Source organism: Ranitomeya variabilis, chromosome 1 (genome assembly GCF_051348905.1).
Source record: "Ranitomeya variabilis isolate aRanVar5 chromosome 1, aRanVar5.hap1, whole genome shotgun sequence".
Lineage (NCBI taxonomy): Eukaryota > Metazoa > Chordata > Amphibia > Anura > Dendrobatidae > Ranitomeya > Ranitomeya variabilis.
In genome coordinates, this window is record NC_135232.1 from 42,346,457 (window position 1) to 42,468,520 (window position 122,064).

Sequence of the window (122,064 nt, forward strand, 5' to 3'; positions counted from 1 at the left end):
TATCCCCAACCTGCACAAACTCCTCATTCTGCTGATACCCCAATACTGAGCCGCTGCTTCCATATGTGTCCTACAGCACCTGCAGTATGGTACAATAATGGTGCCGCCCCACATAGTAATGCCACCACTGTGCCCCTTACATAGTAATAATGACTCCTTTGTGCTCTCTAAATGATAAAATTCACCCCTAGAAAACATTAATGCCCTGTGCTAGTGCCCTTCACATTTTGTCCCTAAAAAGTAATAATACTACATATGAAATTTTAATGGTCTCAGTACTCTGAGTGCCCCTATAGCAATAATGTTTAAGTGCCCACTTAACATTTAATAATGTCCCCTAAGTAGCCTCCATGAACAGCTTGACTATACACAGTATGGTGGGCCCACAGCTTTCCTATACACAGTACAATGCCCCCACAGCTCCCCAATACACAATATGATGATCCCACATCTCCCCTATACACAGTATGATGTCCCCACTGCTCCCCTATACACAGTATGATATCAGCACTGCCCCCTATACACAGTATGGTATGCTCACAGCTCCCTTATACACAGTATGATTGGCCCACAGCTCCCGTACATACAGTATGATGTCCAATAGAGCTCCCTTATACATAGAATGATGTTCCCATTGGTCCCTCAAAACACAGTATAATAGTTAATAGTGTCCTGACACTGTGTCGCCTGCACTGAAAGTCACACTGCCAGGAGGAAATTAACTTTATTCCTCACTGCAGCCAGGGGGGCGGCGCCGGCATGGTTTCAGTCACCGCTCTGTGTATAGAGCGCAGCAGCTGTAACTGCACCTCTTAGGCTATGTGCACACGTTGTGGATTCCATTGTGGATTTTTCCATGCAGGTCCTGCAAGATCCGCAGGTAAAATGCCCTGCGTTTTACCTGCGGATTTACTGCAGATTTTGTGCAGTTTTTGTACGGATTTCACCTGTGTTTTTACACCTGCGGATTCCTATTAAGGAATAGGTGTAAACCGTTGTGGAATCCGCACAGAGAATTGACATGCTGCGGAAAATACAACGCAGCATTTCCACGTGGAATTTTCCGCAGCATGTGCACTGCGGATTTGGTTTTCCATAGGTTTACATAGTACTGTACAACACATGGAAAACTGCTGCAGATCCGCAGCCAAATCCGCAATGCGTGCACATACCCTTACTTCAACTGACAGCCAGCTCAGCAGCCTCTACCACCCAGTAGTTGCGCACTGATGCCCCTATAAATAATAATGCTTCTTAAGTGCCCACTTGACATTTAATAATGTCCCCTGAGTCCCCCCATGTACAGTGATAGTGGCCCCAATCTGCCCAATCTGCAGGCGGTCAAGTGACGACTTTTTCGGCTTCTCTCAATTCTCTTCTATTGAAAGAAACCAAACCTTTCTAGTCGACACAAGCACATAGTAAACATGTGGTCACATGACCGCCTGATGACGCCAGTGATATTGGGGCTCATGGCAGCAGGAGCTCTGTGTCATGATTTGGCAGTCTGCTTATTATTAAAGCACCACTCTATCAGGGTTTTTTTTTCACTGCTGGAGGTGCTTTAAGCACAAGTCCCCTGCCCCGGCCATATACTCATCTTCCGCCATATTGACCGCTTTTTGGCATCGCTCCAGTCCCGCAGCTCCATCTTGTGAGCACAGCTTCTGATTGGCCAGAAGTTAGAAGCTGCATCATAAGCGCTCAATGTAAGTCTATGAGGGCCAGGAAGAGGCGAGAAAGAGGCCAGAACGAGGCTCTTATAGACTCACATTGATACCGTACCGCTCCATGAAACGCTAGGGCAGAGGACAGGTCACAAACTGCAGGAGACGAACCCAAACGGTGCGGTGGCGAAAACTGATGAAAACGCCGGAAGGTGAGTATCAGACAGTTGGTCTTAGATTGAGACTATGTGCCCACGTTGCGGATTTGTGTGAGGATTTTTCCACGCAGATTTTGAAAAATCCGCATGTAAAACGCACTGCGTTTTACAAGCGGATTTCCAGCATTTTTTGTGCGGATTTCCCCTGCGGTGTTACACCTACGGATTCCTATTAAGGAACAGGTGTAAAACGCTGCGGAATCCGCACAAAGAATTGACATGCTGCAGAAAATACAGTGCAGCGTTTCCGTGTGGTATTTTCCACAGCATGTGCACTGTGAATTTTGTTTTCTATAGGTTTACATGGTAGAGTCAAATCCGCAACGTGTGCATACCCTTAAAGTGCCACTCCAGAGGTGAAATAAAAAAAATGCTGGAATGATGCTTTAAGGGTATGTGCACACGCTGCAGATTTCGCTGCGGAACTGCAACGCTTCCGCAGCTGCGGGTCCGCAGCGGTTTCCCATAAGTTTACAGTACAATGTAAACCTATGGGAAACGAAATCCGCAGTGCACATGCTGCGGAAAAAAACGTGCGGAAACACAGCGGTTTATATTCCACAGCATGTCAATTCTTTGTGCGGATTCCGCTGCGGGTTTACACCTGCTCCAATAGAAAACTGCAGGTGTAAACCCGCAGCAGAAACCGCACTAGAAACCGCGATAAATCCGCAGTAAAAACCGCAGCGTGTGCACATGCCCTGAATGTGATGCAGCTCATGGCTTACCCAGCTGGTAAGTATAATAAGCCCCCTACCTCCCCATCCCAGAGAACAACTATTACATGTGATGGAGTGCATATAATCTCATAACAAAGCCGTATAATAATCAGCCCCCCAGTGCCGTCGCCCTTCACCCACCTCAGCCCTCACAATACCCTTATCTTCTCACATTCACCTCCTCAGTGCCCTGTCGACCCTCCCCCACAACACCCCCCATCCTCACATTCACCCCCCAGCCCTGTCCCCCTCCCCCACCTAAGCCCCCACAACACCCCATCCTCTCACATTTACCCCCCAATGACTATGACATGCCTATCAATCTAATGTATCTTATCCCCACTTACCGATGAAGTTTGCAGCAGGACCAGGAAGTATCTGAGTGAGTGATATGGAGGTGGGCACTAGGACCCAGCGTGCCTGCCCTGGGCCAATTCCAGCACAGGGAGAGGGAGGGAACAAACCTGCAGCCTGGAGAAGCTCCTGAGGTCGGTCAGCACAATAATACAGTTCAGGAGGGACGAGCGTGCAGAATCGCCGTCTGACAGGGGAGCAGGCATTTTGCTGCGCTCCTCCTGTATTGTGCCTCATCACGGAAGTGGCAGTGCCGGCTCCCAGTGGGCCGCTTCATGTGGCAGGGCCCGGGGCGAAGGCCCCCTCTGCCCCCCCAGTAGCTACGCTACTGGTGTGAGCCCATGTCATAGAAAACATTAAAATCCATAACACATCTCCAGGGAGGGGGCATTCACCCCCCCCATCCTCTCTCACGTAGAATCTCTCAAAGAGAAAGAGTTGACCATCTAAACCTCTTTTGATATAGAACCATATGTTGAACATATGGGAACTGAGGAAATTACGTATGGCTGAGCAGTGACAAAACTAATTAAAACTCATTTTGAAGCACAGACTCACAAGTACACAAGTAAAAAGTCCATCAAAATAACACAGTTTTCAGTAATACTGTTTTAGATAAAAAATAGCATAAAAGCCATCCCACCACGACAAGCATTTTGGATGTTCTCGCATTTTTTTTTATACGTGTCATTTGTGATATAATTTTTGATTGTGCTGCACCACATTGGACTTTTAGGCCATGTTCACACAGTGCGTTTTTTACCGCGGAATCGCGGCGGTTTTGCCGCTGCGGTTCCGCAGCTGTTTTCCATGCAGGGTACAGTACACTGTACCCTATGGAAAACAGGACACACTGTGCACATGGTCCGGAAATTTAAAAAAAAAAGCCGTGCTGAATAGCTCCCGGAAAAAAGAAGGAGCATGTCAATTCTTCTTCCTGAACCGCAGCGGTTCTGCACCCATAGACCTCCATTGTGAGGTCAAAATCGCAGTAAAACCCGCAGATCAAAAATATATCTGCGGGTTTTACTGCGGTTTGTTGTGCAGAACCGCTGCAGCCGGAAGTGCGGGGAAGCCGGCGGAAGTGCGGGGCCGGAAGTGCGTGGGCGGAGAGACATGGAGGCATACCGGCGCATGGGGATCGTGTCGGCCGTTTGATTGATTTGGTATGTGTGTCTGTGTGTGTGTGTATGTGTGTGTGTGTGTGTCTGTGTGTATGTGTGTGTGTATGCGTGTGTGTGTGCGTGTCCCCATGCGACGCTAGTGCCTCCATTGTGCTAAGTCGCCGTATGGACTACTACTCCCATCCGGTATTAGGATGGGAGAGTTGTCCCTGTGTCCGGCGACTTAGCACAATGGTAAAGTTACACCAAACACCTACACACAATACACATACATGACACACAGTACATACAACACATAACATAGAGTATATACTCACCAACAGCACACTTGTAGGCGAAGCCCTCGATCCTCCAGGAAAAAATCCAAAAATAATAAACCAAATCCATACTCCCTGTCCGCAGAATCCATAAAACGAGTGTCCCACGCCGATCGGCTGCTCTCCGGCGATATACTGCCAGGAGCGAAGCTCCTAGCAGTGTATCGCGTACTGTCCCGGAGCTCAATGACTCCGGCGTCTCGGTTAACAGCAGTACAGCTGCGTTGAACTTTCCCACGCAGCACTGCCGTTAAGCGAGAGTGCCGGGGTCAATGACCGCCGGTAAACTCGCTCGCGCATGCGCAGTGACACACCGACAGGAACTATGGCTCCTGTCAGTGTGTTGCTGCATCCGTGGAGAGCAGACATATCTCTGGATGTGTCTGTTCTCCATGGAAAATCTTCGTGGGATACGTGGCACTTAAATACGTGGCACTTAAATACGTGACACGTGTCACTTATACGTGATACGTGTCACTTAAATACGTGACACGTGTCACTTATACGTGATACGTGTCACTTAAATACATGATACGTGTCACTTAAATACGTGGCACGTGGCACTTAAATACGTGGCACTGAAATACGTGATACGTGGCACGTGGCACTTAAATACGTGGCACGTGGCACTGAAATACGTGGCACGTGGCACTGAAATACGTGGCACTTAAATATGTGGCACGTGGCACTAAAATACGTGGCACGTGGCACTGAAATACGTGGCACGTGGCACTGAGATACGTGGCACGTGGCACTTAAATATGTGGCACGTGGCACTTAAATACGTGGCACGTGGCACTACAATACGTGGCACGTGGCACTTAAATACGTGGCACGTGGCACTGAGATACGTGGCACGTGGCACTTAAATACGTGGCACGTGGCACTAAAATACGTGGCACGTGGCACTGAAATACGTGGCACGTGGCACTGAAATACGTGGCACGTGGCACTTAAATATGTGGCACGTGGCACTAAAATACGTGGCACGTGGCACTTAAATACGTGGCACGTGGCACTGAGATACGTGGCACGTGGCACTGAAATACGTGGCACGTGGCACTGAGATACGTGGCACGTGGCACTGAAATACGTGGCACGTGGCACTGAAATATGTGGCACGTGGCACTTAAATACGTGGCACTGAAATACGTGGCACGTGGCACTTAAATATGTGGCACGTGGCACTTAAATACGTGGCACGTGGCACTACAATACGTGGCACGTGGCACTTAAATACGTGGCACGTGGCACTGAGATACGTGGCACGTGGCACTTAAATACGTGGCACGTGGCACTAAAATACGTGGCACGTGGCACTGAAATATGTGGCACGTGGCACTTAAATACGTGGCACTGAAATACGTGGCACTTAGGCTATGTTCACATTTGCGTTGTGCGCCGCAGCGTCGGCGCCGCAACACACAACGCAAAGTAAAACGCAGCAAAACGCATGCACAACGCTGCGTTTTGCGCCGCATGCGTCCTTTTTTTGATTGATTTTGGACGCAGCAAAAATGCAACTTGCTGCGTCCTCTGCGCCCGGATGCGTGCGCTGCAGTGACGCATGCGGCGCAAAACGCGGAGCGCTGTCATTCAAAACACGTCCACTCATTTTGGTGTTTAGTCCCAAAATGGAGGATGGAAGAAGAAAAGGGTTGGACAAGGAAATGACATCATTTCTTTTTTTTTTTTCCCCCACTGCAGTTAAAGCTTTATTTGTGTCAAACACAGACAATTTGCAGAGAAAACTGCATAAAAAAACGCACAAAAAACCGCACTAAAAACGCACCAAAAAACGCACCAAAAACGCACCAAAAACGCACAAAAAACGCACCTGCGTTTTCTGCAGAGACCTGCAGATTCAGTCAGGAAAAAAAAAGGATGGAAATCCTGAACGTGTGAACATAGCCTAATAATGTGTGTTTTTCTCCTTTATTCCTTTACATATATTGGCACATTGGAATATTTGACTGTACAGTATTCTTTCTGCCATTTTGTATTATATTGTAGTCATAGAGGTAATCGTTATACGTGTGTTCACATTAACTTGTCCCATCTGGTGGATTTTGGTGGCCACAACTCTATTACGAGCTGTATTGTTGGCCACAGGATTTTTTTTAAGTGTTTTTAATTATTTCTGGCTTGTAGTTTTTGTATCATTACAATTTGTTATTACTTTTGAGAGATCCCTGTTTATTACATGTTCTTTTCTTTTTTATTACTGATAATGTATGAAATTGATTTAATAACTACACCTGTAAATTAATTTGAAGCCTCGTAATAAAGTCTACAAATAATTTATTAAAATCATTATCTACATAAATGTCAGTAACCCGGCATCATAGTCCATGTAAACATTAAGCACAAGAATACAACTTCTTTGGACACCATCTCTGGCTATAGAAAAAAAGTCTCTCTTTAAAACGGCGTTTTATCCTGGCGATCATTTTGAGGACGCCCTGTCTGGCAAAGGCAATTGAAAGGTCGTCCATGTCAATGCATAGGTAAACCTAACCTACCAAAATGGGGCTGAGATTATGTAGTAGCTCTCCATTCTGACTCAGAGGGTGATCCCAAACAAGGACTCCTTCTAAAGTGTCTATATCTCCTAAAGATCCATTTCGACAAATGCTACTTTTATGAGACAACCCCTTTAAGCGTTCCCATTAGATCCACTCATTTCATTGGGTGCAGCCTTCTTCCTCCGTATGCTGCGTCCGGTTGAGATGAGCTCGCCAAATCCTCTCTGATGGGAGAATGCATAGGCTGAACGTCGTATAGATGAAGCGCGTCGGATCGGGCTCACCTCTTCTTCCACTGGTTCCTTCTCTATGTATCTCTCAGGATTTCTTTGGACCTTTAGAAATAGAAAAAAACATATTACATGAGACAACAATAATCAGGTGATTACAATCTGTAATATACTCCAGAGCTGCATTCACAATTCTGCAGGCTTCAGAGCTGAATTCATTGATTTTTGATATGCATTGTAGGGAATGTAGTGTAAGAAAGCCCGGAGGTAAGGTCCTGGATGACAAATATGTAGTGGTTGGCCACTATGAGAAAACAGATTCCATATTGTGACTGTGGTATCCATCTTGTCTTGTAACCCCTCTGTCATGGTGATAAAATAACATTGATGGATGGGGAAGTTTTACATTTCTATTCATGCCTCTTAAGGTCTTATTGGCTCATATTTCAAAGGGAACTTTCCTTTGTGACACAACTGAAGTAGCCTACATATCCTAATAAACATGAAGTCCTGAGTACTCCATACCAGGCTGTGCTGTATTGGTTTCCGAGGGCTCGTGAAACAAATCTTATTAATTTGGAATTCGAAAGGCATGGAAGAGAATATATTTAGCTAACAGAATTTGGTGACGAACGTCCGGGAACAGACCTCCATTATACCAACTGGATCTCGAGGTGGAATGGACCCTCCAGTAAAAGTGAAATCTAGTGCTGTAGCATAAGGTAAGAAGCTCATTCTTACATTTGTAGCTCACTTTTACTGAGAGCTTGGTCTACCTCCATTCCAGGTGAGTTATTTTGCATTAAACAGTATGGTCCAAAAACTGGAAAAGATAACTATGCCGTTTTGAAGTTTGTGCATGTGATGAGTTCAGTGTAGAAGTGTAAAATGTAGTGAAACTTGTACTTGGAGGATTGCTAGTGCTATGTCTTATTATGGTATAAATGGCATAATCTACTGTGGCAAAGAGGTTGGTGCATCAGTACAGAAGGATCTGGGGTCTGAAATAGTCAAAACTCTTGCTGTTCCAATATTTAATTCAGGTAGACACATTACCATGGACAATTATTTCACCAATGTTGAACTAGGCAATTTTCTGCTTGCAAAAGCTATTACACTTGTTGGTACTATAAAGCAAAACAGACATGAAATTCCGGAAGCACTGAAACGCAATCGTCAGTGAGCACTTTATGAGAGTGTCTTTGGATTCAATAACAAAGCGACTTTGGTATCTTACAAGGCGAAAAAGGAGAAATCAGTGATTTTACTCAGTACCATGCATCACGATTGCAGTGTTGACAGCAATGACAAAAAATTGAAACCAGAAATCATCCTGCATTACAATACAACAAAAGGAGGTGTAGACAAAATGGATGAGATGGTGGGAGAATATTCGTGTAAGAGGCAAACAAAACGATGGCCTGTAGTACTATTTTCAAATATGCTTGATGTAGCAGCCCTAAATTCATTCATTATTTATACAGAAACTCATCCGGAATTTCATGCACAGAGGAAGGACAGGAGACGCGTATTCTTGAAGGACCTTTGTCATGAACTTACAATGCCTCACATGATAGAGCGAAGCGACTTGAAATGCTTGCCAAAGCAAACTAAAGAAGCAATGAAACGGTGTGACGTACAGTTTCAGATTATTCCAGAGCCAGGAGAAAGAAAACGAAAGCGTTGTTTCATGCGTCCAAGAAACATAGAGAGGAAAACTGAGCGATATTGTTCCACTTGTAAGGAAACTGTTTGCAAAGAACACTCTTCTGAAAAAATAACATGTCAGAATTGTTTGGAAGACTGATATAATAGAAAAGAAAGTTAGAATAAAAATGTAGCTGCAGCTAGTTTGCTATAGATTTCTATGCGTTTTTGTGTGTTTTCATGTCTGTGTGAAATTTGGAAAAAAAAAAGATTTTTGGGTGTTTTCTGTGAAAAATTATAATTAAAATTTTGTCCACTATTCATATTTTATTGAGCAATTTTGCTATAAACTTGTGAAAGTTATTTAAGTGTATTTTTCTACATTATGTGCATGGGGGCCTAAAAGGCCCCCAATACGTTAATATGTATATTTTTAACGTCATGCGTTCTAGGGTTAAAGTGCCTTAAATACGATCTACAGCAGAGTCCTTTGGTTTACTGTTAAGCCAGACTGGACCTCGTCCCTAGGGGGCACGCTCTTGTGTCAGAGCCATTTCTGCAGTTCATGCAAGAAAAGGCACCAGAAATGGTTCTTAATTACAAAGTTATGCTTTACACGATATTTATGGTGTTCTCAGTCAGGTATAACCCAGACATATTTCAATGTACCCCTTTCATGCCCCAACTGTAGAATTCAAGTGATGAATCCAGCTAAACCATTGTCACTGTATTTGAAACAGAGGTAAAAGATGTGGAAAGTGACCTAATTTTCCTTAATAGAGGATGGCACATCAGACATCATTGCATTGCTCTGAAACAACAAGCCCATTTTTAACGCAGACTTTAAATTACTTTGTTGCTGGATCGGGATACCGAGATGCTGCTCCATTCTACACTGGATATGTTGTGGTCACACAACATGAGGTAACAAAAGGCGAACCACTCCCTCCTCACATGTCGGCACAATAGACAGAGCTGAAGGCACTCTCTGAAGCTTGTAGAGAGACAAAGGGTAAAATGGCCAAATGTTTATGTAGACAGTAGATCTTCCCTCATGTCAGATGAGACACCTATTAAAACTACAGAGAGTGTAGGGGCCTTGATGGAGGCTCTCCTATTACTGACCAAGCTTGGGATGGTGAAGCCACCAATGAAGCCAATGGAAGTACATGCGCTGATGTATTCCTCAATGAAGCAGCAAAGAGGCCTAGAGTCGAGAGTCTAGTACTAATGTAGACCATGACCTCAGTGACATCTGTCACTCCTGATGTTTTTGAGTCCCTACAATAGGAGGAGTGGGAGACGCAGGCGACCCAACTGACTGAGCAACATCTGTGGGTAAGGGCGGTAAGCTTTGATTTCATAAGCTCTCTACTCAATTATAGCCAAGGTAACCCATAGACTAACATATTTTTCAAAAGCAGCTGTATGCGATTTGGTGGACAAGGTATGGGTGGCCCCAGGGTTCAGTACCCAGCCGGCCAGGTATACTCAGTCTTCCATGATGTGTGACGTAGGAAAAACTGTTAAGACCCCACACAAACCTACCCCTCATCTTCTCCACCGTTTTAGAGATTGCAGATTGACTATATACAGTAACCACAGATAGGGGTATATGAATTTGTGCTTGTTTGTGTTGATCTCTTTTTAGATTGAGGCATATCTGGTGCAAAAAGCTACAAGGCTCCTGCTCAAACACTCATGAAGGAGGTGGTATGTAGATATGGGATGCCTGAACTGATAGAAGTACACATCTTGCAGGAAAGGTCGTGAGGCAGCTTTTGCAGTTTCTGAGAATTAACCGGCTTTCCACACACTTTACCGTCCACAGAGCAGTGGAAAGGCTGAATGGGATATTAAAGTTAAAAATCCAGAAGGAAAAGAAGACCGGCAAGAAATGGACTGAATGCTTGCCTATAGCTCTTGTCCCAATAAGATAGGCTCAGATAGAAAAACAAGTCTCTCTTCATATGAGATACTTTTTGGCTCAGTAAGTAGAATAGTCATTTCAGATGCAGCGTCATAGCTTGACCAGCAATGCACAAGCCTTGCAAAATGGACTAAATAGTGTGATAAACAGGTGTATTTTTCCTTTCCAAACCATTTCAGATTCTCTGAGTCCTAACCATTGCAATTTCAGTGAAGCTTGAGGGAACACCAACTTGGATATGCGCAGCCACTGTCAAGAGTCCCACCACCAGCAAAATGATGGTCTCAGCACACCATAATGGTAGCGTCATGGTTAGGACATGGTTAATGTCCTGTTCTCTCAGGGTTAATTTTGCTGGCCTCCCTTTGGATCTGGGAGGGGTATTTATACTCACTCCAGACCAGGATTCCCTGTCAGCTATACTTTCATCTTGTTTGTGTGCCTGACCCCTGGAGTGTGTGCTCGGTTTGCAATTGTGTTCCTTGCTCTCTGTGCTTTACTCTGCTTGTTTGTTCTTTTGGATTTCTGACCTCTGGCTTCACTTCTGACAAGCCCCTGTCTCTCCCCTTTGGTACCTCCTGATCTCTTGGTTCTGATCTTAGCTTGTTTGACTACTCTCTTGTGTGTATCATCTCCTCTGCACCCCGGCATCTGGCTCTGCCCCTGACCACCTCCCTGTTGTGAAATTGGATTCTGGGCTCCCCCGGTGGCCACTTGTGGAATTGTACTTGTGTGCATCATCCCCTCTGTTCACCTGCTCCTATCAGGATGTGGGAGTCGCTATATAACCTTGCTCCTCTGTCAGTTTCATGCCGGTCAACAATGTAATCAGAAGCCTTTCTGTGCATGTTCTTGCTACTAGACAACTCCCAGCTAAGTTGGACTTTTGTCCTTGTGTGTTTTTGCATTTTGTTCCTGTTCACAGCTGCTGTTTCGTTACTGTGTCTGGAAAGCTCTTGTGAGCGGAAATTGCCACTCTGGTGTTATGAGTTAATGCTAGAGTCTTAAAGTAATTTCTGGATGGTGTTTTGATAGGGTTTTCTGCTGACCATGAAAGTGCCCTTTCTGTCTTCTTGCTATCTAGTAAGCGGACCTCGATTTTTGCTAAACCTATTTTCATACTACGTTTGTCATTTCATCTAAAATCACCGCCAATATATGTGGGGGCCTCTGTCTGCCTTTTGGGAAAATTTCTCTAGAGGTGAGCCAGGACTGTCTTTTCCTCTGCTAGGATTAGGTAGTTCTCCGGCTGGCGCTGGGCATCTAGGGATAAAAAAACGTAGGCATGCTACCCGGCCACTTCTAGTTGTGCGGCAGGTTTAGTTCATGGTCAGTATAGTTTCCATCTTCCAAGAGCTAGTTCTCATATATGCTGGGCTATGTTCTCTCGCCATTGAGAATCATGAGTTTGACCGGCCCAAAAAAAAGGGTTAAATTACTGGCTGAGAAAGGAGAGAAAAAAGAAGTCTGCTACAATTTTTTTTTTTTTTTTCCCTCTAGTTCTGAGTGTGCTCTTAATTGAATCACTTGCTAGTCTGCCTATACTGCAGCCTTCCTCTCTTTCTCTCCTTCTTATCCTTGAATGGCTCTGTGTTCACCTGTTTCAAATGGATCTTCAGAGTGTAGCTACAGGTTTGAATAATCTCGCCACAAAGGTACAAAATTTGCAAGATTTTGTTGTTCATGCACCTATGTCTGAGCCTAGAATTCCTTTGCCTGAATTCTTCTCGGGGAATAGATCTCACTTTCAAAATTTTAAAAATAATTGCAAATTGTTTTTGTCCCTGAAGTCTCGCTCTGCCGGAGACCCTGCACAGCAGGTCAGGATTGTAATTTCCTTGCTCCGGGGCGACCCTCAAGACTGGGCTTTTGCATTGGCACCAGGGGATCCTGCGTTGCTCAATGTGGATGCGTTTTTTCTGGCCTTGGGGTTGCTTTATGAGGAACCTCATTTAGAGCTTCAGGCGGAAAAGGCCTTGATGTCCTTGTCTCAGGGGCAAGATGAAGCTGAAATATACTGCCAAAAATTCCGCAAATGGTCTGTGCTTACTCAGTGGAATGAGTGCGCCCTGGCGGCGATTTTCAGAGAAGGTCTCTCTGATGCCATTAAGGATGTTATGGTGGGGTTCCCTGTGCCTGCGAGTCTGAATGAGTCCATGACGATGGCTATTCAGATCGATAGGCGTCTGCGGGAGCGCAAACCTGTGCACCATTTGGCGGTGTCTACTGAGAAAACGCCAGAAAATATGCAATGTGATAGAATTCTGTCCAGAAGCGAGCGGCAGAATTTTAGACGAAAAAATGGGTTGTGCTTCTATTGTGGTGATTCAACTCATGTTATATCAGCATGCTTTAAGCGTACTAAGAAGCCTGACAAGTCTGTTTCAATTAGCACTTTACAGTCTAAGTTTATTCTATCTGTGACCCTGATTTGTTCTTTGTCATCTATTACCGCGGACGCCTATGTCGACTCTGGCGCTGCTTTGAGTCTTATGGATTGGTCCTTTGCCAAACGCTGTGGGTATGATTTGGAGCCATTGGAGGCTCCGATACCTCTGAAAGGGATTGACTCCACCCCATTGGCTAGTAATAAACCACAATACTGGACACAAGTGACTATGCGTGTTAATCCGGATCACCAGGAGGTTATTTGCTTTCTGGTGCTGTATAATCTACATGATGTTTTGGTGCTGGGATTGCCATGGCTGCAATCTCATAACCCAGTCCTCGACTGGAGAGCTATGTCTGTGTTAAGCTGGGGATGTAAAGGAACTCATGGGGACGTACCTTTGGTTTCCATTTCATCATCTATTCCCTCTGAGATTCCTGAATTCTTGTCTGACTTTCGTGACGTTTTTGAAGAACCCAAGGTTGGTTCACTACCTCCGCACCGGGAGTGCGATTGTGCCATAGACTTGATCCCGGGTAGTAAATACCCTAAGGGTCGTTTATTTAATCTGTCTGTGCCTGAACACGCGGCTATGCGAGAATATATAAAGGAGTCCTTGGAAAAGGGACATATTCGTCCTTCGTCATCTCCCTTAGGAGCCGGTTTTTTCTTTGTGTCTAAGAAAGACGGCTCTTTGAGGCCGTGTATTGATTATCGACTTTTGAATAAAATCACGGTTAAATATCAATATCCGTTACCACTGCTTACTGATTTGTTTGCTCGTATAAAGGGGGCCAAGTGGTTCTCTAAGATTGATCTCCGTGGGGCGTATAATTTGGTGCGAATCAAGCAGGGGGATGAGTGGAAAACCGCATTTAATACGCCCGAGGGCCATTTTGAGTATTTGGTGATGCCTTTTGGTCTTTCAAATGTCCCTTCAGTCTTCCAGTCCTTTATGCATGACATTTTCCGCGATTATTTGGACAAATTTATGATTGTGTATCTGGATGATATTCTGATTTTTTCGGATGACTGGGACTCTCATGTCCAGCAGGTCAGGAGGGTTTTTCAGGTTTTGCGGTCTAATTCCTTGTGTGTGAAGGGTTCTAAGTGTGTTTTTGGGGTTCAAAAGATTTCCTTCTTGGGATACATTTTTTCCCCCTCTTCCATCGAGATGGATCCTGTCAAGGTTCAGGCTATTGGTGATTGGACGCAACCCTCTTCTCTTAAGAGTCTTCAGAAATTTTTGGGCTTTGCTAACTTTTATCGTCGATTTATTGCTGGTTTTTCTGATGTTGTAAAACCATTGACTGATTTGACTAAGAAGGGTGCTGATGTTGCTGATTGGTCCCCTGATGCTGTGGAGGCCTTTCGGGAGCTCAAGCGCCGCTTTTCTTCCGCCCCAGTGTTGCGTCAGCCTGATGTTGCTCTTCCTTTTCAGGTTGAGGTCGACGCTTCTGAAATCGGAGCTGGAGCGGTGTTGTCGCAGAGAAGTTCCGACTGCTCCGTGATGAGACCTTGTGCTTTTTTTTCCCGTAAATTTTCGCCCGCCGAGCGGAATTATGATATTGGGAATCGGGAGCTTTTGGCCATGAAGTGGGCTTTTGAGGAGTGGCGTCACTGGCTTGAGGGGGCCAGACATCAGGTGGTGGTATTGACTGACCACAAAAATTTAATTTACCTTGAGTCTGCCAGGCGCCTGAATCCTAGACAGGCGCGCTGGTCGTTGTTTTTCTCTCGGTTTAATTTTGTGGTGTCTTACCTACCGGGTTCTAAGAATGTTAAGGCGGATGCCCTTTCTAGGAGTTTTGAGCCTGACTCCCCTGGTAATTCTGAGCCCACAGGTATCCTTAAAGATGGAGTGATATTGTCTGCCGTTTCTCCAGACCTGCGGCGGGCCTTGCAGGAGTTTCAGGCGGATAGACCTGATCGTTGCCCACCTGGTAGACTGTTTGTTCCGGATGATTGGACCAGTAGAGTCATCTCTGAGGTTCATTCTTCTGCGTTGGCAGGTCATCCTGGAATCTTTGGTACCAGGGATTTGGTGGCAAGGTCCTTCTGGTGGCCTTCCCTGTCACGAGATGTGCGAGGCTTTGTGCAGTCTTGTGACGTTTGTGCTCGGGCCAAGCCTTGTTGTTCTCGGGCTAGTGGATTGTTGTTACCCTTGCCTATCCCGAAGAGGCCTTGGACGCACATCTCGATGGATTTTATTTCGGATCTGCCTGTTTCTCATAAGATGTCTGTCATCTGGGTGGTGTGTGACCGTTTCTCTAAGATGGTCCATCTGGTTCCCTTGCCTAAGTTGCCTTCTTCTTCCGAGTTGGTTCCTCTGTTTTTTCAAAATGTTGTTCGTTTGCATGGTATTCCGGAGAATATCGTTTCTGACAGAGGGACCCAATTCGTGTCTAGATTTTGGCGGGCATTCTGTGCTAGGATGGGCATAGATTTGTCTTTTTCGTCTGCTTTCCATCCTCAGACTAATGGCCAGACCGAGCGGACTAATCAGACCTTGGAGACATATTTGAGGTGTTTTGTGTCTGCGGATCAGGATGATTGGGTTGCTTTTTTGCCTTTGGCGGAGTTCGCCCTCAATAATCGGGCCAGCTCTGCCACCTTGGTGTCCCCGTTTTTCTGTAATTCGGGGTTTCATCCTCGATTTTCCTCCGGTCAAGTGGAATCTTCGGATTGTCCTGGAGTGGATGCTGTGGTGGAGAGGTTGCATCAGATTTGGGGGCAGGTGGTGGACAATTTGAAGTTGTCCCAGGAGAAGACTCAGCTTTTTGCCAACCGCCGTCGTCGTGTTGGTCCTCGGCTTTGTGTTGGGGACTTGGTGTGGTTGTCTTCTCGTTTTGTCCCTATGAGGGTTTCTTCTCCTAAGTTTAAGCCTCGGTTCATCGGCCCGTACAAGATATTGGAGATTCTTAACCCTGTGTCCTTCCGTTTGGACCTCCCTGCATCCTTTTCGATTCATAATGTTTTTCATCGGTCATTGTTGCGCAGGTATGAGGTACCGGCTGTGCCTTCCGTTGAGCCTCCTGCTCCGGTGTTGGTTGAGGGTGAGTTGGAGTACGTTGTGGAAAAGATCTTGGACTCTCGTGTTTCCAGACGGAAACTCCAGTATCTGGTCAAATGGAAGGGATACGGTCAGGAGGATAATTCTTGGGTCACTGCCTCTGATGTTCATGCCTCCGATCTTGTCCGTGCCTTTCATAGGGCTCATCCTGATCGCCCTGGTGGTTCTGGTGAGGGTTCGGTGCCCCCTCCTTGAGGGGGGGGTACTGTTGTGAAATTGGATTCTGGGCTCCCCCGGTGGCCACTTGTGGAATTGTACTTGTGTGCATCATCCCCTCTGTTCACCTGCTCCTATCAGGATGTGGGAGTCGCTATATAACCTTGCTCCTCTGTCAGTTTCATGCCGGTCAACAATGTAATCAGAAGCCTTTCTGTGCATGTTCCTGCTACTAGACAACTCCCAGCTAAGTTGGACTTTTGTCCTTGTGTGTTTTTGCATTTTGTTCCTGTTCACAGCTGCTGTTTCGTTACTGTGTCTGGAAAGCTCTTGTGAGCGGAAATTGCCACTCTGGTGTTATGAGTTAATGCTAGAGTCTTAAAGTAATTTCTGGATGGTGTTTTGATAGGGTTTTCTGCTGACCATGAAAGTGCCCTTTCTGTCTTCTTGCTATCTAGTAAGCGGACCTCGATTTTTGCTAAACCTATTTTCATACTACGTTTGTCATTTCATCTAAAATCACCGCCAATATATGTGGGGGCCTCTGTCTGCCTTTTGGGAAAATTTCTCTAGAGGTGAGCCAGGACTGTCTTTTCCTCTGCTAGGATTAGGTAGTTCTCCGGCTGGCGCTGGGCATCTAGGGATAAAAAAACGTAGGCATGCTACCCGGCCACTTCTAGTTGTGCGGCAGGTTTAGTTCATGGTCAGTATAGTTTCCATCTTCCAAGAGCTAGTTCTCATATATGCTGGGCTATGTTCTCTCGCCATTGAGAATCATGACACCTCCCACTCTGTCACATGGTTCAGGTCCTGTTTGTTACCTGGTTAGTAACCCGGCGCTTTTCTCAGCTCCCTTGCTGCTGTGTGCAGCTCTCCCCGCAGCAGTAATACCCGGGAGCTGTGACAGATAGACTATCTCACAGCGAGAGAAAGCGAATGTGTCAGATAAATTACAACATGTGGTCACTATGTCGACCTTATGGGAAATATCCAGGTTGGGGCTCATATACAAAAATGTCCAAAATGGGAGAATTGGTTATAGGAACATAACGCAAACAAAGACTCATGGCGGGGAGAAACATTATATTTCCTGAACCTGCCAATTGGTTCAAGGGTCTAAGCGGATGGCTCTCACAGATCACATATACATATACGTGGGTAGCATGCTCCATGCTCCTATATACCTCCAGAATTGATCACAAGGGGGAGGGGAATGTAGGAGAACAAGTTCCTTTCTGTGACTGTAGTATGGTTCTTGTCTTGTAATCTCAAATAACACTAATGGGTAGCGGAAGATTACAATTTGTATTCACAACCCCTTAAGGCCCCGTCACACATAGCGAGATTGCTAGCGAGATCGCTGCTGAGTCACAAGTTTTGTGACGCAACAGCGACCTCAGTAGCGATCTCGCTATGTGTGACCCGTACCAGCGATCAGGCCCCTGCTGCGAGATCGCTGGTCGTGTCGGAATGGCCTGGACCTTTTTTTGGTCGTTGAGGTCCCGCTGACATCGCTGAATCGGTGTGTGTGACACATCAGTGTGGAGTAGGAATCTGGCTATTAGGAGCACCCCGAAACAGCTGTCTGTGGATGTTTTCCTTTATTGGATGCTGCCCTTCCCGTGGTTGTTCCTTCCCGGGGAAAGGTCTGGCTATTCACTGCTTGCGTTGAGAAACACGTGATGGTGTCTCCGCAGCTATCCTACATGCATTTGCATATTTCCCATAAGGGATGGGGGCAGTGTTCTGGATCACTGCATTGAGAAACACGTGATGGTGTCTCCGCGGTGTTGGATGTTTTGGTCTCCCCGAGGCCAATCATCTGTTCCTTCACAGCCTTTTACTAGGCACTGCTCCTAATAGCCAGATTCCTACTCCACACTGATGAGGGGCAAACACCCCGAAACAGCTGTCTGTGGATGGATACCATGCTTGGCATAGGTGGTTTTCCTGTATTGGATGTTTTCCTTTATTGGATGCTGCCCTTCCCGTGGTTGTTCCTTCCCGGGGAAAGGTCTGGCTATTCACTGCTTGCGTTGAGAAACACGTGATGGTGTCTCCGCCGCTATCCTACATGCATCTGCTCTGAGGTTGTCACGGTGGCTAGGCCCGGTCCGTGACCCTGCCGAGGGGCGTACAGTGATAGGTATGATGTAGATGGTGGTGATGAGGCTGTAGTGGTGCAGTGCAGTAAATAACGAGGACACCAGGTTGCAGTCTCTTTACCTCTTTACTGAAGATCTCTGGGTCCTCAGTCCAGAACACGGTTCACCAGGCTGCGCAAGTCCGGCCGGTCCAATAGCACCTCCAGAGTTCTCTTCACAGGTGGAAATCGGTGCCTTCCTTCTAGCGCTATGTGTTGTGGTCCTTCCCTGCTGTGCTTACAGAAAGTCCCCACAACTGTTGTGTCTGTTTCTTAAGTTCCCTCACAACTCGATTAGATGATGTTCTGCTAATCCTCCGTCCCTCCCTGTTGTTCTGGTTGGAACGGCACCCGTTTGACGGGTAGGCTCGGAGCTCTTCCGGGACTCTAGAGTCGCCCCTCTCCACAAGTTGCCCCCCAAGACTGCATAGGTGATTAAAGTTAGACAGCCCGCCTTAGACTGACTGTCCTGCCGCTGTTTGGAGTATTGCTTGAAGCTGAATGTTATGATACTCCCTCGGCGTTCCGGCCACCGGTAGTGCGCCTCAGTAGGATGTTGCTTCGGTCTTACAGCACGACTCCTACTGGTATTTCTCCTTTTGCGTGATCTCGTTTCTCACTCAGCACAATCTATCTCTCTTCTAATCCTTCCTTGGGCACCGCCGCTACCCGGAGCGGGCACGGTCCCGTTACGTTCGTTCAAGTTGCCAAGCCTCTGTCAGGATCCCACCCCTGACAGAGACCCTACTGTATCTTCCCCTACAACACCCTCTGCCACAAGGTGTTGCCTGGTTCCAACCCAGTCAGCTTTCTGATCTAACTTCCTGCCTGACCCCCAGTTTACCCACTATGGTGGGGAGTGGCCTAGTGAATAGAACCCTTAGCTCCCCCCGGAGGCCCGACTGTGAAATGTATTGGTGTCTGTGATACCTGATCAGATGAACTCCTTCAGTGCCATCAGACGCACCATAGCTCCCCATAGTGGCGGAGCCACAGTACTGCAACGACCAGGACTCTGGGGCGCTGCACTCCCCCCTGGTTAAACACAGTACTCTGGGACTGAGAAGAAAACAACAATACAAGTCAGCAAAAAGACATACAGTTTTGTTGAGTGCAATAACAATAAGTATACTTAAACAGAGCTTCCCTTTATGGGAGGTGAGGACACTTGAACGTTACAAACATGGTTAGATATCATAGCAACATGCTATAAATAACTTTTCTTACCCAACCGGGTATTCTACTAAGTGCAAAATTGTTGAACAATAATTTAACATTGCCTTTAAGGACATACACTCTGAATCCACTAAAGACCTTCCTATAATCACATTATAAGGTAATTTAACTTTTCCATTCTCCTTCTTTAAATCTGCAGGACCACCTGTCCTAACGGCACCAGACCTACTGCCTCTCCTTTCTATGCAGGACCGCCCCGTTCAGCCCGGGCCTACTGCCTTTTCCACTACTATACACAGTATAGAGCATAACATTACTTTCAGTTTAAGAGCACTGAGCCATCTCTACATGACTCCTATGAGGACTCAGGGTTTACCTTCTATTCTAATTATCTATCAATGTTATCAACCATTTTCTTTATATAACATCAAACCTTCTCATTATCTTTCTCACTAACATGCATGCTGGACACCACGTCTACCCCTACGGGCCCACTGCATCCTTCTGCTATCTTTCACTTTTTCTTTTCAGAGAACATCATCAGCATTTCTTCACAATTAACTAGTTGAATACATATAACTTACTCATGTAAACATTATCATCACTTTCTTTCGTCAAAACATTATTGCTACCTGTCTTAAAGCAATATCATCGTTTAAGTGCGACAAATGAACATCCCCCTTAAGAGGGGACCAAGTCTCTATGAGGTAGCACGCCTTCTCAAGCTACCAGTCCATACTCAGCAAAGGTTCCAGTGTGGTATCTTCACAAAGAGTCCTTCTTTAAGTAAAACCAGTAGGGAGCACCTTTAATAAGGTGCAAACTATGTACAAAAAGTTCGTATCATGCACTGTTCATGATTTCAGCAGTTCTTTTCAACTAAAAACTTGTGCAAAAACTTTGGAAAAACAAACAAAAACAAAACAATAGGGATCCCGGGTCAACAGAAGGATCCCTTTAAGAGTTAACCCTGGACGGGTTTTAGCAGCAACATAAGAGAACTGTAACTATTTACATATATAAAGCATTATGCTTACTCGTTCTTCGGTAGAGAAGGTGGTTTCCTTCCGGGCCTCACCAGACCAACGGGTCGTGCTGCCAATCCAGGGAGCGGTTCCGGTCCTAGCAACGACAGGATCCCTCGCCGCGACGCTCTTTTCGCTGAGGATCCGGCACGCCCCCAAGGTACATGGTGGGTCCGGGTTCCCCGCTGCTCCGCAGGGTCAGGTCCCGTTGCCTTTTCGGCGGGAGGCCGATCTGCAGACGTTGCGGCGGTGGCCTGAAGCGCGACGCACCGCTGGACACCCCGCGCCATCCAGCCAGCTTCGCCTGTTGCTCTCCTCCACCTGGTGTAGGTCACAGCATCACCTGGCTCCAGGTCGCGAGGGAATCTTCCTCCGCAGGGCTCTACCTCCTCCCGGTCCACGTGGACTTGTAGCGGCTCTCCGATCTCCTGTATAACCCCGAGTCCATGTCGGGGGTTGAAGGAGACCACTACACCCCAGTGGGACGAGGGGACCTCTGTAACGGTGGTCAGATCCACCTGGGTTGCCGGTTGTGGTCGGTCTCGCCATGCAGCCACCAAGCGCCGCAGGTGTTCGGCCTCTGGCATGATCTTCAGGCCCTGCGTCTGCAGCGCACTTTCAGCCGCGGCCGGGTTGGGAGGAGCAGGGGACACTGGAGACAAGCGGACCTCCGTGGGCTGGCCCAGCCGAACGAGCACGCGGGCATCAGCCTCCAAGCGGCGTGCTATCCGGCGGGCCTCGGCTGCAGCTACACACTCCTCAGACGGTGGCAAGGGGGGTCGGCCCATTGGTGGCTCCGTGAGGGTCAGTCCCCGCAACGTTGGCGCGTCTGGGGCTATGTCGAGTGGCGCAGCCTCAGGCTGGATCGGGTCAGTCCCACGCGGTGTTCTCGGTGTCGCCATCTTTTCCGCCAAGTTGTAGCGCCCCCACCGCCGCAGGGCCGTAGGGGCTACCCGATACCGGGCCTCTGAGTCTCTGCTCTGAGGTTGTCACGGTGGCTAGGCCCGGTCCGTGACCCTGCCGAGGGGCGTACAGTGATAGGTATGATGTAGATGGTGGTGATGAGGCTGTAGTGGTGCAGTGCAGTAAATAACGAGGACACCAGGTTGCAGTCTCTTTACCTCTTTACTGAAGATCTCTGGGTCCTCAGTCCAGAACACGGTTCACCAGGCTGCGCAAGTCCGGCCGGTCCAATAGCACCTCCAGAGTTCTCTTCACAGGTGGAAATCGGTGCCTTCCTTCTAGCGCTATGTGTTGTGGTCCTTCCCTGCTGTGCTTACAGAAAGTCCCCACAACTGTTGTGTCTGTTTCTTAAGTTCCCTCACAACTCGATTAGATGATGTTCTGCTAATCCTCCGTCCCTCCCTGTTGTTCTGGTTGGAACGGCACCCGTTTGACGGGTAGGCTCGGAGCTCTTCCGGGACCCTAGAGTCGCCCCTCTCCACAAGTTGCCCCCCAAGACTGCATAGGTAATTAAAGTTAGACAGCCCGCCTTAGACTGACTGTCCTGCCGCTGTTTGGAGTATTGCTTGAAGCTGAATGTTATGATACTCCCTCGGCGTTCCGGCCACCGGTAGTGCGCCTCAGTAGGATGTTGCTTCGGTCTTACAGCACGACTCCTACTGGTATTTCTCCTTTTGCGTGATCTCGTTTCTCACTCAGCACAATCTATCTCGCTTCTAATCCTTCCTTGGGCACCGCCGCTACCCGGAGCAGGCACGGTCCCGTTACGTTCGTTCAAGTTGCCAAGCCTCTGTCAGGATCCCACCCCTGACAGAGACCCTACTGTATCTTCCCCTACAACACCCTCTGCCACAAGGTGTTGCCTGGTTCCAACCCAGTCAGCTTTCTGATCTAACTTCCTGCCTGACCCCCAGTTTACCCACTATGGTGGGGAGTGGCCTAGTGAATAGAACCCTTAGCTCCCCCCGGAGGCCCGACTGTGAAATGTATTGGTGTCTGTGATACCTGATCAGATGAACTCCTTCAGTGCCATCAGACGCACCATAGCTCCCCATAGTGGCGGAGCCACAGTACGGCAACGACCAGGACTCTGGGGCGCTGCACTTACATAGGAAATGTAACTGTCCCCTTGTTTTACATTAATTTAGGTAAGTTATTAGGCAGTAAGCCGTTGCATTCATAAGAAAAAAATCAGCAGTTTTGTGAATGCAGCTCTGGAATATAATATAAGCTGTATTTATGATGTAGGTCAATATTTCTTACAGATCATATGCATCCAAAAATGATAAAATTGTTTCTATTGGAAATCATGTACTTTTAGATGAAACATAAATAGAACACTCATAATTTACAAAAACATTTGCTGCTGTTTCAACAAACTTTGCATTAATTAACAGTACAAGCGAACATAAGAAACTTTGTAATATATTTTATGAGAAATATGCTTATTTCTCCACATATGAGGCCTCTCTTCTCCTTTTCTCACCTCCAGAATTCTACATTTACTCTGAAAATTTGCTAGAACATGTCCTAGGCAACTCCTGGCTCACTGAGTTATCAGATAACAGCTGCCTATTGAAGACTATGGAGAGGGGCGGAAGGAGGAGCTAAGTAAAAAAAAATAGAAACTCAGACACACATAGATGGGGTTTCTAGTTAGTGTTTAATCCCAGTGCTGGATTCACAGTTACAATGCTCAGTGCTGCTAAATAATGTTCTACATGTTTCTACATAGAGACAGGAACGCAGGAATCCCTGACGTGTGTGTACTGTGTATAGGAGACATCATAGCAGCTTGGCTAACACTCACTAGCTCAGGGACAACTGAAAAGTAGAGAAATATCCTGCAGAGGGGGAATTAGTAAAAAATACAGAATATTGGTCATATAATGTCCAGAACTAGTGTTTTTCTTTGTGGGTACAAGAGTTTACTGAAATGATAGGTACCCTTTAATTTTTATTTTTTACTATTTTTGCTTGAATGTAGCATTTTAATATATTTGCATTCACTGCTGATAGATTCCCTATAAATGATTACGTAATCATGTTTGTTTTTTTTCATACAATTGCCATATACTTACTTTATCAGTTGCAGACGGCCAGACGGTCTGCATCAAAAAAATTAGTGCCAAATATGGCAGCAGACATATAGCGGTGGTCAGGATGATGATTAACCAGATGTACGGTTGTCGCAATGCATTGGTAATAGTTCCTGGATTGGGATAAAGAAAAATTAGTTATCGAGTCAAGTCCTTACTATTTTGATCCAAATCATAACAGATCAAAAATAAATTGGACTCCTACATTTGTATACGCAGGCTCGGAGTGGCCCCGTGGCAGGCCAGTCCGACACTGTGTTGCACTATTGTAGTAGTTTGTGAGTTAAAGAGATAGAGATAGTCTGGTTATAGCAAATAAACTATATTCTTTATATTATAAAAAGTTCTATATTTTCAAGCATCACTTCTGCTCTTTTTGCAAGATCTCTGCTGGCTGCCATTCAATGGAAACCTTCATCACTTCCTCCCAGGGCTACAGCTCTGTCCTGATTGTGTATTGACCGCGCAGCTCAGTGCCGGCTTCAGGTTTATGTGGACCCTTGGATGAGACAGTCCCTCTTGCCTTTCAATTTTTCCTCCTCGCTTTCCAAAAACATTTATTTTTTTCAGTATGAACTGTAATTTTTATCATTATCATCTTGGGGCTTAAAAGACTTTCTGATCTCTATTTACTGAATTTTTTTGGGAGGCGAAGTCCATTCCCTTATTGTTTTTTGTTTTTTTTTTCACTTTGGTATTGACTGTATGGGATAAATATTATATACCCCAATTTTTTTTTTTTCCCCTTTTTTTTTTTTTTTTCAGATGTTATTTTACATTTCTGGATAATTAGTTTCAATTAAACTTTTATGTATTTACTTTTTATTAATCCTCGAAGGGGACATGAATTTGTGATGACTTCTCCATTGCACTTGATACTTTAATATTGTAAAATTTCCAACCTCTTATGAAGTCCAACCACAAGTGTACATACATAGCAGAAAGGGGGGGGGGGTTCAGTAGGCCCTTCGTTGTCCTAAAAATGCTATCGGCAATGCATATCCAATAATCATGAGTGAATGTGCTCAGATAAGGTGTTATCTGAGCATGCTCAGGTGCAAACTGAGTGTCTTCGGTGTGATCAAAAAATATGTTCGAGTCCCCGTGGCTGATCGATAGCAGCAACACATGCATGGACTCCCTATTTGATAGGCAGTCCCTGGATGTGTTGCAGCTGTCTAACAGCCACGAGACATGCAGCCGTGGGGACTCGAACATACTGAATTTTTCGAGCACGCCGAAGACGATCGGTTAGTTACGGAGCATGCCCAGATAACACCTTTTCAGCACGTTCGCTCATCACTAATTTCCAACCTTCTAAATGCCACTGTCACAATTGTCAGCAGCTTCTTAAGGGGTACCATTGGATACTAGTGTGTCGGCTGTATAACACAGCTGGCACCCGAGCTGTATGAATTGGGATCAGCTCGCTCCATACATGCAGTGGGCACAAAGCTGAGTGGGCCCCCTGCATACATTCTATGCTGGCTCCTACCCTGGCACAGAGAAATATGTGCCATCATATGCTCCTGACATGCTGGAGTATATCTCTTTCATTTATTGTCTTGGGTACAGTATATAACAAATATTAGTTATTTCCATCATTGATAAGATATCCATCAGGAGATGTGAGGCCGCTCCTCCTTTACTCCCATTTTCGCTTGCCCCACATCTTGTTCCCAAGCCCCTTCCCATGATCGGACCCTCTATGATGGGGTGTCCGGACATGACACACTTGTTGAAACACATTTTTTTGAGTTTAAGATGGCACAAGGCAGAGTTGCCACATCTTTCGGGAGTCTGGGAGTTCTCCCTTTTTTCGGAAGAGTCGGCCCTTATGCTTTTATGTCCACTATCATCATGCGTACCTGTCATGGTTAACATGGAGGTAAACAGGAGGTGCATGCCCTCGCCGTGTAAGTCGTATGTGATCGAAAAGTAAATGAAGATCGTCCCGAACACAGAAAAGGTGAACAAAAAAGTCCAGTATCTCATGATGAGGCCGACCTGCAGATGAGAGATAGGAAGACGTAAAGGACCACAAGGAATAATAATGTCATAATGTATGCTGGTGGATTCTAATGTGTAAGGGGGTCCCCCGACCTAAACGGGCCCAGGCTGAGGTTCCCTGCACAGCAGGTGGGTGGGGTTCTGCTGTGAAGGGAAAAATAGTGAAGGAGGATGCAGCCCCGTTCCATCAATGTGGAAACACAGTAGTGTGCAGGCACTATATAGTAGTATTGAATACTGCATGGAGGTATAGTATGGCGGTATGCTTGGCACTCCATGGTAGCATTGTTCTGCTGCAGCTCAGGTCTGCATTATAATGCTCTGCAGCAGCTATGTATATTATGAGGTTCTTCTAGTTGTGTATGATGATGTTCTGCAGCAGCTGAGGAGTGCATAAAGATGTCCTGCAGAAGCTGTGGTGCATATTCTGTAGTTTGATAGTAGCTGAGGAGTGAATTATGATGTTCTGCAGCAGCCGAGGTGTGTATTATGATATTCTGCACAAGCTCAGGAGTATTATCAGGTTCTGCAGCAGCTGAGCTGTATTGTGAGGTTCTGCAACAGCTGAGGTGTGCATTATGAGGTTCTGTGGCAGCTGAGGTGCATATAATGGTGTTCTGCAGCAGATGATGTGTATTATGATGTTCTGCAGCAGCTGAGGTGTGTATCATGATGTTCAGCAGCAGCTGAGATGTGTATTATGATGTTCTGCAGCAGCTGAGGTGTGTATCATGATGTTCTGCAGCAGCTGAGAGGTGCATTATTATGTTCTGCAGCAGATGAGGTGAGTATCACAATTCTGGAGAACATATTAGTGACTTACCTGGAAGTTCACAATAATGATAAGAGCAGTGGCTGTAGTAAAAGCAAGTGTCTGATAATCTGAATTCACTTTTCCTTCGTTCGTGGTCATTTGCCAGAAAGCTCCATAAGGTATGAAGAAAATGGCAATGGAGGACATGGTGCCATGGACAAGACTCAGGAAGAACTTTGTGTAGTTGAACAATTGCCCTTTTTGGCCAGGGATATACAGACTGGGACACTGCATGCTGAGCTTATCACCTACATCCTGGATGGTAAAAGAGAGAAAATACATTTACATGAAAATATATACACTGCTCAAAAAATCAATGGAACACTTAAACAACACAATGTAACTCCAAGTCATTCACACTTCTGTGAAATCAACCTGTCCAGTTATGAAGCAACTCTGATTGTGAATCAATTTATCCTGCTGTTGTGGAAATGGAACAGAAAACAGGTAGAAATGATCGGTAATTAGCAAGACAACCCCTATAAAGGAGTGGTTCTGCAGGGGGTGACCACAGACCATTTCTCTGTTCTCACCCTTTTTTAGCTGTTGTTTTGGTCACTTTTGCATGTAGTCATTGTTCTCACCCATGGAGCTACTGTACAGTAGCATGAAGCGGTGTCTACAACCCACAGAAGATGCTCAGGTAGTGCAGTTCATCCAGGATGGCAAATCAATGTGAGCTGTAGCAAGAAGGGGATACTCGGAACCGGGTCCGGTACTTAAAGGGGATGTCACGGTGGCTGCGACCCGGTCTGTGGCCCTGGGCGCCCAAGTAAAAGGGACGATCTTTAAAGGAGTTCGTTATGCCACCTGTGGTTCTCGGTCAGAGGTGACCGATGCTGCTTAAAGGGGGCCTCTGGGGTGATGTTACTGCAGCAAAGATGGTGACGCTTCCCACAGGTAAAACAGGGTCCCCAGGGCTCCCAATGTGTATGGCAAGGGTGGTGAATGCCGGAAAATAAACGGAGGACACAAATTTGTAACATCTTTACCTGGTTGACTAGTGGTAGCAGGTCACAGTCCAGGGTACCAGTAACAGGTGGTGATATGGTCCGGCCGGCCTGTAGGCAAAGGTGGATCCCTCTACCAGGTGAGGTCCGAAAGCCTTCCTACTCACGCTCGTATGAGAGGTCCTTGCTGCCTGTGGCTTTCTGGCAAAGTCCTCTCTCTCCTATCCTGGGACAATTACCCGTATGATGGGCAGTGCGAGCCTTTTTATAGGGTCTCTATCACGACCCGGCTCTTCGTGTACTGCTGCATCTTCAGGTGTGGGTGCGGGCAAACTACATAAAGTCCTTTGCCCTCTGGTTCTGCTGTGCAACCTAGAGTTCAACACAACTTCGGGCTCCCGGTGCTCGGTTCCTGTGCTTCGGCTCAGAGGGTGCCCAGTCACAGATCCCCTCTAAGCCTTTTCCTTCTCCTTTCCTCCTTTCCTCAGATGCTCACTACATTTCAACCCTTCAGGTTATCTTCTGTCCTGGAGCTGCAGCTCACACCTGGCTGCATGGCCCCACTCTCTGTTCTCACTCCTCACTCCTCCACTCCTCCACTGTCTGCTACAGACTGCCTAACTCCTCCTCCAGACCAGAATACTTAAAGTTGGGGAAGTTCCCCTGAATCCGGGTTCAAAGCTCCCCCTTCTGGCCTGGATTCAAAATGTGTTGCATGTAGGTGCCTTACCTGGTAAAGGGAATCCTTCTTGCCTCCAAGCATGACATTACCCTCCCCAAAAGGAAAGCAACAACACTGTAACAACCGGTTACCTAGGGTGTTACAGTACCCTGAATGCCATTAGGTACCGAGATGAGATCCTCAGACCCCTTGTGAGACCATATACTGGTGCGGTTGGCCCTGGGTTCCTTCTGATGCATGACAATGCTAGGCCTCGTGTGGCTGGAGTGTGTCAGCAGTTACTGCATGATGAACGCATTGATGCTGTGGCCTGGCCTGCCCATTCCCCAGACAAGAATCCAATTGTGCACACCTGAGACATTATGTCTCATTCCATCCACCAACACCATGTTGCACCACAGACTGTCCAGGAGTTGGCGGATGCTTTAGTCCAGGTCTAGGAGGAGCTCCTTCAGGAGACCATCCACCACCTCATCAGGAGCATGCCCAGGCGTTGTCCAGTAGGGAGGTCATAGAGGCATGTGGACTCCACACACACTACTGAGCATCATTTCCTTGTCATGAGGCATTTCCACTGAAGTTGGATCAGCCTGTAATTTGATTTTCCACTTTGACTTTGAGTATCGTTCCAAATCCAAACCTCCATGGGATATTCATTTTGATTTACATTGATCAGTTTTAATGTTCTCACTATGTAATGAATAAAGATTTGCAACTGGGATATTTCACTTAGTGATATCTACGATGTGGTATCTTAGTGTTCCCTTTATTTTTTTGAGCAGTGTATGTATACATAAAATAAAACAAAAACAAAAACACTATCCCGATGGCCCCCAATAAAAAAATAAAATATGTTGTATCATAATGACGCACGTCAAAACTTAAAAATTTAACAAACTCCTGTAATTAAAGGGTTACCCCAACCTTATCAAGCTCTAAATTGCCCCATTTGAATAAAGCTACACCTAGAAAAGCTATTCCTAGTCTACGGTGCAGTGATGCGTAAGCGCCGCCATTCACGTGGGGTACTACAGAGCCCGGTGAGCGTCACAGCAGTGGGACCCTCCAAACTGATCAGCAAGTTATCACCTATCAAAAGGTCTTTCAAAGTTGGGAATAACACGTTACGGGAGTTGAAAGGGCAATAAAGAGCACCACGGCCCCTGAGTTTTAGTGATGTTTGCACCTGGACCTCACCAATAAAATCTATTGCCGTCTATACACCTTGTAATGCACTCGGCTTACCTGGTCTTGCAGTCCAACGATAATGATAGGAAGACTGGAATACAAGAGGTTGTAGAGCGCAATGAACACGGTGTCATAGACCGTCTGATGAAAGAAAGAAACATCAATAAAATACAACAAAAAGGCAAACATGTAGGGGTTTGAAGATAATTTTTTTAACTTAAATGTACATATTTCAGGCTAAAAATAATTTTTGCCATCGGCTTTCATTAAACTTTTGAACCCTTTGGTTTTTTGTTTCCTTGCACATTCAACTTTGATGGGTAATAAATCACCTAAGAGGAGCTCAGAAAAAGACAGATAAAAGAATTACAAACTTTCACGTCATTCATTCTGGATGAGCTCATTGATGGATTCTCAAATAACACATTCCGCAGCCAGCAATAGGCGGTGCAAAATAGAGTCTACAGAAGAACAATTGTTCAACATTTTGGCTTAAACACATTTGCAAAAAATGTTTTTTTCTTCCAAAAAAGCAGGGTATGTATGAGTTATACGTACTCCCAGTCAGTGGGTGCCACCTCGTTCTCCAAACACTCGTACAAAAGAAATAATCACATTAAAAGTTGATTTTTGATATGTAATGAATTTTAAGTGAATGTCTAATTTTCTAGTAGTAATTTTTCCATTATACCTGACCAGAGAATCCATTGAAGAATGAATACCAAAAGTGCACAAGTGTGTAGGCAAAGTTCTTGTAGAAGAAGTAACTTAGGAACTTGCACATGCGGATGTACGACCAGCGGCCATGGACAAGGAGGAGTCTTTGGAGGTATCGGAACTGAGCGAAGGAGTAGTCGCTGGACATGACAGCCTGCATCCCCTCCTGTCCACTTATACCCACTCCTATATGGGCAGCTGGGAAAAAAAATAAAAGTGACATGAGGCACAACCATGATAAGAGATATAATCAAGCACAAAAATTCTGCTGGCTGCTATCGGCTTCTGTCGCCACTGTGCTGACAGACACACCCAAACTACATCACATCATTGACTTGCCAACTCTCGAAGACTGAAAAAGGGAAGATCTCCGAGACCTTTGGAGGAGTTGGAGAATCGCGGTGGCAGTCCTGAAACCTCCTGTAAAGTAACATCTTTGAGCAGGATTGGTTGGGGAACCAGTCAAGGAACAAGTCAAGTAACTGGGAGAAAAGGGTGCCACATTCAGAAGCCTCTAAGAAGCCTGAAAGTTGGCGAGTACTTGTACACAATTCATTATGATAGAGCACTCGCTGTGCAGAATAAACCAACTCCATCGGTGTCTACTTTGAAGCTTGTGGGGTAAAATCTGCAGTAGGCACTCACTTCTACTGGTGCCTTTGTGACTAGATTGGGTAAGGAAGGCATTAATGTCTTCAGGACTGTCAAATCTAATAGGGTGTGGAAATACTCACCAGAACACACTGAAACAAAGACTTGCTGAGGGGTGTGACTAAATTGGGAGGATGCAGGAAGTGTTTTTACTTATTATGCAGTTATTTAGTGTGATATTTGCTATTATGTAAGAAACACCTAATTTTATGTACGGAACGCCTATATTCATCAAGCCTATAAATTAAATGGACACTCCAGAACTTGGAGATCACAAGCCTGAGGATTTCTTTGTTTTCACCAGCCTTGAACTGTATCCGAGAAAAATCCAAGGTGGATTTAGAGTTGCTCTTACAGGGTCTCTCAGACTCTGAGGTTCAGGTGTGACTTCTATCTCTGAACCCTTTATAGCTATGACCCTGGTTAACCTACTGGATGTTTTCAGCCTTCCTCTGAGTTCCAGAAGTTGACTGTTTTTAAGATTTTGAGTGAAGCCAGGAATTTGTCTATGCCACCTTGAAAGTGTAATTTGGCTCTGTCTACTAAGGCTACGTTCACATTTGCGTTGTGCGCCGCAGCGTCGGCGCCGCAGCGCACAACGCAAACGAAAACGCGGCAAAACGCACGCTAAAACGCTGCGTTTTGCGCCGCATGCGTCGTTTTTGGCCGCAAGTTGGACGCAAAAAAAATGCAACTTGATGCGTTTCTTGCGTCCAACACTTGCGGCCATGCGGCGCTAAACGCAGCACAACGCATGTCCATGCGCCCCCATGTTAAATATAGGGGCGCATGACGCATGCGGCGCCGCTGCGGTGCCCGACGCTGCGGCGCTGACCGCAAATGTGAACGTAGCCTAACACAGCCTCCTGGCATCAGAGACAAGAAACTTTCTGGTAGCACTATGTTCCAGTAGGTTTCTCGGGGCTTAAGAGGCCCCTGAGAAGTTTGCTAACTTTTCGGAAAGCATGGTGAGATCTCCCTTTTTATTTCTGCAAGCTTCCTACATTTTCCAGCACAGTTGGCAAGAATGCCGTAAGAGTCCTCAATCTCTTACTTTTTATCATGCTGACATCATTAGCGCCATCACCGATTGACAAGGTTACGGCCTTCTTGTACTTCTTCACCAGATCGACAACCATGGCTTTCTGTTTAGGGGTCACCCTGCAGCAGATGACAGATCTGCACTCGCAGGCCAGGTCCACAAAGTTCTTCTGTCGTTTTTCCTTTAGGGTCTTGGCTTTGCGCATCTCATCGGGATCCCGCTGTTTCTGCTCGGTCGTCTTCGGTAGTTTCAGCTTCAGGCGTCTTTTCTTCCTTTTCTTCTTCTCCAGCAAGATTTCATTCTGTTTTGAGAAAAGAACCAACATAGAGAAATTGTCACGGGGCTGGTCCCATCGGCCATATCTACAAAAGAGGGCTCCCTGGACCACCACAAATCCTAATATGAAATGATAAGACATCATCATGGACTGTTATTATTAGATTATAGAGCCATCACTATTTGGGCCCAGTATGTTGGTATTTATTTAGGTACAATTACCACAAATTATTGGTGCAATGTATTGTGTTGGGAGACTTTTTTGGGTAATTTTCACATGCCCATACCGGTTTTTATATTTTTTATACATATGAGACCACTTACCAACCACGATCCGGTAATGATTAATGTCCGCTTTTTATTCGACTCTGGATTAAGCTCGCTGTTCATATCCAGTTCCCCGTGACTGATGCCATAGTTTTGGAGATCCATTCTCTGTTGTATTAGGGTGCTGAAAAAACATAAGGGCTTTTATATTCAGGTACCGCAAGGGGTTGTTCACTTTTATTTTTACTTAAATGTAGTAATTAAATCTAAAAATCATTTGTGTACCGTAATTTGATTTAATTAAAAAAATGGCACCATTTGTTTTCTATAGCCTTTGTATTACACTGTCTATTGTTGGCCGCAGAATAAGTGACCATAGGTCAGTCGGCCGTTATGTTGGTCTGATGGAGAGTTTGTATCTCATGTTATCTTTCTTTTTCTGAGCTTCTTTGTGCTGATTTATGACCACAGACCACATCAAAGTTGATTGTGTAAGAAAACAAAGAGCCTGTAAGAGCAAAACTGCAATTTTTTTTAATGGAACCCAATTGCAAAAATATTTTTTTTAGCACAAAATACGTGTAATTGAGTAAAAAAAAATGTCCCCACAGATAGAAAACCCCTTTAAATCACTGGATCCTGAATGCTCACCATACTGGCAGCTTTAATTCTGCATGACATCACATGGTATAAATTGATTGCCTCTCTCTCGCTCCCTGTATCCCCCCCCCCCTCACATCTTTTCTTTCTGGTTAGTGCCCTCTTGGCAGAAGTGTGCGTCAGAGCTGGACAGAGGATTCTCCTGTTACCTCTATCGTCCAACCTCCATCTTCTACCTCATCCTCATCGCTTCATATTCTATGACACCTCAACCTTATCATTTGACAAGGTACTATGAATAAACTACTTAAAAGTTCATCTACTGCATCTTCCTTCCTGGATCATCCACGTGCAGCTGGTCAGACTAGAAAGGCGAGAATAGCGAGTAACCTATCTACCACTGCTTGTCCAGAGATCCTTGCTCACATCCTTCATAAACATCTCAAATACATACATCGGTGGCAGAATAGTAGCAAGTAAGCCAAGTCTACAGTGTCTGTGTGCATAGTCTGCTAGCAAGTCTAGAGCCATCCACCATTTTAGAGAATACGTGTCCATGAGAAGCTCTGTGGATCCCTCAGTTAGGCAAACACATCATGTTCCTGACAATACAGATGCACCAGAAGCAGAGTCCATGCTTACTGCAGAATACTTCCCAAACGTGTAACCAAACTGACACCAAGGGTCAGAGAGAACTTTCAAACAACCAGAGACGAGTTTTGTAACAACCTAGATGAACTATGGGGCAGAGTTAAATACTATTTAGCAGAACTTCAACGCTCTAACAGTGATGCCAGCGTATGTCTGCAAGGTAACTCACATTCTTGAGTAACTCTGACATGGAAGATGCCACAGTAGAGCTTGCTAAAAGGGAGAATCTACTTCATGAAGAGAATGCAACAGTGCGAGGTGCCCAGGATAAGGCAGAACTCCACACAGCACACCTCCAAGAGGTTAGGTCACATCAATCAACGTCAACTAAAATCATATCTTGATCTTCCAGATCATCTCACTCCAAGAAGTCAACATTCTCTGACAATCTACTGCAAACGCAGCTTGAGTTTGAAGCTCCTTTGCTAGGACGGAGGTAGAAGTTCAAAGAAACATGTCTGACTTTGCCAGATACATGATTAGCAGGGCACTAATAAACATAAGTCTCTCAAAGTGTGACAACTGGGCCGAGAACAATATGTGTCAACCTTTCAAGCTGTAATCCAAGATCTAAACCTCACCAGCAAGGAAAAAAAGAACTTTCTGGCCCAGAATCAGAGAAGCATATCAAGAGATTGAGAGCAGTTCATGTAGGCCATTCAGATGCAGGTCTTGCAGCGACATGGGAAAGACTGGAACAAACCTACAGAAGCTCCGAAGCCATAGAAAGTGCTTTATTTAAGAGACTGCAAATATTCCCAAAGTTAACTTCAGGATCTGAGTGACCTGCTAATGGAAATAAAACTGGCAAAATTAGACCCATGTCTGTCAGGACTGAGTTACCTTGACACCACTCATGGAGTGAATGCAGTGGTGTCCAAGGAACAATGGACAGAACACGGCTCAAGGTACAAAAGAGCATAACTTCCTCCTTTTTCCAGGTTTGTCAGTGATTAAACTTGAAAGAAAAACAATCCCAGCTTCGACTTCTCTGGACCTACTCCACCAGCTTCATCATCATCTACAAGGTATGATAAGACTATCACCAAACGTAGACAGGTAAATGGCACAGTATCTGTTTGGAAGACTGACGTTCCACTTACTGCACCCTCCTTCACTAAGCCAAATCTAAACATATGGACACCAACCGTATGTACCCTATTCACAAAAGGCTTCACCTACTTAAGGAATGTCATGGACTCAGGGCAAAGACTTTGCTTGAGTGCAGAGATGCTCTCAGGGAGCCAGGGATATGTTACAAGTGTTGTGCCTCCTCAGGCAGCATTGTTAAAGTGAAGGTGCCACCAGCTTTCTTGCAGTTTGTTTTTGTGTGAAACTAAGCTTAAAATAGTAATTAAAATGTGTTAATGCAACGTTTGCACTGTTTGCAAACATTTCTATATTCTATAATATTATATATTTTTGTACAAAAATATATACAGTGGGGCAAAAAAGTATTTAGTCAGTCAGCAATAGTGCAAGTTCCACCACTTAAAAAGATGAGAGGCGTCTGTAATTTACATCATAGGTAGACCTCAACTATGGGAGACAAACTAAGACAAAAAAATCCAGAAAATCACATTGTCTGTTTTTTTATCATTTTATTTGCATATTATGGTGGAAAATAAGTATTTGGTCAGAAACAAACAATCAAGATTTCTGGCTCTCACAGACCTGTAACTTCTTCTTTAAGAGTCTCCTCTTTCCTCCACTCATTACCTGTAGTAATGGCACCTGTTTAAACTTGTTATCGGTATAAAAAGACACCTGTGCACACCCTCAAACAGTCTGACTCCAAACTCCACTATGGTGAAGACCAAAGAGCTGTCAAAGGACACCAGAAACAAAATTGTAGCCCTGCACCAGGCTGGGAAGACTGAATCTGCAATAGCCAACCAGCCTGGAGTGAAGAAATCAACAGTGGGAGCAATAATTAGAAAATGGAAGACATACAAGACCACTGATAATCTCCCTCGATCTGGGGCTCCACGCAAAATCCCACCCCGTGGGGTCAGAATGATCACAAGAACGGTGAGCAAAAATCCCAGAACCACGCTTGGGGACCTAGTGAATGAACTGCAGAGAGCTGGGACCAATGTAACAAGGCCTACCATAAGTAACACACTACGCCACCATGGACTCAGATCCTGCAGTGCCAGACGTGTCCCACTGCTTAAGCCAGTACATGTCCGGGCCCGTCTGAAGTTTGCTAGAGAGCATTTGGATGATCCAGAGGAGTTTTGGGAGAATGTCCTATGGTCTGATGAAACCAAACTGGAACTGTTTGGTAGAAACACAACTTGTCGTGTTTGGAGGAAAAAGAATACTGAGTTGCATCCATCAAACACCATACCTACTGTAAAGCATGGTGGTGGAAACATCATACTTTGGGGCTGTTTCTCTGCAAAGGGGCCAGGACGACTGATCCGGGTACATGAAAGAATGAATGGGGCCATGTATCGTGAGATTTTGAGTGCAAACCTCCTTCCATCAGCAAGGGCATTGAAGATGAAACGTGGCTGGGTCTTTCAACATGACAATGATCCAAAACACACCGCCAGGGCAACGAAGGAGTGGCTTCGTAAGAAGCATTTCAAGGTCCTGGAGTGGCCTAGCCAGTCTCCAGATCTCAACCCTATAGAAAACCTTTGGAGGGAGTTGAAAGTCCGTGTTGCCAAGCGAAAAGCCAAAAACATCACTGCTCTAGAGGAGATCTGCATGGAGGAATGGGCCAACATACATACCAACAACAGTGTGTGGCAACCTTGTGAAGACTTACAGGAAACGTTTGACCTCTGTCATTGCCAACAAAGGATATATTACAAAGTATTGAGATGAAATTTTGTTTCTGACCAAATACTTATTTTCCACCAGAATATGCAAATAAAATGATAAAAAAACAGACAATGTGATTTTCTGGATTTTTTTTTCTCAGTTTGTCTCCCATAGTTGAGGTCTACCTATGATGTAAATTACAGACGCCTCTCATCTTTTTAAGTGGTGGAACTTGCACTATTGCTGACTGACTAAATACTTTTTTGCCCCACTGTATATATATATATATATATATATATATATATATATATATATATATATATATATATATATATATATATATATACACTCACCGGCCACTTTATTAGGTACACCATGCTAGTAACGGGTTGGACCCCTTTTGCCTTCAGAACTGCCTCAATTCTTCGTGGCATAGATTCAACAAGGTGCTGGAAGCATTCCTCAGAGATTTTGGTCCATATTGACATGATGGCATCACACAGTTGCCGCAGATTTGTCGGCTGCACATCCCAAAGATGCTCCATACAAGGCAGGATGGATCCATGCTTTCATGTTGTTTACGCCAAATTCTGACCCTACCATCCGAATGTCGCAGCAGAAATCGAGACTCATCAGACCAAGCAACGTTTTTCCAATCTTCTACTGTCCAATTTCGATGAGCTTGTGCAAATTGTAGCCTCAGTTTCCTGTTCTTAGCTGAAAGGAGTGGTACCCGGTGTGGTCTTCTGCTGCTGTAGCCCATCTGCCTCAAAGTTCGACGCACTGTGCGTTCAGAGATGCTCTTAGGCCTACCTTGGTTGTAACGGGTGGCGATTTGAGTCACTGTTGCCTTTCTATCAGCTCGAACCAGTCTGCCCATTCTCCTCTGACCTCTGGCATCAACAAGGCATTTCCGCCCACAGAACTGCCGCTCACTGGATTTTTTTTCTTTTTCGGGCCATTCTCTGTAAACCCTAGAGATGGTTGTGCGTGAAAATCCCAGTAGATCAGCAGTTTCTGAAATACTCAGACCAGCCCTTCTGGCACCAACAACCATGCCACGTTCAAAGGCACTCAAATCACCTTTCTTCCCCATACTGATGCTCGGTTTGAACTGCAGGAGATTGTCTTGACCATGTCTACATGCCTAAATGCACTGAGTTGCCGCCATGTGATTGGCTGATTAGAAATTAAGTGTTAACAAGAAGTTGGACAGGTGTACCTAATAAAGTGGCCAGTGAGTGTATATATATATATATATATATATATATATATATATATATATATTTACCACAAAGGGGAGCATTTTCCATTTCAGACCTCAAGCAGCTATAGTGAGTCTTACCAGCTTTACTGCTAGCTGGAAAATTGGGGCAGTAACTGCTGACATCACTATTTCTCTCCCTTTTTGGGTGGTCTGGCATCCCTGGGGCAGAATGAAGAGTAGCATCACAAGACAGCACCATTTTGTGGGTGACTGCACTGTGATCTGCTATCACCAGTAGTTACTGCCTCCCTCTTTCCCATCAGTCTTCATATGTCTCTCTCACCCAGACTACATGTCTCTCACCCTCCACAAGTTCACTGCAGAACTGCAGCTCCTTATCTTTACTGAGGGATGAGTCACAGCTCTTGCTGACAGCTCCTGCTGGGATAATGCCAATCGTACACTGTTCCTCCTTGATGTCTTTGCAGTCTCTGATGCTCTGACTGAGCTTTTCTCCTGCATTTTACTCTTGTCAATCTATGATCTGTTCTGCTAGAAGCAGTACTGCTTATGTTAGCAGATCCTAATGACAGGAGACGAGAATCGAGAACAGTTCACAGCCAAGGGCTCCATGAATATGGCAGAACACTCCCCCTACTGTGAATTGTGCAGCCCACAGAGGCGTGCCCAGTTCACAGCAGTGACAGTTCTATTACAATAGATAGGGTTCGCTTTCGTCTGTTATCTCCTATGACCATGGGGTGCTGTATGATGACACTGAAAGTGTCGTGCTGCTACTGTGAAAGCATGATGTCAGCCCCCACTGCCTTATTTAAACTCCTATAAGGCTACTTTCACACTAGCGTCGTGCACAGCACGTCGCTATGCGTCGTTTTGTAGAAAAAACGCATCCTGCAAAATTGCTTGCAGGATGCGTTTTTTCTCCATAGACTTGCATTAGCGACGCAGTGCGACGGATTGCCACACGTCGCAACCGTCGTGCGACGGTTGCGTCGTGTTGCGTCGGACCGTCGGCACAAAAAAATGTTACATGTAATGTTTTTTGGTGCATCATGTCTGCCATTTCCGACCGCGCATGCACGGCTGGAACTCCGCCCCCGCCTCCCCGGACATCACAATGGGGCAGCGGATGTGTTGTAAAACTGCATCCGCTGCCCCGTTGTTTTCTACTCACAGTTGTGCGTTGTACGACGCTAGTGTGAAAGTAGCCTAACACACAAAATATGTTTCAAATGCAATCAAAACAAGGTTATAACAGCATGTTATGCTACATTACATTGATTTATTAATGATCTACAAACGCGGTACCTTCTAAGGACTCTAAGGCTGTCATTAAGTTCACCTATTTCAGCAGTGACAAACAAGTTACCTCAATGCATACCACACCAGCTCCTCACAATTCACAAAATCAGAAGCATCCAACTATGCCTAAAAGCATGGCAGGCAACTTCCATCTGCAACCGCTGTTTCCTCTTCGTGCATTGAAGTATGCAGAGAAGGGTCTGGTCCCAAATGCTGTGTAAAGGTAGGTACATCTGGTCAAGGTCTATGAAGAAGGACGACCTAACAAGGTCACCAGTATGTACACCATAATAGATGAGCAAAGCATCAGGTCTCTAGCAACCTGATGCAGTACGGTGGCTCAGTGGTTAGCACTGCAGCCTTGCAGCGCTGGAGTCCTGGGTTCAAATCCCACCAAGGACAACATCTGCAAGGAGTTTGTATGTTCTCCCCGTGTCTGCGTGGTTTTTCCTGGGTACTCCGGTTTCTTCCCACATTCCAAAGACATACTGATAGGGAATTTAGATTGTGAGCCCCATCGGGGACAGCGATGATAATGTGTGCAAAAAAAACTGTAAAGCGCTGCGGAATATATTGACGCTATATATATAAAGAGATTATTATTAGCAAAACCTAAATTCTTTGAGATCTTCAGCATAAAGGGACATGCGGCTCCTGAACAACTGCTCTGATTGTATCGAGACTTCTGGCAGGAGATCTTCTGGATACATTGTGTCTTCAAAGGGAACATGCACATACCCTTGCCAACCCTAATTGAATGTGACCAGATACCTGATAAAAGAAATTCACACTCCGGAAGATGCCCTTCATCATTCACATTTGAGACACCTAACTAAGGAAATTCCTCCTATAGACACGAATGCTAATATTCTAATCGTACATGGGGAGGCATATTCTGGGTGTCTACAAGGTGCGCCAACAATGCAATGGACCAGATGATGCTCCATATGCGCAAAGACTTGACCTAGGGTGGGTAATTATGGTCATGTTGTAATAGGATGCAGGTACTGAGTATGTCACCACGGAACAGACAGACCAACAGTTGAGGGGTTTAATAACAGGGATATGGTTCTCCTCGCAGGGAGGAAGCAATGTAAAATAACTAACAATAAAACAATGCAAAAATACGGGAGTTAAACAATATAACAGAATTAAGCAGGATTCCTTGAGAAAAGAACACTTATCAGTCTGAAGATGACTTGCTTGGAGGGTCGTCTTCTCCAACGTAGGCGCCGAGAAACAGTGGCACTTGTCGTCCCTCTGTTGTCCGTGGGCAGAGTAGTCTCTGAGAGCCTGCTGCCTGGGGTTTCGGGAGTTAATGTGGTATGCACAGGCTCTGAGTCTTTAACTTTTACAGCACAACCTGGAAATCGGGGCTCCGCACCGTTGTCTCTATACCAGGAAAACAGGGGCTCTGCAATGTTAAGTCTCTGTACCAGGAGTCAGGGGCTCTGTACTGTTAAGTCTCTGTACTGATACCGCGGGGACCAGGGTGTCATAGTCTCTAAAACGGGTCTCAAAGTGCCCCTCTCCAGTCACAGCAGAGTCAGCTTTATGTACTCACGAGATACAGTCTTTCTGGGCAGTCTCTCTCTATTTGTCCTCAGACCGGGAGCTCTCTCTCTCTCTCTCTTCTGAAGCGCAGCTGCACCCTGCTCTGCACGCTGCTCTGTCTCCTGCGCGCGTCCCTTTCCCACCCTCTGGCTGCTTCCTTTCTGTCCCAGTCTATCAGTCTCTCCCTAGGGAACCCGCAGCACAGCTCAATGGTTCCGGGCACAGAGCCAAGAAGGTAACCGCCCCCAGACTCTTCTTGTGCTTTTAACTCCTTACATTCCCCCCCTCTTTCTGCTCGCGATTCCACGGGCGACATCTTCAGGAGTTCCTGTTGGCAATCTTCCAGTCCTTGCACAATCTGCTGCCAGATGAACTCGTCCTGATTGTAGCGAACAGGGGGTACACCAGCCGTTGAACGTTCAGAGCGTCTCAAACCAGCAGGGGTGGTGGTGTCAGCTGCTGTGGGAGGAGTCGAGGCTTCCTCCGATACGTTGGTAGAATCTGGCACCAGCCCTGTCCCTGGGTTCACTGGAAGAGATTCGGAGTCTTCCTCATCTTCCACATCTACATTGATCACTGGCGCCGCCAGTGGGGGTGCTGGAGTCAATTGGACTGATTCAGGATCTCGAGACAAACATGGGCGCAACATATTCCTGTGCAGCGTGCGGGTGGGAGTCCCTTCTTCTGTTTCGGGCTGGACCTCATAAACGGGGCCCCCGTTGCCGAGCCGCCGCTTCACTCGGTACGGCCTTTTCTCCCACCGGTACTCTAGTTTGTTGTGTGGGCGCTTTTCCCTCACTAAGACTCGGTCTCCAGGCCGCAGGGCTGTCCCCTTTTGAGGAGCTACCTGGGGATGCTCCAATTCTTGCAGCCGGTCCTGCACTAGACGTTGAATTGTCCGCAGCCGACGACGATGTTCTTGAACCCAGGAGTACACGCCCGTCCGTGGGTAGTCCTCCTCGGGTTCCAGCGCCAGCTCTGCCAGTCCCTTCCCGGGTCGGTCAAAGAACAGAGAGTAGGGGGTGAATCCGGTGGTGCTGTGTTTACGATTGTTATACGCCCACACCAATTCAGGGACGGACTCAGTCCACTTCGCCTTCTGGTCCTCCTCCAGGGTCCTCAGCATTTGAATCAGAGTGCGGTTAAATCTTTCACAAGCCCCATTCCCCTGTGGATGATAAGGGGTGGTCCGGGACTTATCGATTTTGTACAGCTGGTGCAGCTCCTCCATCACTCTTCCGAGGAAGCAGGCCCCTTGATCAGAATGAATGCGCTTGGGACACCCATACACCTGGATGAAGTGTTTGCAGATTGCGTGAGCCGCAGACTCGGCAGTCTGGTCCCGCGTGGGCGTCACTACGGCAAATTTAGTAAAGTGGTCTATCATCACTAAACAATGCTCATAACCTTGGTGTGCTGGTCCAATTGTCAAGTAATCTATTGCCAGTAGGTCCATGGGGCCAGAAGACCTCACCGTCTCTGTGGGAGCTTGTTGTTCTGGTGGTTTGACCAGCTCACAACTTCTGCATTGCCGACATACTTTATCCACAGTGTTCCTTAAGTGGGGGTGATAAAATAGGCGCTGTAACCACTGGATAGTCTTTTCTGGCCCAAAGTGTGCTCCTTTCTCATGTGCTTCCTTAGCCACCTGGTCTATCATGGACGAGGGAATCATTGTCTGCCATACAAGACTGAGTTCTGTTTGCAGGAATACCTTCCGGTACAGGATACCATCCCGCAACTCGAGCCTCTCCCACTGGCGTAGCATCTTCAGTACTTCAGGTGACATGGACCTCCTCTCATGTCGATTGGGCATTTGTTCAGACACGACCCACCTTCTCAACTGAGCTAGCTCCGGATCCTCCTGCTGTACTCGGACCCACTCATCGCGAGGCTGCTCCAGCAAGCTCACACAGGCCTCTTCCTGTTCAATTTCCCGCGCCACTGCCACCGTCCTGGCAGTCTCTCCAAAACCTGGAACCTCTACATCTTCCAGTTCTTCATCCTGGCAGGGTGCTGGTTTGCGATAGTTTACTCGGGAGAGGGCATCCGCATGTACATTCTCAGCTCCTCTTTTATACGAAATTCTGTATCGGAACTTGGCCATTCGGGCTACCCAACGTTGTTCTAGGGCGCCTAACTTGGCATTCTCGAGATGGGCCAACGGATTGTTATCGGTGCGTACATGAACTTCTGAGCCAGCCAGATATTCCGCGAACTTCTCGGTCATTGCCCACACCAGCGCCAACAACTCCAACTTAAATGAACTGTAGTTTTCTGGATTCCTTTCTGAGTCATGCAGAAACCGACTGGCGTATGCGATGACGCGCTCTTTCCCGTCCTGCATCTGCGACAGTACAGCCCCGAGGCCCTGCAGGCTCCCATCAGTGTGCAAGATGAACGGTTGTGTGAAGTCAGCGTAGGCCAGCACGGGGGCCTCCGTCAAAGCCTTCTTCAAAGCCAAGAATGCCTCCTCCTGATGCTTCCCCCACTGTATGTTCCTGTTTTTGGCGCAAGAGGGCACTCCCCTCAACAACTCCTGGAGTGGATTAGCAAGGCGGGTAAAGTCTTTTACAAAGCGTCAGAAATATCCCGTGAGTCCCAGGAACGCACGTACATCTTTCACCGTTTTTGGAGTTGGCCACTCTTGTACCGCAGCGATCTTCTCCTGGGAAGGCCTCACCCCCTCAGCGGAGACAACATGTCCCAAGTATTCAATCTCGGTACGGAAGAGGTGGCATTTCTGGGGTTTCACTTTCAAGCCATACTTCTGTAGCCGACTCAGAACTTGCTCTAGCCTCTGCAGATGCTCCTCAAAGGTGGGGGCAAAGACGATGATATCATCCAAGTAGATCAAAGTGGCTTCAAAGTTCAGGTCTCCCAGACATCTCTCCATGAGTCGCTGAAATGTTCCTGGGGCGTTTGCTAGGCCGAAGGGCATCCGGTCAAACTCATACAGTCCCATCGGAAGGATGAAAGCCATCTTGGCGCGGTCTTGTTCAGACATGGGCACCTGCCAGTAGCCGCTGGCCAAGTCTAACGTGGAGAAATATCTGGCATTCCCTAGTGCCGTCAGGGACTCCTCTATCCTGGGCAGTGGGTACGAGTCCCGCACTGTGCAAGCGTTGAGCCGCCGATAGTCCACACAGAACCGCAGGGACCCGTCTTTCTTTCTCACCAAGACGATAGGGGCAGCCCACGGGCTCTGACTCTCACGTATAACTCCCTTCTTCAGCATGTGTGACAGCATTCCCTTCACCTCCTGGTACATCTGTGGGGGTATTTGGCGGTACCGTTCCCGGATTGGTGCCGCATCCCCGGTGGGTATCTCGTGGATGATGGCCGTGGTACGTCCAAAGTCATCTTCATCTTTGGCGAACGCATCCTGAAATTTCCCCAATACAGCTTCTACCTGAGGTACCTGCTGCGGAGTAAGTTCCGAGAGCTCCGCCCTCATGCGTTCCAGTATCTGGCGCCCTTCTTGCATTAATCTGGGGTCCGGAGCTGCCTCCGCCTTGACGGTCACCAGCCACGGGTCTTCTGGCCTTGCTGTCAGCTGTACCGCCTCAGTGGGGACCAACTCGTCTGGAAGGCCCAGGACTTGAGCGACTTCGCTTCTAGGGGGCAAAGTTGTATCTGTCTCCCCCAAATTGATACAGCGCACAAGGACAGTTCCATCCCGCACGGTAGCCAGGGACTGTGCGACCAATATTCCTGACGGCAGCTGGTCGGCTCTGCTGGGCTCAATTTGGACTTCGACCCCCTCCAGCGGGATGCCAGCTCGTACAGGCAGGGGAAGCACTGTCTGCCCAGGGGGCAACACTCGATTGACGGAGGCGGGGACGACGACTTTGCCGAGTTCCTTTCCGTCGCTGTATGCTTCCCGGACCTGGGTGGTCCGTATCAGTTGTTGGAAGACACTTCTCTGGGGGGTTTGGTCGCTCCATTGTTGTAGGAACTGTTCCGGGGACTCGTTGAAAACGAGGCTTCCGAGGTCTTTTAACACATTCATGCCCAGGGTCATGGTATGGACTTTAGCTACCTCTCCATCCACCAGTACCACTCCTCTCCTCCCGAGGTCTTTTCCGCAGACTTCTATGTTCATCCATACCACCCCTGCGACCGGGATGGGCAAGTGATTGGCCGCCATAAGTTTGATCACAGGGCCCCATTCGGGCCGTAGCGCCTCTGTGAAGTGATGGCGGAAATATCTCTCAGGCATGGTGGTCACTTGTGAGCCGGTGTCCATCAAGCATCGCACTGCTCTTCCATTTATTTCTGCCCAGACCAGAGGGCACATGGAAACAAGGCTGTGGGGACTTTTACTCCTCCTCCTCGGTTCTTCACGCTCTGAGCGGCGCCCCTCAAGCCCAGAGCCACCTAGTTTAAAGGAGGATGTGGGGATGGTCGGCTCCGCCGGGGACACCATCGAGCAATGTGGCCGGACTCTCCACAAGTGTAGCATGTAAGAGGGCTTCTCCTCCTGGTAGTTTCACCCTCCCTTCGGGGGGCAGCTTCTCTGTCTCGCACCAGAGGGCCAGGCCCCTCTGCCAGAGTTCTTCTGGAGGCCGCCATTTCTTCACGGACCTGTCTAATCTCCATTCTCAGGTCCTCCACCCACTGGGGAATATTGCCTGCGGTGGTGGTTACCTCCCTGCTCTGCACCCTTCCTACCAGCCCCGTCACTCCCTGTTCTTGTTCTCGCACACGCGCCTCACTGCCAACCTCAGAGAAAGTCATGTCTGGCTTTACTCGCATGCGCTCTCGCAGTGCCTGTTTCATCATTGCGTCACGCAGTCCTGTCACTAGCTGATCTCTGAGCACCACATCAACTGACCCTACTCCTACACCGTCCTTTCGTCTGATAGCAGTGTGAAGCTCTTGTAGGGCGTTCATGAATTGGGTCACGGTCTCCCCCTCCCGTTGTACCCGGTGAAACAGTCGCATGCGAAGTTCCCCTACGTCAGTGGGGTCCCCATGCGTTTCCTCAAGTATGCGCAGCACTTTGTCCAGGGTATCTCTCTCCCGGGGGGACCTATGCATGACAGAATCCCGCGCCTCCCCCTCCAGGGCCATCAATGCAATTTCTGCCTCCAGGGCTGGTGTCATGGTGTGCATCCGCATCATTCCCCGGATACTCTCTGTCCAACTCCACAACATTACATTGTTCCCAGTGAACCTTGGCAAATTATTCAACATGGCTCCCAGGGAAATGCTAGACCTGGGAACTTCCCCCGCTGCTTGGTCTGCCCTATCCGCGCTACCGTGTGACATCCTGCCGACTACGCCAAATGTAATAAGATGCAGGTACTGAGTATGTCACCACGGAACAGACAGACCAACAGTTGAGGGGTTTAATAACAGGGATATGGTTCTCCTCGCAGGGAGGAAGCAATGCAAAATAACTAACAATAAAAAAATGCAAAAATACGGGAGTTAAACAATATAACAGAATTAAGCAGGATTCCTTGAGAAAAGAACACTTATCAGTCTGAAGATGACTTGCTTGGAGGGTCGTCTTCTCCAACGTAGGCGCCGAGAAACAGTGGCACTTGTCGTCCCTCTGTTGTCCGTGGGCAGAGTAGTCTCTGAGAGCCTGCTGCCTGGGGTTTCGGGAGTTAATGTGGTATGCACAGGCTCTGAGTCTTTAACTTTTACAGCACAACCTGGAAATCGGGGCTCCGCACCGTTGTCTCTATACCAGGAAAACAGGGGCTCTGCAATGTTAAGTCTCTGTACCAGGAGTCAGGGGCTCTGTACTGTTAAGTCTCTGTACTGATACCGCGGGGACCAGGGTGTCATAGTCTCTAAAACAGGTCTCAAAGTGCCCCTCTCCAGTCACAGCAGAGTCCGCTTTATGTACTCACGAGATACAGTCTTTCTGGGCAGTCTCTCTCTATTTGTCCTCAGACCGGGAGCTCTCTCTCTCTTCTGAAGCGCAGCTGCACCCTGCTCTGCACGCTGCTCTGTCTCCTGCGCGCGTCCCTTTCCCGCCCTCTGGCTGCTTCCTTTCTGTCCCAGTCTATCAGTCTCTCCCTAGGGAACCCGCAGCACAGCTCAATGGTTCCGGGCACAGAGCCAAGAAGGTAACCGCCCCCAGACTCTTCTTGTGCTTTTAACTCCTTACAATGTCAGGTACAGAATCGTAAAACAAAGGATAGTCAAAATTCATGCCAACGTCAGAAACCAGAAGGAATCAGGAAACCAGTAGAAGCAAGGACTAGATCACAAGTCAGGCAGCAATACTAATTGACTGGCAGTGGAAGTCAGAGTCCCAGGGGTTTAAGGCCGGCGTCACACTAGCGAGTTTTACAGACGTATGAGAGGTGCAGAAAATACGGATTGCATACGGTACAATGATTCTCTATGGCCCAGCTCATATCTGCCGTATTTTACTGATCCGTATTATACAGTCTTGTACGGCCGTAGAAAATCGCAGCATGCTGCGTTTGTCACCGTATTGCGCAAAAAAAAATCGCCAATGAAAGTCTATGGGGGCGAGAAAAATATGGATTACACACGGACCAGCAGTGTGACCTGCGAGAAATATGAAGCGGTGTTCTATAGAAAAGCCAGTAATTCAATTGCCGGCTTTTCATTTCTCCTTCACAAACCCGACAGGATATGAGACATGGTTTACATACAGTAAACCATCTCATATCCCTTTTTTTTTTGCATATTCCACACTACTGTTAGTAGTGTGTATGTGCAAAATTTGGGCGTTGTAGCTTGTAAAATAAAGGGTTAAATCGCAGAAAAAAATTGGCGTGGGCTCCCGCGCAATTTTCTCCCCCAGAGTGGTAAAGCCAGTGACTGGGGGCAGATATTAATAGCCTAGAGAGGGTCCATGGTTATTGCCCCCCCCCCCCCCCCGGCTAAAAACATCTGCCCCCAGCCACCCCAGAAAAGGCACATCTGGAAGATGCGCCTATTCTGGCACTTGGCCACTCTCTTCCCATTCCCGTGTAGCGGTGGGATATGGGGTAATGAAGGGTTAATGTCACCTTGCTACTGTAAGGTGACATTAAGCCAGATTAATAATGGAGAGGCGTCAATTATGACACCTATCCATTATTAATCCAGTAGACCCTTGTCAAAAGTTCCCACACTCGAGTTCATATGAGGACATCCAGCAGGGGGCGCATCACCGCGACTCAAGGTAACTACAGGACATTCCCCTGCATTACATTCATTCACAACATTTTACAGACAGGAGCGACAGCATTAGCAGAGCTCCTGGCTGTAAAATGATTTAACCCCTTCAGATGGATTTACATCGTGGGACTGACGGAACGGCGGAAGGTATGGAATATTGTTGTTTGTTTTTTTTAACTTTATTTCAGGTGACAAGGGTCTTCAGGTGGATTACCAGTATAATAAAATATTACAACAACCTGTGTCTTTATTTCATTAAAATACTTTTAAATAATGTGTGTGTGTTTTATTAATAATTTCGTACTATTGGATTAATAATGGATAGGTGTCATAATTGACGCCTCTCCATTATTAATCTGGCTTAATGTCACCTTACAATAGCAAGGTGACATTAACTCTTCATTACCACATATCCCACCGCTACAAGGGAGTGGGAAGAGAGAGGCCAAGTCCCAGAATAGGCGCATCTTCCAGATGTGCCTTTTCTGGGGTGGCTGGGGGCAGATGTTTTTAGCCAGGGGGGCCAATAACCATGGACCCTCTCTAGGCTATTAATATCTGCCGTCAGTCACTGGCGGAGAAAATTGTGCGGGAGCCCACGCTTATTTTTTCCGCGATTTAACCCTTTATTTTACAAGCTACAGCGCCCAAATTTTGCACATACACACTACTAACATTAGTAGTGTGGAATATGCAAAAAAAAAAAAAGGGATATGAGATGGTTTACTGTATGTAAACCATGTCTCATATCATGTCGGGTTTGGGAAGGAGATAGCAAAAGCCGGCAATTGAATTACCGGCTTTTCACATATCTCGGGCTGAATTAAATATAAATACAGTATATATATATATATATATATATATATATATATATATATATATTCTGTATATATGTTTTAACGCACACTTGAGCACATAAATCCATTAGATGTCGGTTTTGCAAGCCTGCAAGAAAATCTCGCAGTACGGATGCCATACGGATTACATACGGAGGATGCCATGCGCAAAATACGCTGACACACCCTGCCTACGGATGACATACGGATCACTATTTTGGGAACATTTCTGCATATTACGGCCGTAAAAAACGGACCGTATTTTCATACGCTGAGTGTGATGCCGGCCTAAATAGCAGGCAGCCCAGCCCAAGGCTCTCAGGAGTAATGAAAAAGGCAGACAATTAACCCCATAGCTCCACAATCTAGTGGCACTAAATGTGCCAAGAATTAAACAGGACCAATGCTGTCATGCTGTCACAGTACTGTTTTCATTCTCATATCTCCAAAATTAGTAAGCATTAGACACTTCAAAATACATAAACCAAAATAATCTGATATGGTTGACAACCATAAGATAAGAAGCAGTTTTAACAGAGTTAAGACAATAAATATATTAATTAGATATCAACAAATAAAAACAATTAAAAAGACAGAGCAATGGAGCCTCATACCAGATTATGTTGGATTTGTCACAGAACTGTTGCAGGATTTCTCTGGGAAATGAGTTCCTTCCCTATCCCTCACGCAAGGGGGTGCTCTAGACTATCCTTGTTCCCCGGATAACCTGGAAGGTGGAGACAGCGGGGTCTTGTGCCTTGCTATGCTTCTGACTTACCCTTATCTGTTCCCTCCCCCACCCAGGATGGTGTGAGGCAGAAGTGTATAGGATTACACCAACGAGACAGACAAGAGAAGACGGACAGGTGTGAATGAAAACTACAATCATACAAAATATACTCACCAAACAACACCGTGGAACACAGGGGAGGGTAAGGTAGGTGAAACCAAATAGGAGAGGATGAGGATGAAAATGAAAACAATCTCCAAGCAGAAATCTCAAGAACAACTCTCCAAACGTCAATGCCTAACACCTGACAACTCTTCCAACTCCAAACCAGGCAGAATGAACTATCACTGACAATTCTCAAATTCCAGTGGCAAGCATATATACCAGAGGGGATTGTCCAATACAGAACAGCTGAAGCAATCCATGATGGAGAGCTCCAGGAGATCAACTGAACTGATTAACTTTAGCAATGCCAGAGCAAAGAAACATTGCATTGTTTAGTATGATGGTAAAGCAGTTCTAACCAGTGCAGGAGTTTGAGTAACCAGATGCCGCGATCTTCTGGCCCCTCTGTGTTGCGATATCTCTGTGACTCATGCATCACCCGCAACAAAGGAGTGGTGCTGCCTAGTGGCGGAACAGGATCAAAAGGGAAAGGAACAGGCACCAATAATACAAAAATAAACTCTTCTCTGGATGCTTTTCACACAACAAATGCTGCTGCAACAGTGTGTATCTTCTCTAAAAGCAAATATTTATTTTGCCTGTTCATTACTCACAATTCCGTTTCTAACCATTTCTTTGCGACAAGTACTGGACTGACTATACATCTACAGTTCCTGTGAAAATCTACATTCATGGCTTTGTGTCTTCTGGTGTTTCTTTGTCTTCTTGTCTGCTTGCTGTCCTGCATATCCTATTGTCCTGGTCCTCACTGAAGCACGTGCCAACCGGAAAGTCCTGCCTACTGTGCTTGCTTTTGGTCTGTTGTGGCCACTGTGCCATCATTTTCGGTTAGTGTTCTGCCCTATGGTTTAGACTTTAGAGAATCCATTTAAGACATTAGACAGGACCCTGAGCAGAACTGTCAAGGCTCACTAGGTGAAATGGATCTTCTATGCCTTAGGTCCGGTGGGCACACGGATTCTGGGCTTTGATGCAGAAAGCAGGAAGGCACATGTGCACAGAGGACTATAAAGGCCGACCAGGAATCTCATTTGAACATACTTCTACAGGGTCCAATTATGCAGCATCTGACTAAAATTGGATTACACAGTATACTTATACATTACAGGGATAAATTCAGAGTATAATTTTCTTGTACTTACTTGACCTCCTCTCCATAGGTGATAACGGATTCATCTGTTAAGAGCTTACAGGCAAAACCAATGTTTTCGGCAGTTTCTGAAATAAAAAAAATACATAGAAATGATCATTATTTTGCACTTCCAATTGATTCATCATGGTGTAAAATTGTTTGAATGGAATAGGCTATAGGCACAAGTACACTAAATGGCATGGTAATGTGCAGCAAAGTCAGCTTCATCTGTGCACAGCATTAGGGTTATCTATGGCACATTTGCGGTACCTTTCTTGTCTCCTGTCAAGACCCAGATCTTTATGTCAGCTTTAGCCAATGTATAGATTGTCTGAGGAACGCCATCCTGCAGCTTGTCTTCTATAGCCGTGGCTCCCAACAGCTACGAAAATAGGTTGAAAACAATATTTACCATTATAATTTCAAGTAGAGTATAAGTGGTCACTTGGTATTGGGGTGTCAGCACGGTAGTGGTAGGATCATAATACAATTTTGGGCAATGCTGCAGAAAGGATCTCTACTTTAAGAGATTATCCCATTACCCCGTTTCTAAAGTGAAACCCGCTGATCACTAGGGGTCTGGCATCTGAAGCTTGTCACAATTTGCTGGCTGGAGCTTGCAGGTTTTTTTTTTATATGGACCTATCCCAACAAATGGACAACCCTATAACGTGTGTTGAATACTGCAAAATAGGTGCCACAGTGCTCCACGGTGGCTAGTAGAGAGTAATCCCAAATATGCTATGCAGGCAATTGATTGACAATCCTTATAAGTGTCCAAAAATTAGTGCTGCAGTCCAAAAATTAGCACCAAAAATCCTAGTACTGTCTCCTACCAAATCTATTAGCAATTATTCAGGGCAGTAGTCCGAGCCTACCATTTGAAGTCTTCTACATGGTACCACTGATTGTGCTTAATGCCGATGTCAATTCGACCAATAGCCACGGTTGCCACAGATCACTTGTAGACAGCAGCGCAGGTCAAGGAGAAAGTGAAACTCTAATAGAGGTAAGTTACACACATTTCTCATGTCACGTACCACTAAGTTATTCTCAATGTCTTCATACACTTTATCCAGAGCTTCGTCACGATCGTTGATGGCCACACTGGCTTGCTGGTATTTTTTATTCCATTTTTCAAAATCTTCCTCACTTATGTCCTTGTAGCAAAGGCACAGGGTCCTCAGAGTCTCATTGGCAAACACCTAATAGGAAAACAATTAACAGCTTAATTTTCTATTTTTTATTAGTTCAGCTTGAAATAAAAAAAACTTTGGATCAACTTTTGGAGTGAATCAAATCTAAAGGTGCATCAAGCACTGTTAAAGAGGTCACCTCATCTTTGATTTCAAGTGCAGCTACTGGTAGATTTTTTTTATCACACTTTTGAAGGTTTATATTTACAAAAATGAACATCTGAAGTTTTGCTGTACAATAGACTGACTCTTGATACTGCACAGGATGGTTTTAGGCACCTCCCACTCAGAAAAAAAGGGGATGGCACAGAAAGAAACATGCAAGACAAAGCACTATAACTTCCTGGCTACTTGACAAGTAAAACACTGAAGGTCTACATGGTCCTTGTCTAACAAGTCATAAGAACTTACATCTAGAGCATCCTGAGTCACGTCTTTGATAGGGTTGTCTGGATGTAGGCGATGATAAATGACGGTGTCGGCTCCCTTGCAGTAAAGTTTTATTTTTCTATCTGGATCCCGAACTGAAATGAAACGGAGATTATTTCGGATATCGAACTGTGCAGTTCACGATTGAGGACTGTTATATCAGCCGATGAATTGATGCAGACAGAATCCTTTCAAGAGGCATTGTCCACCTTAAAAAAAGCCAATTTTATATATCCTAAAGTCGGAGCTAATATAGGGAGTTACTCTCTGTTCAGGATCCTCCTCTCTTGGCCAGAGCAGGAGTGGTCATAAAGACCTCATGCAGTAGAAGCATGGCCTATAATTTTGTTATGCCAGATTGTTGGTCTCCTTAAAGAGAAGCTTAGTCTTAGACAATCCATCAAAGGCCTCTTAAAAAGCCAGCCAGTTTCACCTACTTTGCACTGATGAGTGGCAAGAGCCTGAAACAGCTGCCTGCAAATGGAGCTTTCCTTTTGAAGAAGATTCTGATTTGCCTTTATATCCTAAGACCTGTGCCAAGGTTTAATATCAACTATTGGATACTTCCAGTAGGTGTAGACCCTGTTCTCCTCCTATCTGAAGAGGTTATTTTCATATTTTATTTCCCAAGGAGCACTGCATGGCATCCAAATCTGCCATCAAAATTTTGCAGTCTCTTTTTTACAGAATAAGTTTACCTCTTCAACTTACCAATTACAGACATGCGTTTTCTATCACTGTTGAAATCAAGGATTGCCAGTCGCTCATAAGTTACTTCTTTCCCAAGCTCACTAATGGTGATGGTACTTTGAGTTCTCGAAAGAAAAACAAAGCCAAAATTTCTAGCAGCTGTTACCAGAGCACCTTCATCCGGAGAGGCTGCTTCGTAGCACAGTTCATCTCCTACAAGTCAATGGACATTTAATTAGCTTAATTATATTATTTTCCCAAAGCGGAGTATTCCTCCTGTCTAGTCTTGCATCTGGTGTCTCTATAAATGAGTCCTCCTTTTTTGATCTTCAGAATTGTTTTAGATCATTCTGCATGAAGTACGCAGTGCCAACAAAGCAACCATAAAGGACAATTGAAACCTTCTAAAGTGATGGTCTTATGGCATGAACCCCTATCCTTCATAGACTGGGGGGGTCTTCCATCAAGCACATATTAAATGGTTTATCCAGGACTATTTTTTATGTTCTACAAGGCACAAGATCGGTCATTGACCACTCCTGCCAGCAATTCAGCTACTCCAAGTCAGCAAATTCTTCTTCCAGGCTGCCCTGTCAACGGGTCGTGACTGCCACTGTCATGCTGATTGACAGCCAGCTTTCTGCAGTTAGGCTGTCAATCAGCATGGTGTTGGCAGTCACGCCCGTCAACAGAGCAGAACTGAAGAGAAGCTGATGCTTTGTCTTTATGAAATCAGCAGAAACTGCTGAATCGTCAACAGTAGTGGTCTGTGACCTCTCTGTGCCAGTGGAGATCGACGCCGAGCACAAGAGGAAGGTAGATAGCAACTGCCTGCCTGTTATTGCTTAGGCCCATAGTAAAAAAAAAATAGTCTTGGATAGCCCCTTTAAGTTTAGACTGATCTACATGTTTGTTACAAGTATACATACATAGATTATTGGACTTGTTCTCCTACAGACTTTCCACAACCTCAAAGCCACCAATTTGAATGTATCTGGGTAATAGACCATGGTCATGACTTGGATACCTTCATTAACTTCACTTGCATTTCCCTACAATGATGAAGACTCAAATTGCGGTAGTACGTACCGTCTGCCTTGTCCACCATTACTGTGTGGCACAAAGCGAGTAACTTAAAAAATTGTTGAACATATGGATCCTTTCCAAATCGGATTTGTTGAATTAAATTCTTGTCATTGTATGTAAAGCTGGGATCTGCTAAAGGATTCCAGCCGAAGTCCACGTTCTAATGAAAAAGGAATCAAGGTCATGAAAGATTTATACAGTTCATCAGCAAGATCAGTAAATTAGTAAATTATTTACCAAATTTTACTTTATGTTGTTTTGATTATTTTTGTAAAAAGCTATTGTCACAATAATGCACACATGTCAGACACTTTGCAATACCTCTGTCATGCATCTATGTACGAACCCATGAGCCTCTGCTTTGTAGTTGGCTTCTCTTTCCGCCGAGCCACAGCACATATACCTTTTCTCCAGGTGTTTAGTTTCTGTTATCCTTGCTTCAGTCTTCTTCGGGTAACAGTTGTTTTAATTTAGGCTACTTTCACACTAGCGTCGTGCACTGCACGTCGCTATGCGTCGTTTTGTAGAAAAAACGCATCCTGCAAAAGTGCTTGCAGGATGCGTTTTTTCTCCATAGACTTGTATTAGCGACGCAGTGCGACGCATTGCCACACGTCGCAACCGTCGTGCGACGGTTGCGTCGTGTTGCGTCGGACCGCTGCCACCAAAAAACGTTACATGTAACGTTTTTTGGTGCGTCGTGAGTGCCTTTTCCGACCGCGCATGCGCGGCCGGAACTCCGCCCCCGCACATCACAATGGGGCAGCGAATGCGTTGGAAAACTGCATCCGCTGCCACCGTTGTGCGGCGCTTTCACAGCTAGCGTCGGTGCGCCGCAACGTCGCATAGCGACGTGCAGTGCACGATGCTAGTGTGAAAGTAGCCTTACTCATACCATATCACCTTTTGGGTGCAGCCTTATATACTTTCCCCCCTGCTGGTATTTCCAGCTGGTGATATTCTCATTTGGATGTTCAGCCATACTGCTGTAGTTTAAGCCAGTCAGTGAAAGACCAGCTAGGGTTTATCTGTCTACTGTTTAGGAAGTAGGCAGCATATTCTCTAACAGTACAAACTTAATCCTTTATTTTGTATTTTATGGTTTGTTTTATTCACTCTTTGTATTTCAGTACACTTTCCCTTCTGTAGGTAATTTGCACTTTGCTCTGCCCTCTGGCTCTTTAGGAGGAACGTGAAGCGCTTGATGGCCTTTCAGGCAGCATAGGTCCAAGTTGCCATTGTCTAGTCTATGGTCAGGGCTATATCAGCTCATGCAGGAACCACTAGGGGTATATATTTTATTGCAGTTGGGCTCATATATGTCAAATGGATCATAGTAAGGCTGCCATCACACTAGCAGTATTTGGTCAGTATTTTACATCAGTATTTGTAAGCCTAAACCAGGAGTGGAACAAATAGAGGAAAAGTATAATAGAAACATATGCACCAATTCTGCATTTATCACCCACTCCTGGTTTTGGCTTACAAATACTGATGTAAAATACTGGCCAAATACTGATAGTGTGACGGCAGCCTAAAAGTGATTAAAATACAATAGACAGGTAAAATAATTCTAATATATAACTAAATTTACTCTAACTCATTGCTACTCAGCCTGTGTCCCTCTAGCTGTAGAAAAGCTACAACTCAGATGCACGATGCAGAGCATCATGGAAATTGTAGACTAGCGAAAGCTAAAAAATCATAATATGGTTTTTAGCTAATAAAAATGTAAATTGTGCCTCTCATTTCGACAAGATTTGCATAAACCAATAACACAAGAGAATATAAAAACTTTGTTATATATTTTATCAGTGAAATCAATTTGTTCTCAGTTGATGAGCTCCTTTGCCCTTCTGCCACCTGAGCTCATCATTCACTCTGAAAAACGACAAAAATCCATTTTGTTCAATGAAAAATAAATGACCAACTCGCAGAGGGATCATACTACATCTGCACATGAAAGTCTATGGAAGGGATAAAGTGAAGAGTAGAGTGAGTGAAGTTATGTACACTTTCTACTAAGTCTTTTAGCTTGCCGCAGAGCTGGATTCACAGCTACACTGATCAGTACAGCTCTATAATATCCTCTGTACTTCAACATAGGTACTGCATAGCAGGAACTTCCCATGTCTGTGTATGCTATATAGGAGATAACATAGCAGGCAGTCTGAATCTACTAGCTCAGAGACAACTAAAAATTAGAGATAGAGCCTGAGAGGGGAAATCTGGTGAAAATGCAGGATACAATCATTTAATGGCCTGTCTTATTCCTTATGTACACACACATAACATATTCTGAAGGATCACCTGAAATGATTGGTATGCTTTACCTTTCATACTGACCTCTGTGGTACTAACCTTTTTACTATCCATTTTCTTTTGATTACCTGGAATAAATATCAACATTTTATGATGGGAGCACTCCAATCTTCAGATATCATAAGTTTATGGTGCAAAATAAGATTTACATAAAAAAAAAAAAAAGCTTCTCACTACTAGTGTCTTCTTCAAAGAGATTTTCCTAATTTCTAATTGTACATTCTAACTAATCTCAGAAAAATCCAATAACATCTAAAACTGAAATAAAATTCTATCCTGGATGAGCCCCCAAGTTACTTCTAGCCTGTTATTGCTGGGGTTGTCTTTTATTAAAAAAACAGACCCAGGGGGAAATAGGTCAAAAAGCATGAGAAAAATATATTTAATGCTTTAGTTAATAATAGGAAAAATGTGGCGCCCAAACTGGGATGGCTCTCTCTGCTACATTACAATTGCTTCTGAAGGAAACTTTATTGGAGTGAATCTTTGTAATACCCTATTAGTTGAGGGGATGGCTTTAACCACACAGCAAAATAAATATAATTAAACTTTTTTTTGCCCAAGTATTCCCAAAACATAATGATCCCCATTCATTTTTTTTTACCGTAAACGTTCCCATTAATGGAACACTTTTTGAACGTCATTATATTCTGCGTCAATGTCCCGGTCTTGTCAGTGAATATGTATTCGATTTGACCAAGTTGTTCGTTCAGCGATGTTGTCCTGGCCTTGGCTCCCGTATCTTTTTTTGGGTAGTACATGTGTAAATCCCAATTGATAAAGTAACTTTGACCCAAACGAATCATTTCAACACTAAAAAAATAAATAAAAATAAGCCAAAAAGTTTTTCTTACTTTCCAAAAAGTTTTGTAACTTAAAAAAAAAAACATTAATCCTATTACCAGGATTTAGAAAAAAATATAAAGATATTTTCTTCCCAAAATGGCATTACATATCTCCGATATTACACATTAGCACCATTCACTTTAATGGGGCAGAACTGCAATACCTGCCACAATCTATGGGCAGATATGGTGCGGTTTCTGCAGGAAAGTATCCATGTGCTTTAATTTGAATGGGTTTTAAGGGGTGAATGTAAAAATCCATTGGGAGGCCTTAAAAATATGTAAGCAAAATTATTGCTTTATATATATATATATATATATATATATATATATATATATATATATATATATATTTATGCACACACATATACGCACATTACCCTAGTTGCCAACCGATACCTTGTCCTTGCAGTTTCTCTATACATTATTACATACTCATATTTCTATAGTAATCAGGTATATATGTGCTTTACCTTACATAGAGCGATATCGGCACCATTGTATTTAGAACAATGATGTATCCCCAAAAGCCGAGAAATCCCCGGTAGTTTGGTGCATAGTCATACCCGTCGTATAGATACCAAGACATGTTCCCACTATTTACATTGCTCTCCCAAAACGTCTCACCGATGGCCAAACCGGCCGCGCACAGGATCAGCAGGACGAATATCTGTAAGACACATGTATACAGCGTATATAGAGAGGAAATACAGGATATAGGGTTTACTATAACAATGGCGGAGAATCTTTACCATGTACACCATTCCGTTCATGAGATGATCGATTTTTGTTCTCTTTAGAGTCGTTTTTCCACTGTTTCTCATAATTTTGGTGTCCGGACCTAGGAAATAAAAGAAGTAAAGCATAGGACTTGAAGGGTTAAAAACATTCTTCTGTTTCTATATTAGCTGAATGAAAATAAGGTGGCATTTGAAATATCTTCCTTCTCGATCAAGTCATTGGCTACTCTTTTCTGTTATGTCATTGAAATATATATAAAAAAGTAATCTTAGGGGTTTAGGCCCCCTCAAATTGACACCCATTGCTATAATTAAACAGACACAGTGCTCCTTTATGACTCTGTTCACAACTATATCTGGTTACATTGCTGTGACGGATGCGTCACATGACAGGCATTGCCAACGATCCACGGATCCATTGACTTACATTGGAGTCCATTGGGTTCCACTGATGTGTCCATCATTTTGATAGAAGAAAAACCATTGCAAATGGAGGAATCTACATCATGGGCTTCTGGCGGATGATAGCACACCCTCTAATTATTACATCTCTTGGTGAACTTTCCATTTAAAGGGGACCTTTTACTGTATTTTTGTTATTCAAACTGAGTACATCTTCCAATTGCAGCTGCTCCACTGATTCTGGAACAGTTTTTCTTTTTCTTCTGTGTCTTTCCTTTCCAAAGTTATGTCCCCCAGTAATAATGGTGCAAATTTTCCTTTCTACTAACTGGGCGTATGTCACAGAACTTCTATATGGGTGTTTGCTTTTTTTCCACTAATTCTGGCCAAATAAAATGCAGCCACACCCACAGAGAAGTTCTGTGGTACACGCCCAGTGTGTGAAAGGGAAAATTTTCACCATTATTACTGGCGGGCATGAGTCTGGAATAGGGAGGCTCAGAAGAAAAATAAAAACTGTACCTGAATCAGTGGAACAGCGACTATTATTATTATTATTATTATTATTATTTATATAGCACCATTGACTGTACATGAGAAGGGGTTACATACAAATTACAGATATTGCTTACAGTAAGCAAACTAACAATTACAGACTGATACAGAGGGGCGAGGACCCTGCCCTTGTCGGCTTACATTCTTCAGGATGGTAGGGAAGGAGGCAGTAGGTTGAGGGTTGCAGGAGCTCCGGTGTTGGTGAGGCGGTAGCTTCGGTAGTGGTAGGAGGCAGCAGGGTCAGTGCAGGCTGTAGGCTTTCCTGACGAGGTGGGTTTTCAGGTTCCATCTGAAGGATCCGAATGTGGTTGATAGTCGAACGTGTTGGGGCAAAGAATTCCAAAGGATGGGGGATATTCAGGAGGTCTTGGAGGCAGTTGGGTGAGGAGCGAATAAGTGTGGAGGAGAGAAGGAGGTCTTGGGAGGACCGGAGATTACGTGAGGGAAGATATCGGGAGATTAGTTCAGAAATATATGGAGGAGACAGGTTATGGATGGCTTTGCAGGTCAGTATTAGTAATTTGAACTGGATACGCTGAGGGAATGGGAGCCAGTGAAGAGATTTCCAGAGGGGGGAAGTGGAGGAGTAGTGAGGAGAGAGATGAATTAGTCGGGCAGCAGAGTTAAGGATGGACTGGAGAGGTGCAAGGGTGTTAGCAGGGAGGCCACAGAAAAGGATGTTGCAGAGTCAAGGCGGGAGATGATGAGGGCATGCACAAGAATTTTACTAGCTTGACGGTTGAGGAAAGGACGGATTCTGGAGATATTTTTGAGCTGGAGGCGACACGAGGTGGAAAAAGCTTGGATATGCGGTTTGAAGGTCAGGGCAGAGTCGAGGGTTACTCCGAGGCAGCGGACTTCCGGTACGGAGGAAAGCGTGATGTCCTTTAATGCGATAGATAGGTCAGGTAAGGAAGATCTATGAGATGGAGGAAAGATGATGAATTCAGATTTGTCCACACTGAGTTTGAAGAAGCGAGAGGAGAAGAAGGAGGATATGGCTGATAGACACTCCGGGATTCTGGACAGCAGGGAGGCGACGTCTGGGCCAGAGAGGTAGATCTGAGTGTCATCAGCATAAAGGTGGTACTGGAATCCATGAGACTTTATGAGTTGTCCCAGGCCGAGTGTATGAGAGGTGGGAGGAAAGTTCAGCGTGGACGTGCTGCTCCAGGAGTTTGGAAGCAAATGGGAGCAGTGATATTGGTCGATAGCTAGATATAGCTGTTGGATCGAGGGGACCTTTTATAATTGTTTTCCATGGGTGTAGGTGTACGTATAGAGGGTGCAGGCACAATCAAATCCTAAATCCTAAAGTCTACTACAAACTGGCCCAGACTACAGACTACACCTTGACTTTTAGGGTATGTGCACACATTGCAGATTTTGTAGCGAATCAGCAGCATTTCTTGGATGCGCGGAATTGCACCAAATACACAATGTAGGGCACAACCAATGTTAATCAATGGTAATTACAGTATCCATGCAGTATCAGACTGCATAGTCTTTTCTGGTTATTAATTATAGGGGGACCCCACATCATTTTTGGGGGGGTTCCCCTATTTTAATAGCCAGTAAAGGCTAAATATACAGCTGTGAGCTGATATTAATAGCCTGGGAAGCTCCATGGGTAATACCGCCTTCCCAGGCTATAAACATCTGCCCCCAGTCGCTGGCTTTCCCTCTCTGGTTTGGAAAATTGTGCGAAAGCCCACGCCATTTTATTTCAATTGTTTTTAAAACTAAACAGATATTAAGTTTAAGGCCATGGTCACACTTGCGAGAAACTTGCATGAGTCTCGCACCTCAATACCCGTCACTGCCGCCGACACTCGGGATTGGAGTGTGCGGCTGCATGTATTCCTCTGCAGCTGAACGCTCCGGTCCGAGTGCCGGCGGCAGTGCCGGGTACTGAGGTGCGAGACTCATGCGAATTTCTCGCAATTGTGACCCCGGTCTAACACATATTTTGTTGTGTGTGTGTTTTTATTTACCTCCTTATGTACCATTTTATTATGTTCATTACTAAACATCGGGCTTGGTATTATCTATCTATCTATCTATCTATCTATCTATCTATGCATCTATCTATTGATATGTCTATCTGCAGCGCCCCAGAGTCCTGGTCGTTGCAGTGCTGTGGCTTCGCCGCTAAGGGGAGCCATGGTACGTTCGATGGCACCGAAGGAGTTCCTCCAATCAGGTATCACAGACACCACTATGTTTCACAGCTGGGCCTCCGGGGGGAGCTAAGGGTGCTATTCATTAGGCCACTCCCCACCATAGTGGGTAAACTGGGGGTCAGGCAGGAAGTTAGAGAGAACGCTGACGGGATTGAACGGAGCAACACCCTGTGGCAGGGGGTGTTGTGAAGGGAGAGACTGTAGGGTCTCTGCCAGGGGTGGGATCCTGGCAGAGGCTTGGCATTGAAAGAACGTAACGGGTCCGCGCAGGCTCCTGGAAGCGGCGGGACTCAAGAAAGGACTAGAAGCGAGACAGATTGTGCTGAGTGAGAAACGAGATCAAGCAGAAGGAGAGTACCAGCAGGGGTTGTGCTGAAAGAGGCAGCACCTTGCTGAGGCGCAATACCGGTGGCCGGAACGCCGAGGGAGTGGATTAGAATACAGCTTCAAGCCATACTCCAAACAGCGGCAGGACAGTCGGTCTCAGGCGGGCTGTCTACCACATATCACCTATGAAGTCTTGGGGGGCAATTGCGGGAGAGGGGCGTCTCTAGGGTCCCGGAAGAACTCCAGGCCTACCTGACAAACGGGTGCCATTCCAACCTGAATACAGGGAAGGGGTGGATTACAGAGGAACATCAAATCGAGTTGTGAGGGAACTTAAGAAACAGACACAACCGTTGTGGGGTCACTTTCCGAGAGCACAGCAGGGAAGGACTACAACACATAGCGCTAAGTAGGAAGGCACAGATTTCCACCTGAGAGGAGAACTCTGGAGGTGCCATTGGACCGGCCGGACTTGCGTAGCCTGGTGAACCGTATTCTGGACTGAGGACTCAGAGATCTCCAGTAAAGAGGTAAAGAGACTGCAACCTGGTGTCCTCGTTATTTACCGCGACTTACACCCCACAACTGCACCGCTACATCGCTACCATTACTACCACCTATTGCACCGGACGTCCCCCACTGACGGACAGGGCCACGGACCGGGTCTAGCCACCGTGACAACCCCGAGACTGAGAACTAGAGGCCCGGCTCCGGGTACCCCTCGGCCCTGCGGCGGTGTGGGGGCGCTCCAACTTGGCGTCACGAACAGGATCTACTTAAGCCTGAAGAATCAGGTCATGTGTGCCTAGAGACTGTGATTTGTTGTGCTTGGACTGTACTTTATTGTAAGACTGTGCTGCGCCATTAGCCGCCAAAAGTTCCCGCCAAAAGGCGCCGCCATTGCTACACCCAAGGGGAAGGAGGGCGTGTTATGGGCGGAGACTCCCAGTGTGGCGCGAGAAATGGCTACCGCCCCCTGCACTTCTGGCTGCAGAGGAATGACCTGCCCCAAAGCAGAAGAGAAACACCCCTTGATATGCAACGGCGGGAAGCGGGTGATGGAGAAGCCCGACCTCAGAGAAATGGCGGAGCTAGGTGCATGCACTGCCACCGACTATCAGGCAGCGATGATGAACGGCGAGTGCCTGAGCGAGGAAGAAGTGGTTCCGGCCTGCCCTTCTTCACCGGAGACGGACCGGAAGCCTGCGGATCCGACAGCGGAGCTATGTCCACCAACCCCGACCTTGGAGTTAGAGGAGGAGGAACCACTGCAAGCGGAGCGGAATCCGAGCATCCCATTGGCGGGGCCCCGGTCCGGGCTGCAGCCGATTCCAGCGTCCTTGTTAACGGACCGGAGCGACACCGATGGAACCACATTAGACGCAGGTATGGCCGACGCCCCTGCTCCCCTTCACGAGCCTGCTTCCATGGCCCACCTCCATCGCAGTAGGGAGCGACTTATCTCGGCAGGGCTAATGGTGCTATCCCCCGACGACCTGGGGAGGATGGTGCCACCGCTGTCGACTGGAGTGGGGGAGCCTGTGGATGTGAGCTTAGATGGAGTGGTTCTTCGGTGGGACACCCCTTGGTTTAGAGCCGATGGATCCCGGGAGAACGGGTCCACTCTTGCGGTGCTTACATGGGAACAATATAGACAGTGCTTGATTCTGCAGTGGAAAGGACGGAGAGGAGCTGAGTCGATGGGCCCACCGAAAGTACAACAACCCTCCCTGGCATGGGATGACAGAGACGCGGTAAGGCGAGGCACTGTGTTGGCCTACCATGTAAAAAGGGGGTGGGGCCTCATACACGAGCCGGGACTGGATACTGATGTTTTCGTTGCGCATTGTAACGTGAGGGCTCCCTGTTGTGGCCGAAGCGGAGAACCGTTACAGAAGGGGGATCCTGTGACCTACAGCCGCCACTTGAACCCACTTGGGTGGTATGCACGGAATGTTCGGCGGTGTATGTCTGGGCCTGCGGCACCTGCAGCCCCAGACCTAGTCCCGGGAGCGCCTGAACTTGTCACCATCGCAACGGTACGCCTAGTGGCAGCCCCGGAGTTGGCCAGTCGAGTCCATCTGCATGTTCGAACCGAGGACACTGGTGCTGCAGTGGCCGGGGGCCGGGAGCCCCAGCCACCGGAAGAAGAATAAACCTCGATACCCTGAAAAATGTAAATAGTTTTCCTTTAACTGTTCCTGTTTGCTGCTAAAACCCGTCCAGGGTTAATGGATCCCTTTGTTGACCCGGGATCCCTGTGTTTGTTCTGAGTTTTCCTAAAATTTTGCACAAGTTTAAAGAACTGCAGTAATCATGGACTGTGCATGATTCGAACTTCCTTTGTAAATAGTTTGCACCTTCTTAAAGGTGCTCCCTACTGGTTTTAGCCAAAGACACTTTGCGAAGATATTTGCCCTATTGGTTTGAGCCAAAGACACTTTGTGAAGATACCTTTCCTACCGGTTCTAGTTAAGGACACTTTGCGAAGATACCATACCGGAACCTTTGCATGGACTGGTAGGCTGAGAAGACGAGCTACCTCGGAAAGACTTGGTCCCCTCTTAAAGGGGATGTGAGAATTGAACTTGAGAAAGATACTGTTGCAGAACAGTAATGCCATGATGATGCTTTGAAAAGAAATGTAACTGTTTTACATGAAAAGTTATATGTGTTGAATTTGTTGAAATGTGAAATCTAAATAATGTTTTGCAGAAAGAAAAGATGCAGAGAGCCCGTAGGGGTAGAGATAGAGATCTGCATAGCTGAAAGTAAGGAAGTAATGATGAAGGTGAGGATAGAAGGTCAACCCTGCGTCCCCATAGAAAGTTACTTTGTTACTAAGGACAGAAGGCGAACCCGTAGGGGTTAGAGAGTGAGTCCTTAAAGGAGCCGAGTAGAGCTGGCTCAGAGTTCTCTAAAAAGAAAGGAATGTTATGTCTATACTATGTATAGTAGCGAAAGGCAGTAGGCCCTGGCTGAACGGGGCGGTCCTGTAAAAGAAAGGAGAGGCAGTAGGTCTGGTGCCATAGGGACAGGCGGTCCTGCAGGTTCAAAGTAGGAGAATGTGAAGTTACCTTACCCTGTAATGTGATTATAGGAAGGCCTTTGGTAAACTAAGAGTGTATGTTTCTTAAAGGCAATGTTAATTTATTGTTCCAGAATTTGCACTAAGTAGAATACCCGGTTGGGTAACAGGAGTTATGTATAGCCTGTAATTTATAATGTTGACCATGTTTGTAACGTTAAAAGTGTCCTCACCTCCCATAAAGGGAAGCCTGTTCAAGTATGCTTATTGTTTTACACTCAACAAAATTGTATGTCTTTTTGCTAATCTGTATTGTTGTTTTTCTTCCCAGTCCCGGAGTACTGTGTTTAACCAGGGGGGAGTGCAGCACCCCAGAGTCCTGGTCGTTGCAGTGCTGTGGCTTCGCCGCTAAGGGGAGCCATGGTACGTTCGATGGCACCGAAGGAGTTCCTCCAATCAGGTATCACAGACACCAATATGTTTCACAGCTGGGCCTCCGGGGGGAGCTAAGGGTGCTATTCATTAGGCCACTCCCCACCATAGTGGGTAAACTGGGGGTCAGGCAGGAAGTTAGAGAGAACGCTGACGGGATTGAACGGAGCAACACCCTGTGGCAGGGGGTGTTGTGAAGGGAGAGACTGTAGGGTCTCTGCCAGGGGTGGGATCCTGGCAGAGGCTTGGCATTGAAAGAACGTAACGGGTCCGCGCAGGCTCCTGGAAGCGGCGGGACTCAAGAAAGGACTAGAAGCGAGACAGATTGTGCTGAGTGAGAAACGAGATCAAGCAGAAGGAGAGTACCAGCAGGGGTTGTGCTGAAAGAGGCAGCACCTTGCTGAGGCGCAATACCGGTGGCCGGAACGCCGAGGGAGTGGATTAGAATACAGCTTCAAGCCATACTCCAAACAGCGGCAGGACAGTCGGTCTCAGGCGGGCTGTCTACCACATATCACCTATGAAGTCTTGGGGGGCAATTGCGGGAGAGGGGCGTCTCTAGGGTCCCGGAAGAACTCCAGGCCTACCTGACAAACGGGTGCCATTCCAACCTGAATACAGGGAAGGGGTGGATTACAGAGGAACATCAAATCGAGTTGTGAGGGAACTTAAGAAACAGACACAACCGTTGTGGGGTCACTTTCCGAGAGCACAGCAGGGAAGGACTACAACACATAGCGCTAAGTAGGAAGGCACAGATTTCCACCTGAGAGGAGAACTCTGGAGGTGCCATTGGACCGGCCGGACTTGCGTAGCCTGGTGAACCGTATTCTGGACTGAGGACTCAGAGATCTCCAGTAAAGAGGTAAAGAGACTGCAACCTGGTGTCCTCGTTATTTACCGCGACTTACACCCCACAACTGCACCGCTACATCGCTACCATTACTACCACCTATTGCACCGGACGTCCCCCACTGACGGACAGGGCCACGGACCGGGTCTAGCCACCGTGACAACCCCGAGACTGAGAACTAGAGGCCCGGCTCCGGGTACCCCTCGGCCCTGCGGCGGTGTGGGGGCGCTCCATATCTATCCATAGATTATCTGTCTATCCATCTATAGATATATCTATAAGATAGGTAGATGGTTGTATGGATGGATAGATAGATAGATGGATAGATATATCTATAGATAGATAGTGTGTGTAAACATTATTCTTCAATGGTGTATGTAAAAGAAGAGGTTGGACAAGGAAATGACATCACAATTCATTTTTTGTTAAATAATATATCTTTATTTAGCTTATAAAAATGCATACAAATCCGCATGAAAATCCACATCAAAAACGCATTAACGCGGATTTTCAACTGCGTTTTCAGCCAAAACAGGAAGAATCTGCGCAGAAAATTCCACTGGTAAATCCGCAGCGTGTGTACATAGCCTTAAAGCTGCTATCAATAAGGAGCCATTACCACTACCATAGGAGAAGTCATCCAGTCTACTTAAAATCCTGACTTGTACATATCTAGTTTTCCAGAATTATGGATGTCTTTAAATGATCAAGGGTCTGAGGTGGACCCTCACCTTTATTGAATGAGATACTTGTTGGCAAATCCAACCACATATGGTGGAATCGAGCACATAGATCATAGGCCTTTAAATTGATGCATCTTCCAAAACAAACCTTAGCTTATGTTTTTCCAAGCAATGGTCAATGTTCATATTTTTTGCATAAAGTTTATCAAACTTGATCATGAGTGTTATTGAGAAACAATGAATCAGTTGTGTTGGACATCTATAGTACCTACTCTTACAGCCGGTCAATTGAAGACCACGAAGGTGCATCACATATACATTCATTGCACACTAGTTCGTGGAAATCGATGTTGAGACCATTTTTTTTATAATTTTGGACTGTCATTGCCCAGAGCATAAAAAGAACGTGGCATGAAAACCCTTTCTTAGGGCATCTGCAGAAAAATGAATGCAAAAATTACCTGCAAATATGACAAGCCCGGTACAGTACTGTGTGTTGCGGATTTTACAGCCTCGGAGTAAAAGTTTATCGTTATCGAGCCCTGAACTTGATCCTCTCCAGAATAAAGTGCCTACAAACTTATCTAGGCGATTATTTGGTTCCTCGCATTCAACCAGACCTATAAAAATAGAATGTAATAATAAGTATAGCTTACATCCACAACTCACAGGAATATGATCAAGACCGTGACAGCCTCACCGTCAAATTGTGAAAGCTCCTGCTCTTTTTGGAGAAATGTATCGGTTACATCAAGGGACATTTTGAACTTCAAGTTTGTTTCACTAGAAAAAAAATATATCAGTAAGAGAATTTGAAGACAGTTAACAATTCCAACTTAGAGTAAAAAAAAAATAATAGAAATTAAGTATTTCAGTCACTGTGTACATTACATTACTGATCCTGAGTTACATCCTGTATTATACCCCAGAGCTGCACTCACTATTCTGCTGGTGCAGTCACTGTGTACATACATTACATTACTGATCCTGAGTTACATCCTATATTATACTCCAGAGCTGCACTCACTATTCTGCTGGTGCAGTCACTGTGTACATACATTACATTACTGATCCTGAGTTACATCCTATATTATACTCCAGAGCTGCACTCACTATTCTGCTGGTGCAGTCACTATGTACATACATTACATTACTGATCCTGAGTTACATCCTGTATTATACCCCAGAGCTGCACTCACTATTCTGCTGGTGCAGTCACTGGGTACATACATTACATTACTGATCCTGAGTTACATCCTGTATTATACCCCAGAGCTGCACTCACTATTCTGCTGGTGCAGTCACTGGGTACATACATTACATTACTGATCCTGAGTTACATCCTGTATTATACTCCAGAGCTGCACTCACTATTCTGCTGGTGCAGTCACTGTGTACATACATTACATTACTGATTCTGAGTTACATCCTGTATTATACCACAGAGCTGCACTCACTATTCTGCTGGTGCAGTCACTGTGTACATTACATTACTGATCCTGAGTTACATCCTGTATTATACTCCAGAGCTATATTGTGCACATACACAAAAATGCTGAAAGTATCGAGTTCTATATAGAAGCATCAATTAAACTAAACATCTATCATTGGTACAGGGCCTGTTAGTGAATCTAATAATGTAGGATGATGTGCAACAACTTGACAATTATTATTTTTTTTTTTTATTAATTTGTAGTTTCTTACCCATCAAGCTCAGCTGTTTCCACATAGCACAAGCTGTTAGGCTCAGAACTGGAGAGCAGCAGCACATCTGCCTATAGAGTATCAGGACATAAGATGCATGAGACAAATGCAGCTGAATAACCAAAGAGTTTGTTCTTCATTAGGAAAAAAAAATCAGCTTTTTTTCAGGAATACTGCCACACTTGATTTAATGCTGAGTATGGAATGGCAGCTTATATTAGTTACTGTATATTCTTGTACACAGGAGGCATTATTATAGTAGTTACTGGTGCTTCTCACAAAATTAGAATATCATCAAAAAGTTATTTATTTCAGTTCTTCAATTTAAAAAGTGAGACTCTTATATTACCTTATATACTCGAGTATAAGCCAACCCGAGTATAAGTCGAGACCCCTAATTTTGCCACAAAAAAACCTGGAAAACTTAATGACTCGAGTATAAGCCTAGGGTGGAAAATGCAGCAGCTACAGGTAAATGTCAAAAGTAAAAATAGATACCAATAAAAGTAAAATTAATTGAGACATCAGTAGGTTAAGTGTTTTTGAATATCCATATTGAATCAGGAGCCCCATATAATGCTCCATAAAGTTTATGATGGGCCCCATAAGATGCTCCATATTAAAATATGCCCCATACAATCCTGCATAAAGGTTAATAATGGCCCCATAAGATGCTCCATAAAGATATTTGCCCCATATAGTGCTGCACAAACGTTAATTATGGCCCAATAAGATGCTCCATACAGACACTTGCCCCATATAATGCTGCACAAACGTTGATTATGGCCCCATAAGATGCTCCATACAGACACTTGCCCCATTTGCTGTTGCTGCGATAAAAAAAAAAATCACATACTCACCTCTCCATCGCTCAGGCCCCCAGCACTTTCAAAATTCACCTGCTCCACGTTCCGGCGCCGCTCCATCTGCAGCGTCTTCTGCACTGATGTTCAGGCAGAGGGCGCACACTAACCACGTCACCGCGCCCTCTGACCTGAGCGTCACTGCAGAAGATGTAGCGGCGCCGGAACGAGGAGCAGGTGAATATCGCGCAGCGCTCCCCCACCCCATTATACTCACCTGCTCCTGGCTCGGTGCAGCCCCTGGTTCCCCGGCGCCGCAGCTTCTTCCTGTACTGAGCGGTCACCGATACCGCTCATTACAGTAATGAATATGCGGCTCCACCCCTATGGGAGGTAGAGCAGTATATACATTACTGTAATGAGCGGTACCATGTGACCGCTCAGTACAGGTAGAAGCTGCGGCGCCGGGAACCAGGGACCTGCAGGGACGGCGCCAGGAGCAGGTGAGTATTATTAGACAGCCCCAGCTCCCCCTCCGCTGCCAACCCCTGGGTATGACTCAAGTATAAGCCGAGAGGGGGACTTTCAGTCCAAAAAAAGGGCTGAAAATCTCGGCTTATACTCGAGTATATACGGTATATAGTCATTACAAACAGAGTGATCTATTTCATGTGTTTATTTCTGTTAATGTTGATGATTATGGCTTACAGCCAATGAAAACCCAAAAGTAATTATCTCAGTAAATTAGAATACTTTATAACACCAGCTTGAAAAATGATTTTAAAATCTGAAATGTTGGCCTACTGAAATGTATGTTCAGTAAATGCATTCAATACTTGGTTGGGGCTCCTTTTGCATCAATTACTGCATCAATGCGGCATGGTATGGAGGAGATCAGCCTGTGGCACTGCTGAGGGGTTATGGAAGCCCAGGTTGCTTTGATAGCAGCCTTCAGCTCGTCTTCATTGTTGGGTCTGTGTCTCTCATCTTCCTCTTGACAATACCTCATAGATTCACTATAGGGTTAAGATCAGTATATTCTTGTACATAGGGGCAGTATTATAGTAGTTACCGTATATTCTTGTACACAGGAGCAGCAATATGGTAGTTATATTCCTGTACATAGGGGCAGTATTATAGTAGTTATATTCTTGTACATAGGAACAGTATTATAGTAGTTATATTCCTGTACATAGGAGCAGTATTATAGTAGTTATATTCTTGTACATAGAGGGCAGTATTATAGTAGTTACCGTATATTCTTGTACACAGGAGCAGCAATATGGTAGTTATATTCTTGTACATAGGGGCAGTATTATAGTAGTTATATTCTTGTACATAGGGGGCATTATTATAGTAGTTATATTCTTGTACATAGGGGCAGTATTATAGTAGTTATATTCTTGTACATAGGGGGCATTATTATAGTAGTTATATTCTTGTACATAGGGACAGTATTATAGTAGTTATATTATTGCACATTGGAGCAGTTTTATAGTAGTTATATTTTTGTACATAGGAGCAGTATTATAATAGTTATATTCTTGTACATAGGGGGCATTATTATAGTAGTTATATTCTTGTACATAGAGGGCGGTATTATAGTAGTTATATTCTTGTACATAGGGACAGTATTATAGTAGTTATATTATTGCACATTGGAGCAGTATTATAGTAGTTATATTATTGTACATTGGAGCAGTATTATAGTAGTTATATTCTTGTACATAGGGGCATTATTATAGTAGTTATATTCTTGTACATAGAGGGCGGTATTATAGTAGTTATATTCTTGTACATAGGGACAGTATTATAGTAGTTATATTATTGCACATTGGAGCAGTATTATAGTAGTTATATTATTGTACATTGGAGCAGTATTATAGTAGTTATATTCTTGTACATAGGAGCAGTATTATAGTAGTTATATTCTTGTACATAGGGGCAGTATTATAGTAGTTATATTCTTGTACATAGGGGACAGTGTTATAGTAGCTATATTCTTGTACATAGGGGGCAGTATTATAGTAGTTATATTCTTGTACATAGGGGGCATTATTATAGTAGTTATATTCTTGTACATAGGAGGCAGTATTATAGTAGTTATATTCTTGTACATAGGGGCATTATTATAGTAGTTATATTCTTGTACATAGAGGGCGGTATTATAGTAGTTATATTCTTGCACATAGGGGGCAGTATCATAGCAGTTATATTCTTGCACATAGGGGACAGTATTATAGTAGTTATATTCTTGTACATAGGGGACAGTATTATAGTAGTTATATTCTTGTACATAGGGGGCAGTATTATAGTAGTTATATTCTTGTACATAGGGGACAGTATTATAGTAGTTATTTTCTTGTACATAGAGGGCAGTATTATAGTAGTTATATTCCTGTACATAGGAGCAGTATTATAGCAGTTATATTCTTGTACATAGGGGGCAGTATTATAGTAGTTACCGTATATTCTTGTACATAGAGGGCAGTATTATAGTAGTTATATTCTTGTACATAGGGGGCATTATTATAGTCGTTATATTCTTGTACATAGGGGGCAGTATTATATTAGTTATATTCTTGTACATAGGGGCCAGTATTATAGTAGTTATATGTATGTGCAGAGGAGCAGTATTATATTAGTTATATTCTTGTACATATGAGCAGAATTATAGTAGCTATGTCCTTGTACATAGGAGCAGTATTATAGTAGTCATATTCATAAACATAGGAGCTGTATTATGGTAGTTATATTCTTGCAAATAAAGGACAGTATTATAGTAGGTATATTTCTGTACATAGCAGCAATATTATAGTAGTGATATTCTTTTACATAGGGGACAGTATTATAATAGTTATATTATTGTACATAGGAGTAGTATTATGGTAGTTATATTCTTGTAAATAGAGGACAGTATTATAGTAGTTATAGTTCTGTACATAGCAGCAATATTATAGTAGTTATATTTCTGTACATAGCAGCAATATTATAGTAGTGATATTCTTTTACATAGGGGCAGTATTATAGTAGTTATATTCTTGTACATAGGGGCAGTATTATAGTAGTTATATTCCTGTACATAGTTGCAGTATTATAGTAGTTATATTCTTGTACATAGAGGGCAGTATTATAGTAGTTATATTCTTGTACATAGGAGCAGTGTTATAGTAGTTATATTCTTGTACCTAGGAGCAGTATTATAGTAGTTATATTCTTGTACATAGGTGCAGTATTATAGTAGTTATATTCTTGTACATAGGTGCAGTATTATAGTAGTTATATTTTTGTACATAGGAGCAGTATTATAGTAGCTATATTCTTGTACATAGAGGGCAGTATTATAGTAGATATATTCTTGTACATAGGAGCAGTGTTATAGTAGTTATATTCCTGTACATAGTTGCAGTATTATAGTAGTTATATTCTTGTACATAGAGGGCAGTATTATAGTAGTTATATTCTTGTACATAGGAGCAGTGTTATAGTAGTTATATTCTTGTACCTAGGAGCAGTATTATAGTAGTTATATTCTTGTACATAGGGGCAGTATTATAGTAGTTATATTCTTGTACATAGGGGCAGTATTATAGTAGTTATATTCCTGTACATAGTTGCAGTATTATAGTAGTTATATTCTTGTACATAGAGGGCAGTATTATAGTAGTTATATTCTTGTACATAGGAGCAGTGTTATAGTAGTTATATTCTTGTACCTAGGAGCAGTATTATAGTAGTTATATTCTTGTACATAGGGGCAGTATTATAGTAGTTATATTCTTGTACATAGGGGCAGTATTATAGTAGTTATATTCTTGTACATAGGAGCAGTATTATAGTAGTTATATTCTTGTACATAGGAGCAGTATTATAGTAGTTATATTCTTGTACATAGGGGGCAGCATTACTGTAATTATAGTTTTATAGCATTATATTCCTGTCCTTAGTAGACTGCAGAAACATAATTTATGTATCACATTGTGTTGTATGTTAGGATTATTATGGCTACTCACTGGAACAAATGCATCTTTTTTAATCCGCACAATGTCACCAACATGAATATCCTTCCATTTTGTGTCCTTAAAGCTTTAAAAGAAAATGAAGATTTAGGTTGAAATCATGTACATGCTGCATAATACCTGCTAAAGACGTGTGCTTGTATGATTAGGATGCAGCGTAATCTTTCATACGTTTTTTTCCCAATCCAAAAATTACTTTTAGTAGATTCCTTCATGTTCTGAAGATGAGATAGGCAGAGGTGTACATTGGTTCTCCTGTTATTACTCTACATACAAGGGCACGTTGTAGTTTTCCCCTCAATGCCTTTTCTATGATCCCCACCCTTTTGTTTGATTAAAATGCAGTTCCTTTGGAAAGAGGAGTCTGGCATTAGTTTTCTCTACCAACAGCCGAGGTTAGTAAATCTATGACCCTTTTTCTTCGAGGGCCCGATAGTATCCACATGATGTTCCTCTTTAGTATTCAAAGCAGTCTTTCTTGGAAGTTATCCCCAATCCATCGGTCAGGAGCAGAGAGTCGCAGGAACAAATGAAAAACATTGTGGGATTCAGGAGAACAGTGGCATTTACACCAGGTAAAACATGTAAGGGAAGTGACAGGTGTTATTTAGGAAAACCAAGCCAGGGAATGCTCCAGCACCTGCCCAGTGACCTCCCCGAACTGTCCTAGGTCAGGCAATCAATCATTCTGCCCCATCCACAGCTTCTCATATGCTAAAGAATGGTAAATGCCAGTGAGAAAGAGACTTTACCTTCCATCTTTTATAACTTCGCACTGTCGGTTATTGATCTCATTGTCCATCCTGTGACGAGACTGGAAAAATAAAACAAAATGAGGGACTTTACTGTTCATGTTTTGCCAAAAGTATGTGCACCCCCTTCTCTAATTTAGTGAGTTTCACCTTCTATGCCAAATTCAGGGAAGTGCAATACTTAGGTTGGTGGGAGCCACTTGGCAATAAAATTTACCCCATCCCATCACTGAGAGTTGGACTCTGACTCTTATCTTATCAGGCCCTCCTTGGGACCCCCATTACTATAAATACCCATACTTGAACCATGCATTTTGCCCACTTTATTGGAAAAGTGTACCTGTTACCCCATAGACTAATATGGGCTTGACCTCTTATGGAGAAAAAAGCACCTACTAGCTCTCTTGCATGAATCGATTCCTGGCTCTCCTGATCTTGTTGTAATCTACTTCTAGCTAGCTCTGATCACGGCAGTTTTATGCCTTAGATGCAGCAGTCAGTCGTGACCATGGCATCTAAGTAGTTAGACAGAGGGGAGATCTGCTCTGTCACTGCATCGGCCCCTCTAGGATGTGATTGTGGGTTGCTAATGATTTGTTATCATAGCCTTCAGGCCCCTGTGTCTTCCATAATGGTAGTCTCTGGGGCTTCATTTGAGATCGCAAAATATACAACACCCTGAAATTTAGAAATATTATGATCTATTGTACCTGCAATCAAATAATTCTGGGTTAAAGTGCCCTAGAGAGACTAATTATTAAAAAAAAAATGCTAACCCCCCCCCCCCCAAAAAAAAATATTGTTTTTTTTTTTCACAATGGAAAAATAGAAAAAAAAAGCAATCAAAACATCTTATAACCTCCCAAAACAGAAACACAAGCCATAAAAGAAACAAAATGTGTATCTCATAGAAAACAGAATAAAATACAAAACTTTATTAATTCACATAAAAATCAATTTTACAGATTCTGGCTTGGCTCTTATCCTGTCATATTGCAAGGCTTGTTATGGAGTCTACATTGACTTTTAGGATTGCTGCCTCCAAAAGTTCTAATCTTCTTGTTCTCTGAAGAGACATTATTAATTTCCCAGAGTAGCATGCATGGCCTATAGGTCTCTTTACTCTCACATGCCAAGCTTCATTGACACTCTCCACAAGTAGAAAAGTTACCCCTTAGACCAAATTCCAGAGCCTCTCACTCAGCCAAATCAAATCTCATTCTTTATACTGATGAGAGGCTACACCCCGAAACACTGTGTCTGCAAACTGAGATTCTGGTTTGGCTCTTATCCTAAGTCATATTGCAAGGCTTGTTATAGAGTCTACATTGACTTTTAGGATTGATGCCTCCAAGAGTTCTAGTCCTCTTCTTCTCTGAAGAGACAATATACATAATTAATTTCCCAGAGTAGCATGCGTGGCCTATAGGTCTCTTTATTCTCACATGCCAAGCTTCGTTTGACTCTCTCCACTCAGCCAAATCCGATCTCATTCTTTGTACTGATGAGAGGCAACACCCTGAAACACGGCATCTGCAAATTGAGATTCTGGTTTGGCTTTTATCCTGTCTTATTGCAAGGCTTGTTAAAGGGTCGATATTACTGCTTCCATTAGGTGGCGCTAGAGTTCCTCTCGGAAGAGACAATTTGCATTAATAAAATTACAAAAACATACCTAGTGCTCCACTAATGGGATATATAAAACAAAGTGGGACCACCTGAATTACCTATTGAAATGGTGCACTGCGTAGTGAAGACACACAGGGGCAGCAGGGTGCAGTTATATAAAAGTGCACACAAATGGTGGGAATTAGAGATAAACCACAAAGGGTACCAAAAATTGCAAAACAAAGTAGATTTTTATATCCTTAAAAGTTTTTAATTTTTTAACCATTTTCTTGACATAGGATGTATTGGTGTGTTCTATGTCGTGTACTGGTGTATGGAGTGGGGCCAAACACTGCCACTAACAGCTCCACTTGCTTCTGCGCATTTGTCAGGCTCAATCTGGCTACATTTCCAAAAAACGGATAGGACGAATGTTGCCGCCGGATCAGTTTTTTTCCCATAGACTTGTATTAGTGCCGGATGACATTGCGTTTCATCTGTTTTTCGCCAGATCCGGCAAATCTGCCATTTCCGGTTTCTGGAAAAAATGTCCATAGCAACATTTTTTGTCTCCAGCAAAAAAGCCGGAAGTGCCGGATCCAGCGCTTCTGGCTGTTTGTTAGAATGGAAGCCTATGGGAGCCGGAAGGTGCCGGATCCGGAAAATGACGGATTCCGGCGCCAGATTCCATTTTTTTAAACTGAGCATGCTCCAATTTTTTTTTTATCCAATAATCTAGATATGCTAGCCGGATCCGTCGAAAAAACTGATCCGTCGCATCAGTTTTTCACAATCTGCGCCGGATCCGTTTTTTTTCCAACATTCGCCGGATTGTGCCTGATGCAAAAAACCTGATGTGTGAAAGTAGCCTTACCATATTAAAATAATGACATGCCGCCCAAATATCTTTTGCAATCTTATACGGGTCAAAATATGTGAAATAAATGAAAAAATAAATACATTAAGGTACGGTAAATTAAAAGTGTAAATTGTCCAAAAAAACCCAAAACAAACATTTCCGATATATGAAACAAGGAAATAGTTTGAAAAATTATTTCAGTTGTCTTTTGTGGTCATAAAAAAATGTGAAAAACACATATTTTGTTAATTTTCACACCAATATCACCCGATATCGGTGGAAAAAAAGAAAAGAGGAAGAAAATAACATAAATATAAGACCCCATGTATCAAGAATTAAAGAGATGTAAAAAAATTTCTTTTTACAGCTCCTTAATCTGCATGCATGAAAAAATAAATAAAAACTTGCCAAGTCAGGAAGGGAAGAAAATGGCCTGAACTGGTTAAAGAATAAACATAGGTTTAATTTCTATTTAATAAGTCAATAATACACATGAAAATAATCAACTTTGTAATAAATATCATCAGAGAAATCTGCTGCTTTCTCCTCCTGGACTGATCATTTACTCTAAATTCAGAGGTAAAATCTGTATTTAGTGAGGATCTTCCCATTACTGAGAGGAGGTGACAGTTGGTGCTTATAAAATTCAATGAAGGGGAGGAGCTAGACGCAGACACAGACATTATACTGAGATTACAGTTACAGTTCTCCATAGAACTTTATAAGCACCAACTACCATCTCCTATCTCAGTAATGGGAACTTCTCCATTCACTGAATACAGATTTCACACGTGAATTGAGAATTTTGAGAATGAATGATCAGTCCAGGAGGAGAAAGAAGCAGATTTCTGTGATCAGATATATTACAAAATATCTTATGTCCGTATCTACACTTGATTTATGGGGAAAAAATTAAATCAGCAGTTAGTCGTAAAATGCTGCTGTCAATTTCTGAAAACACTGTAAAATGAACTGACTTTGTGGCACAATTGTTCTGGTGCCCATCGTTCTTCCCTGAGATGAAATTGCAGAGAGCTAACAGGTGGCCCGCTGTAGGCCCCCATCGCGGTGCCTGGACTTCATAGGAGATAATCTGTTATTATTCAATTATTACTATTATTTCACTACTGCAATACAATGTAATTGCATTGTATGGTACAAGTGATCAAATGATCTCAGGTTCAAGTTCCGTAAAATATTACAGTTTAAATCGCCTCATTTTTCCAATTTAAAAAATATATAACATTTAAAAAATAAGCATTGTTGACATCATTGTGTCTGTAAAGCCACAATCTATCAAAATATACAATTATTTAAGATGTACAACAAAAGTAACCCTGTATGTAACCCCTTTCTCATGTACAGCACCATGGAATCAATGGTGCTATATAAATAAATAATAATAATAATAATAATAATAATAATAATAATAATAAGTAAAAAAATAATATTTTTTTTTTCGTCACTGCACTACCCCCTAATAAAAAAAAAATTGTGAATACCAAAAATTGTATCAATAATGTCAAACCATGTAATGTAATTGAGCCCATTGTATAAAATCATCTGATCTGTCTCCACGTGATCACAATATGATCTGCACTGGTGGAGCTTTATCATCAGTGATCTGCATGTGTGACCATGCAGCGGGTGACTCACTACGGTGGTTTCCTGGATGGTACCATTGTATAAGACTAATTAGAGCAAATGTTTTCCTATTTTCGGACTTGCTCCTTGAACCTCTAATATCGGCACAGTCTTCTTTCCCAAATATTACTAACACCGTAATGAAACAGCACCTAAAATGCGAATTAAAGGAAATCCTGACGTTCTAGGATGTGATAAATATCCTATAGTGACTTATTGGAGTTTCCAGTTATTCCTTCTCGTCTGCTCAAATCACCAGCTGTAAATCATCTGTCTTATAGAATATTAGTAGTATTTCATATTACAAGATGCCAAATGAGGAGAAAATAAGATTTTTGTTTCTTACAATGTCATCTGCAAGGTCTTTGATTGCTGTGATTCCCAGAACGATCACTAGGGGGATGAACGTAGTGTACCACGAGACAGTGGAGATTATAGGGATCAGCTGAAAGGAGATAAAGACATTATTATGTCAGTTTGATTCCAAAAGCTACAACACTATCTAATTTATCTTATATAGATTTTGAGTTCAAAATAGTTTTATTTTAAATGAATAGCCAAATAATGTCACTTATCTTGTACTGATCCTGAGTTACATCCTGTATTATACTCCAGAGCTGCACTCACTATTCTGCTGGTGCAGTCACTGTGTACATACATTACATTACTGATCCTGAGTTACACCCTGTATTATACCCCAGAGCTGCACTCACTATTCTGCTGGTACAGTCACTGTGTACATACATTACTGATCCTGAGTTACATCCTGTATTATACTCCACTGCTGCACTCACTATTCTGCTGGTGCAGTCACTGTGTACATACATTACATTACTGATCCTGAGTTACACCCTGTATTATACCCCAGAGCTGCACTCATTATTCTGCTGGTGCAGTCACTGTGTACATACATTACATTACTGATCCTGAGTTACATCCTGTATTATACTCCAGAGCTGCACTCACTATTCTGCTGGTGCAGTCACTGTGTACATACATTACATTACTGATCCTGAGTTACCTCCTGTATTATACTCCACTGCTGCACTCACTATTCTGCTGGTGCAGTCACTGTGTACATACATTACATTACTGATCCTGAGTTACACCCTGTATTATACCCCAGAGCTGCACTCACTATTCTGCTGGTGCAGTCACTGTGTACATACATTACATTACTGATCCTGAGTTATACCCTGTATTATACCCCAGAGCTGCACTCATTATTCTGCTGGTGCAGTCACTGTGTACATACATTACATTACTGATCGTGAATTACATCCTGTATTATACTCCAGAGCTGCACTCACTATTCTGCTGGTGCAGTCACTGTGTACATACATTACATTACTGATCCTGAGTTACATCCTGTATTATACCCCAGAGCTGCACTCACTATTCTGCTGGTGCAGTCACTGTGTAGATACATTACATTACTGATCCTGAGTTACATCCTGTATTATACCCCAGAGCTGCACTCACTATTCTGCTGGTGCAGTCACTGTGTACATACATTACATTACTGATCCTGAGTTACCTCCTGTATTATACTCCACTGCTGCACTCACTATTCTGCTGGTGCAGTCACTGTGTACATACATTACATTACTGATCCTGAGTTACACCCTGTATTATACCCCAGAGCTGCACTCACTATTCTGCTGGTACAGTCACTGTGTACATACATTACTGATCCTGAGTTACATCCTGTATTATACTCCAGAGCTGCACTCACTATTCTGCTGGTGCAGTCACTGTGTACATACATTACATTACTGATCCTGTACTAATCCTGAGTTACATCCTGTATTATCCTCCAGAGCTGCACTCACTGTTCTGTAATCCACTCAGTTTAGTTATAGCTGACATCATATGACTCCTTGTTTTCATTGGCTCAGGTATAATTGCCATCCCCACCACCTGTATATCGATACCACTGACCGCTCGTCACTATTTCTCGTACCTGTATGATTAGTAGGAGCAGGAAATAGGCGTTGGCGATTCTCCTGAACTGTTCGAACAAGTTTAGCGGCAGGAAGGTGAGGACATTGTACTTGGACGTCTTGATTTCATTCGTCTGTATGAGATATGGTCATTATCAGTTGTAAGATTCATTGCTGATTCTCAGTATTTTTATAGTGATAGTTTTACAGGCGACAATAAAATTTTACTGTAGAACGGGGAGCAGCAGCAATGTAGCAGAGCCTGTCATCTCTGATTATGGAGTCTGAATCTTTGGGGGTCCTTACACTGGGTCTTCCACCACTTCTAAGTACTGAATATCCCCCTGTGCTGAGTTGCATCATTGAAGAGAACATTTAGTTAAAGATTCCCAAAGGAAATGTTCCCCTTCAGCCATCAGACTTAGGCTACGTTCACATTTGCGTTGTGCGCCGCAGCGTCGGCGCCGCAACGCACAACGCAAACAAAAACGCAGCAAAACGCATGCATAACGCTGCGTTTTGCGCCGCATGCGTCCTTTTTTCATTGATTTTGGATGCAGCAAAAATGCAACTTGCTGCGTCCTCTGCGCCCGGACGCGGGCGCCGCAGGGACGCATGCGGCGCAAAACGCAAGTGCGACGCATGTCCATGCGCCCCCATGTTAAATATAGGGGCGCATGACGCATGCGGCGACGCTGCGGCGCCCGACGTTGCGGCGCCGACCGCAAATGTGAACGTAGCCTTACCGAGGGTCCCATCTCCTGTGCCATCTTCTTGGCTGACCTGAAAGTCACGTTGCCTCTAGGTTGCCCCAGTGCACGTCCATCTGCCCTTCGTTAGATATTACGTGTGGTTGTATTGTATCATCTATGAATATCTTTTTGAGCACTATCCCCCGGGCAGCCATCAGGACCCCATATAAAGACAGCTCTGGCAAAAATTAAGAGACCACTGCAAAATGTTCCGTTTGTCTGATTTTTCTCTTTATAGGTATATTTTTGAGAAAAATGTAAATTGTTCTTTTATTTTATAAACTACTGACAACATGTCTCCGAAGTTAAACCAAAAAAAAGGAGTATACTGTAAATAACCTAATAAATATGCAAATATGGTTCAGGTAGACAACTAGACCTTATACCTAAAAAAAACTGCTTGAACACTAGAATCAATCATAAAAACATAATACAAAAAAATTTTAAAATTTTTTTTTTAAATTATTTGTCATATATTTTTATCATGTCTAGTGTATTTCTGATTGGTGTCCTCAATAAAGTTGTGTTTATTATGAATCTGATTTTTTGTATTATGTTTTTATGATTGATTCTAGTGTTCAAGCAGTTTTTTTAGGTATAATGTCTCTGAAGTTCCAAGCAATACATTTTGTATTTATTTTTCTGAAAAAATAATAACAAAAAAATGCATTGCTTGCAGACCTCAAATAATGCAAAGAAAACAAGTTAATAATCATTTAGAAACAACAATACTCATGTTTTAACTCAGGAAGAGTTCAGAAATCAATATTATGTGGAATAACCATGATGTTTAATCACAGCTTTCATGTCTTAGCATGCTTTCCATCAGTCTTTCACACGGCTTTTGGATGACCTTATGCCACTCCTGGTACATAAATGTAAGCAGTTCTTCTTCGTTTGATGGTTTGTGACTATCCATTATCATCTTGATTATATTCCAGAGGTTTTCAGTGGGGTTCAGGTCTGGAGATTGAGCTGACATGGATTTGATGTGGTGGTCCTTCATCCACACCTTGATTGACCTAGCTGTGTGGCACGGTGCATTGTCCTGCTGGAAAAAACAGTCCTCAGAGTTGGGGAACATTGCCTGAGCAGAAGGAATCAACTGTTTTTCCAGGATAACCTTGTATGCGGCTTGATTCATACATCCTTCGCAAAGAACAACCTGCCCAATTCCAGCCTTGCTGAAGCATCGCCAGATCATCACCGATCCTCCACCAAATTTCACAGTGGGTGTAAGACACTGCGGCTTGTACGCCTCTCCAGGTGTCCGTGTAACCATTAGACGACCAGGTGTTGGACAAAGCTGAAAATTAGACTCATCAGAGAAGATTACCTTACTCCAGTCCTCTGTGGTCCAATCCTTATTGTCTTTGGCAAACTTCAGCCTGGCTTTCCTTTGCTTCTCATTGATGAAAGGCTTTTTTCTAGCTTTACATGACTTGAGTCCTGCCTCTAGGAGTCTGTTACGAACTGTTCTTGCCGTGCACTTCACCCCAGATGCCATTTGCCATTCCTTTTGTAGGTCACTTGATGTCATCCTGCGGTTGCTGAGTGACATTTGAATAAGATGACGGTCATCCCGGTCAGTGGAGAGTCATTTTCATCCTCTGCCGGTCTGTAGCTTTGTTGTCCCCAATGTCTGCTGCTTGACCTTGTTGTAATGGACTGCCGTCTTAGAAATTTTAAGGATGGAGTTAACATGAGGCTCACTGTGTCCCTCTGCTAGTAAAGCCAGAATTGAGCCCTTCTTTTCCTCACTCAAGACTTTTCTTTTCAACTCCTTTGGCATAGTTAAAATTTATTTTTTCATTCCTATTACTTTTGGGATATTACTATCACTTGTTTTGCCATCCAGCTTGTCCTATTGCAAGAGGATTGTGAACACCACAGCAGGGCTTTTTATACTTTCCTTCATTAAATAAGATTTGGTTCAGGTGATCACCTAATCTGAAGCACATTAAGTAGAATGAGGTGTCCTCTGGTCGGAATTCAACTGACACTGGAATGGAATGGCTGTCAGACATGTAGAGATGGTGATTTTTATAAAACTGTGCAGTGGTCTCTTAATTTTTGTGAGAGATGTATGTGTTTAGGGTCCCATCTATCCCCCATTTTTAGTACTTGCACCGCATTGTGTGCTTTTGGTGGACATGTGGGTCGAGGGTCCTTTTCTCTCCTAATGACTATTTTATTCCCGTACACAAATGCCCATATTTTCTTAATTTCTGAGTTCATCACCACCATTTTTGGTGGGGCTCTAGAGGAAACAGACTTTAGAGGTTTCAGAAGACGGTGTTGTGACAGTCGGCTGACATATTGGACTAAGTGCGTTACAACAGTCCCTCCTGTACGTCCCTGATGCCCACCACTACCCTTCTTCCATCTCCTGTACAACATAGGTTGATGCTTTCAATAGATAATACATGTCTGATTTGTCACCTCAGTCTGTGGATAGATGATGTCCATCGTTGGGGACAATTTTGGGGGGTTTACTCAAATAATTTTTGCAGTTGGGTTTCATGAAAAATGTTTCACCTTTTGCCCTTGTGCTGCTCTGACTATTGCTGGCTTTATGGACCCAAATATGGACCAATGGACCTAAATATTGGATAGATGTCACATGTGCATTTGCCTGACTTACAGAGCAACGATCTTTGGATTTTCTACACATTTTAATTCATAGACATCATGACCTTTTAGCAGAAGATCTGATGGTGCCCCCCCACTCCAATGAACCCTCAGCATCCGGGTAAAGGAAAGGGTCGGAGACTAAGATAAGAGGACCCCTAAAGTGCCCCCCTCTTTACCAAAAAAGTGATGTACCCTAGGGTTGAGGCTCAAAAGGGACTGGGGGTCTTCGGCCTCAGCTGAAGTGTCCATCATTGGGCAGATGCCGTAATGGAAATTAAACAGATAAAGGGATTCGGACACATAGACGCAAATCCAATTGAGAGCAGGGAGGAAGCAACAACCGGGGTGCAGGACAGAGAGGTGTGAGTGGTGTCAGTGACTGTCATTGCTCACCTCCATGCCTGCACCCTGGCCGTCAATGCGCTGAATGTCTGCGGGCAGAGGAAGATGCAGGGTCGCCGCAGACATTCAGCCAAGGTACTTTTTTTTTTACACCAACGGCCCCCTCTCGGGGAGGCAGGAGACAGCGCCATAAGCGGATATCTATCCTTCCTACCCCTCATCCAAGCCCTGCACCCACCTTTCATATGGGAGACACCACAGAGCCTGGCTCCTGGTACCCCCACCATACATGGGAAGCTATATAGTTATACATGTTGTTTTTCCTCATCTATGGGATATATGGAAGACTTAGACAACAAAAATGCTCTTCAAGAGGGTCTCATCTCAGTTTTAGGCTACATCCGTGTGACACTTCCATGTGGGGTCTGCCTTTTTTTCTCAGACAGCTTACTGGTTGCGCGCATTTCGTCTGTATGTTAGATGAGACTCACCCATTCAAGTCTATGGAAGAGCAAAAAAAAAAATCCGGTGCCATTTGGAGCCACAGTATAGCATGTGTTTTTTAGAGATAAATTGCAATTCTGTAACATGTGAAGCTGCATTCGGACTTGTAAATATATTATGATTGCTGCTGTTTAAAAATGGATTTCACCTGGATGACACGTGACAAAAATATCATCCAAGTTTTCTGCATGAAACTGGTGATTCTTTGTTATAAGCTCTTGTGAACCTATCCACAGGCTTTCATTGATCCATACACACAGAGGAGTCCCATGAGCCCCACTACAAAATATGCACTGGAGCCCTATCCTGGGCCCTTGTAATAATGTCCTCCGTCCTGGCCACCATCCTGTACTAATGTCCCCCGTACTGACCCACTTCCTGTAATAATGTCCCCCCCGTACTAGCCCCCATCCTGTAATAATATCCCCCGTACTAGCCCCCATCCTGTAATAATGTCCCCCTTGCTGGCCGCCATCCTGTAATAATGTCCCCTCCTGTCTTGGCCCCATCCTTGGAAAAATGTCTCGCGTCCTGCCCCACATTCTGCAATAATGTCCCACATCCTATAATAATGTCTCCCGTCGTGGTCCCCATCCTGTAGTAGTGACCCCTATGCATTCATAATGTTCCCAGTCCTGTCTTCCATCATGTAATATTGTCCCCTGCCTTGGCCCCATCCTCGAAAAATGTCCCCCGTCCTGCCCCCCATTCTGTAATATTGTCCCACATCTTGTAATAATGTCTGACTCCCATCCCTATTCAGGGAGTCAGAACTCCCTGTTCTGACTCCCATCCTATCCTGTAATAATGTCCCCCATCCTGGCTCTAATCCTGTATCCTGTAATAATGTCCCCATTCCTGTAATAATTTTCCCCATCCTGTAATAAAGTCCCCCATCCTGGCCTCAATCCTGTAATAATTTTCCCATCCTGGTCCCCGTCCTGGTCATCATCTTGTAATAATGTCTCCCGTACTGGATGCCATCCTGTAATAATGTCCCCCATCCTCTCTCCCATCCTGTATTAACGTCCCCTGTCCTGGCCCCATCCTGTAATAATGTCCCCTATCCACTACTCCATCCTGTAATAATATCCCTCTTCCTGTCCACTGTTCCACGTACTGGCCACCATTCTGTATTAATGTCCCCTGTCTTGACCCCATCCTTTAATAATATCCCCAGTCCTGTCTTCCATCCTGTAATAATGTCCCCTGTCTTGGCCCTATCCTGTAATAATGTCCCTGTCCTGCCCCCCATTCTGTAATAATATTACCCATCCTGTAATAATATCAGTCCTGGCCTTCATCCTGTAATAATAAGTCCCCCGTACTAGCAACCATCTTGTAATAGTGACCAAAATCCTGTAATAATGTCCCCTGTTCTGGCCCCTATAATGTAATAATGCCCCTGTCGTGGCCCTCATCCAGTAATAATGTCCCTATCCTGGCCACCATCCTGCAATAATGTCTCCCATCCTGTAATAATGTCCCCCATTCTGTAATGATGTCCCTATCCTGGCCCCCATTCTGAAATAATGTCCCATTCTGGACCTTCATCCTGTAAAAATGTCTCCCATTCTGGACCCCCTTCCTGTAATAAACGTCCCTCATCCTTCCTAAAAATAATGTCCCCCATCCTGGACCTTCATCCTGTAATAATGTTTCACATTCTGGACCCCCTTCTTGCAATAATGGCCCTTATCCTGGACCTCTTCCTGTAATAATGTCTCTGTCCTGGCCCTCATTCAGTAATAATGTCCCCGTCCCAGCCCTCATCCAGTAATAATGTTCCCCATCCAGGACCGTCATCCTGTAATAATATCCCCGTCCTGGATCTTCATCCTGTAAAAATGTCACCCATTCTGGACCCCTTCCTGTAATAATGTCCCTCATCCTGGACCCCTTTCCTATAATAATGTCTCTGTCCTGGCCCTTATCCAGTAATAATGTCCCGGTCCCAGCCCTCATCCAGTAATAATGTTCCCCATCCTAGACCTTCATCCTGTAATATCTCCTAATTCTAAGATCCATCATTTTCACACATATGTGAATGGACCTGTGAGGCTCTATAGGTCTGCCTGAGGTCAAGGACTCAAAAGACAACGGTGGACAGATCTGGCACAAGCTACTCCGTGTGGAGAAGCCTCAATCCCCTTTACAGGATGTGGTTTTACAATCGGGCCCCAGGCTATGTGTACCGTCCCGGTGTACTCTCAGCCTCACAGACTGTGCCCTGTCGCGGTACAATCTCGGGTGTGTCCTACGTTGAGTCCACATCAGCAGAGAACCTGATGTCATTGACTTGTTTGCTTTGGGTTATATAAAGACCTTCCTGGTTCACGAGCGATTCATGGTTGTTATCAGTCCACGTCACCCTCCTGTGTGTGGGCACAACTCTGACCCACTATGGCCCATGTGCCAAGAGGGAAGGTGCAGAAAACATTACCGTAAGAACAAACAGAGAAACCTACAGCGTATTTGCTTCTCTTAAGGCAGAAAAACTTTTTCTTCATGAATTCCGGCTGCTTGTAGAAATTTGGATCATTGGCTTTTACTTTCCAATTTGCTCCTGGAAAAAAAAAAACACAAAAGATTTTATGACCAAGGCGAAATGTGCAGAAAAAAAACAGAAACAAAGGAGGAATTTGACATTCAGGGGAAAGTATGTGACCCCTGTGTTATGGATTATATAGAAAGAAAGAGAAGCGGGCACCACTCCAATACAAAGATTAGGGATCAACCATTGCATATAAATAATTACTGAACAGAGAGAGAAGATAGACAAACCAATGGGATCAACCTTAAATAATCAATTTTATTATACAAAAGTCATTAACCAAAAACAGAGCCAGGCAAGACATACATTTAAAAACATTTAAAACAATGATATGGCAAAATAGACCATAAAGAATTTAACCCGAGGGGAAAAAGGAAGCTAATGGTCTATTTTGCCATATCATTGTTTTAAATGTTTTTAAATGTATGTCTTGCCTGGCTCTGTTTTTGGTTAATGACTTTTGTATAATAAAATTGATCATTTAAGGTTGATCCCATTGGTTTGCATATCTTCTCTCTCTCTTCCCTGTGTTATGGATCACGCAGGGAACCCTCAGAAACAATGTTTGGATTAGGTTGACTATCCTGGAGTGCGGAGTCCAATGCTGGTAAAATCAACAGAATAATGATTATATTCTCAGAATGTCAGATGTAACAAAAAGAAGAGTTGGGCTTGTTGAATTTTAACATGCACCATCCTCAGTTCGTACAGGAGTTACTCTGACTGCAGACTGCCGAATTGTGCCAGAGTGTTATAAGCATGCTGTCATCACTCCACTGTATTCCCCATGTGACTGACGGTTATGTGACCCAGTTTATGGAATTTGCATACATTACTTTTCTGGAATTACATCCTGTATTATACTCCAGAGCTGCACTCACTATTCTGCTGGTGCAGTCACTGTGCACATACATTACTGATCCTGAGTTACATCCTGTATTATACTCCAGAGCTGCACTCACTATTCTGCTGGTGCAGTCACTGTGTACATACATTACATTACTGATCCTGAGTTACATCCTGTATTATACTCCAGAGCTGCACTCACTATTCTGCTGGTGCAGTCACTGTGTACATACATTACATTACTGATCCTGAGATACATCATGTATTATACTCCAGAGCTGCACTCACTATTCTGCTGGTGCAGTCACTGTGTACATACATTACATTACTGATCCTGAGATACATCCTGTATTATACTCCAGAGCTGCACTCACTATTCTGCTGGTGCAGTCACTGTGTACATACATTACTGATCCTGAGTTACATCCTGTATTATACTCCAGAGCTGCACTCACTATTCTGCTGGTGCAGTCACTGTGTACATACATTACATTACTGATCCTGAGATACATCATGTATTATACTCCAGAGCTGCACTCACTATTCTGCTGGTGCAGTCACTGTGTACATACATTACATTACTGATCCTGAGATACATCCTGTATTATACTCCAGAGCTGCACTCAGTATTCTGCTGGTGCAGTCACTGTGTACATACATTACATTACTGATCCTGAGTTACATCCTGTATTATACCCCAGAGCTGCACTCACTATTCTGCTGGTGCAGTCACTGTGTACATACATTATATTACTGATCCTGAGTTACATCCTGTATTATACCCCAGAGCTGCACTCACTATTCTGCTGGTGCAATCACTGTGCACATACATTACATTACTGATCCTGTACTGTTCCTGAGTTACCTCCTGTATTATACTCCAGAGCTGCACTCACTATTCTGCTGGTGCAGTCACTGTGTACATACATTACATTACTGATCCTGAGATACATCATGTATTATACACCAGAGCTGCACTCACTATTCTGCTGGTGCAGTCACTGTGTACATACATTACATTACTGATCCTGAGTTACATCCTGTATTATACCCCAGAGCTGCACTCACTATTCTGCTGGTGCAGTCACTGTGTACATACTTTACATTACGGATCCTGAGTAACATCCTGTATTATACCCCAGAGCTGCACTCACTATTCTGCTGGTGCAGTCACTGTGTACATACATTACATTACTGATCCTGAGTTACATCCTGTATTATACCCCAGAGCTGCACTCACTATTCTGCTGGTGCAGTCACTGTGTACATACATTACCTGACTGATCCTGAGATACATCCTGTATTATACTCCAGAGCTGCACTCACTATTCTGCTGGTACAGTCACTGTGTACATACATTACATTACTGATCCTGAGTTACATCCTGTATTATACCCCAGAGCTGCACTCACTATTCTGCTGGTGCAGTCACTGTGTACATACATTACATTACTGATCCTGAGTTACATCCTGTATTATACCCCAGAGCTGCACTCACTATTCTGCTGGTGCAGTCACTGTGTACATACATTACATTACTGATCCTGAGTTACATCCTGTATTATACCCCAGAGCTGCACTCACTATTCTGCTGGTGCAGTCACTGTGTACATACATTACATTACTGATCCTGAGTAACAGTCAGCAGAATTCTGCGGTCTTCAGTGCCTGTTGATAGGCTTGCTGATTGTTTCTGAATTACAGTGATCACTTACCTTTGGTCGTCCGATCCTGCTCTTCACATAAGATAATTTGACTTCCGTCTGGAAGAGACAGCGGACTGTCCAACTCATTGTCCGTCTCATCATCGCTGTAGGGAAGCTCCTCATCGTCTGGTGTTTCTGCATCCTCACTAATTGTCCGATCGTTACTCATGCTGCTAATATGACACCAGACACAATACAGATACAGATTATCAACATTGCTCAAAATAGTTACACTGTATACAATTTTGTGTTTCTTAAAGATTCTTGAAATATGATATTGCATCATTTTTAGATTATTTGTAAATGTATAACATAATATTTAAGACAAATCTAATCAGGTCACCATTGTGTGCTAAAACTCCAGCAGGCAGCGATGTGCAAACTCATTACTTGGTGCATTAATTGGAGCCGTAAGATGCGACCAATTGCTCCGTACTTATTACAAAGGAGTGACTACAAGATACAGTATATATATGTGAATCTAAAGGTTCCTATTCCACACTTATGAATAATTCTACTAGAGAATATTATATTTCTATATGAACTTGCTGCTATATTTTTTAGTTTACAAACATTCTTCTTATATATAGTTCTATCACTTTTTTTCGCACAGGACCCTGTAGGTTTGGATTTCTTTTTCCCTTAATAACAAAGACCATTATTTATATACTGCATTTTGTGAGTACTTGTGTTACCTTTATCTAATTTTTACATTTGTTTGTTTTGTTGATCTGAAACATTAAAGTGTGACAAACATGCAAAAGAATAGGAAATCAGGAAGGAGACAAACACTTTTTCACACCACTGTACATGTGCTTTATCACAACATATATTTCGTTGCTGCATATACTATATCCCGAAGAGTCATATACGTCATTTCCTTTGTTTTCCTCTATATGCACATATTTCACTTCTTACTTTTTAACTTGATTCTCGAGTCATACAATGGAAATTAATTCATTTATTATCTTGGCACTATTCAATAAACACTTTTTGGAAAGTATTTGATCTTTATTTATTTATTTTGATTTCTTTGTCACTTTCTTCTTTTTGTGGATTTGGTCACTGTATCATATCACACAGATCGGCATTATTGGGCACACGTTTTATATTTTTTCTTGAGGTGTATATTTTTTCTTGATACACGTGACACTTCATATTTATCTAGCATACTAATTACCTTTATGTAGTAATTTATATATCTTACTATATTGGTATATATATTTTTTCCATGACTTCGGAGTGCTTGAAAAATATGTTCGAGTATATTGCTATGCCCTGATTTTATTTTGTTTAAATAAAGCTTTGCAATTTTATCTTGGCCTCCATACACCGTCTAGTGGCCACCATGGGGTACTGCAGCTCAGCTCCCTTTCACTTTAATTGGAGCTGGACTGCAGTCCCTGTAAACGGCCACTTCATAGCGTGTGGCGCTGTGCTGTTATGGCTCAATTAACTGTTGGAATTGCCGGATGTTTTACTCCCACCGATCGGTGACCTATCCTAAGCCTGACTTTAGACAGCTCAAGGATTCTATATGATGGAGATCTTATTCTGTACTTATTGAATACAGTGGCGGTTCCATCAGATATCTAAATATGCATAAGACCAGTATAAAACCACACTGACTCCAGACATAGGATTAGCATATCACTGCAGCTTTTACTCAAACTTTGAGTTTTGGTAAAAATTAAGGTTTAACTGTTGCAACCAATTAAAACTATAAAAAAAACCTGAGTGGGACAAAAAGGTAAAGATAAAGAAAAAAACAAAAATGTGTTATTCAACATAAAAAAAATCATATCATGACTGTTCGTTTAGATGACTGATCATATCGAGCTTTCGTGTGCAAGTATATGAATAACACTATAATAAAACTTTCGGACCATTATATCACTTGTATCCTGAATTTTTCCCATCTGTAGGCTCTTTCAGTTGTCTCTGAGCTGGTGGGTGGAGACTACAATGATGTCTCCTATGCACAGCACACACAGACATGGGGGGATTCTTGCTCTCTTGTTTCTATGTAGCACAGGTTTAAGGAGCAATAGCATGGAGAACATTATACAGCAGTACTGAGCAGTGTAGCTGTGAATCCAGCACTGGGTTGAGATAAAACACTTTAGTAAGTGTTTTATATCAACTCAGTGATGGATTCACTGCTATGCTGCTCAGTACTGCTGTATAATGTCCTCCATGAAAGAAGCAGCACCATCTTTGTGTCTCTCTGTCTATCTTACATTCTGGTCCTCCCTCCTACTCCAATCTCTCTCCATAGAGTTAAATAGGCAGCTGTAATCTGATATCTCAGTAAGTTTGCAGTCCGTCTAGATAGAATTATTCAGATATGAATATTCACAGTAAGTACACCGGCCTCCTCAGGCCTAAGTGATATAGTGTCTTGAAAAAAGTATTCATACCCTGTGAACTTTTCCACATTTTTTAACGTTGCACCCACAAACTTCAATGTATTTTTTTATTTGGATTTTATGTGATATAACAACCCAAAGTAGCAATTATTTGTGCAGGGTACGGGAAATAAAATGGTGAGGTGCATTTGCATTCAGTCCTTCTGAGTCAATACTTTGTAGGACCACCTTTCGCTGCAATTATTGCTGCAGTCTTCTCTACCAGCTTTGCACGTCTACAGGTGACATTTTTGCCCCTTCTTCTTTGCACACTGTATTTTGTTCAGTGAGATTGGATGGAGACATTTGTGAACAGCAATTTTCATGTCTAGCCACAGATTCTCACTGTGATTAAGGTCTGGACTGCGACTGGGCTGTTCACACACATGAATACACTTTGTTGTAAACCATCTATTGTAGCTCCGGCAGGATGTTTAGGGCCGTTGTCCTGCTGGAAGATAAACCTATGCCCCAGTCTTACGTCCTCTGCAGCCTCTAACAGGTTTTCTCCATGATTTCTGTGTATTTAGCTCCATCCATCTTTCCATCAACTTTGATCAGCTTCCCTGCCCCTGCTGAAGAAAAGCCTCCCCAAAGCAGGATACTGCCACCACCATGTGTGACAGTGGGGATGGCGTTTTCAGGTAATATGCAGTGTTAGTTTTCCTCCTCACATAGCGTTTTGCATCTAGCCCAAAAAGTTCTACTTTGTACTCCTCTGATCAGACACCTTCTTCCATAAGCTCTTTGTGTCCCCTACATGACTTTCCTGGAAACAGGACTTCTTATGGCTTGCTTTAAAAAAAATGGCTTTCTCCTTGCCACTTTTCCATAAAGGCCAGATTTGTGGAGTATATGACTAATAGTTGTGGGTGTAACGTGAAAAAAATGTGGAAAAGTTCACAGGGTATGAATACTTTTTCAAGGCATTGTAAACATTATTTAATACTACATGAAATATTGCAATAACACAGACAAAACCATTGGTGTACACAGCTGGTATGTTTAGGACGAGAGTTACCAAGCGAGATAACAAGTTCAGCTCTGCTCCACCTGCACAGCTTAATATTAGTAGGTTGGGTAAAATCTATCAATTGGGTTCTGACATAGGAGTTTCCACCTATTGCAACATGTGTTTGCTTTGTCCACTTCCATCCGGACGCTTCATCTGTCACGTTATTTGCTTTTGCTCATGTCACACTGGTTATTTTTATGCGAGGAATGGAGAAAATGAACTTTGTTCACAATCTTTACAGGCACAACGAGAAATACTGGTTGGTAGAAATGCCTTGTGGGTGTCGCGCTAGGAGAAGACGTGACAATAGATCTCTGCCATTGCGGTTTGTTTATATGTGGAAACTCTGACGTCCTCGATATTCTATCAGCGCTCAATACTGTGGGAATGTGGTAATCACAAGGGTTTGGTGCACATTAGGCTCCATATCTGCTGTACAGACTGGGAAACGTTCCTGATCTTCAGCATCTGTCCAGTGTGTTAGTGGTGTGTGCCGTGTATCCAGTGCCATAGTGATGTGTGCCCTGTGTCCAGTGCGCTAGTGATGTATGCCATGTGTCCAGTGTCGTAGTAATGTGTGCCCTGCTGTGTTCAGTGCGTTAGTGATGTGTGCCATGTGCCTAGTGCGCTAGTGATGTATGCCATGTGTCCAGTGCGCTAGTGATGTATGGCATGTGTCCAGTGCGATAGTGGTGTGTGCCTTGTGTCCAGTGCATTTGTGGAGTGTGCCTTGTGTCCAGTGCGCTAGTGGTGTGTGCCGTGTATCCAGAGCATTAGTGATGTGTGCCATGTGTCCAGTGCACTAGTGGTTTGTGCCGTGTATCCAGTCCATTAGTGTTGTGTGCCCGGTGTCCAGTGCGTTAGAGGTGTGTGCCCTGTGTCCAGTGCCATAGTGATGTGTGCCCTGTGTCCAGTGCCATAGTGATGTGTGCCCTGTGTCCAGTGCCATAGTGATGTGTGCCCTGTGACCAGTGCCATAGTGATGTGTGCCCTGTCTCCAGTGCGTTAGTGGTGTGTGCCTTGTGTCCAGTGTTAGTGGTGTGTGTCCTGTGTCCAGTACATTAGAGGTGTGTGCCCTGTGTCCAGTGTGTTAGTGGTGAGTGCCTCGTGTCCAGTGTGTTAGTGGTGTGTGTCCTGTGTCCAGTGCATTAGAGGTGTGTGCCCTGTGTCCAGTGCGCTAGTGATTTATGCCATGTGTCCAGTACCATAGTGATGTGTGCCCTGTGTCCAGAGCATTAGTGGTGTGTGCCAAGTGCACTAGTGATGTATGCCATGTGTCTAGTGCGTTAGTGATGTGTGCCATGTGCCCAGTGCGCTAGTGATGTATGCCATGTGTCCAGTGCGGTAGTGATGCATGCCATGTGTCCAGTGCATTAGTGGCGTGTGCCTTGTGTCCAGTGCGTTAGTGGTGTGTGCCAAGTGTCCAGTGCATTAGTGGTGTGTGCCTTGTGTCCAGTGCATTTGTGGAGTGTGCCTTGTGTCCAGTGCGTTAGCGGTGTGTGCCGTGTATCCAGTGCATTAGTGGTGTGTGCCCGGTGTCCAGTGCGTTAGAGGTGTGTGCCCGGTGTCCATTGCGCTAATGGTGTGTGCCGTGTATCCAGTGCGTTAGTAGGGTGCCATGTGTCCAGTGCATTAGTGGTGCGTGCCCGGTGTCCAGTGCACTAGTGGTGTGTGCCGTGTATCCAGTGCGTTAGTGGTGTGTGCCCGGTGTCCAGTGCGTTAGAGGTGTGTGCTCTGTGTCCAGTGCCATAGTGATGTGTGCGCTGTGTCCAGTGCGTTAGTGGTGTGTGCCAAGTGTCCAGTGCATTAGTGATGTGTGCCCTGTGTCCAGTGCGTTAGTGGTGTGTGCCTTATGTCCAGTGCGTTAGTGGTGTGTGCCATGTGGTCAGTGCACTAGTGATGTGTGCCATGTGTCCAATGCGTTAGAGGTGTGTGCCATGTGTCCAGTGCATTTGTGGAGTGTGCCTTGTGTCCAGTGCGCTAGTGGTGTGTGCCGTGTATCCAGAGCGTTAGTGATGTGTGCCATGTGTCCAGTGCACTAGTGGTTTGTGCCGTGTATCCAGTCCATTAGTGTTGTGTGCCCGGTGTCCAGTGCGTTAGAGGTGTGTGCCCTGTGTCCAGTGCCATAGTGATGTGTGCCCTGTGTCCAGTGCCATAGTGATGTGTGCCCTGTCTCCAGTGCGTTAGTGGTGTGTGCCTTGTGTCCAGTGTTAGTGGTGTGTGTCCTGTGTCCAGTACATTAGAGGTGTGTACCCTGTGTCCAGTGTGTTAGTGGTGAGTGCCTCGTGTCCAGTGTGTTAGTGGTGTGTGTCCTGTGTCCAGTGCATTAGAGGTGTGTGCCCTGTGTCCAGTGCGCTAGTGATTTATGCCATGTGTCCAGTACCATAGTGATGTGTGCCCTGTGTCCAGTGCATTAGTGGTGTGTGCCAAGTGCACTAGTGATGTATGCCATGTGTCTAGTGCGTTAGTGATGTGTGCCATGTGCCCAGTGCGCTAGTGATGTATGCCATGTGTCCAGTGCGGTAGTGATGCATGCCATGTGTCCAGTGCATTAGTGGCGTGTGCCTTGTGTCCAGTGCGTTAGTGGTGTGTGCCAAGTGTCCAGTGCATTAGTGGTGTGTGCCTTGTGTCCAGTGCATTTGTGGAGTGTGCCTTGTGTCCAGTGCGTTAGCGGTGTGTGCCGTGTATCCAGTGCATTAGTGGTGTGTGCCCGGTGTCCAGTGCGTTAGAGGTGTGTGCCCGGTGTCCATTGCGCTAATGGTGTGTGCCGTGTATCCAGTGCGTTAGTAGGATGCCATGTGTCCAGTGCATTAGTGGTGCGTGCCCGGTGTCCAGTGCACTAGTGGTGTGTGCCGTGTATCCAGTGCGTTAGCGGTGTGTGCCGTGTATCCAGTGCATTAGTGGTGTGTGCCCGGTGTCCAGTGCGTTAGAGGTGTGTGCCCGGTGTCCATTGCGCTAATGGTGTGTGCCGTGTATCCAGTGCGTTAGTAGGGTGCCATGTGTCCAGTGCATTAGTGGTGCGTGCCCGGTGTCCAGTGCACTAGTGGTGTGTGCCGTGTATCCAGTGCGTTAGTGGTGTGTGCCCGGTGTCCAGTGCGTTAGAGGTGTGTGCTCTGTGTCCAGTGCCATAGTGATGTGTGCGCTGTGTCCAGTGCGTTAGTGGTGTGTGCCAAGTGTCCAGTGCATTAGTGATGTGTGCCCTGTGTCCAGTGCGTTAGTGGTGTGTGCCTTATATCCAGTGCGTTAGTGGTGTGTGCCATGTGGTCAGTGCACTAGTGATGTGTGCCATGTGTCCAGTGCGTTAGAGGTGTGTGCTCTGTGTCCAGTGCCATAGTGATGTGTGCGCTGTGTCCAGTGCGTTAGTGGTGTGTGCCTTGTGTCCAGTGCATTAGTGATGTGTGCCCTGTGTCCAGTGCGTTAGTGGTGTGTGCCTTATATCCAGTGCGTTAGTGGTGTGTGCCATGTGGTCAGTGCACTAGTGATGTGTGCCATGTGTCCAATGCGTTAGAGGTGTGTGCCATGTGTCCAGTGCGTTAGTGGTGTGTGCATTGTGTCCAGTGCGTTAGTGGTGTGTGCCTTGTGTCCAGTGCGTTAGAGGTGTGTGCCCTGTGTCCAGTGCGTTAGTGGTGTGTGCCCTGTGTCCAGTGCATTAGTGGTGTGTGCCTTGTGTCCAGTGTGTTAGAGGTGTGTGCCCTGTGTCCAGTGCGCTAGTGGTGTGTGCCTTGCGTACAGTGTGTTAGTGATGTGTGTCCTGTGTCCAGTGCGTTAGTGGTGTGTGCCTTATGTCCACTGTGTTAGTGGTGTGTGCCCTGTGTCCAGTGCGTTAGAGGTGTGTATCCTGTGTTCAGTGCGTTAGAGGTGTGTATCCTGTGTTCAGTGCGTTAGAGGTGTGTACCCTGTGTCCAGTGCATTAGAGGTGTGTGCCCTGTGTCCAGTCCGTTAGAGGTGTGTACCCTGTGTCCAGTGCATTAGAGGTGTGTGCCCTGTGTCCAGTGCGTTAGAGTTGTGTGTCCTGTGTCCAGTGCGTTAGAGGTGTTTACCCTGTGTCCAGTGCGTTAGAGGTGTGTGCCCTGTGTCCAGTGCGTTAGAGGTGTGTACCCTGTGTCCAGTGCGTTAGAGGTGTGTACCCTGTGTCCAGTGCATTAGAGGTGTGTGCCCTGTGTCCAGTGCGTTAGAGGTGTGTGTCCTGTGTCCAGCGCGTTAGAGGTGTGTGTCCTGTGTCCAGCGCGTTAGAGGTGTGTGTCCTGTGTCCAGTGTGTTAGAGGTGTGTGTCCTGTGACCAGTGCATTAGAGGTATGTGTCCTGTGTCCAGTGCGTTACAGGTGTGTGTCCTGTGTCCAGTGCGTTAGAGGTGTGTATCCTGTGTTCAGTGCGTTAGAGTTGTGTGTCCTGTGTCCAGTGCGTTAGAGGTGTGTGTCCTATGACCAGTGCATTAGAGGTATGTGTCCTGTGTCCAGTGCGTTACAGGTGTGTACCCTGTGTCCAGTGCATTAGAGGTGTGTGCCCTGTGTCCAGTGCGTTAGAGTTGTGTGTCCTGTGTCCAGTGCGTTAGAGGTGTTTACCCTGTGTCCAGTGCGTTAGAGGTGTGTGCCCTGTGTCCAGTGCGTTAGAGGTGTGTACCCTGTGTCCAGTGCGTTAGAGGTGTGTACCCTGTGTCCAGTGCATTAGAGGTGTGTGCCCTGTGTCCAGTGCGTTAGAGGTGTGTGTCCTGTGTCCAGCGCGTTAGAGGTGTGTGTCCTGTGTCCAGCGCGTTAGAGGTGTGTGTCCTGTGTCCAGTGTGTTAGAGGTGTGTGTCCTGTGACCAGTGCATTAGAGGTATGTGTCCTGTGTCCAGCGCGTTAGAGGTGTGTGTCCTGTGTCCAGTGTGTTAGAGGTGTGTGTCCTGTGACCAGTGCATTAGAGGTATGTGTCCTGTGTCCAGTGCGTTACAGGTGTGTGTCCTGTGTCCAGTGCGTTAGAGGTGTGTATCCTGTGTTCAGTGCGTTAGAGTTGTGTGTCCTGTGTCCAGTGCGTTAGAGGTGTGTGTCCTGTGACCAGTGCATTAGAGGTATGTGTCCTGTGTCCAGTGCGTTACAGGTGTGTACCCTGTGTCCAGTGCATTAGAGGTGTGTGCCCTGTGTCCAGTGCGTTAGAGTTGTGTGTCCTGTGTCCAGTGCGTTAGAGGTGTTTACCCTGTGTCCAGTGCGTTAGAGGTGTGTGCCCTGTGTCCAGTGCGTTAGAGGTGTGTACCCTGTGTCCAGTGCGTTAGAGGTGTGTACCCTGTGTCCAGTGCATTAGAGGTGTGTGCCCTGTGTCCAGTGCGTTAGAGGTGTGTGTCCTGTGTCCAGCGCGTTAGAGGTGTGTGTCCTGTGTCCAGCGCGTTAGAGGTGTGTGTCCTGTGTCCAGTGTGTTAGAGGTGTGTGTCCTGTGACCAGTGCATTAGAGGTATGTGTCCTGTGTCCAGTGCGTTACAGGTGTGTACCCTGTGTCCAGTGCGTTAGAGGTGTGTACCCTGTGTCCAGTCCGTTAGAGGTGTGTGTCCTGTGTCCAGTGTGTTAGAGGTGTGTACCCTGTGTCCAGTACGTTAGAGGTGTGTGCCCTGTGCCCAGTGCGTTAGTAGTGTGCATGCACTATGTCTAGTCTGTGAGTGGGAATTGCCGCCTGCAGCCAGAGCTGTATCTTCAATGTGTTAGTGGTGTGCACCATGTGTATAAATTTGTATTTGTGTGTGTGAATTTGCCTCTATTATACATAGCAAAGTGGAGACCAGATGAGCACGTGCAATGTACGGCACGTGATCTGAGGCAAGAACGGGAGTAAATTGGTGAGGAGTGAGGACATTTCACAGGCATCAGAATTTTGGCATTAGCATGGGAGTTTATAAAAAAACAACTTTTCAACGTAAATTGCCTGTTAACTATAACACACCATCAAGTCTTCATTATACTAACATCAATATTATTTTTACATGTTTCTGAGCCCCAGGGCTCCAGTGATTGAGCTCCTCTATACATAGTCATATCAGAGATCACTTACTGAAGAACACAAAGGAGTATTCAGTCCCCTTTAAATGTTTCATTGCAGCCATTTGGTAAATTCAAAAAAGTTCATTTTTTCTCATTAATGTACACTCTGCACCCCATCTTGACTGAAAAACAAATGTAGAAATGTTTGCAAATTTAAAAAACAAAAAAAAACAAAGCTGAACTACCACATGGCCATAAGTATTCAGACCCTTTGCTCAGTATTGAGTAGAAGCACCTTTTGAGCTAGTACAGCCATGAGTCTTCTTGGGAATGATGCAACAAGTTTTTCACCCCTGGATTTGGGGATCCTCGGCCATTCTTCCTTGCAGATCCTCTCCAGTAGCGTCAGATTGGATGGTGAACGTTGGTGGACAGCCATTTTCAGGTCTCTCCAGAGATGCTCAATTGGGTTTAGGTCAGGGCTCTGGCTGGGTCAGTCAAGAATGGTCACAGAGTTGTTCTGAAGCCACTCCTTTGTTATTTTAGCTGTGTGCTTAGGGTCATTGTCTTGTTGGAAGGTGAACCTTCGGCCAAGTCTGAGGTCCAGAGCACTCTGGAAGAGGTTTTCATCCAGGATATCTCTGTACTTGGCCGCATTCATGTTTCCTTCAATGACAACCAGTTGTCCTGTCCCTGCAGCTGAAAAACACCCCCATAGCATGATGCTGCCACCACCATGTTTCACTGTTGGGATTGTATTGGGCAGGTGATGAGCAGTGCCTGGTTTCCTCCACACATACCGCTTAGAATTATAACCAAAAAGGTCTATCTTCGTCTCATCAGACCAGAGGATCTTGTTTCTCATAGTCTGGGAGTCCTTCATGTTGTTTTTTTTAGCAAACTCTATGCGGGCTTTCATATGTCTTGCACTGAGGAGAGGCTTCCGTCGGGCCACTCTGCCATAAAGGCCCGACTGGTGGAGGGCTGCAGTGATAGTTGACATTGTGGAACTTTCTCCCATCTCCCTACTGAATCTCTGGAGTTCAGCCACAGTGATCTTGGGGTTCTTTACTGGTGATGAGCGAATATACTCGTTACTTGAGATTTCTCGACCACGCTCGGGGGTCCTCCAAGTATTTTTTAGTGCTCGGAGATTTCGTTTTTCTTGCCGCAGATGAATGATTTACATCTGTTAGCCAGCATAAGTACATGTGGGGGTTGCCTGGTTGCTAAGGAATCCCCACATGTACTTATGCTGGCTAACAGATGTAAATCATTCATCTGCGGCAAGAAAAACGAAATCTCCGAGCACTAAAAAATACTCGGAGGACCCCCGAGCGTGCTCGAGAAATCTCGAGTAACGAGTATATTCGCTCATCACTATTCTTTACCTCTCTCACCAAGGCTCTTCTCCCACGATTGCTCAGTTTGACTGGACGGCCAGGTCTAGAAAAACTTCTGGTGGTCCTAAACTTCTTCCATTTAAGGATTATGGAGGCTACTGTGCTCTTAGGAACCTTGAGTAGTGCAGAAACTCTGTTGTAACCTTGGCCAGGTCTGTGCCTTGCCACAATTCTGTCTCTGAGCTCCTTGGCCAGTTCCTTTGACCTCATGATTCTCATTTGGTCTGACATGCACTGTGAGGTGTGAGGTCTTATATAGACAGGTGTGCGCCTTTCCAAATCAAGTCCAATCAGTTTAATTAAACACAGCTGGACTCCAATGAAGGAGTAGAACCATCTCAAGGAGGATCACAAGGAAATGGACAGCATGTGACTTAAATATGAGTGTCTGAGCAAAGGGTCTGAATACTTATGACCATGTGATATTTCAGTTTTTATTTTTTATTAAATTTGCAAAAATTACTACATTTCTGTTTTTTTCATTCAAGATGGGGCGCAGAGTGCACATTATTGAGAAAAAAATGAACTTTTTTCAATTTACCAATGGCTGCAATGAAACAAAGAGAGAAAAATTTAAAGGGGTCTGAATGCTTTCTGTACCCACAATACATATTAGAGAAATGTCCGCTAAACCTACAAAAGTTTTAACAACTCGCCAACCATGGAAGTGTCTTCCTACTTTACCGTGTTAGTAGATTGTGGAAGAAAAGAGGGGAATGGTCAGTGGGAATTCAGCATGCCTAATCTTTTTTTTCTCAAGGAAAATAAGTTGGGGACAGAGCTGCTTGAAGGTGACAGGAATGTCTTTAATTATGATGGCAAAATGCTCAAAAACCTGGAGCTTCCCCCAATTCTTTAAATTGTCAACACATAAGAATTTGTCATTTTATCCATGGCTCCATTATAGATATGAAACGTGGAGATCAGTCAGGATCTAGAGCTCCTGATGAACACGATTCTGCATATTGTAATTACGAGGAGACACTGTGTGCACATGGGTAAAAACTAGCTAAGGGAAAGGAAACAAAGAGTCATTGTTAAATGGGACATTCTCTGAATGTGATACAGTCAGTAATGGAGACCACAAGAATCTGTACTGGGATCAGTGGGAACCACAAGAATCTGTACTGGGATCAGTGGGCACCACAAGAATCTGCATTGGGATCAGTGGGCACCACAAGAATCTGCATTGGGATCAGTGGGGACCACAATTATCTGTACTGGGAGCAGTGGGGACACAAGGATCTGTACTGGGATCAGTGGGAACCACAAGAATCTGTACTGGGATCAGTGGGCACCACAAGAATCTGTACTTGGAGCAGTGGGGACCACAAAGATCTATACCGAGAGCAGTGGGGACCACAGGAATCTGTACTGGGAGCAGTGGAGACCACAAGGATCTGTACTGGGAGCAGGGGGGACCACAAGGATCTATACCGGGAGCAGTGGGGACCACAAGGATCTGTACTGGGAGCAGTGAGACCCACAAAGATCTGTACTGGGAGCAGTGAGACCCACAAAGATCTGTACTGGGAGAAGTGGGAACCGCAGGGATCTATACCGAGAGCAGTGGGGACCACAAGGATCTGTACTGGGAGCAGTGTGGAGCACAAGGATCGGTGCAGGGAACAGTGGGGACACAAGGATCTGTACTGGGAGCAGTGGGGACCACAAATATCTGTATTGGGAGCAGTGTGGACCACAAGGATCTGTGTTGGAAGCAGTGGGTACCCACAAGGATCTGTGCCGGGAACAGTGGGGACACAAGAATCTGTGCTGGGAACAGTGGGGACACAAGGATCTGTGCCGGGAACAGTGGGGACACAAGAATCTGTGCCGGGAACAATGGGGACTCAAGGATCTGTAGTGGAAGCAGTGGGGACCACAAGGATCTGTGCCAGTGAAAGCAGGTGCGAGGATGCAGTAACGGTCGGAGGCAGGGCAAGGGTTAACAGAGGAATTTAATCTAACAGCATTACTCCACGCAGGGAGGAGGTAAATGGAGGATAGGGCTGTAAAACTGTATACGGTTAACTTAGGGGCAACAGGTATATGAATAGATAAAGAAGAGTTCAAAAGCATCAAATTTATTAATCCGGCGTTGATGAGTAGTCATCTCTGAGATGGTCATGGTGGCGTTCTGGCCTGAACCCTTGAAGAATCCGGTGTCGTCCTGGTATGGAAAGGGCCTTGAATTGTGGTGTCGTCGGTGGTCCTGGAATGTCCGGTCACAGGTTCTGGGTCGAAGGGGAAGCTTCACTGAAGGAGGAACAGTCCTTTCTCTTAAGTACCGACACAGTACAGGAGCGGGTATGTCAGGTAACCGCACTCTGCCTGCGGCCTGGTGGTCCCATCTGGGAGTGCACCCTCTACGGTCTGGCTGCAGGGAGCAATCACTAACAATCGGTAACGCCACGGGGGTTAGCACGGTCAGAGGTTTCTGGAAGCGTCTGCACCTGTGGTCTCCGGTAAGCTGGGGTAGGCCCCTCTCGCTTAGGCCTACTTCGTCCTGACCGTGCTGTGCAGGAAGGCTCACACTCTGTTCCCGCAACTAACGCTTCCCGCTCAAACCGACTTGGTTCCCGCGCATTGTCGCCCTTCTATGTCTTCCAAGACCTCTAGTCTTAAGTTCAAAAGTCTGTCTGGGGAACTCGTTCCAGAAAAGGCACACCACGGCCGTCTCTCCTCCTTACACCGGGAACAGTGGGGACACAAGGATCTGTAGTGGAAGCAGTGGGGACACAAGGATATGAGCCGGGAACAGTGGGGACACAAGGATCCGTAGTGGAAGTACAGTAGTGGGGACCACAAGGATCTGTGGCGGGAACAGTGGGGATATAAGAATCTGTGTCGGGAACAGTGGGGACCATAAGGATCTATGCCAGGAGCATTGAGGGGCACAAGGATCAGCACTGAGAGCTGTGGGGACACAAAGATCTGTAATGGGGGAAGTGGGAACCGCAAGGATTTGTGTTAGGATTATTTTTTTTAATCTATTAGGGACCTTGTGGATGGCATTGATAGTAAAGTGTCAGTCTTTGCTGTTGGCACAAAACTATGTAGGATAATAAAAACTGAGTCTGACAGAACAATTTTTCAAAAGGATCTTGATAAGATGTCTGAATGGGCAAACACTTGGCAGATGAGGTTTAATGAAGTTAAATGTAGAGTAATGCACCTAGGATGGAATAATCCCATTTCTGCAAATGCATTAGATGGGAGTATCCTCGGGCCTACAGAACAGGAGAAGGACTTGGGGATTCTGGTTACGGGTAATCTAAGCAGCAGTTCTCAATATCAAGCAGCAGCTGCAAAAGCAAACAAGATTTTAGGGTGTATAAAAAAATAAATAAAATCTTGTGATCCCAACATATATTTACCCCTCTATAAGTCACTTGTGAGGCCACATCTAGAATATGGGATCCAGTTTTGGGCTCCACTTTTTAAAAAGGATATAGGAAAGTTATAGTCAGTTCACAGGCGGCAACTAGATTAAACCCTTAATGACCGCTAATATGCATTACAACAGCGGCTGCTAAGGGGCCTTATTTGGTGAGGAATAAGTGAATAGCGACCCCATGGGAAACCACTGTAAATGACAGCGGACACTCTGCGGCATGGGCCCCGGCTGATTTTGGAACCGATTGAGGTCGATTAACCCCTTTCCGACATTGGGCCTAATACAGTAGTACGCTGATTCCTGGCGCTGAGCCTGCACCTTTCCGGGCACATCACAGCTGACGTGTGCTCGCAACAGCTGTGGGTGGAATTGTGATCCACCTGCGGCTGTTAACTAGTCAAAGTTAGAGAGTTAAATTTAACTCACTCTTACCAGAAACGCATTGCAAATCCCGCACATTGGTGACCCCGTCAAATGATCGTGGGTCACCGATGGATCGGCATAACAACCAGATCTCTCCAGCAGACCTCTATGGTTGTCATTGCCAGATTGCTGTGAGCACTGCCCCATGGTCGGTGCTCATAGCAGGTGAGACTTTCTGCTACACACAGGCGATCTGATCATCTCCTCTGTGTAGCAGAGCCGATTGGAGAACTGCAGCTTCTAGTCTCCCATGGAGACTATTGAAGCATGCAAAACGTTAAAAAAAAGTTTTTAAAAATACTTAAAAAATATAAAAGTTCATATCACCCCCCTTTCGCCCCATTCAAGATTAAACAATAAAAAAAATCAAACCTACACATATTTGGTAACGCTGCCTTCAGAATCGCCCGATCTATCAATATAAAAAAAAATTAACCAGATCGCTAAACGGCGTAAAGAGAAAAAAATTAAAAAGGTCAGAATTACGTTATTTTGGTCGCAGCTACATTGCATTAAAATAAAAAGATCATATCTGCACCAAAATGGTATCAATAAAAATGTCTGTTCAGCACGCAAAAAATAAGCCCTCACCCAGCCCCATATCATGATAAATGGAGACGTTAAGGGACTCAGAAAATGGCACCATTTCTTTTTTTAACCAAATTTTGGATTTTTTTTTCACCACTTCAAAAACAAAAGAACCAAGACATGTTTGGTGTCAATGAGCTCGTGATGACCTGGAGAATCATAATGGCAGGTCAGTTTTAGCATTTAGTGAACAGGGTAAAAAAAAAAACAACAACTGTGGAATTGCATTTTTTTTTGCAATTTCACCGCACTTGGATTTTTTTCCCGCTTTCCAGTACAAACGTAATGATGTCGTTCAAAAGTACAATTTATCCAGCAAAAAAGCAAGCCCTCACATGGCCATATTGACAAAAAATAAAAAAGCTATGGCTCTGGGAATAATTTCACATTTATCCGATGCTCATGTTTGTGTCACGCTCACTTGTAGGCCGCAGGCCTCCGCTGTCTTCCAGTCTCCATCTCATCGCCGCACATAAATCAGGGGACACACAGTTCGTTTCAACTCAGAGAAGTTTACTGGACAGTTCTAGTACATCAGATTATAACAGCAATATCGAGCACAACACTTCTCATTTCTTGTTTCCTTAACACAGTACATGTTCAGCATTCCTATTCATTCCTCTTGGACTATCCCTGTGTTTACTGATCCTGTCAGCCCCAGGAATTTCCTGTCTAGTTCCACAGTACACCTGAGATCTGTTATGTTCCCTAGATGCAGTTCCATGTCCTTCTTCTTCTGTGCGCCAGGGGATAAGGCACTCTTCTTAGCACCTATAGTGAGCCTTGCAGAAATATCCGCAAGGGTTCTTGTAAGACCTCTTACTGTCCAGAACAATAAGTTCCCTCTTCCATTAACAGCCCACTGAACCTTGAACTTGACCTTGTCACACTAGTCAACTTACTCCTCACAAAATAGGAAGCAGTTCCTTTTAACTAGCACTAGCCCCCCTCCCCCCTACTATGGGCTAGTCCCCAAACATTAACACTTACGGTACTTATGCTTATGGGCTTGTCTACCTACAGTCACTATCTATACTTGTGGTGGTTTCTGCTGTTTTGGCACCTCAGGGGCTCTGTAAATGAGACATGACTTTCACAGTCTATTCCAGACAAATCTACATTTCAAATACCAAATTTTACTTCTTCACTTCAAAGCCCGGCCGTTTGTCCAAATAGAACTTTTTGATTATATGTGGGGTATCGCCACTCTCAGAAGAAAGTGGGTAACAAACTGAGGGGTCCGCTTTTTCATGTTATCTCTTGCAAAAGTGAAAATTTGGGACTAAAGCAACATTTTCATAAAAAAAAAAATTAAATTTTCAATCTGACAACCTAATGTTATTAAATTCTGTATAGTACCTGTGGGTTCAAAATGCTCACTATAACCCTAAATAAAATCCTTGAGGCGTTTAGTTTGCAAAATGGGGTCACTTGTGGGGGGTTTCTGCTGTTTGGGTGCCTTAGGGGCCATGCAAATGTGACATGGCGCCCACAATCTGTTTCAGCCAAATTTGTGTTAAAAAATTCAAATGGTGCTCCTTCCCTTCTGACCACGGCCATTTGTCCAAACAGGGTTTCTGACCATAAGTGGGCTATCAGCGCGCTCAGAAGAATCTAAGTTACAAATTGTGGGGTCAATTTTCTTGTGTTATTCCTTGTAAAGGTGAAAAAACTGGGACTAAAGTATCATTTTAGAGTAAAAATGAAAAAAAAAATTTTCCATTCAATTTTGGATTAATTCCTATGCAGCACCTTAAGGGTATAAATTTCCTTACAGCAGTTTTGAAGTATTTGGTTTTTAAAATGGTATCACTTTTATGGAGTTTCCAATATATATACGATAGGCCCCTCAAAGTCTATTTAAATCTGAGTAGGCCCCTAAAGAAACAGGCTTTTAAAATTTCTTGAAAAAATGAGAAATTGCTATTAAAGTTTTAACCCTTCTATCACCTTAACGAAATAAAATGATGTTTTGAAAAATGATGCCGATGTAAAGTAGACATATGGGAAATGTTATTTGTTAATTGTTTTGTACAGTTTGACTAACTGGTTTAAGGATATAAAGAATTAAAATTTGAAAATTGCAATTTTATCAAAATCTTCACCCCAAATTTTCACAAATAAACACAAAACATATCGACCTAAATTACCACTAACATAAAGTACAATGCGTCATGAAAAAACAATCTCAGAATCACTGGGATACGTTGAAGCATTCCAGAGTTATGTCATGTTCAGTGTGGGAACACTAAGTGCAACACGAAGGGAGAAGGAAGGAACAAAAATGCTAGGGAATAGGGGAGTGGAGACCCCTAGGCAGATCTAATAGCGCCCTGCCTACCCTACCGTCCCTATATCGGTTCCACACCAATCGCCGAGCAGGAAACCTAAGCCCTGTATATCCCTAGAGCTAGTCCCTGAATATGTGAAGATGTGCACTAGTCAGTCCCACTGTACACTAAAGACAAGAAGGGAGACAAACAAGAGGGGAGAAATACTGTATAACTTGAGAAGACTCCTGAGAGGTTACACCAAACGTCCTCCAAGAGCACCAGAGAGGAAGTAAGCCAACTGCTATAGCTCCAAGCCTTCACAAGGGAAAATGTGAATATCACCGGCAGCTCCCTGAAGCAGACAGACAGTCTATAAACTCCCAGGTCCAGGTGTCTCAATTAGAGCCAGAGGGAGTTTGCCACTGGGTCCAAAACTCAGAAGGATTAAGAAAGGGTCTGCAATGCCAAACGCAGAGACCTTCTGCAGCCACATGCAGAGCGACTATCTGTTACATCTGACACACCCGTGACATATTACAATATGAAGTGACACTGGTCAGATTTAAAAAAAAATTTGGCCTGGCTATTAAGATTAAAATTTTGTCCATCACTAATGGGTTAAAAAGGATGGAAGGCCTCTGGTATGATGAGCGGTTGGAAAAGTTGGGCTTGTAAAGCTTAGAACAAAGACGCCTTGGAGGAGATCTCATTTACATGTATAAATATATGTGTGGTCAATATAAAGGACGTCACATTACTTATTCCTTCCAAAGGCCATATTGAGGACCAGGGGGCACTTATTATGTGTGGAAGGTAGGAGATTCTGGTTGCTAATTAGGAAGGGTTCTTTACAGTTAGAGCAGTCAGACTGTGGAATGCTCGAAACAAGAGGTAGTAATTTCAGATACTCTCAGCTTTTATAGAAAGGTTGGATACTTTTCTCACAACAAATGGCATCGTGGGTGATAATCTAGTAACAGAGAATGTAGAACTCGTGGAGAAAGATTGGACTGGATGGACCTGTGTCTTTTCGCAATCTATGTAACTGTAGTCAGAAGTTTTGCTTTTCAGCTTTAGGCGAGAAATTAATAACCCAACATAAACTCAAAACCAGAAAGACAAGAATTTGGTGTAAAACTTTAAAACCGGGAGTAGAAGGACAATAAACTTATAAAAGATACCGGGAAGTCCTATCTAAATGAAAAATTCATAGCTACAGTCTCCGCTTCTCTACCGTATTATGGGACTGCTTCCATCGCTGGTGGGAGTAGTGAAAATATATTTATCCCACCAGTGGGTCCATTGGCTTCTCAGTTCGGCAATAAATGGTCACGTGTCATAGTCTACGGTCGTCAATGGGTCTCACCGGGAAAAGCAACGTGAAGTCAAGAAAGGAAGAAGAACCAAGCTAGGTCCAGGGATCCTAAAAGGTAAAGGACCTCACAGTCTGTACATGGAGCACCAACCTCATTAATAGATCAAACCACAAACTACGTCTACATTGTACTTCATTTTAGATATCTAGGCTGGTAGATGTATCAGAAGGAGATGTAAATATGGGCATGTTTCCCAGGTGAACCTGAGCAAGTGCCAGAGCCCATGCACCTTGGAATGAAAAATCTTTCCAGTGTTTTCTTTGGCAATATGTGTGGTAGAAGAGCGCACCTGCATGCAGCGTTATACAGATGGCGCCTGCTGAGACCAAAGCTAACACTGATCGCAGCAGTCTAACCTCTTAGATGCCGCAATCAATCTTCAGGGTGGTATTTAGGAGGTTGGAAATTGAGGATGGTGTCCCTTCCGACACCTATTGACCCCCTTCTTCTTCCCAGGGAGGTTTGATTGCACAATGCTAATGACCATGTCATGGGAGCTGGGGAACGTAATGTAGACCCCCATGTCTGCCATTTTTGCACACCTGCTGCTGGGCTTCATAGGAGATCAGTCATTTTACACTACACGGCAATATTACAGTATCGCATTACATTGCATTATGCAAACAATCAATTAAAAAAAACATCTAAAATGTAAAAAGAAACACATGCCAGTTCATATTACCAGCACTTTTACCAAAACATAAAACACAAATTCAATTCTTTGTATTGCTGTGTGCATAACTGTCTTATTTAATAAAATATTATTAAACTTATGCAATTTGTTGCCTGTCCAAACAATTAAAAATTGAAATGGCAGAAGTCACTGATTTTTTTTGGTCACTTTGACCCCCCCCTATCCCTTTGAATTACAAAGAGGTAAAAAAAGATTTATAGACCCTAAAATGGTGCCAACAAAAAAAACAACAGCTGGTAATGAAAAAAAAAAAAAACAACCACCATGACGCAACTCTTTCAACTGAAAAAAAAAAAGATAAAAGGGTCTGAAAGGCGAGGACTCTCCTGCCCAAAAGCCTACATAAATCTGGGGCCAGACCTTTGGAAATATTAAAAAAGATAGATAGATAGATAGATAGATAGATAGATAGATAGATAGATAGATAGATAGATAGATAGATATAGAGAGGGAGAGGGAGACACAAAGAGAGTAAGGCCACGTTCACACAGTCAATATTTGGTCAGTATTTTCCATCAGTATCTGTAAGCCAGAATCAGGAGTGGAGCAACCAGAGGAAAAGTATAATAGAAAGACGTCACCACTTCTGGATTTATCACCCACTCCTGGTTTTGGCTTACAAATACTGAGGTACCGTAAAATACTGACCAAATACTGACCGTGTGAATGTGGCCCAAGGGAAAGAAATCAAGAGTAAGTGAGAATAAAAGTGAGTGAGCAAAATAGAGAGTGAGAGAGGGAGAGAGGGAGAGAGGGAGAGAAAGAGGGTGGATGAGGGTGAGAGAGAGAGATCGAGAGAGAGCGCCTAGAGAGTGAGGGCAAGAGAGTGAGAGAGCGAGGGAGAGTGCAAGAGAGAGTGAGCGAGAGCAAGAGGGAGAGTAAGAGAAATAAAGAGAAAGAATGAAAGCAAGTGAGCAAAAGAGAGACAGTGGGAGCGCAATAGTGAGAGAGCACTAGAGAGCAAGATAGAATGAAAGAGGATGAGAGAGTGGAAGAGAGCGCTAGAGAGAAAGTGAGAGCAAGAGAGCGATAGAGTGGTGAAGAGAGCGGGAGAGCAAGATAAAGAAAGCAAGAGAGAAAGAGAGAATGATGGAGCGAGTGAGAGCGACATGGAGAGAGTGAGAGAGGAAGACAGATGGAGCCAGTAAGTAAGAGAGAGAGAGAGAGATGGAGAGAGGTGGAGCAATGCTGAATTAACTTTTTCCCCACTTTGCTATAAAGAAATATTCTGAGTTCTGATAGTTGAGCAGTTTTCCGTCCGCCAGGAGCACGTGAGAGAACAATGAGCCGGGCTGATATCCCAGCTCTTCTGCACCCTTCACACTTTTTGACTTTTCATCCTCAAAATGAAACCTTTAAATCTTCCTTTTGTATATCGGCTATACAGAGACATCAACGATGATACGACCTCTCCTGAACTTACACCATATAAAGCTAGAAATCCACCACGTCTTACCTTGAGAGTCCTCACTGTCGAAAAGTCCCGGAATAAGTAACACATCGGTCTGTAGACACTGGAAGGTGTGACCACGAAGACTGATAACTGCTGTCGTTGTCAGGGATGGGATGGACGATCGCGGTGACACTGACACAAACGAGTTCTGCAGGCTCATTCCTTGTACCTCGAGGTGAAGACAAGACGCCAACAGGTAGGAGAACAAACTATATATACTACTGTATTCTGGAATGGGGAAACACGGAGCAGGAGGTGATCGGAAAATATCTCAGACACTTTCGGTTGTCAGTTTTTTTTTTCTTGGGGAGGTTTCACATACACACAGCAATTATTGGAAAGAACTAAACTGAAGGTTTTTTTTTGTTTGTTTGTTTTTATCCAAAACTGGAAGTGGATCCACTACTGATTTTGGCTTAAAAAACTATTTCCAAAATTTAAGTGGTGTTTTATCCCAAAATAAAACACAGATTATAAAACCATGTGGGAAAATCTGAGTGGATTGTTGATGTGGAAATGTTGCAGAAAATCTGCAGCAGAGAAACAACATATCAACTCACCTTTATGCTCAGTTTTTCAACAAGCTGAATAATCCACATTAAAAAAAACTGTCCAAAAAAAGAAAAATCTACTTTTTTTTATCCAAAGGTTTTTTATTAAGTTTTCTATGTATAACAAAGAAAATAAAACAGCGTGCAGCATTGTTAGATCTTACACGGCTGCGTTGTAGTGTTACAAACTATATGTGGTAGATTTCAGTTCTCAATCACAGTTTTTGCAACCTTGATTATGAATATAGCTTTTATTTAAGGTGAAACATTATTTGAATGTTTTGGGTTTTTTCTTAATACTTTTTATGTGTGGGTCAGGGGTGCACACCATTTTTTGGTCCAAGGGCCACATTGCCATACTAAACCAATCTGAATGGACACACAAAAAAAAGTGGTATTTACATAAGTACATAATCAGAACCGTCGTCAGTACATTAATATATCATCAGAACCAAGTTTTGAGTACTAAATAATGATTAGGAGACCTTCTGTTAAAATAAATATAAATAGTGTGAATACACCCAAACTTACATTTAGTTTTTGGTAGCAGAAAATCAACCAAATCCGCCTCATTCTCAAAACGAAGTATTTAGGATTTTTCAGTTTCAACATGAAGCACGTTACAGAGCCAGAACCACCATCAGTACATGAATGCAGAGGCAGAACCACTGTCAGTACATGAATGCAGAGCCAGAACCACCGTCAGTACATGAATGCAGAGCCAGAAACACCGTCAGTACATGAATACATCACCAAGTTTAGTACAGTGATCAATTGCAGTTTCAAGATCCATATACAATTGTATTACGTGAACACCCAGTATGTCTTCAACAATGTTAAGTAGATACTGGAAGTTATTATCAGACATCATCAGACTGTGGCCCATACAGGAACCATAGAACTGATAAGACAGGCAGTATCACAAATGAACATTTACCAGCAGGTACCTTATAGGTGACATCTGTTCCTATCTCTTTTGTCCTAGCACAGACGCCATGATGAGATTTCACGCCCATAGCTTATCTCTCCAGACTTCCCTCTTCTCCGGCCTTCTGCAGCACTTCCCTACATGGTGCCCTTATAAATAAATGTATCATTATACTACCCCATAAATAAAAATACCTCCCATGCTGAGCCACTGAATATATAAATGCCTCTCACTGTGTTTCATACACAAAATATCTCCCCTCACTGTCTCTCTCGATAATAGCCTAGTACTACCCCTCTCCATAATGTACTCACACACTGCCCCTCTCCATAATGTACCCCCACACCACCCCTCTCCATAATATACCCCACACTGCCCCTCTCCATAATATACCCCCACACCGCCCCTCTCCATAATATACCCCACACTGCCCCTCTCCATAATCTACCCCCACACCCTGCACCTCGCAGCTCTCAATGTCCCCCATACCCTGCACCTCTTCATATCATCTCTCTCACTGCCCAGCTCTACATAAGGCCGGTGTCACACACAACGTATAAAAATACGTTACATTTTTTACGGACCAAATACGCAGAAATGTTCAGTGAACAGTGATCCGTATGTCATCCGTTGGCAAGGTGTGGCTGCATATTTTGCACATGTAAACCTCCGTATGGCATTCGTATGGCAAGATTTTCTTGCCGGCTTGCAAAATGGACATATAATGAGACACACACACACATATATATATATATATATATATATATATATATATATATATATATATATATATTTACTAGCTGAAGAGCCCGGCGTTGCCTGGGCATAGTAAATATCTGTGGTTAGTTATAGCACCTCACTTCTCTTATTTTCCCATCACGCCTCATTTTCCCCATCACATCTTTCATTTTCCCCCTCACATCTCTCATTTTCTCCCTCACACCTCTCATTTTCCCCCTCACTCCTTATTTTCCCCCTCACTCCTCTCATTCCCCCCAACACTTGTCATTTCGACCTCACATCTGTCATATTCCGATCACTCCACTATTTTCCCTCACTCCTCTTTTTGCACTCACACCTTTTCATTTTCACCTCAGTATATACATGTTTGTCATCTCCCTTATATATAGTATACACCTGTATGTCATCTCCTGTATATAGTATATACCTGTATGTCATCTCCCCTGTATATAGTATATACCTGTATGTCATCTCCTCCTATATATAGTATATACCTGTATGTAATCTCCTCCTGTATATAGTATATACCTGTGTGTCATCTCACCTATATATAGTATATATCTGTGTGTCATCTCCTCCTGTATATAGTATATACCTGTATGTCATCTCCTCCTATACATAGCATATACCTGTATGTCATCTCCTCCTGTATATACTATATACCTGTAGGTAATCTGCTCCTGTATATAGTATATACCTGTGTGTCATCTCCTTCTGTATATAGTATATACCTGTATGTCATCTCCTGCTGTATGTAGTATGTACCTGTATGTCATCTCCTCCTCTATATAGTATATACCTGTGTGTCATCTCTCCTGTATATAGTATATATCTGTGTCATCTCCTCCTGCATATAGTATATACCTGTGTGTCATCTCCCCTGTAAATAGTATATACCTGTGTGTCATCTCCTCCTGTATATAGTATATACCTGTATGTCATCTCCTCCTGTATATAGTATATACCTGTATGTCATCTCCTCCTGTATGTAGTATGTACCTGTATGTCATCTCCTCCTCTATATAGTATATACCTTTGTGTCATCTCTCCTGTATATAGTATATATCTGTGTGTCATCTCCTCCTGTATATAGTATATACCTGTGTGTCATCTCCCCGGTAAATAGTATATACCTGTGTGTCATCTCCTCCTGTATATATCTGTATGTCATCTCCTGTATTAGACCTCGTTCACACGTTATTTGGTCAGTATTTTTACCTCAGTATTTGTAAGCTAAATTGGCAGCCTGATAAATCCCCAGCCAACAGTAAGCCCACCGCCTGGCAGTATATATTAGCTCACACATACACATAATAGACTGGTCATGTGACTGACAGCTGCCGGATTCCTATATGGTACATTTGTTGCTCTTGTAGTTTGTCTGCTTATTAATCAGATTTTTATTTTTGAAGGATAATACCAGACTTGTGTGTGTTTTAGGGCGAGTTTCGTGTGTCAAGTTGTGTGCGTTGAGTTGCGTGTGGCGACATGCATGTAGCGACTTTTGTGAGATGAGTTTTGTGTGGCGACATGTGTGTAGCAACTTTTTGTGTGTCGAGTTGCATGTGACAGGTTAGTGTAGCAAGTTGTGTGCAGCAAGTTTTGCGCATGGCGAGTTTTGCGCGTGGCGAGTTTTATGTGTGGTGCCTTTTGAGTATGTGCAAGTTTTGTGTGAGGCAACTTTTGCATGTGTTGCAACTTTTGTGCATGTGGCAATTTTTCCGCGTGTGCAAGTTTTGCGTGTGGCGAGTTTTCCATGAGGTGAGTTTTGCACGTGTGGAGAGTTTTGCATGTGGAAAGTTTTGCGCGTGGCGAGTTTTGAGCGGCGACTTTTGTGTTTCAACTTCTATGTGGCGAGGTTGGTGTATGTGTGGTGAAATGTGCGCTGAGGGTGGTATATGTGTTCGAGCACGTGGTAGTGTGTGGCGCATTTGTGTGTGTGTTCATATCCCCGTGGTGGTGTGGTGATTATCCCATGTTGGGGCCCCACCTTAGCAACTGTACAGTATATACACTTCGGCGCCATCGCTCTCATTCTTTAAGTCCCCCTTGTTCACATCTGGCAGCTGTTAATTTGCCTCCAACACTTTTCCTTTCATTTTTTCCCCATTACGTAGATAGGGGCAAAATTGTTTGGTGAATTGGAACGTGCGGGGTTAAAATTTCGCCTCACAACATAGCCTATGACGCTCTCGGGGTCCAGACGTGTGACTGTGCAAAATTTTGTGGCTGTAGCTGCGACGGTTCAGATGTCAATCCCGGACATACATACACACATACATACATACATACACACATTCAGCTTTATATATTAGATTTACATTTAATACAGAGCTAGATAGCATAAAAGCCGGTAATTCAGTTGCCGGCTTTTGCTATCTCCTTCCCAAACCCGACAGGATGTGAGACATGGTTACATACAGTAAACCTTTTCATATCCCTTATTTTATTACATATTCCTCATTAGTAATGTCCCAAGTGTCTGTGTGCAAAATTTGGTGGCTCTAGGTGTTAAAATAAAGGGTTAAATCACGTAAAAAATTGGTGTGGGCTCCCGCGCAATTTTCTCCCCCAGAGTGGTAAAGCCAGTGACTGAGGGCAGATATTAATAGCCAGGAGAGGGTCCATGGTTATTGGCCTCCCTGGCTACAAACATCTGCCCCCAGCCACCCCAGAAAAGGCACGTCTGTAAGATGCGCCTATTCTGGCACTTGGCCACTCCCGTGTAGCGGTGGGATATGGGGTAATGAAGGGTTAATGTCATCTTGCTATTGTAAGGTGACATTAAGCCAGATTAATAATGGAGAGGCGTCAATTATAACAACTATCCATTATTGATCCTATAGTAATAAAGGGTTAAAAATAAACACACATTATGAATAAAGTATTTTAATGAAATAAACACATGGGGTTTTATTATCTTTATTGTACGCTCAATCCAACTGACGACCCTCGATCTCCTCGTTCTCTTCTTTGGATTGATTTCAATAGGAAAAGTATTCAAAGAATATTTAACCCCTTTCTGACCTCGGACGGGATAGTACGTCCGAGGTCAGAAGCCCCGCTTTGATGCGGGCTCCTGCGGTGAGCCCGCATCAAAGCCGGGACATGTCTGCTGTTTTGAACAGCTGACATGTGCCCGTAATAGGCGCGGTCAGAATCGCGATCTGCCCGCGCCTATTAAATAGTTAAATGCCGCTATCAAACGCAGACAGCGGCATTTAACTACCGCTTCCGGCCGGGCATGATCGCATCGCCGACCCCCGTCACATGATCGGAGTCGGCGATGCTTCAGAATGGTAACCATAGAGGTCCTTGAGACCTCTATGGTTACTGATACCCGTTAGCTGTGAGCGCCACCCTGTGGTCGGCGCTCACCGCACACCTGCATTTCTGCTACATAGCAGCGAACATCAGATCGCTGCTATGTAGCAGAGCCGATCGTGTTGTGCCAGCTTCTAGCCTCCCATGGAGGCTATAGAAGCATGGCAAAAGGTAAAAAAAAAAAAAAAAGTAAAAAAATAAAAAAAATATAAAAGTTTAAATCACCCCCCTTTCGCCCCAATCAAAATAAATCAATAATAAAAACAAAAATCAAACCTACACATATTTGGTATCGCCGCGTTCAGAATCGCCCGATCTATCAATAAAAAAAAGCATTAACCTGATCGCTAAACGATGTAGCGAGAAAAATATTTGAAACGCCAGAATTAAATTTTTTTGGTCGCCGCGACATTACATTAAAATGCAATAACGGGCGACCAAAAGAACGTATCTGCACCAAAATGCTATCATTAAAAACATCATCTCGGCACACAAAAAATAAGCCCTCAACCGACCCCAGATCATGAAAAATGCAGACGCTATGAGTATCGGAAAATGGCACAATTTTTTTTTTTTTTTAGCAAAGTTTTGATTTTTTTTTCACCACTTAGATAAAAAAAGAACCTAGTCATGTTAGGTGTCTATGAACTCGTACTGACCTGGCAGGTCAGTTTTAGCATTTAGTGAACCTAGCAAAAAAGCCAAGCAAAAAACAAGTGTGGGATTGCACTTTTTTTTTGCAATTTCACCGCACTTGGAATTTTTTCCCGTTTTTTAGTACACGACATGGTAAAACCAATGGTGTCGTTCAAAAGTACAACTCGTCCCGCAAAAAATAAGCCCTCACATAGCCAAATTGACGGAAAAACGGAAAATCCCAAGGTCATGAAGGAGTTAAAATTGTTTTAAATAATGTAAACTTAGGATGGAATCTGCTCCAAAGTTCACAATTAAAACTGTAACCTAAGGCTATGTTCACACTGAATTTCTGAATCGGATCCTGTACAAAATCCTCCTCAAAAAAACAATACTTCTGTTTGGAAAACTTTTCTTATTAATTTCCTTAGGAAATCCACTTTGCTGCCATTTATATTCGAATTTAGTTTTTTCCTGAAGAGGTTTTGAAAAACAGCAAGTAAACAATTAAACTAAAGAATGTCACTTCTTTGATACTCCAGGAAATCTCTCCAAAAGCTAGGCACAGTCCAATTAAAAGGAGATATATATATATATATACTGTATCTTCCAAAACTTCAGTAAAAGAAAAAAAACACATAAAATAAATGAGTGTTTCCACTTGAAACATTTTTTAGAACCCTTTAAAAAAAAAAAAAAAAAATTGGATTGTTTTTTTCACTTACATGTAACAGTACAATATCTGGGGAATTGGGACCTAACCCAGTTAGTAAATAGTTAATTCTGAGGCTGAATTCAGACATCTATAAAGCAGTCCGAGCACGGATCGGCCACGGGTCTCCTGACTTAAACGCAGCCACCTATATACCTATGAGGCTCTTGTGTTTGGGTCTGGAGTCCCATGACTGTTCCAGATCTCACGGTTCCCGACATACAGACGTATGAAGGACACAAAAATTATATTCCTTTGTTTAGAATTCAATAAATATGGCTGCTTTGTGCCAAAAACAGCACCACCCCTGTTCACAGGTCATCTGTGGTATTGCAGCTCAGCCTTATTGACTTCAATGGAGAATAGCTGCAGTTACCAGATGAAACCTGTAGACTGCTGTGATGCTATTCGTGAAAGAAAGCAGCCATAATGTTTTCTAAGTTAGTCCTACTCCAATCAAGTCACCATTATTCTGACATTAAAAGACAGATACAGGTCATATCTGAAAAGCGTAAATCCTTAAAAAGGCACAATCCGCAGAAATTAAGACGTATAAAAAAATCAGAAATGTGTCAAAAAGAAGTTGCTGTGACTATTCCTGAAACATTGCATTTTTCATATTCACCTCTAGAGGTCACTGCAATAACCTTTTTCAGCCGTAAAGAAAAACAACTTAATTTACGGCCTGCTGTAAAACAGGCAAACACAATATTAATTATTATTAATAAAGGGATACTAACAAGAGGAAAGCCTTTTTGAATTTGCCCAGATAAGGAGATTTTGAGCAATATTATAGTATATTCAAGTTATATTTTGGCTACTGTGTGGCCTTTCACCAATAGATATGAGGTTTCAGATCTACCATAGCTCTTCAGCATCTGTCACTCCAGCTCTATTCCCGAAACAGCACATAGCCCCCGACTTAGTGACTGACTGCAACTTTGCATGAAGTCACACAGCAGAGAGGCTGTGAGTGAGACAGCAGGAGACAGCACCGGTGGGGAATAGACCTGGAGTGACAGAGGCTTCAGATGCAGTTCACCCACCAAGCCTGATCGACAGCTCATCTCTTCAGTGTTCCTCCTCCCTGCTGGAAAAATCCCCATTCGGAGTGTGATTGACAAGTCTTATGTCTTTCCTCCCTGCTGCTGCTGAACTTCTCCCCACAAAGCCTGACTTATCTCCTCGGTGTCTCTTCTGCTGCGGAGATCTCCTGCTGCCAAGCACAAGCTGCAGCTGTTAGTCAGGCGTGGTGGGAAGAGACAGAATACACTTGGACTCATGATTTCTCTCACTCTTTATATGGAAACATAAAATGCTCATCTTATAGAATTATTCCGTTATTCTGACATGGATTTTCAAAGTAAGTACACCAACCTATTCAGGTCTAAAATGACTTTACTAAAGTAATCTGGAGACAAATACACTTTAAGGGAGCAGTCAGACGGCTGTATAAATCAGAGATTGAAACGCAGTGCACAGAGGCTCTGAAACGTTGATTTAACCTTTCATTAACAGGGGCAAGGACGGTGTGCCGCCACCATTGGTTTTATGGGACAATGCTTAAACCCCCTGCTCCGCTGTGACTATGTAGATAGCATGGTATAAACAGCATGCGATTCCTCCACAGACCCTCCGAACAGCTTCCAGCTGGGGGTGCCAAGAATGGGACTAATATCGAGGTTGGCCATCTATCTTCTAATCCCTTAAAGGGGTTGGAAAGGGAATAACTTTCCAACCCCTTTAATAGTATAAAATATGCCAAGTAATGGGTGGGAGTTTTTTATTTTTTTTCAGCGCATGCATGTTGCAAAAAAAAAAAATGCAATTGGCCGGTTTTCCCTGCTGAGTTTGCCCATGCGAGTTCATTGTCAGTCAGGGCCGGACTGGGACTAAAATTCAGCCCTGGCATTTGAAGTTACACAGGCCCACTTGTCACATGGTGACTGTATAATATCTTTGTACACTTGTAGGCAGGGCCGGTTTTAGGCAAAGTGGGGCCCTAGGTAAAGTTTAAAATGGGGCCCCAAATGCTATCATATTGCACATCACACAGAAGCCTTTCTGTTGTATTTACGTGCGCTGAGTTCAGGCCGCTAAACGAGTTTGATCGACAATACTGAAGTTTTTCAACGCTTGTTTCCCGGCCTCTTTCCACCAGCTGAGGAATAATGATGAGACAGAACGATCACTAATAGATCACTAACAGATCACCATACAGTATCATGTTTTCAGCAGCACATCTACAGTTTACACTGGCAATGTGCTGCTGACAACAAGGCTTTTTGTTCCAGCAAAAACAATCCGAATATGCAGCATTTTACTTGTTTAGTAAAATACACCCCATAGTCCTCCATATATTATAATGTGCTCCATAGTCCTCCATATAGTATAATACACTCCCTATAGTCCTCCATATATTAAAATACACTGCTCAGTCCTCCACATAGTATAATACACTCCTCATAGTCCTCCATATAGCATAATACAATCCTCATAGTCCTCCATATAGCATAATACAATCCTCATAGTGCTCCATATAGTATAATGCACCGCCACAGTCATCCATGTAGTACAATTCACTTCCCATAGTATAATGCACCCCATAGTTCTTCATATAGTATAACGTATTCCCCATAGTCCTCGATACAGTATAATGCAGCCCACATATAGTATAATGCAGCCACCCCAGAGTATAATGCAGCCACCCCAGAGTATAATGCAGCCACCCCAGAGTATAATGCAGCCACCCCACAGAGTATAATGCAGCCACCCCAGAGTATGTAACCCCCATAGAATATAATACAGCCCACCTCCCCATAATATATAATGTAGCCCCCCATAGAATATAATGCAGCCCCCCATAGTATATAACGCAGCCTCCCCCATAGAATATAATATACCCCCACAATAGTATATAACACAGCCACATAGTACATAACATGGCCTCCCCCATAGAATATAATATACTCCCCATAGTATATAGCAAAGCCCGCATATTATATAGCACAAACCGCATAGTATACAGCACAGCCTGCATACTATAGCACAGCTCGCGTAGTAGATAACACAGCCCACACAGCAGTATTCAGCACAGACCACACAGTAGTATACAGCACAGACCACACAGTAGTATACAGCACAGCCCACGTAGAAGTATACAGCACAGTCCACACAGTAGTATACAGCACAGCCCAGAGTAATATATACAGCACAGCCCACAAAGTAATATACACAGCACAGCCCACAAAGTAATATATACAGCACAGCCCACAGAGAACTATATACAGCACAGCCCACAGAGAACTATATACAGCACAGCCCACAGAGAACTATATAAAGCACAGCCCAGAGTACTATATACAGCACAGCCCAGAGTACTATATAAAGCACAGCCCAGAGAGTACTATATACAGCACAGCCCAGAGAGTACTATATACAGCACAGCCCAGAGTACTATATACAGCACAGCCCAGAGAGTACTATATACAGCACAGCCCACAGAGTACTATATACAGCACAGCCCACAGAGTACTATACACAGCACAGCCCACAGAGTACTATATACAGCACAGCCCACAGAGTACTATATACAGCACAGCCCACAGAGTACTATATACAGCACAGCCCACAGAGAACTATATACAGCACACAGTAGTATACAGCACAGAGCACAGCCCACAGAGAACTATATACAGCCCACAGTAGTATACAGCACAGAGCACAGCCCAGAGAACTATATACAGCCCACAGTAGTATACAGCACAGAGCACAGCCCACAGAGAACTATATACAGCACAGAGCACAGCCCACAGAGAACTATATACAGCCCACAGTAGCATACAGCACAGAGCACAGCCCAGATAACTATATACAGCCCACAGTAGTATACAGCACAGAGCACAGCCCACAGAGTACTATATACAGCCCACAGTAGTATACAGCACAGAGCACAGCCCACAGTAGTATACAGCACAGAGCACAGCCCACAGAGTACTATATACAGCCCACAGTAGTATACAGCACAGAGCACAGCCCACAGAGAACTATATACAGCCCACAGCAGTATACAGCACAGAGCACAGCCCACAGAGTACTATATACAGCCCACAGTAGTATACAGCACAGAGCACAGCGCACAGAGAACTATATACAGCCCACAGCAGTATACAGCACAGAGCACAGAGCACAGCCCACAGAGAACTATATACAGCCCACAGCAGTATACAGCACAGAGCACAGCCCACAGAGTACTATATATAGCAGAGCACACAGTAGTATACAGCACAGAGCACAGCCCACAGAGAACTATATACAGCCCACAGTAGTATACAGCACAGAGCACAGCCCACAGAGTACTATATATAGCACAGAGCACACAGTAGTATACAGCACAGAGCACAGCCCACAGAGAGCTATATACAGCCCACAGTAGTATACAGCACAGAGCACAGCCCACAGAGAACTATATACAGCCCACAGTAGTATACAGCACAGAGCACAGCCCACAGAGAACTATATACAGCCCACAGCAGTATACAGCACAGAGCACAGCCCACAGAGAACTATATACAGCCCACAGCAGTATACAGCACAGAGCACAGCCCACAGAGAACTATATACAGCCCACAGCAGTATACAGCACAGAGCACAGCCCACAGAGTACTATATACAGCCCACAGTAGTATACAGCACAGAGCACAGCCCACAGAGAACTATATACAGCCCACAGCAGTATACAGCACAGAGCACAGCCCACAGAGAACTATATACAGCCCACAGCAGTATACAGCACAGAGCACAGCCCACAGAGAACTATATACAGCCCACAGCAGTATACAGCACAGAGCACAGCCCACAGAGTACTATATACAGCCCACAGTAGTATACAGCACAGAGCACAGCCCACAGAGAACTATATACAGCCCACAGCAGTATACAGCACAGAGCACAGCCCACAGAGTACTATATACAGCCCACAGTAGTATACAGCACAGAGCACAGCCCACAGAGAACTATATACAGCCCACAGCAGTATACAGCACAGAGCACAGAGCACAGCCCACAGAGAACTATATACAGCCCACAGCAGTATACAGCACAGAGCACAGCCCACAGAGTACTATATATAGCACAGAGCACACAGTAGTATACAGCACAGAGCACAGCCCACAGAGAACTATATACAGCCCACAGTAGTATACAGCACAGAGCACAGCCCACAGAGTACTATATATAGCACAGAGCACACA

General features: G+C 44.4%; 1 protein-coding gene across 3 annotated transcripts; it reads right to left on the reverse strand.

Annotated features, from left to right (window-relative positions):
* Positions 1-6,683: 6,683 nt before the first annotated feature.
* On the reverse strand, positions 6,684-110,058 carry LOC143804491 (phospholipid-transporting ATPase IC-like). Of its 3 annotated transcripts, none has more exons than XM_077282648.1 (28): positions 109,924-110,058; positions 88,952-89,115; positions 86,305-86,402; positions 79,625-79,738; positions 78,008-78,106; positions 73,551-73,612; positions 72,793-72,865; positions 67,977-68,047; positions 66,973-67,055; positions 66,734-66,892; positions 57,822-57,910; positions 57,543-57,739; positions 56,829-57,037; positions 56,264-56,292; positions 53,906-54,062; positions 52,838-53,029; positions 52,109-52,221; positions 51,542-51,706; positions 50,772-50,883; positions 50,512-50,587; positions 32,410-32,536; positions 31,822-32,110; positions 30,091-30,314; positions 29,457-29,540; positions 26,589-26,834; positions 25,624-25,762; positions 23,738-23,868; positions 6,684-7,259 (listed from the first exon to the last, which is right to left on the reverse strand). In XM_077282648.1, the coding sequence occupies exons 2-28, from the start codon at positions 89,109-89,111 to the stop codon at positions 7,056-7,058; spliced, it is 3,702 nt and encodes a 1,233-aa protein (XP_077138763.1). In that variant the 5' UTR covers positions 89,112-89,115; positions 109,924-110,058; the 3' UTR covers positions 6,684-7,055. The 3 variants fall into 3 exon arrangements, with proteins under 3 accessions (XP_077138763.1, XP_077138750.1, XP_077138755.1); XM_077282635.1 differs by having other exon boundaries at positions 56,249-56,292; XM_077282640.1 differs by having other exon boundaries at positions 56,249-56,292; positions 88,952-89,112; positions 109,924-110,022.
* Positions 110,059-122,064: the final 12,006 nt, after the last annotated feature.

Excerpts from the sequence above, each read along its gene's own strand:
- LOC143804491 (XM_077282635.1), bottom strand. The coding sequence starts at position 89,111 with ATGAGTAACGATCGGACAATTAGTGAGGATGCAGAAACACCAGACGAT. Across the intron at positions 78,107-79,624 it reads TGCTCCTACTAATCATACAG|CTGATCCCTATAATCTCCAC; the intron begins GTACGAGAAATA and ends ATCTCCTTTCAG. Across the intron at positions 25,763-26,588 it reads TCATTATTGTGAACTTCCAG|GTCGGCCTCATCATGAGATA; the intron begins GTAAGTCACTAA and ends TCTCATCTGCAG.